This window comes from Narcine bancroftii, chromosome 11 (genome assembly GCF_036971445.1).
Source record: "Narcine bancroftii isolate sNarBan1 chromosome 11, sNarBan1.hap1, whole genome shotgun sequence".
In the NCBI taxonomy this organism is placed as follows: Eukaryota; Metazoa; Chordata; class Chondrichthyes; order Torpediniformes; family Narcinidae; genus Narcine; species Narcine bancroftii.
The window spans coordinates 15,081,649-15,225,827 of NC_091479.1; the positions used below are offsets into that span (position 1 = coordinate 15,081,649).

General features: G+C 45.0%; 1 protein-coding gene and 3 long non-coding RNA genes across 5 annotated transcripts; 2 read left to right on the top strand and 2 right to left on the bottom strand.

The window, feature by feature from the left end:
* Positions 1–2,286: 2,286 nt before the first annotated feature.
* On the top strand, positions 2,287–44,054 carry LOC138745543 (uncharacterized). Its single transcript, XR_011346329.1, has 3 exons — positions 2,287–2,581; positions 40,870–41,013; positions 42,963–44,054. It is a non-coding gene; the product is annotated as an uncharacterized lncRNA (long non-coding RNA).
* Positions 44,055–48,069: 4,015 nt separating this feature from the next.
* On the top strand, positions 48,070–99,736 carry LOC138745540 (lysyl oxidase homolog 1-like). Of its 2 annotated transcripts, none has more exons than XM_069902678.1 (7): positions 48,070–48,329; positions 69,057–69,165; positions 71,535–71,672; positions 88,362–88,518; positions 93,026–93,121; positions 93,199–93,314; positions 94,608–99,736. In XM_069902678.1, the coding sequence occupies exons 1-7, from the start codon at positions 48,311–48,313 to the stop codon at positions 94,612–94,614; spliced, it is 642 nt and encodes a 213-aa protein (XP_069758779.1). In that variant the 5' UTR covers positions 48,070–48,310; the 3' UTR covers positions 94,615–99,736. The 2 variants fall into 2 exon arrangements, with proteins under 2 accessions (XP_069758779.1, XP_069758778.1); XM_069902677.1 differs by having other exon boundaries at positions 48,087–49,260.
* On the bottom strand, positions 57,736–81,201 carry LOC138745545 (uncharacterized). The gene is made up of 3 exons (XR_011346330.1): positions 81,168–81,201; positions 72,524–72,688; positions 57,736–58,189 (listed from the first exon to the last, which is right to left on the bottom strand). It is a non-coding gene; the product is annotated as an uncharacterized lncRNA (long non-coding RNA).
* Positions 87,741–93,260, bottom strand: LOC138745542 (uncharacterized). Its single transcript, XR_011346328.1, has 3 exons — positions 93,012–93,260; positions 89,991–90,137; positions 87,741–89,406 (listed from the first exon to the last, which is right to left on the bottom strand). It is a non-coding gene; the product is annotated as an uncharacterized lncRNA (long non-coding RNA).
* Positions 99,737–144,179: the final 44,443 nt, after the last annotated feature.

Here is a 144,179-nt window from a genome sequence, read left to right on the forward strand (position 1 = left end):
ATTGATTATTCAGGAATCAGATGGCAATGGGAAAGAAGCTGTCCTTGTCATCAGAAGCTTGTCATCAGGCTCCTGTACCTTTTTCCCAATGGTAGCAGGATGAAGAGGGTGGTGAGGGTCCTTGGAGATGGAGGATGCTTTCTTAAGGCACCATCTCTATTTCAAACTTACCAAAACAGAGGACCTGCAGTGTCAGAAACACAGGAAAGGGAGGGGGGGGGTAGGGCGCCACCGTCACGCTTCCCCCACATTGCGCATGTGTGTGAGAAGAAACATGGCTGCCACTTAATTTGTCCTTCATTTGGGGGGGGTATGGGGCCTATACTCCCAAATGGAGGGCAAATTAATATCCGGCTCAAGATGGCACCGGATGGAGGGCAGAGGGCTCAAAAGACAGACTCTCTGGTCTAAAACCAGACGTCTGGCTGCCCTACTTGTAGATGGCCTCAAAGGAGTGAGGACTGGTGCCCGTGATGTCGCAGGCCGAGTTGACAACCCTTTGGAATTTTTTCCCGTCCTGAGCGTAGGCACTTCCGTACCAGGGAGTAATGCATAGAAGATGGACATTCATTTTTACCAAATGCATCCTGTTATTTCTCCTCTGGAAAAGTGTGAGGGAGGACATGGTTAAGTTTTGGTTTCTGTAAATGCGCGAGTTGCCAGAATTCTGAGTCATTTTTCCAGAGATGTGAGTTTCAATTTCCCTGGAGCAGCCAGGGAATTTAATTAAAGTAATTAAATTAATCTGGATTTTTTTAAAAATGTTATAACATTTAATATTATTAAACAGCCAATCTGTCATAAAGTCTCACCTGGATCATTAATATCCTAAGTTTAAGTTGATTTTTCACAAAATGCCTAGTTCAATGAAAAAAGTTATTGTGTGAACAGGTTATCTCTAACAATCATACATTAATGTTAAGAGCACAATTTATAGAATTTAAATTTTGGACATGCAGCATGCGAACGTCTATCCAAAAGTTTTTGGACGTGAAATGACATCATTTCAGCTTTTAATTTTTTCTGATTTTTCTGAAATCCTTGATTACCTGAAAAACATTTTTTGGAGCCAAACAGACGTCACTTCTGGGTCCAAGCTATTTTGGATAACTGAGCATTTTGAATATCTGATTTTGGATAATCGGAGTTGTACTGTAGTGTCAGAGGCGAAGCGGGGTGTGTGGAAAAGGGTGAGCCAAGTTGCACTGGACGCCGACGCTACACGTCCTGTCTCTTTTGCTCTGGGAAGCCGGCTTGCTGTGTTAAAAGACTTACCGGAATTTCTGTGTGAACAAGCAAGCCGGCTTTCAGAGACGGGTTGTGTCTATGACAATAATGTGGGTTTTTAGTGTAAAAAGGGAAAGGAGACGAACGGCACCTAATTATAAGTGTGCGAGATATATGTCGAGTGGATGGTCCCCACAAAACATTGGTGATTGGGTTAGCCCCTGCTCTGCACAATCAATAAAGAGTGTTCGATTCTCAAATCGAGATAGGAGAGAATGACCTTTTTGACTTGGTCTGCATCAGAAGATGAAACTCCCCTTGTTTAGGTTGGGTTCAGATCAGCTGTAGGGTTTTCTTTAATACTGAGAGAAGTCTTGACACTCAAACCCTTAGGTGGCCAGAAAGTGCTGCTGGTGTCTAAAAGGTGACAATGTCTGTCTTTGCGGAGTGACCTTATCTAAATCAGAATCAGAAATTATTGTCAGGAACGTGTCATGAAATTCGTGGTTTTGCGGCAGCGTCACATATAAACCACCTTACAAAATAAATAAAAATGGTGCGAGAAAAAGTCAAAGTCTGTGGTTCATTCAGGAATCTGATGGCAGCGGGGAAGAAGCTGCTGAGGGCTTGCCTTCAGGCTCCTACACCTTTATTCTGATGGTAGGAGAGTGAAGAGGGCCTAGTTGGTGGAGGTCCTTGAGGATAGAAGTTGCTTTCTTAAGACTCCATCTTTTTCAGATGCCCTCGATGAAGACTGACGTTGCAGGCTGAGTCGATGACGCTCTGGAGTTTTGTATTTCTTATAGAAATTTTGTCATGCTATTTGATTTTTAATGGGCAGTGTTGCTTTTATGGGAGTTTTAATAGACAGCTGTTGGGCTAAGGCCAAGTATCTTGCATACTTCAACTAATGTGCTTGCAATGTCCTCGATGAACTACGATCCTGATGATTTCATAATCACATATGTTGACACCAAAGCCGATGGTTACAACATAGCCATTTACCAACCCCTTGCAAATGTCAATAAACAAAATTATAGGCGTCAGTTCCATCAGGCACCTTTTATGCAATGATCACCGAGAACATTTAACAGCATGAGGTTACTTCGTTGCTGGTCGGCTGAATGCAGGAAGCTAGCACGATCAGGAATCTTACTCTCTCCTCGTTAAAGGGCCTTTGCAGTGCAGGTATAGCCCCCGCTTTACGAAAGCGGAGCGTGCCTATGAAACCTTCCGTAAGCCGAAATGCTGGTAAAGCGAAGACCCATTCACGATTATTAAAGGGCTATTTTCGGAAAAGCGGAAAACTGTTGAAATGACTTTCGGAGAGCGAACACAGATTTCTTCGTAAAGAGTGAGTATTCGTAAGGCAGAGTAGACCTGTGATTGCACTAAATTTGCAGATGAAGTATGTAAGACTCAGTCTCAAACCACAGGGACTGCTGGGCAAGATTCTATTCAAGATTCAAGATATTTTTACTGTTACGTAATAAAAAATGTAATATTACTTGAAATGACATTTTGTCTGCCATAAGGCAGGCATAGATTTGTCTTCGGAAGATATTACAGTCAGAGAAAAATAAACAAAGGAGAATCCTCTGAGAGACACTGAGTGTCCACGGATTCACCTCCAGCGCTCCCGTGGCCTCTACAGCCGCACAGACATCAGTCCAAACTATTGGCAACCTGAGCTCCAGACCCAAACCTCCGACATGATCAGGAAGTTTTCAGTCCCTGAGGCCCCTTGAAAGCCCCTCAGGCCCCCGGCACTTTCCCGCATCCAGGTTCCAATGGCAGTCTCTAGCAGTTCACGTCCTGGCAGGAACCCTTTGGCCCACAGCCTTCGTGGGTTCCTCGCCTCGAGCTGCCAATGCCCTGCCGCCCGTGGGTTTTTCAGTCGCAGAGCTCCATGGTCACCGTCCATGGGTCGTCTCCTTTGCTTCTCCTCAAACAGCACCAGTTCTCTTTCTCCCTGGAGTCCGCAACCCCTCAAGACCAGCACGGGCACCAGACCCCACAGTCATAGGATTTTAAAAATAAAACACCGTTGGTTCCTTTAACAGGCTGTTTGATGCCTGTATAGGGATATTCATAGTATGACTGGACAGTAGAGCCCTGTGGAGGAGTGCAGTGGTGTGTTTGCATTCCATGGTCTCCCCGGGCCCAGATCAACGGTAACCCTGTGGTCATTTACAAGGCTGGAATAACCTGCTTTGGAAAAAGGTTCTGTCTGTGGCCATGAATGCATAAAGTATCACTGGTGAACTGGTGAAGCTGAGCCCACAGCCAGAGCGCCATGATCTTAATGAATGGCGGAGCAGGCTCGATGGGCCGGATGGCCGAATGGGCCGTAGGGTCGACGAGCCGGACAGCCAGCTCTATTTCGTATGCTCTCTTCTTCTTATAACTTCGGTGACAGAACAGTTGACTCAATTCTCCGAACATTTGTGTGGTGAAGGCTTCGAGCATGTATCTGAAACAAAATTTCACATTTAGCTGATCTTTTAATGCAGATGCAATATTACTTCTTTACTTATATCCAAATGCACAAATCTGTTTCCTTAAATGTGCTTCTCTGTCTTTTGGATGCAATCAATTTTCAAGAGTTTGCTGACAAAACTAAATTCAGATTAAATTTTAATTCAACCTGTACAATCAAATGCCAAATCTTGTTAATTGTATTTCCTGTCATGAACTTTAATGAATTGCATTTAAAATAATGAAGTAATAATAAGCATATAGGAATAAAGCATTATAATTTAATTCAAATCTCTTTCAATTGTATTTGAAATGCACTCAACAGGAAACCAGTGATTGCAAATCAATTACTGAAAGTCAATGAAGATTTGCATTTTGTTCAATGCTTGGTCTCCCCCCTCCCTCTTAACTTTTGATGCCCCGATGAATCAAGAAGATACATCTGCCCAATGGCAACAGAACCATCTGCAGATTTTGCGTACGTTTCTGTCACCCGGAAGAAGTGTCAAACCACAAAATCTTTGCTCTCTCTTGCATTCAAGTTTGCAACTTGCAGCTTCATACAACGGCTGGTACGGGGACACCCAATACCCCTGAGCGTAAAGCCATCCAAAAGTTAGTGGACACAGCCCAGGACATCACAGGCAAAAACCCTACCCACAAAGGGAACATTGCTGTTGGAAAGCAGCAGCAATCAAAGACCCAAACCACCCACTGCTACCATCAGGAAAGAGGGATCAGTGACACAAGTCTTGCACCAGCAGGTTCAGGAACCTCCACCATCAGACTCCTCAATGACAAATTCAATCAGAGCCTCTTTTCTTGTTCTCTTTGTAATGCACAATTTGTTTACATTCATTATCTGTTTACAGTTCTTTGTTTCCCTACATGTTAACATGGTACAGTTTTTTAAATCAGTTAGTGGTAATTCTGCCGTGGCCACAGGAAAAAGGAATCTCAGGGTTGTATGTGATGTCATGCATGTACTCTGACCATAAATCTGAAATCTAAGCAGTCAGCTATAAAGGAGATCCAAATCTCTGTCCATTCTTGACACCAAATGCCAAATACAATATTGATTGATGTTTTGAGTTGTACTGAGTTCTGTTAGGCCCAGTGTGGATTCGACACACTAAACCTCAGCTCTATGCTGTAAGACGTATGATTTAGGCTGCAGCTAAGTGTTGGGTTCTAACTTCAAGGAAATAAACAATGCAGAGCAAAGGATTTCTGATAGGGGAACAAAGGCCATCCTCCACTTCACATCAATAACTCTGTAGTGGAGAGCCCCAAGTTCGCTTAACTCGTGATGTATCGTGGACGTATAACACCTCCTCACCTCTCAGCAAGTTGCAACAGCGACTGCAATTCCTGAGAAGACAAAGTGTGCAAGGCTACCCGGATGCCATCGTGTCAACCGGAGCTCTATCGAGATCGCCCTGGCCGGCTGCATCACAGTGGGGTACGGTTGCTGCAGAGAAATGGATCGGAGGTCAATCCACAGGACCATCAGAGTGGCAGAGAGGATCACTGGAGTCTCGCTCCTTCCCCAACTATGTGATCATTGTCTGAAGAGGGCTTGCAAAATTATTGAGGACCCCTTCCAGCCCCGCACACCGCACCTTTCAGCTGCTCCTGCTGGGGAAGTGAAACAGGAGTATCAGAGGTTGAGAAGCGCAGGCAGTGAGAACGCTGACTAACCATCTGAGACCCTCATATTTCCAAACTAAAATTTATTTTTTAATTTATTTGTATGCATGAATACTTGTCCTGCGAATGTCCTGTTTGCCTGCATGTGTGCTATGTCTGGTTGTGTGTCTGTGTGTTTTGCACCGAGGACCAGATGGGGTTGTTCTTGTGCAATCACATGACAATAAGCTTAACTTTATTTGAAGACCAACTTCCTCACTTTCCATTCAGCCCCTCCGCTGGTTTCTCTCTTTCCCTATCTTTCTGCCTCCCTTCCACTAGCTCCCCATCCCTTCCCTCCCTTCCCCTAGAAGAGAGCTACCCTTCTTTGCCCTCTGCCCTTTTTCCCATTGCTTCGCAGCTTCATCCTCTTGCGGTTAACCAGCGGTCTCCCCCCTGCATCCCTGATGAAGGACTTAGGCCCAGAACGATGACTGCCCTTTATTTCCCGTGGATGCTGCATGACCTGCTGAGATTCTTGGGTACCGCACTGAAAGCTAACATGCAGGTTCAGCATGCTGACAGCATGTTGGCCTCTCTCACGAGTGGCTTATGGTACAAGGGTGGAGTTGTCTTGCTCCAATTGTATCAGGCCCTGGAGGGACCACATCTGGTCTGATCTCTCTATCTAAGGAAGGAATGTTTGTGATAAAGAGAGTGCAATGAAGGTTCACCAGATTAATTCCTGGAATGGAGCATTAGCATTAGGAGGAGAGATTACACAGATGAGGCCTCTAGAGTTTAAAAGAATGAGATGTGATCTCATTGAAACTTATTAAGTTTACAAGGGCCTTGACAGGGTAAATGAGGTGATGACATTTCTCACCACTGAGGTGTCCAAGGTCACAGTCTCAAAAGGGGTTGGCCATTCAAGGCAGGTTAGAAACAATTTCTCTGCCCACATGTTTTGTGAAACTTTGGAATGATCTACGTACGAGTGCTATGGCAGGGGAGTATACTCAAGGCAGAGATCTGTAGAGTTAAACAAGAAATTCTGCAGGCACGGCGATTTTAGTTCAGAACACAAAAGTGCTGGAGAAACTCAGCACTTTATACCTTCGTCAAGGTAGAAGCAAAAACCGGGCAAGACGCCTGAATAAACCAGTGGGGGAAGGGGCAGGGGGAGACCTGTAAACCTCTGCCATGGAGATCATTCTGGCTGGTTGCATCACCACCTGGTATGGAGGCACCAACTCTCAGGACAAGAAAAAACTCGGCCTGCGACATCACAGGCACCAGACTTCACTCCATCGAGGATATCTCCATGAGGTGGTGTCTTAAAAATGCAGCCTCTAGCTTCAAGGACCCCACCAGCCAGGCCATAGCCTCTGCTACCATCGGGAGAAAGGTACAGGAGCCTGAAGATGAGCACTCAGCGGCACGGCTTCTACTACCCCTCTACCATCAGATTCCTGAATTAAAAATGAACCATCTTTTCCTTTTTCTTGCCTTATTTTTATTTATTTTGTAAGGTTTATAAAATTTTTGGACTAAGACGCTGCTGTAAACCAACGAATTTCGTGTCATGTTCGTGACAATAAATTCTGATTCTAATTATTGAGGAGCACGGGCCATAGGTGGGAGGGCAGTGTGGTGACCTGCGGTACAGCAAGCAGACAGAAAAGACTGCGCTACAGGCTTTAATCCACTTAAAATCTGCTCAAGTCCATATACAGGTTGGTGATTGACAGCCGGCCAGGTGGAGTCAGCCTCCCGGGTGGTCTTCCTGCAGCTACAGAGGTCGCCCCCCTCCCACCCACTGCATTCGGCTAGTGGGCACGCGGCCCAGGGCTGTAGTTGTATCACCACAGGCAGGAGAGAGAAAAAAAAGCTGGGAAGTGAGGGGGCAGCTCACTGAATGGAGAGAGGGAAGGGAAGGGGGTGGAGGGCTGGAGGAAGGGAGTCAAAGGGATAGGGAAAGAAAAAGGGGGGAGGAGAGAGAGAGAGAGAGAGAGAGAGAGAGAGAGAGAGAGAGAAAGAGAGAGAATGGGGGGGGGAGAGAGAGAGAGAGAGAGAGAGAAGGGGCCTAATGGAAACTGGAGGTTGATGTTAATGCCATTTGGTTGGAGAGCACCCAGACAGAATATTGGGTGTGGTTCTACTATAATTACTTTAGCTTGAGATGGCTTCCAATGTTTGCGTCATGGTTGGGTGAGTATTGACATTAACCATACATAACATGTGTTTGGATTATGCTTCCAATGTGCCAGAGACTGGGTACATGTGCAACCAAAATTAGAATAGACCTGGGGTTCATTTTCATGTTTGACATTTACAGTTTATTAGCTTGGTCCAGTTCTTTCTGAGCTTTCGTGTCCTTTTCTAAGTTCTCTGGTGGATGCCTTCTGGATACTAATGAGAGGACAGTATATGGAAGTGGGAGAGGGAAGTGAGAAAGGGAGGGAGATTGGGATAGGAGAGGGGGAGATAAAGGGTGCGAGGATGAAATGTGAGGGGGTAAGGAGCAGGATGTTGAGAGAGGGACAGTCAGTGTGAAAGAGGAAGTGAGGGAAAGTGAGAGGGAGGCAGAGAGTGGAGGGGAGGGGGAGGGAGAGTGATTGGGAGGAGGAGTAAGTGGGAAAAGGGAGAGAGGGTGAGTGCGAGAAAGGAAAAGAGGGAGTGGGAGAGAGAGGGTAGAGAGTGAGAGTGAGATAGGGAGTGGGGGAGAGGGAAAGTGAGTGAGAGAGAGAGTGTGGGAGAGAAATGGGGAGAGGGAGAGAGAGTGGGAGGGGCTGAGTGAGAGAAAGGAGGAGGGGGAAAATGAGCGAGAGAGAGAGGGGATAAGGGGAGTGGGAGAGGGAAATAGCAGAGAGGGGAGTAAGTAGGAGAGGGGGAGTGGGGAGAGGAGCAGAGGGGCAGTGAATGGGAGAGAGGGGGGAGAGAGAGTGAGTCGGGGAGGGAATGAGTGGGGGAAGGGAGAGAGAGGGAGGAGGGGAGTGATAGAGGCAGAGAGAAAGAGTGTTGGAGGGGGGAAGAGGGAGAGAGTGTAAGAGAGAAAGGAAGAGGAAGAATGAGAGAGAAGGAATGATAAAGAGGGGAGGGAGTGGGAAAAGGCAGGGGGAGTTGGAGAGGGTAGTGAGAAGGGGAAAGGAAGAGATGTGGGATAAGGAAAAAGGTGTGGGAGAGAGAAAGAAAGGGAGAGGGAAATGATTTAAATAAAGGTTAAGATAAAGGGAAGCCAAAGATAAATGTCAGGGACGGTGAAATTTGCTTTATTTAAGATTACTCTAGGTGTTTTTCCTTATTTACATATGAGAACAAGCAGTTTGATGTTTTATCCACAAAGTAAACCCTGACATTTTCTAAGTTGACTTTGACAGGATTCACTTAGTTTTTTTTACACTTCCCTGAGTCTACAATTACGTATGAACATGTGTGTTTGGACTGAGTAAACATCTTGAAATACACCCACTTGCAGTCAATTCTCATCTACTGCATGACAATACCTTTCCCATTAATCCACGTTTACACTTCGCCACCATAGACCTCAGCAGACGTGCGCTGTTGTAGAAAGTGTTCTACGCAGCCGGGAGCTGATTTCCACATTAAGGAGCCAAACTTCCAAACTCGCACCACCAGGTTCAGGGACATCTGCTCCCACTCCACCATCACACTCCTCAACCACAAACTCAATCAGGGACTCATTTAACGGGCTCTTTGTACTGACAATAACCACACCAGCAGTGCGAGTATAAGACAGCTTTAATAAACTAATATGTACACTAAGAGGTCTTGTCTCTCTGCAGGACAAACCTGGAAGGCTAGACTGTAGCTCTGGACAGCTTTATAGACAAGGTCACTGGGATGACCCCTGGTGACCTTGTGGCGGAATTACATATCACCACACTCTTTGCATGTATTAATTTTCTGTATCACACAGTCAGTTTGCTTGCATTTCTTTCTTTCTTTGCATTTCTCTCTTTTGTATAGCACTGTACAGGCTCTGCGGCCCTCCATGTTGTGCCAAACTCTCCCTACCCTATAGCCCTCTACTTTCCATTTGTCCATCTGCCTATCTAACAGTCTTTTAAAGGCCCCTATTGTTTCAGTCTCTACCACCACTCCTGGCCTCAACAACCCTCTGAATCAGTACAGGCAGTCCCTGGGTTACAAACGTGCAACTCATACTTATGAATGGACTACACGCAGCTTCAGCGGTTCATGAGCCCGAGGAAGGAGAACGCCGCCCGCCATTTTAAGTCCGATCATGGTTATTTACCCTTGTAACCATGTCTCCCGAGCATAAGTCCAATGCAAGAAAAGCCCTGTGCAAACCTCCCTTGATGCCTACTTCAAGAAATTTGACTAACAGATGCTAAATAAGAACCGTATGTGCGTGTTCCGACTTACCTACAAATTCGACTTAAAGACAGACTTAGGAACGGATCTCATTCATAACCTGCCTGCACAATTTTTTTTGCACTACAGATGTGTAGAAATTCTGCCTGGGCCACAGGAAAAAGAATCTCAGGGTTGTATGTGATGCCATGTACAGTACTCAGACAATATAGAGGAACTTTGAACTTAAAATACATGTATAAGATTAAGGGAGACATCAGGGGTTAGGTTTTGACCCAGAGGCAAGGGAATGGCAAAGGATCAACACTGAAGTCCATCGAGTCGATGGTCTTTCTTATTTCATATCAGGCTTTGAAAAGTATACTATCCTGGACACACAACCTTTCACTGGTCAGGAAGGTGCAACAGCGACCGCATTTATGAAAAAACTGAGGCAGGCAAGGTTACCAAGAGTGTCCTGGCCGGCTGCATCACAGTACGGTGCAGTTGCTGTAGAGAAAAGGGTCGGAGGTCAATCCACAGGACCATAAAAGACTCAGAGAGGATCATTGGACTTTCCTCCCGCACCCCCTCACCTCACATCGATGTGATCTACTGGGTTGCTGTCCGAAGTCATTAATGGCTTCTTCAACCCTGCTCGCAGCATCTTTCAGCCACTCCCATCAGGAAAGAGATACAGGAGTATCAGAGCTAGAAGCTGTCTTGCAAGGAGATTTGGTATGTCACCGAAGACTCTCGTAAACGTCTACAGGAGTACCAAGGAGAGCATTCTGGCTAGTTGCATCACTGCCTGGTACGGAGGCGCCAACTCTCAGGACAAGAATAAACTCCCGAGGGTTGTTAACTCAGCCCTGTGACATCGTAGGCACAAGACTTCACCCCGTCAAGGACATCTACATGAGGCAGTGTCTTCAAAAAGCAGCCTCTATCCTCAAAGACCCCCACCGCCCAGGCCATCACTCTGCTACCATCGGGGAAAAGGTAGAGGAGCCTGAAGACGAGCACCCAGCGGCACAAGGACGGCTTATCCCCCGCCGCCAGCAGATTCCTGAATGATCGATGAACCAAAGACACGGGCTCACTTTTCGATAGCAATATAGTAAGATGGATCATTATATGAATGTTTCCACTCTGACGCTGTCATAAAACACCGAGTTTCGCAACAATAAATCCTGAGCCACCAGGCTGAGGAACAGCTTCTTCCCGTGGGAAGTGAGTCTGCTGAACAACTGACGAACTAATCAGGCAAAACCTCTGAGACTCTACTTTTTAATTTAACAATATTTTTCTATAAGTATACACGTGCTGCGCTTGTACCGTTTCTCATTTTTGCATTTTTTTACACTGACCACCGGAGAATGCTGTTTCGTTGGATTGGACTTGCAGAAACAGTTGATAATAAACTTGAACGGGAACTTAATTGCAGAAACTGTTACTAATGCCACGGGATTAGAACTTGCTGGATAATGACAGAATAAATCAAGAGTCATGACGCATTTTCTTAGGAGATGCTATGAAAGCACACAATACACAATGCGCTCGCTGTTAAATCAGGCCAATAATTCTGTCAAGAGTTCCTGTTAATACCCATCCCTCCCAAACCACTTGTGCAGACTTTTCGAGAATCCTCATTGAACAATAATCCTTTGGGTTAACAAAAAGAATAAACTTACATCCATCGGAGAGTTTTGCAGCTGGTTTTGAAACTACCATGATAAGGAGAGAAAAGTAAATTTAGTTCAGTTTTTGTCAAAAAGGAAATTAGGGATAAATATACAGGCTGACGTTCCAGCATCGAACTGGCTCAGGTGTTGATTTTAGGTGAGACATGAAAAGATTATATAGAGTAAAACCCCTGGTATTCTGAATTCAAGCAAAAAGAAAAGTAAATAAATATTTAAAAAATAAATGAATAAGAATAAAATATGTAAAACTAGGTACTTTAAAATTGTAAAATACAATAGAATACTAAGAAAGACTGAGTAGACTGGGTCTTTATTCATTGAGGTATATAAAATTATGAGGGGGATAAATGTGAATAGGCTCTTCTCCTTGAGGGTAGGTGAGTTTGGACTGAGGGGACATATTAAGGGATAGGGGGCAAAAGTTTAGAAGTAACATGAGGGGAAACTTCTTCACTCAGAGAGTGGTGGAATGACCTTCAGGAAGAGGTGGCTGCAGCAGGGTCAATTTTGTCATTTACGAGAGGGTTGGATGAGTGCATGGATGGGAGGGGGTTGGAGGGTTATGGACAGGGAGCGGGGAGGTGGGAGTCGTGGAGTTCTCTTAAATCGGTGCGGACTAGAGGGGCCGAGATGGCCTGTAATTGTTATATGGTTATAAAAGTTAACGTTCTCTGTAGTAACACATAAACCTTTGGTGAAGATGGGAGCAAATATTCAGCCAGCGGAGGGCCTTGCTCGTAGCAGCTGTTGGAATGAAGTTGTGTGAAACTACAATGGTGTTGCCCAAGGATGAAGAGCTGGTTGATGCCGCTCGCCGTCAGGGCGACTCTCCTTATCCCTGGTTAGTAAGAGTCAATCGGATGGAGGCTTTATCTGAAAACTTGCGGGAGGGGTAGGGTGGTTAACTACTTATAATGTTAATGTTCATCTTTGGGGCGGTTCTGTGGAGGGGGAGGAACCTGCAGATGCAGTGAAGGTTAAAGGCTTTCAAAGAATGTGACTGAAAATAAAGTAAAATGCTTTAAGCTTTATAAATTCATGCAAGTGAAGTTTGTTCAGTGTAAGTACAGTATAGCATTTTTGTCTTTTGAACTGTTTTTTCTTTATGTATTAGTTCGGCGTTGTAATAGTAAGTCTCAAGCAACCGGAAAATACACATCCGGAATCTACAAATCCCCACAAGTGTCCGATACAAGGGTTTTCTTCTTCTTTGGCTTGGCTTCGCGGACGAAGATTTATGGAGGGGGTAAAAAGTCCACGTCAGCTGCAGGCTCGTTTGTGGCTGACAAGTCCGATGCGGGACAGGCAGACACGATTGCAGCGGTTGCAGGGGAAAATTGGTTGGTTGGGGTTGGGTGTTGGGTTTTTCCTCCTTTGCCTTTTGTCAGTGAGGTAGGCTCTGCGGTCTTCTTCAAAGGAGGTTGCTGCCCGCCAAACTGTGAGGCGCCAAGATGCACGGTTTGAGGCGATATCAGCCCACTGGCGGTGGTCAATGTGGCAGGCACCAAGAGATTTCTTTAGGCAGTCCTTGTACCTTTTCTTTGGTGCACCTCTGTCACGGTGGCCAGTGGAGAGCTCGCCATATAACACGATCTTGGGAAGGCGATGGTCCTCCATTCTGGAGACGTGACCCATCCAGCGCAGCTGTATTTTACTGTATTTACATCTCACCATTGCCAAGAAAGATGAATGATCTAGTCATTATCCTGGACCTGTTTTGTCTGCTTCCTTTGTATGAATAAATTGATGTGTTTTCTGCATTGCAAATAGTCAATAAACTTCAAAGTTCACATTTATTGCCAGATGCATTTATAATGACATCACATACAACCCTGATGTTCTTTTCCCTGCGGGCCAGACAGAATTTCTACTTTATCGGTAATGCAGTAACTCGAAAAGAGAGAAATGTAAACAAACTGACCGTGCCAGCTTTGAAAATGTACGGGGTGGGGTGGTGGGGGAGGGGTTGTTGTAGTTTAATTGGGGTATTTGCGTCGCACAGGTTTGTGGGCCAGAAGTGTCTGTTACTGGGCTATATGTCTAAATTAAACATTTAAAACATGTTAAAATCACTTTATGTACAAAATACACTTTAAAGGTGATTTAAAAACACTAAGAAAATACTTTTTAAAAGAACTTCAATGGCTGTGATTCAATCTGAGACCTCTTGAAAGGGTGAGGGGTTTTCTAGCTCTCCACTGGCCACCGTGAAAGAGGTGCACCAAAGAAGAGGTACAAGGACTGCCTAAAGAAATGTCTTGGTGCCTGCCCCATTGACCACCGCCAGTGGGCTGATCTCGCCTCCAACCGTGCATCTTGGTGCCTCACAGTTCGGCGGGCAGCAACCTCCTTTGAAGAAGACCGCAGAGCCCACCTCACTGACAAAAGACAAAGGAGGAAAACCCCAACCCACCAATTTTCCCCTGCAACCGCTGCAACCGTGGCTGCCTGTCCCGTATCAGACATGTCAGCCACCAACGAGCCTGCAGCTGACGTGGACATTTACCCCTCCGTAAATCTTCGTCTGCGTAGCCAAGCCAAAGAAGACATTAGTGTGGTAAACCACTGTTATTACGATATGATTGGCCGCTGCCGGCTGGACACACCTCCCGAGACCGATTCTACCCATAGCCCTTTGCCTGCTCCCCATTCCACTCTACCTTGATCAGTCAATGAGGTGACAGCTGTTCCAGTCCATGGTGAATAAAGGCCTATCAGTTTCACAATCTTCTGTCTTTTGTGATTCCTCTTGAGGCCACCATTCCTGAAATGAACATTTTGCTTTCTTCGACGTGACCAACGGGGAGCTGACGTCAGTCACAGGCTGCCTGAAATTTACGAATACTTGTGAATTCACAGCACTTGTTGTGGAAATCCAATCGGAGATATACTTTTGCATTTAAATATGTTGTTACTAGCTTGCCCTAAAGGAGTTTGCACGTTTAAAGAGATCTATGTCTTCTAGAATTATGTGCAGGATTATACAATATCCGTGGCCTCAGCCAGAACTCGTAACATCACACATGATCACAGATACAGGAGTTGGCCATTTGGCCCTTTGAGTCTGCTCCGCAAATCCACCCTGAGTTAAACTGTTTTCACTTCTAGTTCCAATTTTCTGCCTTTTCCCCATATCCCTTGATACCCTGACTAGTTAGATACCTGTCAATGTCCCCTTTAAACTCTCCCAATGATCGGGCCTCCACGGCTGCATGTGGCAACGAATTCCACAAATCCATGACCCTCTGGCTATAGAAATTTCTCCTCATCTTTGTTTTAAATGGGTACCTTCTAATTCTTTTGTCCTGGATTCACCCACCAAGGGAAACATCTTATTCTCATCTACTCTGTCCAATCCTTTCAGTATTCAATATGTTTCTATAAGATCTCCTCTCATTCTTCTGTATTCCAACAAATATAGTCCAATATCCTCTAAACGTACACACCATCAAAAGTGTTAAAAGCTTCAATTGTCTGATAGTCCTTTATAAACAGTCGTAACCTTTAAACGTCAATTTTTGTTTAGTAAGTAGTTTAAATTTATGCTAGCACCTGAGACTAAGACATTTTACTTTGTGTATATTAGGTTGTCCTATTGCTTAAAATGTGTAGCAATTTTCTACGTCGAGAAGCAAAGTTTCCAGCAGAGAAGGTGCAGAGGAAATATTGCCAGGACTAGAAATTCTTGCTTTGGCTTCCTGGATAGAGTCATAGAACATAGAACATTACAGTAGAGTACAGGCCCTTTGGCCCTTGATGTTCTGCCTACTTATATATTCCTACCAAGAAAAAAATCGTATCCCTTCCAACCTCGTAACCCTCTATTTTCCTTTCATCCAGGTGCCTGTCTCTCTTAAATGCCCCTAATGTTTCAGCCTACACCACCATCCCTGCAAGGCATTCCATACACCCTCAACTCTCTGCGAAACAAAATTACCCCTGATGTCTCCTCTAAACATTCCTCCCTTCATTTTGTACAGATGTCTCCTAGTATTTGCTATTCCAGCCCCGGTAAAAGACGTTGGCTGTCCACCTTATCTATGTCTCTCAGCATCATGTAAAGTTCTATTAAGTCTCCTCTCATCCTTCTTCGCTCCAACCTTGCCTCATAAGACATATTTTCCAATCCAGGCAACATCATGTTAAATCTCCTCTGCATTCTCTCCATAGCTTCCACATCCTTCCGATAGTGAGGTGACCAAAACTGAATACAATACTCTAAGTGTGGTCTCACCAGAGATTTTAGAGTAGCGTCATTAATGAAGTCCAACATCCCACTGACCTTCATAACTATCCTATCAACCTGCACGGCAACCTTGCGAGAGTCCCTCTGTTCCTCCAAAGGCCAAGTATCTGACCATTGACCTTCTAGTTCGACCTTCCAAGATGCCTCAGCTCACACTTATCCAGACTGAACTCCATCTGCCACTTTTCCTACCAAAATCCTTTTGAAGCCTACGACAATCTTCAGCTCTATGCCCAACTCCTCCAACCTTCCTAACATCTGCAAACCTATTGACCCATTCTTCCACTTCTTTATCCAGGTCATTTATAAAAATCAGAAAGAGCAGGGGTCCCAGTACAGAGGCCTGCAGAACTCAACTGGTCACTGGCCTTCAGGCAGAACACTTTCTCTCCACTACTACACTCTGCTTCTACCTGCAAGCCCATTTTTATTCCACATAATCAAGGTTCCATGGATCCAATGTCTCATGACTTTTTGAACAGGTCTCTCTTGGGGGAAACCTCATCAAATTCCTTACTAAAATCCACATAATCACATCTACTGCCCAACCTTCATCAATTTCTTTTCTTACCTCCTCACAAAGCTCAACTAGGCTTGTGAGGCATGACCTTCCCTTCACCAAGCCACACTGGCAATCCTGGAGTAAACTGTACCTCGTACATCCTGACCTTAAGAATCCTCTCAAACAGTTGGCATAAAACTCACTGGTCTATAGTTCCCAGGATTCTCCCTGTTACCCCTTTTTTAAGCAAGGGGACAACATTTGCCATTTTCCAATCCTCTGGCATCTCCCCTATGGCTAAGGAGGACTCAAAGATCATAGTTAATGCCCCAGCTATCTCTTCCCTCCCTTTCCACAGCCACCTGGGGTATATTGCGTCTGGCCCCAGGGACATCAATCTTCATTTTTTTAAGCAGATCCAAAACTTTCTTAATCTTAATATCAAGCCAGTTATATTCTAACTTCGCATTGAGCAAGGTCCTTTTCTCTGGTGAATACTGAAGCAAAGTAGGTCCTCTTCAACTTCCTCTACCTTCAGGCACATGTTCCCTCAAGTAGCCCCATCTTCATTCTCATCATCCTACTGTACTCCTTAATACCACTTGTCAAGGTCTTCTCATGCCCTCTTCGAGCTCTCCTAAGTTCTTTCTTAAGTTCCTTTCTGGCTATCATATGATTCTCATGAGCTCTTCCTGTTTCCTGATTCCTAAATCTAATGTATGCTTCCTTCTTCCTCTTCACATCTGTTCTGCCAAGCACGGTTTCCTTTTCCCACCATCTTTTCCCTGTCTCTGTGGGACAAATCTATCCTGATCCGGGTTCAAGTGGTCCCTAAGCATGCTCCACATTACTTCTGTGCTTTCTCCCATGAACATCTGTTCCCAATTTACTCCTGTAAGTTCCTGTCTCTTTCCATCATAATGAGCCTTTCCCCATTTGAACACTCTCCCATCTTGTCTGCTTTCATTGTGGTCCATAGTTACTCTAAAGCTTATGGAGTTGTGGTCACGATCCCCCAAATGCTCCCCCACCGAGAGGTCCTGACCAGAATTAGATCCTCCTCTAGTCGGCTGGTCCACATACTGTGTCAGGAATCCTTCTTGGACAAACCTGACAAATTCTGCCCCATCTATGCAGTCAGGAGGTGCCAGTCAACATTTAGGAAAGTTAAAGTCTACCAAGACAACAACCTTGTAATTTATGCACCATTCCAAAATCTGCCTTCTTATCTGTTCTTGATGCCCCAAGAGCTCTTTGGGGACCAAAAGATTATTCTCAGTGCATTGATTTCTCCCTTCCTATTTCTGACTTCCACCCACACTGACTCAGTAGCCACTCCCTCTATAGCTCTATAGTGTTCTGTCTTTCTATAGCTGTGATACTATCCCTGACCAGCAATGCTACTTGATTTGATCATGCTTTTCACCTACTGCCCTATTCTCACATTCTGGTTCCCACCCCACTGCCAAACTAGTTTCAACCCTCCCCCGTAGCTCTAGAGAACCTGCCTGCCAAGATATGGGACCCTCTCTCAGTTCCTTTTTTATGTAGGTCATACCTTTAACGCTGTCAATTAGTTGTGAAGCCAAAAGCAGGAGGAACTGTGGTGCCCCCCCCCCCTACTTTCTTTAATCTCTCCATCCACTCTGCCTGCAAAGTCTCTGTTTCGTCCTCTGGAGTGTTTTATCAATGGCCAGCTTGTGGATGTCACAAGCGAAATGCAGCGTTTGTTGGCCCAACCTACGTTTTCCCTTGAGCCAAGGAGCCCATTAACCACATGGTGGGTCTTTAGTCACACTCAGACCCAGACCAAATAAGGATGGCAGATTTCTTTCTCTGCAGGACATTAATGAACCAGGTTAGTTTTCGCAACCACCCTGCGGTTTTATAGACAGTATTACTGAAACCGGATTTATTTTTCTTCAAATTCCAGGTTTATTTAATTTACTGAATGTACAATTCCCAGCTCCTCTGGTGAGGGTCAAACACATGCCTCGGGTCAATGATTCAAACCTTTGGCTCCTCTATGTTTTCTTCTTCAAGATATTGAGAGCATGCCCAATAGCTTAGATGCGGCAATGAAGAAAGCAGCCATTATTCTGCGTAATGCAGCAGTAAGTTTGTCCAATCCAGTAGAAGTTCTGGCATCCAGGCCACGCGAGAAACTGGACTCGAGCTTCTTAAATTTAGCGGGCTTCTGTGTGAGGCGAAGTAAGTTTGGGGGGGAGGGTCATTCGGGGTAAGAGTAGTGGGCGCTTGGAATGCCTGGTGGAGACGGGTACAATAGGGACATTTAAAAGCGTGCTAGACAGATGCATGTGTGGTAAACCACTGTATATATGTTTCGATGTGCCCTTTGCTGACTGCCTGAGATTCCTCCCACTGACCCCACGAATAAAGGCAACTGCGCCACAGCCCCCTCCTCAGTCCAGAGCAGTCGACCCGCATGCACGGGCATCCATTCTATCAAGCCTATCAGTTTCTCTACAACTTGGTAGCATGTATCAGCACAGACACATTAAAAATAGAGGATTATGGGTGTGAGGTAGGGAAGGTTTAGATTTTTTGAGTAAGTTTATGTGGGTCATGGCCTGAAGGACCTGTACTGTGCCAAGTTCTTAATTTATCGGGTCAATGAGTGAGAAGGAGCAGCCAGAAAGTGAGAATATTGACATAAGGTTTGTTAGCCTTTTAAAAACACTTGAATTAGAGGAGATTGGTTTGGGTCTAATGCGGGCAAAGGGGGACAAAAGCAACAGAGCATGGACAAGCTTGGCCTGTGGCCTGGACAAGAATGCAGAATGCAAAGCAGGAGGTCACGTCTGGCTGAGCATGTCCTCCAGAACAGGGAGAAGAAAGGAATAAAATAAGAGAGAACGAACCGAGTTAACATCACAGATGGGTGAGTGGCTTGCAAATTTGTGCTGATGAATCATGGAGAGTATTTTGACCGGTTGCATTACTGCCAGGTATGGAGGTGCCAGTGTGCGGGATAGGGAAAGAGGGCAGAGGGTTGTGAGCTCGGCCAGTGCACCATGGGCGCCAGCCTCCGTTAAGAGATGGTTTCTCAAGAAAGCAGCCTCTATCCTCGTGGATCCTCACCCCCAAACCCCCAGGCCATGCCCTCTTCACACTGTTCCCATCAGGAAAGAGGTGCAGAAGCTTGAAGACGAGCACCCCCCTCCGCCATCTGATTTCTGAAACAATCTCACTTTCCCTTATTTTGCACTAATTTATTTATTTTTTGCTTAAAATGCAATTTAAGGCAACTTTCCACCCTGTGACCCCTGCTGCAAAGTAATGAATTTTGTGGCATGTTCATGACAATAATTCTGATACTGATATACACTAATAAATCAAGTCACTGGAAGTTGTAGAATGACTGTTAAATCCAGCAGGAGGAATTTGAATGACACAGCCCTTCCGGTCCCAATTTTACCCAATTAATCTACCAACCCTGAAGACCTTTTGGGGAGTGGGAGGAAACCAGAGCCCCCAGGGAAAACCCACACCGATCACGGGGAGAATGTACAAACTCCTTACAGGCGGCGCCAGATTCAAACCCGTGTTCCTGGCGATGTGATAGTGTCGTGCTCACGGCTATGGGAACAATAGATTTTTTAAAAATACAATTCTTAGCTGAGATTTTTAAAAGAAAATGCCATCCTTTTTAATTGACTGAATTTAAATTCCACAGCTGTTGTGGTGGGATTTGAACTTACTTCAAAAGCATTAGCGCTGGCTCCACATTACCAGGTCCATCATCCTAACACTGTGCTCTCTGGAGTGGGATTTGAACTCACAACCTTTTGACTCAGAGGGGAGAGCCCTCCACACTGAGCAACAGCTGACACCAAGATCTAAGAAGGGGATTCTGGCCTGTGCCCTGGACAGCTGCAAACACAGCTGTAGATGGAGGGGCAGTGAAATCTGGTGGTGCAAGAGGTCAAAATGTCACCAGGCGGAGCACTCAGGGGAAAGTTCTGTAAAAGCAGAGCGAACGCTGGGAGGATTTCAGAAACCACTAATTGAACTTATCCCACTCATACGTCTCTTTAGAGAGCTTACAGGGGTTGTTTGTCATCGGTTTAAGATCACGTCTGCTCAGCGTTCTGCTGTCAGCATCAGGTCATCTCCTGCGCTGGATGCCAGACTGCCGGGAACGAAATGCGTCTGGTGGAAAGTTTACCGACTGACTGTCGAGAAGAATCACAAGCAGGTGCAGAAGCCCAATAAAAGCCTCGTCCTCAGGCAATTGTCAAATTACATTTAATTGGGGCAGTTGCAGGATGAATGGAACTGGGAGACGAATGGGGAGATCGACCCAGGGGTCGATACCAGGGCTGGTAGATTGCACGTTTGGAAGAAGCCTGCAAACACGCCAAATCCATTGGCAGTCAATAAGCAGATGTTATTCTCCAACAAAAAGTCAGACGCATGTTAAGGCTCCTTAGCTGATAAAACATGGGACAACAACATTTTTCAAAGGGTTTGCTTTTGTTATAAAAAAACCCAGGGACGTAGGAAGTGCGAGAAACATTAAATTAACGTAATGTTTTTTAATCTCAGAATGATGTTGACACATTGCGTTAGTTCGACTGACGTTAAAATGTTTTCTTAGCATCTGATGCCTTTCATGTCAGTGTCCAACAATAGTCGGCCAGAACTGAAGGATTCCAGTTGCCCTGATACCGCTTTTCCATGGACGCAATGTCCTGGTGAAACCTTTCGCCGAGACCTGCAGGGGAGAGGTGCAAGTGTGGAATGCAGAAAATGAATTTTCAATGACGTGCTGTATTTCATGGTTTTGAATGCTTGAAGTGGACTTAAAGCATGAGACAAATCCACATTAATAGGTTATATCCAAAAAACGGTACACCATAGAAAAAAAAATACTACGGTGGCCTAAAAATCCATAAAATGTACCCAAAAGTGTTCAGGAAGCAAAATATTTGTTGTCCAGTGTATCATTACGTACATGTTCCAGGCCGCCAACATGAGTGGTCCAAACTAAAATACATTACATCCGGGTTTGTAAGGATCTCTCACGTTCCTTCATTCTTTCCTTTAATTCTCTCACTGCTGGTGCAGTCCTGGTCTCGTTATGTGGGCAAGGCTACATTGAATGTATTTTAAGACAGAAACCCCCCCCCCCAGATTTTTGAATAATTGGGGGATTATGGGCAAACAGGGAATTGTGGAGCTGAGTCTGCGGCCAGATCAACAGTTGAATGGCGGAGTGGGCTCGACGGGCTCCTGCTCCTGTTTCTCAGATATATCATTCCCATTTATTTGTATGGAGGCTCGCCACTTAATCTTTTCGACGAGCGGCTTTTTTACTCAAGCCTTTGTAACTCATTACGCACAAGGGCTCGTTTGCTGAGAGCACAGCATTTATATGCTTGCAGGTGTGGAGTTAATGCAGGAGAGATTGACTGCGGCCTTTTTTTTAAATTTTTTTATTTTTCACACCATAAATCACATTAGCCATGATATACACTTTTTTTTTCACACATATACAGTGACTTTTTCTCCCCCCCCCCTCCCTCCTCCCAAGCCACCCCCCCACCCCCCCTCTCATCCATTTTAGGTATACAATCTAGGTTGCATTAAACCAGTCAGACAATGTTGTCATTCAACAAAAATACATCAGAAATTCTACTGAGTCCATTCTTTTCTTTCCTTCTCCTTCCATCAACTTAGGTAATGTTTGTCCCCGGTAGGTTTTCGCTATTGTATTTAATGTAAGGCTCCCATACTTGTTCGAATATTTCAATATTATTTCTTAAACTATATGTTATTTTTTCTAATGGAATACATTTATTCATTTCTATATACCATTGTTGTATTTTCAAATTATCTTCCAATTTCCAGGTTGACATAATACATTTTTTTGCTACGGCTAGGGCTATGTTAACAAATCTTTTTTGTGCTTATTTGATGGGATAGAAAAATCGTTGGGCTGAATTGCCTTCCCCCATAGCTGAACACACTCTGCCAGCAGAGCAGCATCAGTGGGAGAAAATGAATGGTCAATGCGTCATCAGAACCGCCTTCCTCCAGCAGATTACGCTTTGCTCCACAATCCACCCACTTGTGTGTTAGCCGTTCCCCTAATGCTCTTACTTTCGCTGACTAAATCAGGGACCAGGCTGATTCTCAGGCACACAGCCAGCTGGATGGCGGCTTTGTGCCTCATAAATATTTACTTTTGAGGTTCCTTATTATCATGTCGTTCCTCCATCAACGTCAATGAAGACCTCAACACCATTATGATAATGGTGGTATTGGGACTGGTGCTTGATTTGGATTAAACTGAGGGGGAGTTGTGTAGCATCAACCTCACTCTCTCTTCCCAATTCCCATCTGGATCCAGTGGTGGGACAAAAGTCAAGACGGCTGGAGATGGGATCAGGCACAATGGAGGACCAGGACATCTTCTGTGCCTTGATGTGCTCTTCGTGCTCCACGACGCTTGCAGAGACCGCCTTCCTGGCCGTTGGACTTCCCATTGGTCTCGTCCGCTCAATCCGCTATCTTCACATGCTGGGATAGGCAGCTCCCTATCTCACCAAGGGTTTGGCATGGGTCGGCTCCCATAAATAAACAAATACAAACATATTAAAGGTTGGCGCAACACAGTTACAGCACCAGTGAGGCAGATTCGAATCCACCAGGTCTATAAGGAGTTTGTACGTTCTCACTGCGGTTCGCAGCCGCAGACAGTCCTTCTAATTGAAGCAACACTTCGCTTGTGAGTCTACAGGGGTCATCTACTGCATCCAGTGCTCCTGTTGCGGTCTCCTCTACATGGGAGAGACTGGGTGCTGACTGGGAGATTGCTTTGTTGAGCACCTCAGCTCTATTCCTCCCCCCCCCCACCCCAATAGCGTAGATACCTCAGTGGCCACCCATTTTAATTCCCCATCCCATTTTCTTCCTTATATGTCTGTCTATGGTCTCATACATTGCCAGATTGAGACCACACAAAAATTGGAGGAACAACATCTCATCTTTCATCTGGTCACCCTCCAACCAGATGGCATAAACATCAACATCCCCGGTTTCCATTAAATACCCCCCTCCTATCTCCTTTCCTCTAGTTCTCTCTCTCTCTCTCTCTCTCTCTCTCTCTCTCTCTTTCTCTCTCTCTCTCTCTCTCTCTCTCTCTCCATCTCTTCCTTTTTCCCTCTGTCTGCTTTCACAGAGCCAAAATCAATTCTCACCTTTCCTCATCATATCTAAATAAGACCTTTTGGCTGTTGGTCTGGACTCCTCCCCCTCCCATTCTTCCCCCTTTTTTCTCCCTAGTCTTTAATCTAGACACCTGAACTGCTTTTTGCTTATATCTTGAAGAAGGGCTCGGGGCCGAAATGTCCACCAAATATCCTTACCTCCTTTGGATGCTGCGAGATTGGCTGAGTTCCTCCAGCGTTTCTGTGAGTGTTTTATTACAATCACGGCATCAGCAGATGTTAAGTTCTCTTTGCTCTGCATTAAATGAAAATATAGGGAAGTCAAGGGTTATGGGGAGCTGGTGGGTAAGTGGAGCTGAGGCAGAAATGCTGGAGGAACTCAGCGGGGCTTGCAGCGTCCATAAAAGATATATTACCGTTGATTCAGGCCTGACCCCTTCCTCCGGGAGGAAGTAAAAAAAGACAGGTGTCCACAGTTAAAAGGCTGGGGAGATGGGAAAAATGGGAGGGGGAGAGAACAGACCAACAGGAGGACAGGAGAGAGGAATGATTAGAGTTGATACGGGGAAGTGGGAAGGGGGTGCACTTTGGCTCTGTGAAAGGAGACAAGAGGGATGAGAGAGAGAGAGAGAGAACTGGGGAAAAGGCATTAGGGAGAAGGTGGGGGGTAACTGAAACTGGACAACTTGATGTTAATGTCATAATGTTATCAAAGAGATTTCCAACAAGACAACTATTTTTAGAGTGGAGCGATTTTTGGAATGTAGGAAAGGCAAGTGTTGATTTGCACTTTGCTGGCTCCCACAATCTTGATGGCCAGATTATCTTTTTTCAAATTTGTTAAATTTAGATCAGGAGTTAATGCCTTAGGGTTGTCCTATTAAGTCTGTTTTCCCACATCCCTTGAGAGGTGGGTTGGATATTTGCGCACCTTCATGCACTTAATATTAAGGTGACTGCTTTCATCTGGAGTTAAGCAATGGCGCTATTTTGAGTGAATTGTAAAATTCAGTCTTAAGTCTCTATAAAGTGCATTCAAATAGTTTTAATATCCACCAATAGGAACAAAGAGTTAGAGAGGGAGGTAACTCTCTGGATGAGTTTTGCAACAGATACATTTAACATAATCCAGTCAATTTTATTAGTTTCTTTCCAAGTCCTCCATGTGCAAATCAGCTGCCATTGTGATAATTCCATTAGAGGTAGGTGAATTTAAATGTGCTTAGTTTAAAATACCATCAATTCTGCAAAAGCATAGAAAAAGAGAGAGAGAGATGGACAAAAACAGACAGATAGACAAATAGACAAGGCATACACACAGTCCAAATTCCAAGGTTGCAGAATTAATTAATACAAGCGATCAGAATAACATGTAATGAACCTTCTCTGCTCACTCTGTTCTCCGATTTTATTGCTCCCCATCGAGAGCCCTGTGCCAGAAAAGTTACCTCTATCAGTAGATTAGTGTACACTAAGACTGACATTAAACAGCTCAAACATTTCTGTTTGCAGGCATCTGTGGCTGCAATCTTATCTTCATGGGTAAATACCCATTTTAGCACAGCTGCCAAGTCTGTTATTAATCAAGACTGCAATCTCCCCAATTTAATTATATTTTTTTCCTCTGATGCGTGTAAGAATTAGCCCCAGAAGTATGCAGTTAAGAGACTGCTCAGCCAGAACTGCATATTTTGAATCATCTGTCATCAGATAACATTGACATCTGCTTAAATCCATCCTTGCAACTTAATGGTTAAATATGACGCTGTTCCCAACGGTTTTGGGAATCAGGAGGTATTGAAGCAATTTTATGCACCTCTCAGTCACGAATTAAATATTTCTTCTGTTTACTGAAGAGGTACCCATGTTTTGAACAGAACATTTATGCTCTAAATACAGAGGACAAAATTGCAATAGGAACATTAAGAAGGCATCAGGAAAAGTGAGTTTGAATCCCATACTTGACTTCTCCTCAGCAGAGATAGGCTACCTGATGGTGAAACGCAGACCCTTCTACCTGTCAGCGAGTTCACAGCCTTGCTGATTACTTCATTCGGCGAATGAAAGTGAAACAATGAAGGAGCTTTACGGTGCCATATCCCACCCGTGATTGTAGCTGACAATTGTAATCATGTCAACCTGAAAACAGTTCGAGCACAGCATGTTAACTTCACCACCAGAGGAGAGAATGCCCTGGATTGGGTGAACACTAACAGTTCTATTAACCTTCATTTATATTCAAAGCCTGCTCACCCCGGCAAACAGATTACTGGCAAAATGAATGAAGCCAGTTTACAGGGAGATCAGGTCATGGGCAGGGACGAGGCCACCGAAGCTCTACAGGACTTACAGACTGGAGCTGTTTCAAGGAGGTGGCCACCTCCAATGGCCATGTAAATATCGAAGAGTACATGAGCTCACTGACTGGCTACATCAGCATTGAGGATGTCATCGAGACCAACTGTTTCACCACCAGGGCTAACCAGAAACCGTGGTTGGATGCAGAGGTCTGGGCATTTCACGGAGCTGCCTTCAGGACAGGCGACAAGATGGTACTAAGATCAGGCAGGGCCGAACTCTCCTGTGCAATCCAGAAGGCAAAGCGTGGATAGGCACAGTGGATCCACAGACAGCGACCACACGAGGCACATGTGGCAAGGGATCAAAACTCTAACAAACCATGAGACAACATGCCTCCCTTCTTCTATGCATGGTTCAATGATAGAATAGGCTGACACTGAAGAAATCTCCATGTCCCCCTGAAGAACGGGTCCTCTCCATGAGGAAAACCCTATCCAGAGTGAATCCACACAAGGCAGTAGAACCATACAATATACCTGGTTGGGTAATGAAGGACGGGGCTGTACACTCCCTACCAGAAGGGACATCTACAACACTCGATGCAGGTGAATGGCAATAAACATTGTGAAGGACTCCACACGCCTCTCATGTTCTCCCTTCTGCCATCTGGTCGTATTGCCCAGATTGGGCAACAGTTTTTTCCTCCAAGTCATCGGGTTCCTGAATTCTCAGAACATGTGTGGATCGTGCACCATGGACTTTTACTGTATACATCTTAATATTTTAATATTTCATTGTGTTTAACTTCTATTCTAACTTCTACTTATATAAATATGCTCCGTGGTCCTGGAGAAACGTTATCTCATCTTTACTGTGCGAACATGGTATGAACGGTAAATAAAGGAGACTTGATGTGACTTGACTTGACCAACTGATAGATTGGCTTATATTCAATGTCGCTGCAGCACTCCATCATCCCCACAGGTTTCAAAGCAGCCACCATCAGCAAAGAGGGTGATGGTAACAGGCCTCAATCACTACCACCCAGTGGCATTGACCTCCACCATTATGAAATGCATAGAGTATCTGGTGATGGAACACATCAAGGTGCAATGCCCAGACACATGGGACCCATTGCAATCCATCTACAGATGGAACCATTCCACTGATGATGCCTTGCCATCCACTCCAACCTGACCCACCAGAAGAATGACGCCCCATACAACTTCAGCTCGAATATGATCATTTCCTAGAAGCTGGTGGAGAACGTGCCCTCACTGGGACTCAACACCCCTCGCTCTAGCTGGATTCTGATCTTCCTAACGGAAGGACCACAGTCTGTCTGGGTCGGCAGCAGAATACCGAGCCTCATCACGCTGAACACTAGCACACCTCAGCCCGTTCATGGTCGCATCTCAGCCCGTTCATGTTCGCACCTCAGGCTATTCATGCTCGCACCTCTGACCCGTGATTGCAATGCCAGATCAAGATCCAACAGTCATCAAAGTTTGCCGATGACATGAGATTAGTCGGCCTCATCCACAACAACTATGAGTTGCACTACTGAAAAGAGGTGGAAAATCTCATGAAATGGGGTGAGAATGGCAACCTGACTCTCAGCATAGACAAGACCAATGGCTCTCAACCTTTTTCTTTCCACTCACATCTGACTTTAAGTATTTCCCATGCCATCGGTGCTCTGTGATTAGTAAGGGGTTGCTTAAGGTGGGATGTGGGTGGAAATAAAAAGTTTGAAAACCACTGTTTTAATCGTACATACTGGACTCGTTATGTGCACAGTTTCATACCTCCAAAGGAAATGGGCCAATGACAATTTTTCTCAAGCAAAATATTTCAGTAACAATTGGGTCTGGAGCAGCAATTCCCAACCTTCCCTTCCCACTCAAATGCATGATAAATATTGGTTTTCTCAGAGATGATGTAGCGTTCGCGCCACGGAGTGAATAATGAGACCAGCAGTCGACGGGTTTGTTCCAAAACTCGCTGCTTTATTGTTTGCTCACTGGGCATTTTTAAAGGTGCTCCCTGATCCCACTGCTGGGAACAAGTAGTTGCATTGCTGTCTGGCAGCTAGTCATATTTCGTGCGTGCAGGCCGTTTCCTTGAAGAGAAGGGGTAGATGCCTGGCGTCATCTTGGTGTAGACTGCTTCAACCGTGTGCGTTATAATCAGACCCGGTTTGCCTGAACAGCAAACATCTTGGTCGCGACAAGGTCAACAAAATTAACAAAACCAACCAGATCTATTCAATGTTTCTGGCTCCTGGTTCAAGTTTGAAATTCATAGCCTTATGTTTCATGTTGCTAAGTGCTCTATATAAATGCAAATAGCTTCTGTGGCCTCTTGTAAAACATCTGAGAGATACTTAGGCCTTGGCACAACCACATAGAGCCAAGCAGCAAGATCTGTCAGACCATCAATAAAATTGTTCTCCATAGCTGCTTTGTGGTTCAAACAAGGTCAGATACAATCTTGAATTATACAGAATTTTTTGAATTTAAATTTTTTAGTTTAAATGTACAATAAATCCCCTCGTTTCTGCAATTCAAGCAACTGGCAAAAAAAATTGAGGAAAATAAATTTTAAAAATCACAATTAAGAATAAAATAATTGGTAAAAATACATAAATTTAAAAGTTTTGTTTGAAGAAAAATACATAAACCTTTGGTGAAGATGAGAGCAAATATTCAGGCAGCGGAGGGAGAGCCTTGGGCGGGGTTTACTCGTAGATGCTATTTGAATAAAGTCGTGTGAAACAGCAATGGCGTCGTCCAGGATGAAGAGCTGGTCGATGCCGCTCGCCGTTGGGGTGACTCTCTTAAAGCGTCTCCTTATCCCTGCTTAGTAAGAGTCGTCCCGGTCAGAGGCTTTGGGGAGGCGTTTGAATGATCTATTATGTTATTATCTTACGGGCGGTTCCGTGGAGGGGGAGGAACCTGCAGATGCAGCAACAGTTAAATGTTTTCAAAGAATGTGACTGAAAATAAATATTTTAAGGTTTATATATTCATGCAAATGAAGTTTGTACAATCTAAGTACAGTATGGTATTTTTGTCTTTTGTCTTTTAAACTGTTTATTGTGAATGCAGGTGTATTAGTTAGGTATTGTAAGAGTAAGTCTCAGGCAACCGGAAAATACACTTATCCAGCATCTACCAATCTACATAGGTGCCAGATAGCAGGATTTCTACAGCATGGTAATGTGCCCTTCTGGCCCATGAGCCAAATAAACCCATTCACAAGCAAACACAGTGTTTTTGAAGGGAGAGAGGAAACCGGAGCACCCGGAGGAAACCCACACAGGTCACAGGGAGAACGCACAAATTCCTTACAGACAGCACCGGATTCAAACCAGGTCACTGGCGCTGTAATAGCGCTGCGCGAACCGAGCCTCTGATCTCCGAATTAGCAGAGGATTTAGCATCAGTGCGACATGGTGAGTTATCAATAAATGAACAATTCGAACATCAAGCGGTGGCTCTCCTGTTTTTCTTTGTAATCTTTTGAAAATACAATTTTTGAAACTTCCTGAGCAAATATTTCTTCTGCGCATTGAGTCTCAATCTAGAAAATGCTTAGGTAACAACAGAAAGCACTCAGCTGGAGAAGAGAGAAATGAAGTGAGTAATTCAGAATAAAATCCTCTGTCGGAGCTGGGTGTTGGGCGCTATCAGTAGGCCCAATAATGACTCGGACAAAGACTGAGGGGAACGATAGGCTTTATTGTACTGCTGGCCTGGGTCCAGGGTGAGGAATGAGTGAGAAGGAGAGGGGACTTGACCTTTATGGCCCGGGGTCACATGGGGAGGACTAAGGGAGGAGCCAAGGTAGAAGGACACCCGGAGGGAGGGCCAGCCAGCACATACAATCATATTACTACACTGGGGAAAAAAAGAAACAAGTTAGTTTTCCAGAAAGGGCAGGAGGGCAAGAAAGACAAAAAGATAGAAAATAAAGCTTAGTAAATATCACAGATGGATGACTGATTCAGAGAAATTAAATGACCTTTAGTAGTTAGTAGCATGACATAAAGATTGGAGGTGGAGGGGACAGCGAGGAAGGCTTTTTGCAGAGGAATCTGGACCAGGTGGAAAAATAGTCCGCAAAATGGCAGATGGAATTTGATGCAGACAAGTCTGAGGTTGTGGTGTTGGGAAGAGTAACAGATCTGCAGGTACATATGTGGAGAGATGCATACATCTGAGAAACACGCACACACACACACACACACACACACACACACACACACACACACACACACACACACACACACACACACACACACACACACACACACACACGTACATACGTAGATGAACATAACCCAAAAATGAAGCTGTGTCCAGCTTCTAATATACAATCAAAAATCTCTTGGGAAATTTGTGTATTTTTTTTTCTGACTGCCTTTCTTATTGAGTGTTCTGCATTATGAAACATTTCGTGAGATTTTACAAGCTGTTAAATTGTCAAATGCCACACATTGTCATATCGTATTTGTAACGGAGCAAATAAATATTTGTTTTAATTTGTACTGTGGATATAAAGGGAATGTTCATTGGCTGTCGTCTATCTGCAATGCAATCAGCCTTTTGGGTTGTATGCTTTCCAAGGCATTGTTAGACCTGACATTATTCCAAAGCCAGGAGGCATAAAACCCTGCTTGACTGGTCACTGGAATGCCACATTGGCAAACAAGAACCTGAAGAGTAATGGAGTTGTTGAAAGAAATACTTTCTGAGGCATGCCACAATGGCAACATGTTACAAGAATTCTTCACCAGAAAATATTTTCTTTTGGAAAAGAGAATTGAGCTTGTATTTGTACAGTTCTCTGTGCAACCTCATCCAAAAGATGTTATGAGCAATATCTATTTTTGTAAAAGACTTTTTAATGTAGAAACAAACCTGGGCTCTTTGTCAAGTGTTTTTTTTCTATAATAGAAGTATGATTTTTACTACTGATTTACTATTAAATAAAGGTGACTTGAATTGAAATTGCACATTTGGTGAGATAATAAATATTCACAGAAAATAAAAGCAGCAGACAGGGCTTTCTCTGTGGTCGTTCATGTTTAGCGTAACAAGGAGAGGTTCAACAGCCTGATAGCTTGGGGAAAGCAACTTCTTGAACCAAGTGACACTCGTCTTCAGGCTTCTGTACCATCTGCCCAAAGGTAGCAGTGAGAAGAGGTTGTGACCAGAGTGACGGGAATAAATTCACTGAAATGCAGTAGGAACTCAGCCATTCTTTATAGCATCTCAGAGATAAAGGTATATGGCCGGTTTTTTGGGCCTGAGCCCTTCTTCAAGGTGAAGTCAGAAAGGGCAGAAGCAGGAGGTGTCAGAACGTCTCGGATGAAGGGTCACCCCTCCAATTTACAGGTGGTGTCAGTCTGGCAGTACATGAGACCATGGACAGATGTGTCGGCAAAGGAATGGGATGGAGAATTGAAATAGGTGGCCACTATTGCGGCGGACAGAGCCTAGATGCTCAACAAAGTGATCTCTCAGTCTGTGTCCAGCCTCTCTGATGTATAGGAGACCACACCTCATCTTCTGACTGGGCACCCTCCAACCAAATGGCATTAATATCGATTTCTCTGGCTTTCGATAACCCCCCCACCACCCACCACCTCCTTCTTATCCGTTGTCTCTCCATTCCCTGTCTCCTTTCGCACAGAATAAATTCTCACGTAGTTCCTTATCATATTCAATTAACACCTTTTGTTGGTCTGGATTCCTCCCCGTTGTTTGATCTCTGGGACTTTCTGTTATATCCTGCTTCTGCCTTGTCTGACTTTCCCTTGAAGAAGGGCTCAGACCCGAAAAATCGTTCATATAGTCTGCAGCTGATCATGCCTCCACCAGAGTGATGGGGGACCTTTATGATGTGGGTTGCTTTCTTGCGGTATTTAGGTTGGAGCCATTCGAGAAATTTTCTTTGTCTTGAAATGGTGTCAAGCCTCCCAAGGGTTTCTGCAACTGCGTTCATTCAGGAAAGTGGTGAGCACTTCATCTTGTGGCTTGTGGATTTTAGTTTTCAGAAAATGAGTGACTCACTGCACGAAACCTAGGGTTGAAGAAAAGCATACAATGCTGGAAACATCAGGGAAAGAGAAGTAAGGGCAGACATTAATGCCTTTATCCACCTATTACCTCCTGCCAGTGGGATTGTACTCCCCCCCCTTTACCCTTCCCCCACTCCATTTTGTTCGGGTGCCTGCCGACATTTTCCTCGTACCTTGATGAACGGTTCAAGACTGAAACGTTAGTTATGTATCTTTATCTCTGTTATATAAAGTACACGGTTTGACCAGCTGTGTTATGTTTTATGTCAACCAAGAGCACCTATCAACCTCTCCTTGTTACGCTAAAACATAAGCTACTACAATACCTCAAAAAGACCTGTCCGCCATTTTTATTTTCTGTGAATATTTATGATCTCCCTATATTTTGTATTTATTGTCGTTATAAATGGAGGCATGAAACCCTAAACAAAAGATTGTCAAAAAACACACTTTCCCCCACACATCTGCCAAAATTTGTCAGGGTTTCCAATATCATATCAAAACGATAAATAATAGATATAAATAAAGCAAAAGAAAAAGATCCACAGCCGGCGTTTCAGGCTTGAACCCTTCATCAAGGTCTGAGCACAATGTAGGAAGGTGCCTGAACTGAATGCTGGGGTGCGGGGTGGAGGGAGGAGGGGCAGTTATAAGGCAGGTTCACTTGAGTGGTCAGTGAATGATGTCCAGTGATGGCAATGTGAAGGGTTAATGGTTGGACAACCCATGGTGTGCCTGGCTCTGTTTGTGCAACGGAAGTCACTTCCCACAAATGAGCTTACGCCTGAATGTCCAGGGCTCTTCTGGGCTGATTTCTCTGGTCTTCGTTAAGGGAGTGGAGGTTCTTTTGTTTATTTATTCATGGTATGCCGGGCATTTATTGCTCAGCCTCGAACTGAGTAGTTGGCCAAGCTTTTCTTTCAATAAAGGAGGAGGTGGCGATTGATTTGGGGGTCGCATTGAGGTGAGGCAGGATTTCCCTCCATTGAGGAAGTTTGCAGAGCAGATGCTTGCTCTTTTGTTTGTCAGGTAGTTACATTTCGATTCCCGGTTGATTTAATTAATTACTTGAATTGCGCTATTGCTGTGATGGGATTTGAACATTTATCTAGGCGGTGAGATAAACAGGTCCATCGTGTAATCACATCCTCTTAATTCTGAAACACCACTGATTTCTTCTTTAATTTCTGTCCTGTAACCTCTTTCTTTACGTTAATTTAACACAAATTATCGGAGTCGTTTTCTTTGACCAAGTACCTGTGCGGCTGCAGCGAGAATTCCATGCACATCGTACTGATGTGCATGACAATAAACTCATTGCCATTCTCAAAGACATAGAAACTGACAACACAGTTCAGGCCTTTTACACCACAGTATTGTGCCTACGTAATAACATACTCAAACATCTCCTCAAATTTTTTTTTTCTCTCGACAAGCAGCAGGGTAACAGGCCATTTCGGCCCATGAGTCCATGCCGCCCAATTTACACCCCATTAATCTACGTTTTTCTTGAACGGTGGGACAAAACTGGAGCCCCCGGAGAAAGCCCGCGCAGACACGGGGAGGACGTACAAACTCCTGACAGACAGTGCGGGATTCAAACCCCAGCCTGGTCCCGATCGCTGGCGCTGTAAAGGTGTTGCACTAACCGCTGCGCCAACTGTGCTACCCTGCACAGTTTCTTTACTTACTGCATAATCCTTCATTTTTCTCAGTTTGATGTACCTATCCACTAGTCTCTTAAAAGATCTTATTGCACCTGCTTCCACCAGCATTGCTGGCACCCACCACTTTGGCTGAAAAACTTACATACTCCCAAACACCTTAAATATATGCCCCCTCATGATAGCCATTTCAGCTCTGGGAAAATGCCTCTGGCCATCCACCTGATCAACGCCTCTTATCATCTTGCACACCTCTTTCATTGCTCCGAGTCCAGGCAACATCCTTGTAAATCTCTTCTGCACTCTCTCTATCGCATCCACCTCTTTCATTGCTCCGAGTCCAGGCAACATCCTTGTAAATCTCTTCTGCACTCTCTCTATCGCATCCACCTCTTTCATTGCTCCGAGTCCAGGCAACATCCTTGTAAATCTCTTCTGCACTCTCTCTATCGCATCCACCTCTTTCATTGCTCCGAGTCCAGGCAACATCCTTGTAAATCTCTTCTGCACCCTCTCTATCACATCCACCTCTTTCCTGTATTGGGGTGACCAAACCTTTCACTGTGCTCGCCACTGATGGCACCAAGATCAGCAGGGAAGGAGTCCAAGTGCGAAGGCAGAAAAGGAATTTTCAATTATATATTGCACATGGTGGTTTTGTCTGCTTGAAGCGTGTGCCAAGAAAATTCCTGTTAAATGCTTTCCAAGCATGCCCAGGCCTAAGACAATATTTACCTAGCACCTGCACTGAGTGGATTCCCAGGCCTGCTTGGACTGACCAAAACTGCTTGCTTTGTGGGCAATTTACCCACAGACTTAAAATATGACAGAAAATCACAACAATTGGATATATTTTAAAAATGTACGTGATAGGAACATTTTAAGGTGATTTTCATGTTTAGCAGTCCAAAATCCATAAAATACACTCAAAAGTAATATCTTCATTTTCACTGTCATCAGAAAGTTTGAGAGCCAGCATTGACATGAGGCTCTTCCTGTGTTATAAAGAAATATGAAAACCACCCCGTTACATGGCTTTCCATCTACTACTATCAACTCGGCCCTCAGCCACATATTCTCCATTCCCGGCACTTCAGTCTGGCCCCCTCTGGCTCCCAGACAAAACAAGGCCACATTTCCCCTTGTCCTCACATACCACACAGCACCAGACATGCATCCAACATTATCACCCCCCACAATTTCCTTTACCTACAATGCGATCCCACCAGAAGGCGCATCTTCCCCTTCTCTTCCCCTCTCCTCAGGGACTGTTCTCTCTGTGACTCCCACATCCACCCGTCCCATCCCACCAACCACCCCCTTGGTACCCTACCCTTGAGACACTTGAACCCACCTCTCCTCCCTCACCACCAGTCGGAGTACCAAACAGTCTTCCTTTGTGAATCTGCAGGGGTCATCTACTGCATCCGGTGCTCCCGTTGTGGCCACCTCTCCATCGGGGAAAGTGGATCCAGACTGGGAGGTCACTTTGTTGAGTACCTTCACTCTTCTCTGCTGCAATAGTGGGGATCTCCCAGTGGCCACCCTTTTCAATGTCTATCCCTGGTCTCATGCACTGCCCAACTTAAACCTCCTGCAAACTGGATGAACAACACATCATATTCTGTCTCAGGGCCTTCTAACCGCTATTGACTTCCATGGTTTCCATTCAGCCTCTGCCTCTCCCTTTCCCTATCCCTATGCCTCCTTTCCTGCAACTCTTTCTCATTCCCTATCCCTCCATATCTTTTCCTTCAGGTTTGCAGTCACCGAGTCACCCATCTACCCCTGATCAGTTCTCAGCTTTCCTCCCCAGCCTTTCGATCCATGTCCACCTACGGCCACTTGTTTGTTGGCCTGTGCTCCTCCCCAGTGACATCACGAGGGTTGGCGTTACCCAGTGCGGTAACTCCTGGTGTCACCCCACTTCTCTTCCCCCCCCCCCTTCCTGGACCTCCTCCCACACCAGAACATACAGAATCCTTAGTAATGTTCTTTGCCCTAACGTTACTCCTAAATCATAATTCCCGTATATCACTGAATGTAGCGGCAATAAACAACAAGAAAAATTAAAATTACACCTTTAAATTACAATATCATACCCCCAGCCTAAATGTATTTACATTTACATAGGTTCATGTGATTAAAGTGTAAAATCTTTTCCTTTAATTACTACTGCATTCTCAAAAATGTTATTGATCCAGATTCACAAATACTAATGGCCACGATATTGTAGCTAAAACACCAGAAAATTTGACAAAAGCAGCGACTATAAAATCACCATCAGCAACAAAAACAACAGCGCGCGCTGATGGCGAGCGCAGATGAAACCATGTGATTCGAAGGGTCATGGTGATTGGGTAATAATGACAGCTCTGACCGGAGCACATTAGAAAGTTCAAAAAGTAAATTATTATCAAGTTTCAGCCTTGTAGGTATATTGATAGGTTATAGGTTAGAGGAAGGAACGTTTTGTAGGGCGGGTATCATGAGCTGCAAATTTGGGTGAAGCACTGGGTACAAGATTATGGTTATGTTTGTAGAGAAGGAGAAAGGAGCTTATCAATCGTAATACTGCATGCCACAGTGGAATTATCAGTGGTAATAAATACAATTAGAGCCGTCACACTATGCCAGTTATCCCTTAAATTCGGACCAGATCAATACCTACAATTCTCCCGCACACAACTGGCAGACAGATTGTAGTTACAGAATACATATTACTCAACCTGTATCAAGGCAGGCCTGAAGCAAAGAGAATTGTAAACTTATTATAGCTGTATGTAGTTTATGCCAAGACATAAACTGGAAAGTGAGTAGAATTCACCTGTGAAGAAAGGTTTGACCAGAGATTAAGTTTGTTATTTTTCTTTATTTCTGGAGAGGAGGAATGAAGATTTGGCCAAAGAATTGAATATTCCAGATTCATTTATTGGCATGTAATAAAACAGGAAATGTAATATTACACAAAATTTCCTTTAGAAGTTGTTCAGAGCCCCTTTCAAGCTAAACACAAAGATAATTTCAGATTTGCTGTATCACATTGGACGTTAAATTAACCTATATTGAATTCAAAATGTTTAATCGCACGACGATCCTGGTGTTAGTTCAATTGACTTAAAAATATTTTGCCGCTGATTTTCATTTATACTCAGCATCTGATGCCTCTTGTGTCAGTGTCAAACAATGGTCGGCCAGCGTTGATGGATTCCAGTTGTCCTGATACCGCTGTTCCATGGTCATAATGTCCTGGTGAAACCTTTCACCATATTCATCACCAAGATCCGAAGGGGAAGATGTCCACGTGCGAATGCAGAAAATGAATTTGCAACGGCGTGTTGGACTTCATGGTTTTTGTATGGTTGAGGGAACATTGCTCTCCACCAATCAATTCCTTCATCCTAACCTGGGCGCCATGGTTAGCATAGCAACGCTGCTATGGCGCCAACAATTGGGACTGGGGTTTGATTCCCGCATTGCCTGTAAGAAGTTTGTACGTCCTCTCCATGGGTTTTCCCCAGGGCTCCAGTTTCCTCCCACCCTTCACCAGGTATTTTAGGTCACTTGGATGCAATTGGGCCTGTTACTGTGCTGTATGTCTAAACTTAAAACTTAATATTTAACCAAACCTAGAATTGCTGGAAGGACTCAACAGGTTCACTCCATCAAGGATATCTACAAGAGACAGTGTCCTAAGAAAGCAGCTTCTATCCTCAAGGAGCCCCACGCCCTCTTCACCTTTTTCTTTCGGTGTTGACCCCATTTGGGACTCTGCTCAAAGTTTATGGGCCCCCTTCACTAGTTTTGGTTTCTTGCGTACTTCCCCTTACCGACTACATTAAAAAAAACATTAAAAATATTGATGTTACATGAGGTGAAAACAAGGCTTTTACTTAAATGTGCTGTGGCCCTCAAGGGGCTCTGGCTGTAATGGATTGATTGGTCTCCAGAGATGGCAAGCTAAATTCCACTTGTCCTTGGGAGTGTAAATCAAAATTGGAATCTGTTGATTTATAAATAGAGATTTCAACCTAATGAGAAGAGATGAATAGGTTCAGGAGGAAGTTCTGTGATCTCTTTGCTCTCCCCTACCTCACCTTGACCATACCGGGTCTTCCACGTCTCACGCCATCTTACCTAAGAAGTAGATTCTTCATTGACTCTGAGTTAGCATGCTATTGAAGGTTGCGGGTCAACTGCCTCGCTTGCTTTTGTTATTTCAACCTGTCCTTGTCCTCAGTTTATTATGCGGCTTATTCCCAACAACGTGACTCACCAAAAGGGAAAACCAAAACCCTGCTTGCATCAGCTAAGATGTATTCAGCCCTCCAGAAACCCACATCACCCTGAGATAATCAGTATTTATTGCCACGCACGCCCGAGCATCACAGAATGTATTGTTATGCGGTAGCTTTGCCGGTGCCAAAATTGATATAAATGACATTTTTAAAAATAAATAGTGAAAAAAAAATGAGGTGATGTCTGTAGTTCGTTGTCCATTCAGAAATCTGATGGTGGAGAAGAAGATGTCTGTACCATTGGGTGTTCGTCTTTAGGCTCCTTCTTCTGCATTTCGAATGGGAAATCGCTGACACTAAAACTACGCCCCCTTTTTCGAGATGTCTCCCTCTCCCCCAAGGGGAAACATCTCAGCATTTAAATGACATTATTCATTAGCCATGCAAGAGTGATAAGATCCATTATGGAACACCTGCAGGCCGGGGTGGGGGCAATTATAGCACTCCAGAAAAAACATTCTTTCTCCCCGGGGATGTGAATGACATCTTTGCATCTCCCCCTCCTGAGACCAGGCTCAACATCTGTGTGAATGAACATGCTGCTCCATCAGAGAGGATGCATTCTTCTGATATAAACAGCAGAATATTTTGTGGAGGCTCCCTTCCGCTTAAATCCTTCAAGTGGGAGCCATCCTAATTAAACCTTAATCTGAAGAACCTACTGCAGGAGGAGAATTTCATTTTTTGGACAGAGTGAACCACTCTGCTAAATGAAGTCGGAAATTAATAGCGTAGCCAATCACAAAGCAAGTGCCAGCCAGTTTTCCTGACGGGAGACATAAATTTCATCACGTTAAATCAAAGCTTCTGGGAATGGATAACCGGAGTTGCACAGAGAATAATGACCATTATTGCTATATTTTCCTCCCCATCCTCTCCTTCTCCCACTGTGTAACCTTCGGAAATATTCAGAAGAATGTGCAGGAATCGGCCATCTAGCCCGTCATGCCCTGCCATTTAAACGTGATTGAGCATGGACTTAGCTCCACCTTCCTGCCTTTCCCCCAGAAATCTCAATTCCTCTGCTAATCAAAAATCTATCCGAGTCCAAGTACATTATGTGGGATACCTCCTACTGCTTCCTTGGCCAGAGAATTTCTCTGTTCTCTGTAGCCGCTTTCAGGTGGCCAGAATACTCCGACGTAAAGCCGCCGCCTCAAATACCCAAATGTGGCTGTTGGGAGACCACCTGAAAGCGGAGATCCCTGACCCGAGGGGGACTTACCCAACCCTCCTCGGGTCAGTGAGTGTATTTCTCCGCTTCCGAGCGCTCCCCCCCCCCCCCCCACCCCAGGCACCTGAAAGCGGGCGCGGCCACAGCCGGCAGGAGCCAGCATTTGCTCCGTGGCGCCAGAACGGCGCCTTCAGCGCTGCCACCTGAATGTCGCTTCGTGCACACCCGCGGCCGGCTCCGGAGCTGCATTCCCCCGGTTCGTCCACCTGTAAGTGGCTTTAGAGAAGCAGTTTCCTCCTCATCTCAGTCCTAAATCCATTCCCCTGAATCTTAAGGTTATTCTCATCTATGAGAGGAAACAACTTTTCCGTTTCTATTTTATCTATTCAGAATTTACTATGTTTCCATTAGATCCCCTCTCATCTAAATATGATGAGGTTAACTACAATTAACATGTCCGTGTGATATAAATTGCTATAATCTTATGAATGTTTGCAATCACGTCAAGATTTTTTTTAAACTTCAGGATCAGGTAAGGCCATCATTTATTACCCATCCTTAATTACCATTTGTGGATTTTGGACTGCAGGCACGTAACCGAACATCTAAAGGCAACGCTGGCATCAGAGAGCAGCAGCAATCATCAAGGATCCGCACCACCCAGTCATGCTCTGCTCTCGCTGCAGCCATTAGGAAAGAGATATACCATATATTTTGGCATATAAGACTAATGACAGATAGGTTGACGCCTCTTTTTTAGCCTCATTTTAATGGTGTATAAGTCGACCCCAATTTTCGGACGGTCCGGGGCTCCCAGCAACAATCCAAAACTTTTTAAAACTCTCCAATCCCCAAGTAACCAAGCTGTAAAGAAGTAAAAAGAAACCAGGCAGGAGCGGCGACCTCATTCTCCCAAGTAGGAGTGGCAAAATCGTTCACCCAGCAGGAGTGGGAACCTCAGACCTACGTGAACCACATTCTCTGGGCAGGAGCGATGACCTCAGATTCCCTGCGGCTCTATATAGTCATTGTAGAATGTCTGGGTGGGTTATGGCGGATCCTGGTGATAGGGAAGTGTCGGGAACGGCGGGGAGATGCTTCCAGGGTTGATATACGCAGCATCAAACAGTTTTCGACGTGAATTTCTCAAAAGTATATCTGGTGTATAAGTTGACCTACATTTTTTCAGTACTTTTTGAGGGTCTTATGACATGAATTATACTCTGAAATATATGGTAGGGGCCACAAGTCTCACGCCACCAGGTTGAGGAACAGCTGCTACCATCAGACTCCTCAACGACAAACTCAGTCAGGGACTCAGCACTTTATTGACTTTTTCCTCTCCGTATTGGACAGTCATTTTGCTTACATTTCTTTATTTGTTTATACAGTATGTGTTTGTTGAGCACAGTATTTTTTTTCACTACCGGTAAGTCGTAATCCTGATCAGTCTGACGGAAAGAAGAATCTCAGGGATGTATGTGATGTCTGACAATAAATCTGAAATATATTGGCTTTTGAATGCTTTCAAATTTCTGTTTGCTCAGGTCAACTCACTCCATCGAACCCTCTCATTGTTGTACACGCCGACCAAATCGTCTCTCCAGTTCCAAGTAAACAACCTCAGCGTTGCCAATCTTTCCTCGCAACTGAACTTGACAACATCCTCCCGTGTACTCTCTACCCCCCCCCCCCCCACCCCCCCCCAGCTATCACATCCGCTCTTCCTGTAATGCAGGGTTAGCCAATAATGTTGTTGCGGAAACTTGGGGAACCAGAGGAAGGCTCACAATCTGGCTCTGTTTGCCTTTGGTGGACCGTATTTGTGAGCCAATTTTCATTTCCCAATGCTGGCTTTATGTAGAATGAGTATATTAATCCAATTCCTTATGTTTGGAACAGCTCTTTCAAGAGATAAAATAAATTGAATGCTTCTTTTGATTCTACATTTGCCGTGCTTTTCATTTTAAGATCATCAACGTTGTATTATTAGTTTACAGCCTGCATTTTGTTTTCTGACAGTTCTTGTCCAGGGAACGAGGTGACATTTCCTGAGCAGATGCACCAGAAACACTTCCTTCTTGGCTCCTCAGTTTCACACCCGTTGGACTTTCTGTTTAGCTGTGTCACTCTATTTGAATGAGATCACTGCCTTTGACTGAAAAGGTAAAACCTTTCACTGTAATGGTTTCATGCTGGCAGTTAAATGACTGGACTACAAATCTTCCTCCTTTATATAATTTTAAAAAATTTAATTTACACAGTAACAGTTCCTTCTGGCCCACAAATGGTGCCTCCCAAATACCCTACAACTTACGTTCATAATGAAAAGTGGGAGACATGGAGAGAACGTACAAACTCCTTACAAACAGCACAGGATTTGGACCCCAGTCACTGGTGCTGTAATAACATTGCACCAACCACCGCAATTTCTATCTTATTCTTGATAAAGGGTTCAAACCTGAAATGCTGACTGACTATTCTCATCCCTGGATGCTGTCTGACCGTTATTTTTTGTGTGGGGGGGTTGTTCATGGACAAAGATCAATGGCACCTCGAGAAAGAAAAAGAAACGAGCACAACTCCAGGATATTCCCAACCTTCCAAAAGAAGCATCATTCACTCGTAATCTGAGGGGGTCATCTAATCCTCCCGGTGCTTGCGTTGTGACCTCCTCTGCATCGGAGAGACTGGACAATCGTTTCGCTGAACTCCTCCGCTCTGCCCACTCCACTGGCGGAGCTCTGCCACTTCAATCCTGCGCCCCACTCTGCCCATGGCCTCATCGTGGACTGCCAAACTGAGCCCACCCAAAAATTGGAGGAGTATCACCTAACAATATTCCATCTGGGCACTTTCCAACCAGATGGCATGAACATCAACTTGTCTAGTTTCCATAAGGCCCCTTCCTTGTCCCCTTCTCTTCCCCATCCCTCTGTCACCTATCCTTCAGCTCTCCACCCCTTCCATGTCCATTCGGAGAGCTATATCACCTCCCCCCCCATCAATTCTCACCTTTTTTTCTCTCTTCTTCCTTTTCACCGGTATTAACCACTAGGTTGAGTAGGCTTAAACCTAGACGCCCGGAAGGGAGGGGAGCCTGAGACCAAAAGAAAATGGTTTAAGTGAGTGTAGACGAGTATTCTGGATGATATTTCAGTATTTTTGTATATTTTTTTCATATCTGGAATATTACAAATACCATTTTGTTTTCTGAATTAGGCTCCAAACATATAAACATTTAGAAGTAATGCTTTTTAGGATTTTTGTACTGCAGCTGTGAGATGTGTTTACCACGACAATGTTATTATGTCACAAGTTGGCATTAACATGGTTAAAGACAGGGAGTGAAACTTGTTGGAGCATGAGCACCAGTATTGTGAAATCTGTAAAATAGGACGGTAACAGAAAACGTTACTTTACTAAGTCCATGTTTTACCGCTCCCTTACAAATGGCGAGAAAGATCAGGAGAAGTGGCTGTGCTATTTCTCCAAACACATTCTGTTTTAACCGCAAACTGTTTTCAAGTGAAGGCCAGGCTTGCTTACTCGACAATACTAGTTAAAACGTGATTACGTGAAAGCACTACTACAATTAAATTTCTTGCTTATACATGTGGTACATTATACATAGTACAACGATACAAGTTATTTAATTTCACTTTATTCTATTCAATGAAGGGTAGGGTGGGGGGCAAGTTCAGGGGAAGCCTTACTAAATCTCAGCCTAGGGGCCTGGGTGGTAGTTAATCCACCACTTCCTCTCACCCATATCCACCTCCGACTTCTTGCCTGTGGGGCTGTGCTCCTCTCCCTGCCCCCTCCCCTCAATTTTCACTTGGACGCCTGCCAGCTTTTTGCTCATACACTGATGGACGGCTCAGGCCCAAAACGTTGGTTATATATCCTTATTTTTGCTGCATAAAGAACACTGTGTGACTGGCTGTGTTTCCCCAGCACTTTTTTGTGTAAACTACAATCACAGCGTCTGCAGACTTTCTTGTTTAACTAAATTCCCAACCAACAATTTTAATCCAGGATTAGTGGACAAGAAATTGCCTTGTTTTATCCTAGAGATGTGCTCCGTACAAACACAGTTTACTTTTTCTTTCTAGATGCGTTTTTCTTCCTTGCTCGTAAACAACTCCAGAAAAAGAAAACATTCCCAAACCTACTTTGAAAACCATTGACATCATATTTTGCACTGAGGCACGATGATTTATACTGCTGCCAAATTCGAGATGCAAGATGTCTGCTGGGAATTCAAAAGGCTCTCGGGAAAGATAACACCGGACAGCGAAGATTTTGTTCCCTGAACAATTTTGGGTGTATTTTAAAGATTTTGGGCTACTGATCACGAAAATCAACTTAGAAGTTTCCTATCATGTACTGTTTTTTTAAAAAAAAAGGTTATTATTTGTGTGATTTCCTCTAATATTTTAAATCTCCTTCACGCATACAAAACCACGAAGTTCAACATGTCAATGAAAATTCATTTTCTGCATTCGCCGATCTTGGCCCAGTTGTGGAAGAATAAGTTTTATGAATATGCTTCACAAGGGATTAATGCATTAGGTGAGGCTTTCAGTTACTGCAAACGCGGGAAAGTAATTGCTTTTGAACATCTGTGTCGAAGTGAGGTAGTATTACCCACAAGAATGTCAGTATGTGTCAAGATAAGGAAACACTCCGATCTTCCCAGACAACTCTAGACATTACAAGGTCACGCGTAATGGTAAACACAAAATGCAGCTCGTGTGAAACTTGTGAGGGTCTGCGCACCTTCTGCGTAAATGAACGGCAAACACTCAGGTACTTTGAGTGTGTGGGACTCAGTGCAGAGAACAAGTCACTGAACGCTTTCTTGAAGCCCCCTCACTCCGGCGAGCGTAACAAAGAGTTAATAAAGGAGAAGTCATATGTTTACTTGGCTCTGCTATCTGTTTTCTTGGAATGCGGGCTGAGTTTAACATAGTTTGTGACGAGTGTGGTGAAAGGTTTCACCAGGACATGGCGACCATGAAAAAGCGGTACCATGGAATCCATCGACGCTGTCCAACTATTGTTGGGCACTGACACGAGAGGCATCAGATCTGAATACAAATAAAAATCAGTGGCAAATCATTTTTGGTCTGTTGAATTAATGCAATGTGTCAGCACCATGATATGATTAAACATGCTAAATTCAATAAAGATCAATTTAATTACTTTGCTTTGGCTTGGCTTCGCGGACGAAGATTTATGGAGGGGGTAATGTCTACGTCAGCTGCAGGCTCGTTGGTGGCTGACAAGTCCGATGCGGGACAGGCAGGCACGGTTGCAAGGGAAAATGGGTGGATTGGGTGTTGGGTTTTTCCTCCTTTGTCTTTTGTCAGTGAGGTGGGCTCTGCGGTCTTCTTCCAAGGAGGTTGCTGCCCGCCAAACTGTGAGGCGCCAAGATGCACGGTTTGAGGCGAGATCAGCCCACTGGCGGTGGTCAATGGGGCAGGCACCAAGAGATTTCTTTAGGCAGTCCTTGTACCTTTTCTTTGGTGCACCTCTGTCACGGTGGCCAGTGGAGAGCTCGCCATATAACACGATCTTGGAATCAATTTAATATTTCTCCAACTTCCTACGTGATTCAGCAAATCTGAAAAGATCATTGTGTTCAACTTGAAGTTGTCTAACATAATTCACTTTTTTCCAGGAAGCAAAGCTTTTGGAGAAAAAAGATTGCTGTCCAGTATCATTTAATGAAGTTGCATGCTTTGAGTTCAATATTGGAATGTATTTAATTTGCACTTGCTGTGTGTTCATAGATTACGTAGGAGATACACACAGATACAGCCCTTTTGTTCCAACCAATCAGTTCTGGTGTTTCTACTCTATTTGAGTTTACTCTTTCTCTTTCCTCATATAAATTTATCAAGTTGATCTTCTAATCTGTATCGGAGCTGAGAGGGAATATGAGATTTCCAGTGTGGAGTTTGCATGATCTCCCTGTGAATGACTAGAGTTCCTTTGGGTGCTCTGGTTTCTTCCCACATCTCAAAGACTTGCAGGGTGGTTGACTGATTGGGTGTGGTCAATTGCCGCGAGGGTGTAGGTGAATGGTAGAACCTGAAGACTGCGGGGAGGGTAATAAAATGTGATTCATGTACGATTCATGTGGATTGATGGTCGGATCCTTAACAGAGTGGAGGAACAGAGGGACCTTGGGGTGGAAATCCATACATCTCTAAAGGTCGCTGCGCAGTTTGATAGGAGAGTTGAGAAGGCCTATGGGATGCTGGGATTTGTTCAAGAGTCGAGAGGTCATATTGCCACTCACCAAATCTCTGGTGAGCCCTCACTAAGAATCAATTCCAGTCACCTCGTGAATGTGAACGCTGACAGGGTGCAGAAGAGATTTATCAGGATGTTGCCTGGATTGGAAAATGGGTCTTATGAGGGCAAGATTAGCAGGAGCAAAGAAAGAAGCAAGGAGACTGAATAGAGACCCACGTGATTCTGAGAAGTGTAGATAAGTTGGAGACCCAGCTCCTTTTACCCAGGCAAGGAACAGCAAACAGCAGAGGGGATCTGTAAATTGTGAAAGAGTAGGGGAGACATCAGGGTCAATTTTAACACAGAGAGTTGGAATGCTTTGCAAGGATTGTGGTAGAGACTGAAATATCAGGGGCCTGTAAGAGACTCTTAGACTCTTAGACAGTCACGTAGAGGTAGGAAGGGTTTAAGTCAGAATAAATAGGTCGGCACAACATTGAGGGCCGAAGAGCCTGCCTGAGGTGTAATATTTTATTTTCTATGTCCTACAGTGGTCAATGAATCAAGGGGTCTGTTGCCTGGGTGCATGACTCCCATTTCAATGACTCCACATGAAGAAGGTGTTTGGCATTCTTGCCTTCAATGGGCAGGGAATCGAGCACAAGGTGGCCAACATATTGAAGGACCTAAACACTCACCTCATAGCTGCCTCAGTCGAGGAGAAGGCTCAAAAATGCATGCCAACAGGCAGTTTCTACCCTGCAGCCATTAGGCTCATGAATGAACCGCACAAATGGTGCTAACACTTGGCATGAAGTGATCTTTCATTTCTTTGGAACTCTGTAAACTGTGCTCTTCTCAGGCCTCTTTGAATGTTAGAGATAACCTGTTTTAATGCTTGCAAAATAATGTTTCTCATGATACAAGGTATAATGAAACAAAGAATGAATTTGCGTTTGGTGCCAAACATGACCCTATACAACCCATGCTCACCTCATGCTTGAATATCCCAAATCAATCCGTGTCGGTTGTTAGTGGAACCGTAGGGAATCCTTACTTCATAGGTGCCAGCGGAAAAACAGAGTCCCGAGAGTCTCCGATTCACCATATACGGGCACCTGATTTGTCGTAGACACCCCGAAGCCTGGATGCCACCCCCCGCAGCGCCGTTGCAACTATCCCCATTCAGCACTTCCGCAACCCCCCCGTCCAGCGCCACCGCTGAAACTGCCACCCCACCCCCACGTCCAGAGACCCTTCTAGTTGGAGTGTCTTTGTTTTGAGTGAAATCGGAAATCAGTGCAATTACTTAACGTACCGCCGTCATTATGATTCAAAACATTCCAAATTCTGAAAAGCGTCTGGTCCCAGGAGTTTTGGATAAACGATTCTGTACCTGTATTTGAAATGAGCGGCCAGAGGAAACTATAGAAGTTGGTAAAATGAAAGTTCAAAAGACACTTGGACAGATGTATGGCTAGGAAGGGCTAAGGAGGACCAAATGCAGGCTAGCATTCTTGCTGCATGACTATGTGACTTTTTACCTGTTGGAATGAGTTCCAGTTGTTTCTGCTCTTTTGGAATATGTTTTTTTCCCAGAATTCCTTATCAGATTCCTTGGTGAAAGTCTATTATACATTGTTGTCAAGCACTATTATAACTGGTGTAGGAGTTTAAATCGAGAGAAAAAAAAAGGGCTAATTGCTGATTTAATTAAGAAAATTACCTCACCTCCAAGCCATTTGAATCTGCAGGAAGGAATGTTTAACTTATCTGTAAAAATTTAAACCCCGCAGCGACTTAAAAACGCTTGGCAGCTGTGCTTTTATAGAGAAGGGGAGCTTGTGTCGGGCGCAGGGATCCCACGGAATCCCCCTTTGTGGGAAAGTGCGGTGAGGTGGCTCCTTGCAGCTGGTTCCTGGAGTCAGGGGTAGCGAAGTGAGCGAGAGAGGGGAGAAGGAGGGAAAGAGAGAAGGAGACAGATAAAGAGAGAATAGAGGGGACGGGGGGGGGGGGAAGAGAGAGAAAGAGGGGACAGAGGGAGAGAGAGGAGAGGAAGACAGATGAAGAGAGAGTAGGGAGGACAGAAGGAGAGACAAAGGGGGACAGAGGGAGGGAGAGGAGTAGGAGGGAACAGAGGGAGAGAGTAGGAGGAAACGGGGAGAAAGAGGGGACAGAGGGAGAGAGAAAGAGGGGACAGCGAGAGAGGGGGGGGGACAGAGGGAGAGAGGGGGGGACAGAGGGAGAGAGAGGGGGGGACAGAGGGAGAGAGAGGGGGGACAGAGGGAGAGAGAGGGGGGACAGGGAGAGAGAAAGAGGGGACAGAGGGAGAGAGAGGGGACAGAGGGAGAGAGAAAGAGGGAACAGAGGGAGAGAGAAAGAGGAGACAGAGGGAGAGAGAAAAAAGGGACAGAGGGAGAGAGAAAGAGGGGACAGAGGGAGAGAGAAAGAGGGGACAGGGAGAGAGAAAGAGGGGACAGAGGGAGAGAGGGGGGACAGAGGGAGAGAGAGGGGGGACAGAGGGAGAGAGAGGGGGGACAGAGGAAGAGAGAGGGGGGACAGAGGAAGAGAGAGGGGGGACAGAGGGAGAGAGAAAGAGGGAACAGAGGGAGAGAGAAAGAGGGAACAGAGGGAGAGAGAAAGTGGGGACAGAGGGAGAGAGAAAGAGGGGAGAGAAGGAGAGAGAGAGGGGACAGAGGGAGAGAGAAAGAGGGGACAGAGGGAGAGAGAGAGTAGGAAGGGACAGAGGGGGAGAGAGAAGAGTAGGAGGAGAGAGAGAGTAGGAGGGGACAGAGGGGGAGAGAGAAAGGAGACAGAGGGAGGGAGAGAGGAAGACGGATGGAGAGAGAGGAGTAGGAGGGAACAGAGGGAGACGGAAAGAGAGAGAGAAGTAGGAGGGAGAAAGAGGGAAAGTTATAGAAAGAGATGAGGAGGAAGTCTGGGGGGGAGGGGGGATAGAAAGAAGACAGAGAGAGAGAGAGGGTTGACTTGGGGAGAGGGAGGGAAGGAATGCACTGAGGCGTCAGAGGGCAGGATTTGGAGAGTTGCCTGGGATTCGCAGCCACTTCTCCAGCGTGTGGGAGCTTTGCAGAGTCGGACAGCAACGCCGCCGGGAAATTTGAGCCCTGAATCGCAGGGAGGATTTTCTATAGATCTCTCCAGTCGCTTGGCAGGGAGCTCCCGGCTTGCCTGGTCCCGGGATGGCAGGAGTCGAGCGATGGCTGTTGCCCGCGCTGGTGAGCTGGTTCGTCTCCCAGCCCCCGCCCGGGGTCCGAGCGCAGAGCCGAGGCGACGGGCCGAACGGCCACGGGCGGGTGTACAGCCTGCTCCACACCGGGGCGGAGTACGTGGCGGCCGGCCGGGACAACCCCAGGGTCTGGCTGGGAGGGAGCCCCGGGCGGCGCCAGGCTCCGTCCCAGTCGGTGAGGGTCGGCTCGGAGACGGTGAGAGGTCAGACCAGGCACCCGTTCGGCTTTGGACAAGTCCCTGAAAACTGGAGGCTGGGAACTTTTGGTGACCCGACCCACACTCACAGGGACGCGACGCCGTCCCGGAGACAGGAGGGCAGGCAGAGAGCACGGCTGCCCCCTTACGCGGAACCCAGCTACGTCCAGCCACGGTTCTCCATGGGCCAGCCCACCTCCCTCAACTCCTACGACCCCAACTCCGAACATGGGACACTGGAAACTCCGGATGAAGGTCCCTACCGCAGGCTCCCAGTGGATGGTGGTGGAAGGTATCGTTACCCACAGCCCAGGACCAGGTTCAACGAGTATGGAGAGACTAGCTCCCCTTCCAGACCCCAGGGGCAGAACCCCGGACGGGAGAGGCACCAGCAACCCTTTGACGGGCTTGACCGGCGGTACATGCACAGCCTGTACGACGAGAGCAGAGGGCACCCCCCATCCCACCTGCCATCTGCTGGGTCCAGGGGTCCCGCCGGCGACTCGGGGGCCAGGGGGGGTCCTGAAGGGGGCCGCTCTGCTCTCTACCCGCAGCGGAACCACCACGTCGACCCGCGCCCCTCGTCCCGCCACGCCGACCCCAGCCTGGAACACTACCCGTTCCCCAGGGCTCATCCCGATGGTGGGATGGAACCGGGGCACCAGCTCCTTGGATCCCGAATGGCTCTGGGAAGTGTCTTCAGACTGGACCACTCTGGCAGAGGTAACTTGTAAACAAAAATCTATAAACGATCTAGAAGAGTGGACAGACTGCGATTGAGTGCAAAAGCAAAAAGTGCCGAGGATACAGAGGGATATATATAGGTTAAGTGAATGGGCAAGGGTGGCTCTCAAGCTTTTTCTTGCCCCTCACATCCCACTTTAAATAGATTGATCCGTTAAGGGATGGCTTGAGGTGGGATGTGGGGGGGCAAGAAAAAGTTTAAAACCACGGTGTCTCATTGACTCGTGATGTGCGCGGTTTCAGAACTCCAAAGGGGCTAATGACACATTTTCTCAAGCAAAGTATTTCAGGGACAATTGGAGCAGTGGTTCTCAACTTACTAATCACAGAGCACCCATGGCAGAGGGATGACTTAAAGTGGGGTGTGAGTGGAAAGAAAAGGGCTGAGCACCATTGTCGTACAATGTTGGAAAGTGTGAAGTGATCTACTTTGGAAGGAAAAACGGGAGATCCGAATAGTAATTTAAACGGCCAGCGAAGGACCTGGGAGAGCTTGTGCAGGAGTTGTGGGCACAGCAGGTTCTCAAGAAGGCTAATGGAGTGCTGGTCTTCATGACTAGAGGGATTGAATTTAAGAGCAGGGAGGTTATGGCTGCAACTCTACGTGGTACTGGCAAGATCATATCTGGAGTTCTGGTCTCCTAACTTTAAAAACAAAAGGAAGAAAGAAAGGAAAAAGAAACTAGGAGAATGCCAAAAAGAAATGTATTTCTCTTACAAACAATGATGGAGTTAAGGGTTACCAACGGGATGGGCCTTCAAGGGTCCTTCACACTTTCAAACCAACATACTGTAAACGTAGGCTCCATATTTTCAAGAAAAACAGAATTTATAATAATAAATATCATATTTTCTCAGGTGGAATACAAGAATGCAATTCAGCCTCTGATTTCCAAGTTATGGCTATGAACTTCCTAGAAACAACTAAAGCCCATCATAAAAATCCAATATGATACATAGCTAATCTTAGTTTAGAACTCACCACTTTAATATTGCCCAACAAAAATAGCATCTGATCCTGTGGGAGTTTAACCCTTAATATTTTCTCCAAAAATTTTTTAAACTTCTAAGCAAAATGGTGTTACTTTACTGGTCTCCTGACTTGAGGAAGGATGGACTGGCTTTGGAGGCGGTGAAGTGGAGGTTCCAGAGATGAAGGTGTTGGCCTATGAGGAGAGATTGAGTTGTCTGGGATTATACTCACTGGAATTCAGAAGAATGAGAGGGGATCTTGTAGAACTGTATAAAATTATGAAAGGTACAGATAAGATTGTTGTTTCCATTGGTAAAAGGGACCAGAGTTAGGGGATAAAGCCTCAAGATTCAGGATCATAGATTTAGGGTGGAGATGAGGGAGTGGTGAATCTGTGGAATTTGCTGCCCATTGAAGTGGTGGATGTGACCTCAATCAATATATTTAAGACTAGGTTGCATAGGTAAGGGAATTGAGGGATATGGGGAAAAGGCAGGAAGGTGGAGGTGAGCCTATCATCAGATGGCGGAGTAGGCTTGATGGGCCAGATGCCTTACTCCTGCCCCTGTTACTTGTGGTCTTAAAATTACGTGAAACAAGTTGGTCAAGCAAGATGCAAAACACAAAAGTCTGCATACGCCGTGCTTGAAATAAAAACCCAACGCCAACACAGCTCAGCTGGTCAATCAGTGTAGTTTATATAGTAAAGATAAAGAACCGATGTTTTGGGTTTGAGCCCTTCATCGAGGTATGAGCGGATTTACTTGAATGAGAAGGAACAAGATGGAATCTTCAGGAAAGTCAGAGGCATTTTGAATAAGATGAATCCAGAGAAGTTTGACAAGCTCCTCAATGTGGGAGTAGACTCAGAACTCATCCTAAAAGAGGACATCTTACGAGAAGTTTGACAAGCTCCTCAATGTGGGTGTAGACTCAGAACTCGTCCTAAAAGGGGACATCTTACGTGAAGTTTGACAAGCTCCTCAATGTGGGAGTAGACTCAGAACTCGTCCTAAAAGAGGACATCTTACGAGAAGTTTGACAAGCTCCTCAATGTGGGAGTCGACTCAGACCTCGTCCAAAAAGGGGACATCTTACGAGAAGTTTGACAAGCTCCTCAATGTGGGAGTCGACTCAGACCTCGTCCTAAAAGGGGACATCTTACGAGAAGTTTGACAAGCTCCTCAATGTGGGAGTAGACTCAGAACTCGTCCTAAAAGGGAAACATCTTACTGATAGTAGCCATATAACAATGTACAGTATGGAAACAGGCCATATGGGCCCTTCTAGTCCACACCAATTTACGTGAAACTCTACTAGTTCCACCTACCCACTCCCATGCCCATAACCCTCCAACCTTCACATCCATGTACTCATCTAACCTCCTCTTAAATGACAGAATTGACCCTGCCGCAACTACTTCTTCCGGTAGATCATTCCACTCAGCCACCACTCTCTGAGTGAAGAAGCTTCCTCTTATACTACTCCTAAAGTTTTGCCCCCAACCCTTAACTTATGACCCCTCATTCCCCTACCCTCAGGGGAAAGAGCCTGTTCACATCTACTCTATCTATTCCCTTCATAATTTTAAATACCTCTACCAAATCCCCCCCCCTCAACCTTCTATGTTCCAATAAATAAAGACCCAGTCTACTCAATCTTTCTCCATATTCAAGATACTGCAATCCAGGCAACATTTTAGTAAATCTCCTCTCCTTATTGATATCCTTCCTAGAATTTGGAGACTAGATAATAGACGCTGATAAAGGGCTCAATCCAAAAATATTGGTTCTGCATCTTTATCTTTGCTACACTGTTTGACCTGCTGAGTTTCTCCAGCGTTGTGTTTGTTTCATTTGGTCAAGCAAGAATTTGGGAATTTTTTTTGTCCCAAAAAGACCCTGTTGTTTTCTTTAAGGATAATTGAAATTTTTGGAATGCTTGTGTACCTGGTGGGAGTATAGCTGAAGAGCAGGGGGGCAGAGATATTAGTGAAAGAATCAGGGTTTCTAAAACAAAAAAAAAACCTGATCTTTTGCTTTGGACAATAGCATTTATTGCTCAACTCTAAATTATCCTTGAGAAATTGTCGGCAGGTGAGGATTCAAACAACTGGAGATAGTAGAATGTGGAAGAAATCCAGAACATTGGTGGGTCAGGCAGCATCTGTGGAGGGAGAAAAGGTTTGAGTCATGCATCCATTTTGCCACAAAGTTGCTGATGTCGTAGAGGTTGAGACTAGTTCTGGCCACAGGAACGCACTAATCCAGACGGACACCACAGTGCCAGAGGGGTGCGGTAAGGGGCGAGGAGATGCTCGTCCAAGGTGCCGCCTTCTCTTTCAATTGGATGTTTGACATCCTGTGGAACTATTGTGACAAAGTTCTTTCCAGCGCTGAGGCCAATTATTTATCCCTCAGTCATCTTTGCGTGAAATAATTGTTATTTATCCCCGATTCTGTTTGTGAGGCCAAGGTCATTGCTGTGTTTCTCACACAATAACAGCTTCATTTCCTTTTCGAGTGCTTCAAAACAGCCATTTGAAATCTCTTTTTTGGTGATTGCCCCCCGCCCGCCCCCTTAGAACACGAATCAAAGTTTACAGACTCCCTTCCCTCTGAACCAGTGTAGTTTTGGTTTCTTCTGTACTAAAACTAGGGGTGTAACCTCATGTAACAGAAATGAGGGTGGTGAATCTGTGGAATTCACTGCCCGTTGAATCAGCGGAGCCGACCTCAGTAAGTATATTTTTGCAGAGTGGGGGAATTGAGGGATATGGGGAAAAGGCAGGTTGGTGGAGATGAGCCCGTCGTCAGGTCAGCCATGATCTCATTGAATGCCTCGACGGGCTGAAAGGCCAGCTGTTACTTTTATTTTTCATGTACTTACGGTTTCACCTCCTGACCTACTACACAAGAAAGAAATATTTGTTGTATGAGGCGAAAAGAAAACAAGGGTTCTGTGGCCCCCGAGTGAGGTGGTTTCAGGGAAAATGTTGACAGGCGCCCACAAGAAGGTCAGGGGAGGAGGTGCGGGAGGCGGAGCACGCTCCCAAAGGCAGGAGGTAATAGGTGGAGAAGGGAGGGAGGGCACAGCCACAAGTAGGGGGAGGGGGGGATGGCTGGGTGATTAGAGAGGGAAGGGAGTGGAGAGCTGAGGGAGAAAAAAGATGGGGGAAGGAAGGGAGGGAGAGAGAAGAGCAGCTTAGCAGAAATCGGGGAAGTCGATGTTAATGCCATCTGGCTGGTGTATTGATCTGTCTGGGGGCTCTCCAAGTGGAAGGCATTGACGTCAAAATTTCCAGTTTCTGCTAGCCTCCCTTCCCTCATTCCCTCAACTCCCCACCCCTTCCCTCTCTGTTCACCTAGCCATCCCCCCCTCCCCTTGATCACTGCTATTCCCTCCCTCCATTCTCCAATTATTACTTCCTGTCTTTGGGACCATTACCCTGACCTTTTTGTTCGGGTGCTGGCTGACATTTTTCCATACCTCGATGAAGGGCTCATTCCCAAAAAATTGGTTCCGTATCTTTATCTTTGCGATATAAAGGACACTGAGTTTCTCCAGCTTCGTGTTTTGACTTCAATCGCAGTTTCAATAGATTTTCGTGCTTAACTTTAGCTAACAATAATAGTTTGAAGGGCCGAAGGGCTTTGTTTCTGTCCTGTAATGTTCTATGGTTTCTGTGTAACTCATCAGGTGATGATTAATATACATTGGGGAATACAGTACAATGTTCCCATTGCAGTCAAAGTATTGATAATTCAAAAATGCTAGATGAATTTAATTAACCATATAACCATATATGGTTATATGTTAATTCAATTCTTTAAGTCTTCAAGACATCTCAAAGCCCTTCAAGAACATAGGACATAGGAGCAGAATTTGACCATGTAGTGGACCTTCTCTGCCATTCAGTAAGATTGTGGCTGTTCTGATCTTGGATCTGCCTTTCCACCAACACCTTTAATTCCTACATATTCTGGGTAAAATCTATCTGTCGTAGTCCAGAGTCTGCTTAATTACACGGCACCCAGATTTCTTCGGGATAGTGAACTCCAACGATTCATAGCGCCCCAAAAGAAGAACGACCTCTTCATTTCAGTCTGTAATGGTTGACTGCTTATCCTGGGACCACATCTCCTAGTTTGAGACTCCCCATGGTCAATTAAGGAACCATTGCTACATTCAAAGCTATGTCTTTGAAGTATAATCTTATGGTACTGCAGGAACGTTAGCAGCTAATTTGCTTCCAGTATGAAACCTTGATCCCAAATGATTTAATAATATTGGTTGAGGAAAAATTCATGACCAAGGTATCAAGAAGAATCCAATTGGTTTTCTTCCAAGTTGTACCATGGGAACTTTTATCACCACCTGAGTGATTGGGGCCCAGTTTAATAGTTAAAGTCCATAATGTATTGGGCGTCTGCTTGGTATAACATTAAAACCTGCCACAACCATGGCCAGATTGAACCCAACCCAAGCCTGAAGCCATAACTGGCACCTGACCCATACCAGACGTCACCTGCTCTCCCTCTTAATTAGATAAACAAGTAGAAATGGGCAATTCAGCCCATCAAGTATGCCTTGCCATTCACTCATGAGCTGATCCAGTTTCCAACTCAGCCCCACTCACTGGCCTTCTCCCCATAACTTCTGATTCCCTGGCTAATCAAGAACTTCTCAATCTCTGCCTTAAATGCACCCAAAAACTTGGCCTCCACAACTGCCTGTGGCAATAAATTCCACAGATTCACTACCGTCTGAATGAGTTCTTCTGCATCTTGGTTCTAAGTGGACGTCCTTCAATCTTGAAGTTGTTCCCTCTTTTCCTAGATGCTCCCATGAGGGGGGGGGGGGAAGAAGGGGATCCCTCCCATGTCAGAAGCATCTAGATTGACGCACACTAGCGACTCTCCACCTGCCCCTGGCCACGTCATTAGTGTGTGTCAAGCATCAGTAGAGTCTAGTGACACGACAAAATTTTAAAAAGCATCCTCTGGTCCAACGTCAGTGGGGTGGATGGCATTAATGACTGGTAAGTCTCTGCTAGCACCCCCACCACCTTCCCCCCCCCCCCCCACTCTGCCCTGGTAGCTCCCCCCCCCCCCACTTTGAATGAGTCCCCTTCTAACATATGTCCTGGAGCTGACCCTGCTCTTCCCACCATGAGAAACAATCTTTCTACATCAACACTGTCCTTACCTTTCAACATTCGATATGTTTCAAAGAGATCCACCCTCATTCTGATTTAGGGGGTATGGGGAGAAGGCAGGTCGGTGAAGTGAGGTCATAAATTAGCTCAGCCATGATCGTATTGAATGGCGGAGCAGGCTCGATGGGCCATTTTTGGCCTAGTCCTGTTCCTACTTCCTATGTTCTCCTAAGTTCCAAGGAGCACAGCCAAAAGCTGTCAAATGTTAAGTTCTAATCCTTAGTGCATTTATTTAAATTGACCAAAGGAACTTTCAATAATTTTGATCTCTCTGATAGAACTTAAACTCAACAAGTACTTGTCTCTGGAGTCAGACTTGAACCAATAACCCGACTCGTCACTTTAGAGGCAAGTGTGCAAATTTTCAGGCCCACTGAAGTGCTTTATCCGCTTTCTCAGCAACGTGAAAATCCTCAGACTTTCCACAAGTTTTATTTCAGATATTATTTGTTTTTAATTCCCTCCCTCATTGCCCATTAAGTATTACTTATGACTTCTTGCAGGCAGTCCCTCGATAATGACATTACAACTCTACACTGCGGCTAAGCACTTGAGCATTCGAAAGCTAAAGCTGTTCGAGTTGGAGACCTTTTTCTGACTGGAGGCGGATGGGTTATTGCTTGCTCGACGGAAATATGGGGAGTTTGCAGATGATGCAAAATGGCACGGTTGGCGTAGTGGTTTGGGAAACGCCATTACAGCGCCAGCGATCGGGACTGGGGTTCGAATCTGACACTGTCTGTAAAGAGTTTCTACCAGTCTACCTCTGTCAGCGCGGGGTTTCCCTCTGGGTGCGACGGTTTCTTCTCACCATTCAAAGCGAACCGGGGGTTGTCGGTTAATTGGGCGGCATGGGCCAAAATGGCCTGTTACCGTGCTGTAGGTCTAAATTTTAAAATGTTTCCATATAGACACCAGCAAGATTGATTTAAAACAGGCATCAGGGGAAGGATAAACAGATTTTGAAGTGGGCAGATATGACAAGTATGCCATTTCATGCCAATAATTGTGAAATAATGCCATGCAGGAGAGAATTTGTATGACGTTATCCAAATGATTATTTTGATTGGAATTGCTATGGACCTGAGAGTGTCTGTGCAACATCATTTAGAAATGTGAGAAATGGAAGCTAGAATAGGACATTTGCTGTTTTCAGCTGACTGAATTCCAAATCTTTACAGATCCAAATTATCTAGCCAATGCAACCTAACAACAGACCCATCCAGAAAGCGCTGTCTGGATAAAAAATGGCTTTCAGGTAGAAAGCAGTGAGTAGAAGTGGAAGAAAGGTATCCTGCTTGGAGATCAATGACTAGTGGAGTGCAGCAAGGATCTGTTCTGGGACCCCTGTCCTTTGTGATTTGTTTATAAATGACCTGGATGAAGAGACGGAAGGATGGGTCAGTAAGCTTGTGGATGACATGAAGGTTGGAGTAATAGGAAGAGAGAGAGCTGAGGGAATGACGACGGGGGTGGGGCGGGGGGGGGGGGGATGTTGCACGGAAACCGGAGAAGTTGACGATCATGCCATCCGGTTGGAGGGCGCCCAGATGGAAGATGAAGTGTTGTACCTTCAATTTACTGGCCACGTCAGCAAAGAAATTGAAGTATTTGGGCCACTGGGAGATTCACGCCATTGTGGCGGACAGAGCCTCCAAGTCCAGGAAAAAAGTATTTTTAGAACTTTGAAGTATGATTTTTGAAGTGTTACTGAGTTGAGGTCTGACTTTAATGCTTGTGTCATTCCTCTGCTTTGAGCTGAATGACGTCGGTTTTGAGAATGGAGTGGATTGTACTGTCACCAACATCTCTTTGGCTTGGCTTCGCGGACGAAGATTTATGGAGGGGTAATGTCCATGTCAGCTGCAGGCTCGTTTGTGGCTGACAAGCATACAGCAGGGTGTAGAGCTCATTGAAAGAATCAAAGACTTGTTGATCCTAACCAAGGCTTTTATTAGCAAAAGACAGGAGCTCTTCACAGGTGGCCGACCAGTCCAGAATGATCCGACCTGGCTAGGGACACAACTCTTTAAGGCCCAGACAATAGGTGTGGCTTAGCTCTCAGCCAATCGCTGTAAGCACAGTCTAGATACAGTAACTATATACACTATATACACTGACAAAAGGCAAAGGAGGAAAAACCCAACACCCAACCCCAACCAACCAATTTTCCCTTGCAACCGCTGCAATCGTGTCTGCCTGTCCCGCATCGGACTGGTCAGCCACAAACGAGCCTGCAGCTGACGTGGACTTTTTACCCCCTCCATAAATCTTCGTCCGCGAAGCCAAGCCAAAGAAGAAGAAGATACACTATGTACATTGGTGATAGATCTGTACTATCACACAGGGTTAATGCTACTGACCATGGATTGTCTTTCAGCCCATATACCTACTCTTTCGATTTAATTTTCTTATGTGAACTTCTACCGTCACAATTGTTATTTAATTTAAAAATAAATGTAAGGACCATTTTTGTTCATCAAAGAACAGACTATCAATACAATGTTCAAACAAAAATAGTTAAAAAAAAAATGTCTCGGAAACGTGACTGCATTTGTCCAATGGATTTTCATTCAATGTCTTTCTTGGAGTCGCCACGCAAAGGCTCAAGTCCCCTTTCGGAGCACATTTTGAACTGGAATAGAGATCGTTGTCAGCTGAAGGCTATTTCTACTCGTCAGCCGTGAATCTTGCATGTTTCCATCAACATGTTGTAGCTGTTGGCAGAATATGGTTTGATGTCAGGTTATGTAGGTAAGAATGAAATGATGCCTATGAATGTAAGCAGGTGATGAAATTTAAGTGGCAATAGGAAACAATTAAATATTTAGCAGTTAATATTGATAGAAATCTAAATAATTTATTCAAATTGAATTATCGACCTTTACAAAAACAACTTGTAGTTGGAATATAGCTCTCCGCCCCCCCCCCCCCCCCCCGACCCCTTTCTCAGATTCTCTTTCCCTCTTACCTGCTCTCAATTCCTTAATTTTTCCATGGAGCAAAACCTTCAATTGTTCCTCCCATGAAGTCAACATTAATGCCATCTGGTCAAAGAACAACACCTTGCACCTGGCCTTGCACTCTCCAACCAGGCAGCAACACCAATTTCCGGGAAACCCCTTCCTCCAGTCTCTCTCTTTCCCTACTTCCTTTCCCCCAGCCCATACCCTTCTCTCTCCCCTTTCTCTATCAGTTCTCAGCTTTTCTCCTTCCCTCCTGTATCCACCGATAACCTCCAATAATCTAGTACCCTGTGCTTCTCCCCCTGCCCCTTCCTCCCTCCTCTCCTCTCCTTCTCTCTTCTTTTCTCCCCCCTTTGACTGTTTTAGTCAGGTGTCTGCCTGTTTTCCCCCCCCCCCCCGTATCTTGATGAAGGCTTGGGCCCGAAAAGTTTACTTCCTATAGAAGCTGTAGAAAATTGCAAATGGGACACTGCCAGTAGAAGAGATAAAGAGAGAGTGAATATCAAGGTGAATAACATTGGCCAGTCCTGTCACAAAGGGAGAAAATAAGTCACCTGTGATGTTGAATTTGATGTTGAGGGAGTGTGTTATATAGTCAGGATAATGTGAACTATTTTGTAACGGCGTAAGAATACACTTCTCATTGTAGTGCACCAGTGTGGGGCATATGTATATGTGTTTCCTGAGATGGTGGAAGGCATCAGTAAGTAAAAGTCTCTTCTGTTATTTGAATCTTGCATCTCTAAGTTATTTAAGAAGCCTCCCAAGTAATTCCAGAGACAGAACCGAGTGAAACATGGAAGTCTGCAGACGCTGTGATCGTAGTTAAAAACACACAAAGATGCTGGAGGAGCTCAGCTGGTCTTGCATAGGAGGTAAAGATAAGTTACCGACATTTTGGGCCTCAGCCCTTCTTCAAGGTACAAGTAAAAATTAACAAGCATCTATATTAAAAATGAGAGATTAATGGGGGGGGGGGGGGGGGGAGAGTCCAGACTAACAGACGAAAGGTGTTAATGAGATATGCTGAGAGGAAAAGTGAGAATTGATTTTGGCTCTGTGAGAGGAGTCAGGGAAGAGAGAGAGAGAGAGAGAGAGAGAGAACAAATTAGAGGAAAGGAGACAGAAAGAAGATATGGGGAGGAGGTAGTTAAATTAAACCGGAGAAGTCGATGTTAATGGCATCCGGTTGGAGGGTGCCCAGACAGAAGATGAGGTGTTGTTCCTCCAAGTTGCTGGTGGCTCGGTCTGGGAGTGCAAGAGGCCACGGACTCGGCAAGCAAATGGGAGGGGGAATTGAAATGGGTGGCCACTGGGAGATCCAGACTTGATGTTGAGCCTGGAAGGGCTGCAGTTGCTCAGGTTCACGCTGCGTTATGCTGGAATGCTGTAGGAAGCTACGGAAATATAGCTCAATGTGGGACTGAATGAAAGTGGCAGACAACTGGGAGTCACAGTCATTCCCATCCAGCGGCCCACAGGATAAGGCAGCTGCAGTTACTAATGGAAAAGAATTAATCCTCGATTAAATTTGACATTCCCATTTATCATCTTTATGTTACAACTTCTCAAGGTTTTGCCTGATATGTTAATCTTGGTTTGAGCTCTCTGGGTTTTATTTTTTCAGCAAAATATGGCAGCGCATCAGACGCTATTTGAATCTTAATGTCAACCAGAAAACCAGAGGCCATTTTGTATGCCAAGTATAAAATCCGAACCTTAACAGCGAAATCTCAGTTCTCCCTGCATCGAGGATAAAATCCGAACATTCACAGCAAAATCTCAGTGCCCCCCCAACCCCCACTCCAAGGGTAAAATCCAAACCTTAACAACAAAGTCTCAGCGCTTTCCACCCCCCACCACCCCACCCCAGTCAAGGATAAAATCTGAACCTTAACAGCGAAATCTCAGCACTCCCCCATGGGGTCCATTTGTCTAGTCTGACTGCCCTTGGCTCCGTATAGTCTTTTTTTTTAAACTTTATTTAAAATTTTATGACATGAATAAAATTAAAATTACATTTAGAGAAATAATAAAAAATAAGCTAATAAAAATTAGAATACTACATCATTAAACTACACAAATTAACCTCCGTATAGTCTTGCGAACCACTCATAACGAGCAACAAAAGACAGGTTTTAATTTTAAAACACTAATTTTATTTCTAACTCTTAAATTAAAGCCTTAACTTTTAAACTATCCTTAACACTAAATCTGTCCCCAACTATGCGCAGGTGCTTGCAGTCCCAGACCAACATCTAGAAAGTTACTTCAAAGTTCAGATTTTCGAATTCAGTGTTGAAACGCAGGCCTTTGAAATTTGATGCCCAGAATTAATGTTGAGCTGACGGAGAGACTGGAGTTATGGCTGCTATAGACTCACCTAATTCTCCTTGCGCTGCCTTTGAAGAAACATCCATCCACATGAGCTGTGGTCATAATGCTCCTGGTCCTTTTGCAGGCGAGACTCGAACTGGATGGCCTCCATGAAGCTTCCAAGACCCTGGCACCGGTCTCTTCAAGTGGCCTTCACTGTTAGTCACCATCCAAATGAAGCACTTTGCTTCCCAAAAGACGCTCCTGGTGCATATCAATCCACTGAAAAAGCCCAGTCATTCACAGAGCATGCTGTGCCCTGAATTCCTGGCCACAAAAATGGCTGGGTACAAGAGCTGCTTCAAAAAGCTGTTTTCTCTCCAGCCGTCAGAATGGCTCTCCCTTGCAAAATCTCAATGTCTTTGCAAATATATTAAATCTGGAACAGACTGTGACAAGCCTTCCCTCCGTTCTTCCAACATATCGAATTATCGCCGGGCTGTGACTTGTGATGTGTAAAATGTTAACTGTGACCATTCAGTTCCTCCTGTCTATACTACGGAGCCTTGTAGCAAAAGGCCTTAAACGACCTGTTAAAGGAGCCAACGGTGGTTTATTTTAAAATATGCTAAGAAAATTTAAACCTTTACTGGGTAATTTGGTTTTAAAATATTGTGACTGCATTGCTCCAATGGTTAGTAGGATGGCTGGCAAAAGACTAGTGGGCAGTAAGACTTGGGGTAGTCCTATAAAACAAGCATAGCTCAGAACCTTCATTTTAGTTGGAAATTCAGGGTATCATCTAATACACAAGTTGTCTCGTATGCCAGCATATAATTGGCTTAATTTGCTGGTCCAATGAAATAATTTGTGTTTCTCCTGTGTAGAATCGGAAAAATGGGCAAATTTTATGGTGTTCTTAAATCGAGAAGATGGTGATGGTTTGTTGTTCATAATGCAAATCCCTTTCAGGGGTCTAAGTGTATCAAAATTTGATGCCGACTTCCCCTTTCTTGGTAAGCAAATAATCTCATAATAAATGCTGTGAAACCAGAAAGTCTGCAGATGCTGTGATTGCAGTAAAAACACTCAGAAATGCCGGAGGAACTCGGCCGGTCTCGCAGCGTCCACAGGAGGTAAAGAAATTTGGGCCGTGAGAGCTTCTTCAAAGCCCGAAAACGGCAATTATATATCTTCACCTCCTGTGGACGCTGCGAGACCCATCTGGGTTCCTCTGGCATCTCTGCTCGCGATGAATGCTGATTCACCGAGGCCAGTGAACTTCCAGAGGGGCCACCTGTTCCCGGTTTGATGGCATCTGCGACGAGACAGGCTGGCGGATTCCCGTAGCCTTGGACTAAAGCTTAAAAGTAGGCCATACCTGAGCAAAGCTTTGGAACCGCAGTAAGAAGAAGGAGAAAAAGGGCTGTGTCTAGACAAGCAGTCGATCAAATCAATCATTACACTTTCTGTCACGGCTATTGTTAATCTATTTTTATGCCAGCATTTGGAGAGGGAAAAATAAATTCCTATAAAACTTTAATGTTTTTATTCCCTCATGATCCAGGCCAAATTTAATCAGATCAAATTTAATCCTTTCCATTCATTTTGTTCAGCTGTCTATATTCTATGCTGTTCCCTGTTGCTGCAAGGAAAACGATAAGCTTTCTAACATTCTTTCTTTAAGATCTTCAAAGACTTTCAATACTTTATGCACACTACTACATTTTAACTGTTGGTCTGTGGCCTCACAGATTGTTCCTTTCCCCTGGTTTGTGTTCACTCACAGAATTCCTGCCAATACGTCCTCCCTTTGCTCCACATTGGCGGAACAAATTGCTGGCCTATTTCTGAATCAGCTTAAAAGTCTGAAATGTACCATATGTAAGAGTCGATCCCATGTATCACGTGTAAAAAGTCCCTTTATTTTTGGCTCCGAGCTCCCGATGCCCTTGCCTTAGCCGCCACCCATTCGAGCTCCAGGCGCCCCCAACCTGCCCTCCCATCTGAGTTCCCGATGCTCCGCCTGCCCATCTAAGCGCCCGGCGCCCTGAGCATCGACCCTCGCTTTGACTCCCTGCCCATCCGAGCTTCACTTAAAGTGGTATGTGAGTGGAAAGAAAAAGGTTGAGAACCACTGATGTACTCAGTACATATATTAATAAATAGTAGTTTTTCGACATTCTCACTACCCGTGAGAAGAAGCTGTTCCGTAGCTTAATGGTTTTGGCTCTGATACTCCTGTATCTCTTTCCCGATAGGAGTAGCTGGACGATGCTGTGGAAGGGGTCCTCACTGATTTTGCGATCCCTCTTTAATCAACGATCCTGGTAGATCCCATCGATGTGTTGGGGGGGTGGTGGTAAGGGGGGAAGGGGAGGGAGACCTCATTGATCCTCTCTGTTTTAGTTTGGTTCTGCGGATTGACCTCCAATTCAATGCTCTGTAGCAACTGTACCACTCTACGATGCAGCCGGCCGGGATGCTCTCGATAGAGCTCCTGTAGAAAGTTGGCAGGATGGTGTCCAGTAGCCTCGCCCGCTTCGGTCTTTTCAGGAAGTGCAGTCGCTGTTGCACCTTCCTGACAAGTGAGGAGATGTTGAATCCACTGGAAAACCGCTCACTGTGTGTCAGAACCTGAGAGAAATCGATTTGAATGTGGGTGAATGGGAGAGAGGGTAAATGGTTGGCTTGACCGTTAGCAATGGCGAGTAAAAGTGTGCCAGTACCTCATTATTACAATTAATGGAAATGAACTTCTTCCTGACAAAGTTTCTGTACAGCATCGCCTACACTTCCTAAAGAGGTTGAAGAGGGCAAGGCTTCCGGCCCCCATCTTGACAACAATTTTTTTTAGGAGATTGTGTGGGATGGTCGCTGCAAAGTATCAAACCAGGTCAATACAGAAGATCATTAAAATGGCCGAAAAGATCACTGGGGTCTCCCTTTTCTCTGTTGATGACATTTAAGAAGAGCATTTCTGAGAGAGTCAAACAGTTTTTTTTTTCAGAGAGAGAGAGACAGAGAGAGAGACAGAGAGAGAGACAGAGAGAGAGACAGACAGAGAGAGAGACAGACAGAGAGAGAGAGAGACAGAGAGAGAGAGACAGAGAGAGAGAGACAGAGAGAGAGACAGAGAGAGAGACAGAGAGACAGACAGAGAGACAGACAGAGAGACAGACAGAGAGACAGACAGAGAGACAGACAGAGAGACAGACAGAGAGACAGACAGAGAGACAGACAGAGAGACAGACAGAGAGACAGAGTTAATTTTCTGCAGTGGCTTTGGAAGCTTGTTTGAAATCCCTTTTTGAAGACGGGTCATGAGTTCTTAGTTCAGCCTGTTCAAACCCCTTGTGGTCCATACAAGAGGAGATGACTGGCTGTATAATGTTTCACCTGAGATAAGGGAAACAGAAAAGGACTCTGTGGTGACCTGAGAGAAAGAGGTTATCATCTGGAAAACCCTGATTGGGCAAGTCGGCAAAACACTGACGTGGCTGATCAGAAGGAACCAGTTTGTGTCCAAGGAGCAACAAATCGCTCTCTGAAAACCAACAAGAACCTTCCTGCACGGTAACCATTTACCTTTCAAGCACCAAAGCCTGGTGAAATTCATAAATGTTAAATTCTGTGCACAGTATAAGAATTGCCTGCAACCAGTGAACGTGGAGAAGTGAGATTGGACTGTAAATCAAAGAACTTTTCTGAACTTATACATGCATTACATACAAGTACGCTTAGAATTAGAAGGGGGTTAAGTTAATGGTAATTAGTTAAAGTTTGATCCAGATTTTATGTTAAAGAAAATTTTGTTTAAGTAACCATTTGTCGGTGAATTTCTATTGCTGCTGGGTTTTGGGCCCATCACAGGTTCTAATGAGCTTTTGGTACACCCATCAGATTTAATCAACTATTGCTCCATCTGTTCCTGAGGGAGCCATCGTGTTGGAGAGGAGAGTGATAAACTCATTATTCTCATCGTGTTTCAAACCTCCAAAGCCACCTTCGTATTTATTGATTCCCAGGATGTGCACAGTACTGGCCAGACCATTGTTTAGACACTCTCCCTCAGTTCCCCTGAGTATTTTATGAAGCGACTATAGAATAAACTACAGTGTTGTGGGTCTGGATGCACACTTTGTATAGTAAGGGAATATCCTCCCTGGAAAGACTTTAGCAAAGCCAATGAGATTTTACAACAATTTGGTCATATCGTGGCAGTCTCTGACTGTGTATATTTTATTCCCAGATTTATGTCATTAATTAACTGACTTATGACATGATAGAATTTGAACGTGTCCTAATGATTATTAGCTCAGTAACATAACCACAGCTCCTTAATTACCCACACTTGTTACTCTCTATCGTACAAAGGTCATTAAAATGTTCTGCTCATGTTCCTTTCAAAACTTTTCCACAGGCTTTAAGTGAAATTAAACCATTGCAGCATCTCCGACCCTGATATATTATTTTTCCAGATGGTTACAGGAATTTATTCCATTTTCATTTCTCACACTACTGGGAGTCCTTGAGCAGGATGCCCTGAAAGTAAACTTGCAAGTTGAGTGAAGGCAAATCCAATGCTGGCATTCACTTCAAAATGGATGAGAGGGGGGGGGGGGGGTGGGGGGGGTGGCTTGGGAGGAGGCGGGGGGGGGGGAGAAAAAGTCACTGTAAATGTGTGAAAAAGAAAAAGTGTATATCATGGCTAATGTGATTTATGGTGTGAAAAATAAAAAATTTAAAAAAAATGATAACTAGAGCAAGGGAAAGATGTGACATTGAGGCTTAATAAGGCACTGGTCTCCTCATTTTGGACTCCTCATTTAAGAAAGGATGTGCTAGATGTGTTAGAGATGGTTCAGAGGAGGTTCACAAGGATAATTCCGGATAATGAAAGGGTTATCATATGATCAGTGTTTGACAGCTCTTGGCCTGCACTCGATGGAATTTCGGGAGAATGAGGATCTCATTGAATGTTGGAAGACATCGACAGAGTAGATCTGGAAAGGTTTTTTTTCCCGTGGTGGGAGGGTCCAGGACAAGGGGGCACAACTTCTGGACTGAAGGCCGTCCGCTTAGAACAGCAACGCGGAGGAATTTCTTCAGCCAGATGGTGGTGAATTTGTGGAATTTGTTACCACAGGGGGTTGTGGAGGCCAATTTGTTGAGTGTATTGATAGGCCCTCGATTAGCCAGGGCATCAAAGGTTGTGGGATGAAACCGGACTGTGGGGCTGAGTGGGGGAAATGGATGGCAGGGCAGCCTCGATTGATTGAAGAGTCTATTTTTGCTCCTATGTCTTATGGTCACCAGTTTAAAGTTCCGGCCTTTCTCAGCTAAGAAACTGGCTGTCTATAGGGCATGCCACATTGAATCATCACCGTATCTAAGCTCATTCAGGATAATTTTCCACACGAGCCCCATGGCCATTGTAACCTTGTGCGACATGGCTCCTTGTGATCGAGGACTTGGTTTCCCTGGCTGATATGCAAGTGGAACTGGTCGCAAATGGCAACCAAGCATTGGGATCCTATATTCGCTGCCACCAGATTTCAGAAACATTTACAGATTAAAAATTGATTTAAAACTTTAAATTCAGCTATGTTTGTATCCTACCATTCAAACTTGGCAGTACACAATTAGAGGTTAAATTTAATTTTTCTTTGAAAAGATTTTAAACAAATGGCTGAATTTCTACAAATTTCAATAAATTTCTGTAGTTTATAACTAAAATTTGATTGGTTTAGAGTTTAAAAAAACCTAAAAATAACAACGAAATCCGTTTAATATCGGCACTGTCTGACGTTCTGAGTAGATTTCCTCCGGGTGCTCTGGTTTCCTCCCACGTTCCAAAGATATACAGGCTAATAGGTGTATTTGGGCTGGACCGGAAGGGCCCGTTATCGTGCTGTATCTTAAAACTCTGCGCACAAAAAAAATCTTTAAACACTCAGCTGCGGGAAATATACCTGGAAAGGTTTCAGAAAGGGTTCGCAAGAATATTACGGGCATGTGAATAACACTAAACACACACTGAAATGCTAGAGGAACTCAGCAGGTCTCTCAATGTCCATGGGAGGGAAAGATATATTGCCAACACTTCGGGCCTGAGTCCTCCTTTGCGGTATCAGAAAAAAAACTAGGAAAGCGCTTGAAGATTGGCAGGGGAAGAGTCCTGTCTTATAAGGGGAGGCTGGATAGGTAGCCTGGAGTGTAGGAGGATGAGGAAGGTGCTTAGAGAGGTTTATAAAATCATGAGTGGTGTGTTTTTTTTCCCCAGGGTTGGGAAATCTAAAACTAAAGGGTACAGATTTAAGGTGAGGGGAAGGTTTCAAAAGGGACCTGAGGGGCACCTTATTCGTACAGAGAAGAGAGTCGGTATATGGAATGAGCTGCCAGAAGAAGTGGTAGAGGTGATTCAGCTTAATATCTATAGTCCAGAAAAACACAAGCTATCATTAAGGAAGAACTGGCAAGACACCTGGATAGAAATTATTCCTTCAGGCAGATGCAGGATGGGCAGGTCCACCGACTTCGATTTTATTTGCTCCATGCAAAGCAAACATGTTCCGGCTAATTACTCGATGCACGTTGGGGTCTGCTCGACCAGCTGAAGATTCATAGTTGCACTGAGAAATTGAGGCAAAAGGGCATTAATTTGCCACGTGTGGTTTGGAGCTGAAGCGATCACTGTGTAAGGCGAGAATGTTTGAGAACACGGCTGGTTTGCAACGTTCAATTTAGCCAGTCAACAGCCTAGAAATGGGGGCCTTGCCAGGAAGAAGTTTTTTTGTTAAATATTTTATTTTTACATTTTAAATTAAAATGTTTAATTTTTAATTTTATTTTTAAAATTTAGACATAGAGCAGCCTGTGAGCACGTTCTGCCCAATTACACCCAATTAATCTTTTCAATCTTTTTATTGGTTTTAATATATGCAAAATATATTGGTATATATCGTAATAATAATGTTAATATAAAGTTACAAGTATCAAGTAACGATAAACTAGGTTCATATGAACCCATGTAATTTAATGGAAAAAAGTAAAATTAAAAATCATATATTCTAAACCAATAATTCAACCCCACCCAATTAACCTACAACCTTGGTACGTTTTTTGAAGAGTGGGAGGTAACCCATGCAGACACGGCGAGAATGTACAAGCAGCGTTGGGATAACTGTTACACTAACCGTCCTGTTCTTTTTTGGCGATCGGAGAACGGGAAGTGGGCTGGTATAAATCGGAGACGTCGACGAAGAAGTAGAAGTCGGGAGAAGTTTCTGCTTGCCCAATCCCTGTTCTCCCTCCCTTCCTCGTCCCTCTTTCTTCCTGCTCTCCACCCCTTCCCTCTCCATTCACAGAGCTATCCCCCCCTCCCCCATTTGCTGGTGTGCCCTCCCTCCCTTTAACCACCTACATTGGCGTAGCGATAGCGGCAACGATCAGGACAGGGATTTGAATCCCGCACTGTCTGTCAGGAGTTTGAACATTCTCACAATGTCTGCGTGGGTTTTCTCCGGGAGCTCCGGTTTCCTCCCACCATTCCAAACTTATCAGGGGCATGTAAATTGGGCGGCACAGACTTGCGGGCCGAGATGGTCTGTTACCATGTTGGTATTTAAATGTCTAAATTTAAAAATTAAATATTATTACCTCCAGCCCGTGGGACTGCGCTCCTCCCCCTGACTCTCCACCTCACCATTTTGTTCAGGCGCCTGCCTACATTTTGCTCATAGCTTGACGAAGGCCTCAGACCCCAAACGCTGATATTGTATCTTTACCTCTGCCATATGAAGTACATATGGCGAGCTCTCCACTGGCCACCGTGACAGAGGTGCACCAAAGAAAAGGTACAAGGACTGCCTAAAGAAATCTCTTGGTGCCTGCCCCATTGACCACCGCCAGTGGGCTGATAACGCCTCAAACCGTGCGCCTCACAGTCCGGCGGGCAGCCACCTCCTTTGAAGAAGACCGCAGAGCCCACCTCACTGACAAAAGGCAGAGGAGGAAAAACCCAACCCACCAATTTTCCCCTGCAACCGTGTCTGCCTGTCCCGCGTCGGACTTGTCAGCCACAAACGAGCCTGCAGCTGACGTGGACCTCCATAAATCTTCGTCCGCGAAGCCAAGCCAAAGAAGAAAGAAGATGAAGTACCCTGCTGAGCATCTCCAGTATTGTGTTGGCACCTCAGTCACAGTGTCCGCGGACTTTTGTGTTTCGCCCTCGATTACTGGGGTGAGCCGTGTTCTCTGTTCGCACATTCATACAGGTTGTCTCCCTCTGCTCCCTCAGGTCTGCCTGATTTGGTCCCGGATCCCCACTATGTGCAAGCTGCCACCTACGTACAGAGGTCCCACCTGTACTCCTTGCGGTGTGCAGCAGAAGAGAGTTGTTTAGCAAGGTACGGAGCTCTATTCACGGCGTAGCATTTGCATCATACACTTAAGAGCTGACTTGCAATGAATTGGCCAGGAGATTCTTTCCTGGCCCTGATACCTTGATGAAAAGTGGGGCAGTGATTCACCAGCTTGATTCTGGAAGCAAAGGAATTAATTTATATCGAGAGATTGAGTTTAGAAGGATTGGTGGGGGAATCTCAGGGAGATGTAAAAATAATGAAAAAAATGTACAAGGCCAAAGCAGGGAGCTTATTTCCAACTAAAACTCAGGGTTCAATGTTGGAAAGTGATGGTCGTGCAATTTGATGGAAAAGAATAGACGGGCAGACAATTATTTTGATGGGGAAAGAATAGGCGGGCAGACAATTATTTTCTTGCGGAGAAAATTTAAAATTCCAAGGTGCAAAAGGACTTGGGAGTCATGCAGGGCACCCTAAAGGTTAACCTCAAGGTTGAGTCGGTGGGGAAAACGTCGAATGTAATGTTGGCATGGATATCTCAAGGAATATCACATCAGAACAGGGTTCTTAAACGTTTGGGGTTTGAGGCATTCATCGAGCTCAGACTCTATAAAGCACTGGTGGGACCTCACTTGGAGGATTGTGTACAGTTTTGGGCGCCTTATTTGAGAAATGACGTGCTCGCACTGGCGAGGGGGTCAGAGATTAACTAGAATGAAAGAGTTAGCATAGAAGCTCTTGGACTGAACTCACTGGAGTACAGAAGGATGAGGGCGATCCTCGTAGAGGCCTTTTAGATGCTGAAAGGGGTGGTCGGAGTAGATGGGACAAGACGAGGTCGGAGTAGATGTTTCCCACAGTAAGGCTGTCTACATTCAAGTTCAAATGCTTCTCTAACCTGTTCTCTTCACATCCTCATTAATTTCTTCAGAATATATACCACTCAGCCACAAACAAGGGGGAAAATAAGAGTTGCCAATCAACCTAGCCACACCCACACGTCTCTGGGATCTGGAAGGGAACGGGAACATCCAGAGAAAACCCAGGAAGATTATGCACACCCCACGTGGGCCATTCTGATGGCCATCATGGAACCCGGGGCCCTGGCACTGTTGGGGTATCAGTTATGAATGCTCCACTTAGATTTGAAAAACAAGCGGCTTTAATTGTAGCTGCAAGTTTTCTCATAGAGTTTCTATTTCAAACCTTTTCTTTTAAGTTCCTGATAAGCCAGATGGTGAATGTCTCGGGTAAAACTGTCAAATGCTAGAGGTCTTGCTGTTAGGGTGGGTGTGGGGGGAGGGGGGGGAGTTTAAAAGAGATTGTGAGGAGCTAGTTTTTTTAATGCACAGAGAGTGGTGGGTGCCTGGAACAGGCAGATGTCATGATAACATGGAATAGGCTTCTTGATAAACATATGGAACCATTGTTGGCTCTTGGACTGAACTTGTTGGAGTACAGAAGGATGGGGGGGAATGCTGAAAGGCCTGGTCAGAGTAGATGTAACAAGGATGTTTCCCACTGTAGGAGAGTCAAATTCTTCTCTAACCTGGTCTCTTCACATTCTCGTCAATTTCTTCAGCTTATATACCACTCACTCACAAACATTGAGCAATATGGATCACGTCGAGGCAGAAGAGATTTTATTTAATTGTGGTATCGTGTTCAATGCAAGCCTCTCTGGCCAAAGGGTCAGTTCCTGTGCTGTATCGTTCTATGAACCAAGTCTGCTTTAAGAGATGGATTATGAAATACCACATATGTGTGTGAATAGTCACATTTTGTGGACCAACTTTTAGGGTAAAAGTTTAGGGGGGAGGGCCGACTATTAGATACAAACTACTTTTGCCCGCATTAAGGTCCTGCTTAGTTTGGGGGCGGGAGCTCGGATGTGCGGGCAGCCAGGGCCTCGGCGAGAGTCCGTGGTCGGGGCCTTCGGGAGCTCAGATGGGCGGGTGGCCGGGACCGAGGGGAGAATCTGTGATCATGGCGTCGGGAGCTCGGATGGGCGGGAGGCCGGGACCCAGGTGAGAATCTGTGGTTGGGGCATCGGGAGCTCAGATGGGTGGGTGGCTGGGGCCCTGTGAGCTCGGGTGGCCGGGGCCGAGACGAGAGTTCGTGGTCAAGGCGCCAGGAGCTCTGGTGTGCGGACAGAAGATGCCTAAGTGAGAGTATGTGGTTGAGGTATCAACTATTAATGGTGATTCATTTGCAAAACAGAAAATTATATGTGGGCCAATTGTTTGACTCATAGCAGAGATTTTACCAACACCGTATAATAGAATATGCACACTTTTTCTTTACCATTGTCTTTTTTTTTACCCAGTCCTTATGTTCAAATTACTCCGGCACGGTTCGGAAAACAAATTTTCTCTCCTTGGACTCAGATCAGCTGTCCTTTGTCGTTTCAGCTCTGCGTACAAGGCTGATACCACAGACTACGACATCAGGGTCTTGCTGAGGTTTCCCCAGCGCGTCAAGAACGAAGGGACTGTTGATTTCCTTCCCAACAGGCCGCGCCACACTTGGGAGTGGCACAATTGTCACCAGTAAGTTGATCAGCGCAGCATTACACGTGGGCAGCGGGAGACAGAGAGCCCTTTGGAAAATGAGGGAGAAAAGGGCACTTCCACGTGCACGCACCCATCATCTCCCAGAGCACTGGATTTTAATTGTGATAAAATGGTGCTATAATTATTTTCTTTCAACCATAGTCATTTATAACCATTATTTTAATGGCAGCAGCTAATTTAAAAAGGTGAATTGGTGAGTGTAATGTGATATAAGTAAACATTTACGCTTTGTAGTTAAGTACAATTGTTAATATTCATCGAGGATTTCTCTTCAAATTATGTTGATTTCAGATTCCATCCGTTTTTATCCACTTCATATCATTTAGAAATGGTAATTTATCTGCAGAGTGTGTAGCCATGTACTTTAAGTTGCAAACTCATTCCTGCGCAGCGCAAGTGTTTTTCGACCGGGGACTTACCGCTTCCGCTGCTAACGCTCCTCTAGATTGGGGAGGCAGGGGAAGCGTATGGCTGTTGCAGCACCCAGAACCCAGATTCGAATCCAGCACTGTCTGTAAGGAGTCTGTACGTTCTCCCCGTGTCTGCGTGGGTTTCCTCCGAGTGCTCCGGATTTCCTCCCACCCTCGCAAACGCACGGGGTTGTAGGTTATATTGGGCAGCACGGGTTAATATGGCTGTGATGCAGACAGTCTGTATACTTTCCACCACAAGTCTGCAGAAGTTGACAAAGGGTTTCTGAAGTCATACCAAACCTCCACAAACTTCTAAGGAAGTAGAGGCCCAGGTGTGTTTGCTCCACGATGCCATTTGGGACCAGGAAAGATCCTCTTAAGATAGTTTACTCCCAAGAACTTAAATTTGCTCACCTTCTCCACCTCTGATTTCTCCTCCCCCCAGTGATCACTGGGTCGTACCCCTCTGGTACGAAGTCCACAAGTGATGTTGAGTGCGAGGTTGTTCGTGTCAGGGGTTCAGTCTCTCTCCTCTATGGTGGTTCATTGCCCCCCTTTGCTGTGGTAACTGGAGTGGATCTGAAGAAGATAAAGAGGCAGATGGTGGGCTTTAAGATGCAATTGGTTGGAGAGTCTGGCCCAGGTGTGGGTTAGTAGATTAAAGGGGAAAATGGCCACTAATCTGTGGGCGGAGCCTGAACGTGATTGGCAGGAGAGGTGACTTCCGACTAGATACCCGCTGGTAGGGCCATGGGACACACCTGATCCTCAATATTATAACTGTAAGTTTCCTCTGGGCGTTCTGCTTTCCTCCCACAACTTTTAAAGAAAACATGGGTGTCCAGGTTAATTGACTCTTGTACATCGCTGTAAAACGTTGGGCGAGCTCATGGGAACGGGAGAAGAATAAAATGGAATTAGTGCAAGGATAGCATCGGGGGGGGCGGAAACCTTTTACCATGTGTGGGTCAGATGGTGAGACAGTGGTTGAATGGCGCGCCTCACTGATTTTGCGGCACTGTCGGAACGTGGGGGGTGGTGGTGGTGGCGTTGAACCGGGGGGGGGGGGGGGGATGAGGTTTACAGTGGCGTTGGGGCGAGGGGATGCGCCTGCCCCTGGTTTAGGTGTTTGATGGCCTTCGTGCTGGGTCAAGTGACCTGCATGACCCTATACACATTAGGCGTGATTAATATTCATTGTGAGTTACTGCATATTCAAGCATTTGGGGAAAACAAATAAATTGAACTGCTTTTCCATCAAGACTCTGTGTGCTCACTGGGCACGTCAACTCATACAGCAAGAAGTGTAGTTATAACAAGCAATTACGGTGCAGGGAGTCATATTAGAATAAATCAAGTACTGCAAGGCCATGGAGATGGGTTCAGTCATCATTTGTGAGTGAGGGATTTATTCTAGAGTCGGAGAAGCTGTTGAGATTACATGACCGTACCATTCACATACAAATGTCCCTATTTCATTAACTTGACATGTTATCTTTAAATTTATTTAAAGAGAACATGGAATGTGACAGCACAGTACAGGCCCTTCAACCCACAATGTTGTGCTGACCTGAAAAAACTTACTCAACAATCTAATCCTTCCCTACGTCACACCCATAAACCATGATTTTTCTTTCATCCTGTCTTAGAGTCTTTTAGATGCCCTTAATAGTTCCAGTCTCCACCACCTTCACCACGGGCAATGTCCCCTACTCTCTTTGTTGAAAGAAACACCCCTGACATCTCCCCTGAACTTTCCTTCCCGCAGCCATGGGAATATCTAGGGTATGGCTTGTGTCCTGGGCATTGCGAAGGGGGGCAGTTTCTTCCCCCGGTGGACCCCGCACCTCCCCCGATGACTAGAAGTAGCAGATTGAAGGAAGCACGATCAACATAGACAGATTCATCTAGACTGAGTCTGATATCCACACCCCACCTCCACCCCGGTCGGTACCACCCACTCCCCCCACCCCCACCGCCACCTCCCCCGTCCCCCCCGCTGACACACAAAGAACACACACCTCTTTCTTCTCCGCGTCATCCTTCCGTTCACTCTCAACTTATTAAAAGGCCGAAGCCAAACTCAACATGGTGGCCCTCCGAGGCTGGCTCTCGCAAGACCTCCTTGTCGCCGTTTCTTTTGAATGCAAAAGGTTGGCCACCCCTGGCTTGGACGCTATTTTCTGTAGATACGCCCCTGCCCTCACCTTGCCCTCTGGTGTTTTCTACTTTCGCCCAGGAATAAGGTGCCTCTCATAACCTTATTAAGTCACCTCTCATCCTTCTACGCTCCGAAGAGTAAAAGCGCGAGGTCTGTATCCTTGCCTCATAAAGCACATTCTCCGATTCAGGCAAAATCCTGACTAATTCTCCTTTGCACCCTCTCCAAATTATCTACATGCTTCAGTGGAATGAGATGTTAAACCTTACTTCTCATTGAGAACAATTTGAATTACACAGTTCAAAACAATCTAACCAGCATTTCATTAAAAAGAAAAGTGAAATGTTATTATCTTACAAGATTACTTTGACATTAGTTGCCATCAATACTTTTAATCCTTCAACGCTGTCAATTTAAGCATATATAAAACAAAATTGTCAGCGACAGTGGCTTGATATTACACAGCGCTAATTTGTTCAGTTATGGTAGCAATAAAGAAACTGATGCTTTATCTTCTGTATCACCTTTACAACACTCATCTTGAGATAAATTGGAGAGGACTGATCATTGGGAGAATGGGTATTAGGAAAATCTTTTGTCCACCTAGGCAGAGGTGGCCAACCTTTTAATTTAGCACGGTAACAAGCCATTTCAGCTCACGAGTAGGTAGCGGGGGCGTAGGTTAATTGGGTGGCACAGACTCGTGGTCCGAAATGGCCTGTTACCATGCTGTACATCTAAATTAAAAATTAAGAGGTTGGCCATCCCTGACTAGAGGGTGGTTCCCTTCGGAATAGACTGTGGGAGAAGGTGATTGAGGTCAGTAGTCTCACAATAACCCACAACATCTCCTCGGAGGCACTGCTGCGCCTTCCTGACTAACGAGACTGAGGTGGGCAAGAAATTGAGAGGATCCTAACTGGCTACATCATTGGATGGGGTGGTAGCTGCAAAGCACCGGACCAGAGGTCAATACGGAGAATCATCTAAGTGGTCGAGAAGATCTCCCTTTCCTCTAAGGATGGTATTTAAAAAAAAAAATTATTTAGACAAACAGCATGTAAACACGCCATTTTGGCCCAAGAATCAGTGCTGCCCAATTTACACCCCCCGGTACATTTCAAATGGTGGGAAGAAACTGGAGCCCCCAGAGAGAGAAAACCCATGCAGACACGGGGAGGAACTACCAACTTCTTACATGATTCGATCCACAATCTCGATGGCCGGTGCTGTGAGAGGCATTGCGCCACGCCAACCGTGCTGTGCCAGGCAGCATTGCTTAAACTAGGCTCAAAGAATTATGGAAAACCCTTTCTATGCTACGCACAATATCTTTACCCCACTACCTGGAGGCACAGCAGCATGACGATTAGGATGGCCAGACTTCTTCCTACAGGCTGTGAGATTGATCAATAACCATGTAAATCATCCCATTACTTGTAAATCCGCAGTCGGATGATAATAAACTTGAGAGACTGCTTGAAGAGCCAAGGCATAGGCTACAGACCAAGTGCTATCATATGGGGTTAGTTGGAATAGACACTTGATGGACAATGTGGATGTGGTGAGCAGAAGGGCCCGTTTCTGTGCTGTGCATTCGATCTTGGAGTTGTAATAAATGTTGAATGGCCAGTTTGCGCTTCTATTTTATCTGTGGAAGTGAGTATGGGTAGTTGGAAAGGAAGACTAAATAAAGCTTTAATTAAAGGATATAAAGCAGTGGTTCTCAACCTTTTTCTTCCCACTCACATACCACTTTAAGTATTCCCTATGCCATCTGTGATTAGTAAGGGATTGTTTCAGGTGGTATGTGGGTGGGAAGAGAAAGTTTGAAACCCACTGTTTTAATCATCCCTCATTGACTCGTTATGTGCACGGTTTCAGAACTCCAAAGGAAATGGGCCAATGAGAATTTTTCTCAAGCAAAATATTTCAGTAACAATTGGGTCTAGAGCAGTGGTTCTCAACCTTCCCTTCCCACCCACATTCCACCTGAAGCAATCCCTTCCTAATCACAGAGCATCGATGGCATGGGGATGACTTAAAGTGGGATGTGAGTGGAAAGAAAAAAGGTTGAGAGCCAAAAAACCTCAAAAGGGGCTCAGGTAGAGTGAATAAGAAGGTTCCCTTCAGCGATGTTAATTCTTAAACAACGCAGATGAACGTTGACGGGAGTTTTCCATAAAGTGCTGTGGAGTTTTAGGACATGTGGTCTGGAAGAGTGGTTGAAGGTGAAAGCTGAAAAATAGCCTACGTGACCATAGACGGAGAGTTTGTGGAGTGACCTCTTCTTGTAAGTTATCCTTCAGCAAACATGAGCTCAATGAGCGGAATGGTCGATTCCGGGGGTGGGGGGAAACCTTGTACCATGCCTGGGCTAGACGGTCAGTCAGTGGTTGAATGGGCCGCCCTGATTTTCCGGAGGTGGCGGTATTGGACTATGTGGCTGAGTTGCAGCGGTGTCAGACGCGGGGGAGTGGTGAGGGCGGTGTCAGACGCGGGGGAGTGGTGAGGGCAGTGTCAGATCGGGGGTGTGTGATGGCGGCAGCGCTGGACGGGGAGGAGGGGCAGAGGCAGCGGTGGCGCTGGATGGGGGGGGGGTTTGGATGTACGGAGAAGTTTGAATCGCGGGCCGTAGGTTGCCCACCCCTGGTCCATTCTATGCTGTAATCTCTAACAATCCTTTGAAGATGTTCTGAAGTTATAGCCAAATGTTGCAATGCAGAAAGTGCCAATTAGTCCACGGCAAAGTTCCATAAACAATAGATTTCTTTTGAGGACTGAATATCTATCGCAGCACCAGCGACCTGGGTTTGAATCTGGTGCTGTCTGTAAGGTGTTCATACGTTGTCCCTGTGTCTGTGTGGGATTTCTCCAGGTGGTCTGGTTTCCTCCCACCCTTCAACCGTCCGGACAGTATGGGCTCGATGGATGGAAGGGCCTGTGACTGTGCTGAATGTCTAAATTTAAAAAGAACAATTTAAAACTGTACAGTGTCATCTTCTTTAATATGATTCCCTGACGTTAACCCTCATCTGACAGAGAATATAAGGCAGAAATAAAACATGAAAGTCTGCACACACCGTGTTCGAAGTGAAAGAAAAGCAAAGCTGGGAAACTCAGCAGGTCAAAAAGTGTCCTTTATACAGCAAAGATAAAGATACAGAACCGATGTTTCGGGCTTGAGCCCTCCGTCAAGGTACGAAAAAATGTGGGCAAGCACATGTGGAGGGGGGAGGAGCACGGCCCCAAAGGCAGGAGCTAATGGGTGGATAAAGGAGCACCCAACAGGGGCGGGGTGGGGGGGGGGGGATGTCTCTGTGAATGGAGAGGGAAAAGAATGGAGAGCTGGTGGAAAGAAGGTCAAGGGAAGGGAGGGAGAACTGGGAGTAGGTGAGCAGAAACCTGAGAAATTGATGTTACTGCCATCCAGTTGGAGAGGGCCCAGACGGAATATTTGGTGGGACCGTTCATGAGGCCAATGGCATACATGTCAGCATGGCAGTGGGGTGCGGAATTGAAGTATTTAGCCATTGATGGAAACAGAGCGAAGGTGCTCTGTTGTACTGGAGTACCAACCAAGATTTTAGTTCTGGGGTAGTACATACAGTGCAGTCCTATAACCTGCTGACTCAAGAGCTAACGGTGATTGCGATCACTTGAGTATCTTGAACAATCATTGAGTGGCACAAATTTGTTGGTGTTTTCACCGAGCTGCCATTAACATTCGATCCCAATGAGAAATATCAGTCAACAACCTTGAGCCACAATAAAAGAGTCTTTTCCTCTCAGCTGGGTAGCTGCACACTATCTGTAATTACACAATGCCAAGCTTGCAAACTATGTAAAGTATTTGGAACAAACAAGTCAAAAGTTCACCATCACAAAGGCTAGACTATACCAGATAATACTGCTGGTGCCAATCTACTCTGTCCATTTACCTCCAAGTTGTACAAACAGGATAAGGACAAACCCCTGGATCTAAATTGTAAGTTCTTGTATTGGAAAGAGTGACCCCAGTTCAGTAACATAATGGCTTGTATGTATATGTGTATGTATCCAGTACATATTTATGTATACATGTAACACTCACACACATATATACACACGTGTGTATGTATTTATAAATGTGTGTGTGTATACGCGCGCGCACACACTCTCTCATCTCGTGTATATATACACATACATACCGAGGTATCCATAGTCCTGCGGTCCGAAAATGGAGGGAGAGAGAGAGAGAGAGAGCACATTCACATAACTTTTATTACAGTATATAGTTATAATTGTTCTATTTTATTGTTGTTAATCTCTTATTGTCCCAAATTTATAAATTAAACTTTATCATAGGTAGTAGGGTTCGGTACTACCTGCGGTTACAGGCTACCTGGGAGTCTTGCAACATATCCTGCATGGATAAAGGTGGACTCTATCTGTATGTATTTCTGTATATGTTTATACTTGGTATGTGGGTTTGTGTATATGTATACATGCACACGCAGGATACCTGGTGTTGCCCAGGAAATAAAACCCTCCGTTGTTGTTGGCTCCAAAAGATGTCATCTGAAATGCTGAGTTGTAGGCTCTGATCATCTGGAGGAAATGTCTGGACTCTGCTGTGGAGACTCGGCCAGTCGAGGTATGCTACGTTTTCCATATCGATGGCATTTCACCTTTCCACTTCTTTGCTCCACAGTGTTGACATACTTCTGACATGCATTAATGGAATAGCACTCAATTTCAACTGAGTAATTGAATGCAGCATGTAGCAGGTTGGCTGCAGTAAATGGCGCTGCCCTTCGGCCGATGGCTTTTGTTTGCATTGCTCGGAGTCTTGCTTGTTCTTCCTCAGCACACACTTGTTGTCTGCTCATGGAATGCCTGGCAGCCTCAGCACTGAGGCGGGCCTGGCATTATTCCTCAGTTTCCTGCTGCCTGCTCCTTGTTTGTCTGGAAGCCTGAACACTGAGGCAGGCCTGGCCACTTGTTTTTGCTCTGAATGTATATTGATGCACCGCACTGTAACTAATGGAGGTGTCCCTGGTGCAAGACCAATGTTTTTTTGAACTTCATATGACCTTAAAGATTAAATTCAATGTGGTCATGACATTCAGCATCAAATGTTACTCCTACTGAACCTCCTTGGACATTTCTAGATTCTTCCATATTGATTTGCATGGAGAACAGACAAACATACAACGAAACAGGTGTACAATGCGTGCGCGCGCGCGCGCACACGCACACACAAACACACACACACACACACACACACACACACTCACACACACTCACACACTCACACACTCACACACACTCACACACACACACACACACACACACCACACACACACCACTCACACACACTCACACACACTCACACACACTCACACTCACACACACTCACACACTCACTCACACACACACACACTCACACACACTCACACACACTCACACACACTCACACACACTCACACACACTCACACACCACACACACACACTCACACACACTCACACACACACACACTCACACACACTCACACACACTCACACACACTCACACACAAACACCACACACACACTCACACACACTCACACACACACACTCACACACACTCACACACACTCACACACACTCACACACACTCACACACACACACACCACTCACACACCACACACACACACACACACTCACACACTCACACACACACACTCACACACACACACCACTCACACACCACACCACACACACACACTCACACACACTCACACACTCACACACACTCACACACTCACACACACTCACACACACTCACACACACTCACACACACTCACACACCACACACACACCACACACACACCACTCACACACACTCACACACACTCACACTCACACACACTCACACACTCACTCACTCACACACACACACACACACTCACACACACTCACACACCACACACACACACACACTCACACACACACACACTCACACACACACACTCACACACACTCACACACACTCACACACACTCACACCACACACACACTCACACACACTCACACACACACACCACTCACACACCACACCACACTCACAGACACTCACACACTCACACACCACTCACACACCACACACACACACTCACACACACTCACACACACTCACACACACTCACACACACACACTCACACACACTCACACACTCACACACTCACACACTCACACACTCACCACTCACACACCACACACACACCACACACACACACTCACACACACTCACACACACTCACACACACTCACACACACTCACACACACTCACACATACTCACACTCACTCACACTCACACACACTCACACACACACACTCACACACACTCACACACACCACTCACACACCACTCACACACACTCACACACACTCACACACACACACACTCACACACACACTCTCACACACTCACACACACACACTCACACACACACACACACTCACACACACACACACTCACACACACTCACACACACACTCACACACACACACTCACACACACACTCACACACACTCACACACTCACACACACTCACACACACTCACACACACTCACACACTCACACACACTCACACACTCACACACTCACACACACTCACACTCACACACTCACACACACACACACTCACACACACACCACTCACACACACCACTCACACACCACACACACACTCACACACACACACACACACTCACACACACTCACACACACACACACACACACACACACACACACACACACACACACACACACACACACACACACACACACACTGTTCTCCCAAATTTTTCCCCTTTCACTTGACATGAAAAACATTCTTTTTACATCTACTTATTCTACTTTTACCTTGCATCTATTTTGTCCATGCCCTTCAGCTTTTATATGCTTCAGTGAGATCCCGCCTTATTCTAAATTCCAACAAGTACCGTCACGAGCGAGTCGTATGATAACCCTTTCATTCCCAGAACCATTGTTCTGAACCCTCTCCAAGTCTTCTAAACCCAGGGAATCCTGCACTCTCAGCTGTAAGCTCAAAGTCTTTTGGAAGATTCAACCCAAAATATTGGCAGAAGTTACAGGTGAAGAACTTAAGAGTGGTTATGAAATGGAATGTAATGCCCATAAGGAGTAGAGGCAAGGGAAGTGTAAGCGAGAGAAGAATATTCACAGTTTGTTGAACTGAGAAGTTTACAATAAGAGGTTATTCCATATGTACTCTTCCTATGTTAACTGCTCTTTTTGGTCTCTGAAGAAGGGAGACTTTAAATTTTTTTAATTTTACATTTTTAAATGTTTAAATTTAGACATATAGCTCAGTCGATACAGCCATTGAGACCATGCTGCTGAGACCCCATCAACCTACACCCCCAGTATGTTTCGAATGGTGGGAGGAAACCGGAGTCCCTCCCCCCGGAGGAAATCAATGCAGACACGGGGAGAATGTGCAAAGCCTACTCCCAAAGGCTGGCGCTGTAAAGGAGATGCACTAACCTCCTCACCAACCGTGTCACTTTTGATGATGTCTTTGAATGTTGAGAGCAGGTCGAAGGCTTTGGGGGGAAAAGAGCAAGGAACGAGATTGCTATTCTGGAAGCAAAGAACAAACTTCTGGAAGAACTCTCATTGGGCCAGGCATCAGATGTGGAGTTAGAGGAACAATTAGTATTTGGGTCGAGTCGGCATCCTGAACCTGAAAGCTGAGTAATATGGTGGTGGCAGATGTAGTGGGAGAAATTTATCCTTGATCCTTGCTTCACCACATTTGGGACCCAGCTGCTCTCCTGACCTCGGGTGCTATCGGAGTAGAAATTTTGTGTTTGGACATACATCCCTTCAGAAATACAGGCCCTTTCGCACCATGAGCCCACGCCGCTCAATTGACCGACAAACCCCAGTGTGTTTTGAATGGTGGGAGGAAACCCAGATAGACACAGGGAGAATGTGCAAACTTTTTACGAAGAGTGCCGCGTACTGGCGCTGTAACAGCGTTGTGCTAACTCCTACGCTAAACTGTGTTTGACCATTTGTGTTTCCCCAGGTTTGTGAAGATTCCAGTCACTGAGCACCTTTGAAGTTGGAATTGATAGATTAGCAAACACGATTACCAATAGAAGCAAGGTGCATAGTGTTTAGGAGTGAAAGGGGTCAAACTAATCTTTTATCAAATGCCGGAGAAGAATTACATGACCACATTGTCTCCTGTTCTGACTGCCCTTAATATGACATGTGACCCCACCCCCCCCCCCCCCCCCCCCCCCAGTACTATAGTAACGAGTCAGATCATAGCGAGGTGAGCTGAAATAGCTCCCAATTTTGTGACTGGCACAAGGAAACATTCCCCTCAAAAAAAATACGACTTGCTAAATCTCTTCAACAGATCCCTGCGAGATCGTTGGAAGGCACATTATGTTGGCACGGGCTGACTGTTTCCCTTGCCAGCTTTGTCGAGGAAAACATTTTGTGCACGTCATTGTGTGAGTGGAGAGGAAGAGAAGTTCCTTTTCAAGCTGTCATCACTTTTTGTGTCAAGTGATCTTTCCTTCCAAGTTAAACATTCGTATCAGCCTGCTCCTTGTGTTTGTTTGAACCCAGCGCACAGCTGGACTGAATGATAGCAACTGCAGCTTTTTGATCAAACTCAGAGATATCAGTCTTAGGATGTATTATCCAGCCTGCTGTGGTGTGCATTGTAGAAGAAGAATGCTTTATACGATGGCCAACATCTCACTCTCGAGTCTGCTGGATATTCTCATTCCATTGTTCATCCATTCAGAGACCAGACGGAGCAGTTAACAGATAGAACAACAGCATCGACAGGAGGGTAACTAAGTGCCTGAGTAAAAACACATAGAAGTGCTGGAGGAACCCAGCTGATCTCACAGCGTCCATAGGAGGTCAAGATATGTTACTGATGGTTTGGGCCTGAGCCCTTTGCTGAAGCAAAAAAATAACAGGAAAGCGTCTGAATAAAGGCTGGAGAGAGAAAGGGAGAGAAGTCCAATCCAACTGCCAAAAAGTGTTAATTGGATGAGATAAGGTGAGAAAAGCCTGAGTTCTGAGGAAAATATATTTAAGGCAAGGTTGGATAGATTTTTACATCGTAGGGGAATTAAGGGATATGGGGAAAAGGCAGGTAGGTAGAGATGAGCCTCTCATCATTGAATGGTGGAGCAGGATTGACGGGCCAGATGGCCGGCTCCTGTTCCGATTTCTTATGTCCTTAAAAAGGTGGTGGGAGGGGGGGAGAGAGGAGGGAAGAAGGGGCAGGAGGAGGAGCGCAGGCCAGCAGTCGAGAGGTGGATATGGGTCAGAGGGCAGAAGAGGTGAGAGTGGAGATGGCGGCTCTCTGAATAGAGAGGGAAGGGAGAGGGGGAGCTGTGGGAGAGGGTTAGGAAAAGAGAGACCGAGACAGGGGAAGGGCCGAATGGGAACCGTCGATGTTAATGCCATCTGGTGGCTGCATGACCTGTTGAGTTTCTCCAACATGTTGGTGTATTCCAGTACAATGGCAGCGTCTGCAGATTTTATGATTTTATGGAAAAACCTCTTATTGGATATTTCTCAATATAACCAACTGTGACGAGACTTCTCCAGCAATTGTGGGATTTAAAACCTGGTTGGAATCATCTGATAAGATGTGACACCCAATTTAGAAATTTAATTCTTTCTTTCCCACTGCATTGAATATCAGATTACGAACCGCTTTATGTTATCCAGAATAATGGCTCACCTCCATAAATATTGCCAGTCATATTAATTAACATTGACCTTCCTGCAGGAAAAAAAAACCAATCTCCTTGATTCTCACAATTATTTGCCAATGAGTTAGAGACTTGTCCTGTGCCAAATGCACACACTATTTATTTCTTATCCAAGACAACAGCAAATCCTTCCTTAACGGCAGGACTGCAACTCTGTTGAATTTCATTGAACGGAGGAAAGTTTAATCAAATAAATAACCGTATACGTGGGCGTACAAGATGACTTTTAAATTTATTTTTAAATTTAACGTTTAAAAATTTAAATTTAGACATACAGCACAGTAACAGGCCATTGTAGCTCAGGAGCCCATGCCGCCCAATTACGCCCTATTGACCTACATCACCTGGTACATTTTTTGAACGGTGGGAGGACACTGGATCACCTGGAGAAAACCCATGCAGACACTGGGAGAATGCGGTCTTGGACAGTTTGGCGGCCACAGTTTGACGCCGGACATTTTGGTCCACCTGCCCAACTCACCCTCTGTTGGCCGACTCCATCCCGCTGCACTGCCTGACGTTGCAGAAACTCCCTCCCCGCCAGGAAACCGCTCCCCCCAGCAAACAAGGGCTTTTCGTAGCTTATAGCGATATTTTGAAATTATTAAGAACAGTCGGCGAACCATCAGAAACCAGGGCTTTGGAGTTTCGGAAATGCCAGGGGTTCAGGCAGTGCTGCAGGGCCAGGACTTCGACGCTGGGGGTTCAGGCAGTAGCAGACGGTAAGCTGGGCCAGAAGCCGGGCCAGCGACAAATTGTGGGCGCAAAAAAAGGGCTACAGAAGTATTTTTTTCACCAAAATGTCCGTCGCCAAAATACGAAAACCAAAATATCTTGTGCAAAACTGCGGGTACCAAAATGTCCAATTCCGCAGGAAGAATGTACAAACTCCTTACAGACAGCAAGGGATTTGAGCCCCGGTCCCGATCGCTGGTGCTGTAACAGCGTTACGCTAGCCGTTGTGCTAACTGTTGTGTAAAATAAGCCCCCAGAATTTCCACTTTGAACATAGACTTTGTGCTACACCCTCTGTATAAGACTATTCCAAGTTTGGTACTTACCGCTGTGAGCTTACTGGCCCCAAAGTCCTTTACCAACCACCCGACTGACCCGATTCTGCCACAAGATTTTAAAACTAAATTATCCAGTAAAAGTTTAAATTTTATTAGCATATTTTAAAATAAATCACCATAGGTTCCTTTAACAGGCCGTTTAAGGCCTATTCAGAGCTGATGACAATCGGACTGGGCGGATTGGCTACGCGGGGGACCGTTGAGACTTCACTGTTCATCAGCTGTTGCGAATGGTGGCTGGTGTATGCTGTCAGCTTCTTTTGCTGTGCTGTTCTTTTAAGGCATGTTAGCCAGGTTTTTAATTTTTTTTTGTTATACTATAAACATTAATATTAATCCCTCCACTATCAGACTCCTAACTTGTGCACTTTATTGATTTTCTTTTTGTTTTTTCTATATTGCCCAGTTGTTTACATGTTTACGCTCTGCACAGTTTTTTTAATGCACTACCCATAAGTAATTCTGCCGCGCCTGCAGGAAAAAAAAACCTCAGGGTTATATGTGATGTCATGTGTGTACATTAACAATAAATCTGAAATCTCATCCAGCTTCCCAAACGTAAGTTTCAGTGGAAAAATATTTAGTGGTAGGGCCATAGGAGTTACGCGCGTGTTTTATGCTGTTCCCCATCGCCATGGTGGACACTCTAAACCACATGATATTAAGATTCAAATAGAACGACCCCTGGTTTTGGGATTGACGTTTTTAAGGTTCAAATTCCGCCTGATACGCCGACATATACTGTATATTCATAAATGTGGCCCCGACATGAAAACTGGCAGCTGCAGTGAAAGGTTGCTCCGGGGAAAGCTGAGGTGGGTCCTCCAATTAGCACTTCTTGCTGAACCTTGCAATGCACAGGACCAGTGGTAGGTCATTTGGCCTGTCAAGCCTGTCCCACCATTCAATATGATCTATTTTCAAATTTAGACATATAGCACAGTAGCAGGTCCTTCCAACCCCTGTATGTTTTGAAGGGTGGAAGGATACAGGAGGACCTGGAGGAAATCCACACAGAGAACGTACAAACTTCCAGACAGCGTGGGTCATCGGTGCTGCAATGGCGTCGTGATAACCAATGCTCCTTTCACTTTCCCACTGCCTGCAACCTCCATGATCTTTCAAAAATGAATCTAGTCCTGCTTTAAATACCTCCAAAGATCGCACGTCCACCGCTCTCCAGGAAACTTTTAAGAGGAATGGAATGTAAAACGAGGGAATGTTGAGGCACTGGTGAGACCTCACTTGGAGTTTTGGGCTCCTCAATGAGGGAGGAAAGGATGTGCTGATGTTAGAGAGGTTTCACGTTATTACATGAGGAGCGTTTGACTGCTCTTGGCCTGTAGTCATTGGAATTCAGGAAAATGAGTGAGGTCTCATTGAAACATTTCTAATGTTGAAAGGCATGGACAAGGTCCCTCCCATGGAAGGGAGATTCAAGGACATGCGGGCACAACTTCAAGATTGAAGGGTGTCTGCTTAGAACAGAGATGCGGAGGGATTTCCTTAGCCAGTAAATCTGTGGAATTTGTTGCTGCAGGCAGTTGCGGAGGCTACGTCTTGGGTATGTTTAAAGCAGAGATTGATAGGTTTTTGATTAGCCTGTTTTGGAGTTTTGGAGAGAAGGCTGGGCAGGGCAGGGCAGGCTCGATGGGCTGAATCGCCTATTTCTGTCGCTATGTCTTATGGTGGAGAATTCTCGAGATTCACAATCTCTGAGATGAGAAGTTTCTGCACGTATCGGTTTTGAATCGTCCTCTATCTCGTAATGATGTCGCCCCATTTGAGATTCTCCCACGAATATCGATCCAGTCACTGCCATCTTTGTAGCATCACACAGCAAGGAAACCGAATCTTCGAGTTTTTCTGAGATGATTCCAAACTCCAAAGAACGTGGATCTCGTTCCCTCAGCCACTTGTGAGAGGATCTTTTCACCCCCAGAATTAATTTAAGATCACAAAAATCAGCTGTGTCCTACTTTTAGAGCCTCCTTCTACTGCTAACTATGTGTGACCAGCTGTGACAGGAATTTATTAATTTTCCCTTCAAGCATTTTTTTCTTGTGCATCTATTTGCAGTGTGAAGCACATATTAAGACAATGTGGGCTACTTTATTGCTACTGTAAAGCTGAATCATTAATTCTGAGAGGGATTGTATGAGCTGTTCATCAGTCGTTCAGCTATCTCACCTCCTGTGGTACGAAGCTGTTTCTCAGCCTGATGGCGCCGGCTCTGGCGCTCCCGTATCTCTTTCCCGACGGGAGCAGCAGAAAGATGGCGTGTACGGAGTTGAAGGGCTCCTCAATGATGTAGCGCACCCTCTTCAGGCAATGATTCCGTTGATGGGGAGGGGGGGTGGACTCCAGTGATCCTCTCTGCCACTCTGATGGTCCTGCAATTGACCTCCGATCTATTTCCCTGCCGCACGGTGGCACAGCGGCCAGGACGCCCTCGATGGAGCTTCTGTAGGAAGTCGACATGCTGGTGGCAGGTAACTCTGCCCACTTTAGAAATGGTCCATTCGTGGAGCAATTTGGGATGTGCATTGAAGTAATAGCTAGAGTCTACAGCACACGACAGATACACCGATGGGAGAAAAATGGCTTGTTCTGTTTAATGGAGGTGGGATCTCTATTGAGATACAGAACAGAAATAGACCCTTTGGCCAACTGAGCCAACTTGGCTAATCCTATCCTAACATATTTTATCCTCCCTACGCTCCCACCAAATCTATCCAGATTCCACTATACTAATAAGTGGTAATTCTGCCTCAGTCACAGGAAAAAGAATCTCAGGGTTATATGTGATGTCATGTATGTACTCTGACAATAAAAATGAAATCTGAATGCTTTGGATTCAGGAGCGCGTTAGACGCAAGAAATTGTCATTTTTGACTTGGGGTGGTGTGGGACTTGGCATGGACCTAGTGGTGGCTGGAGACCTTGACCTCGATGATGGAGACTGTTATGGGGTCAAGTTGGGATGTCCAGGATTTAGAACCTGTGACAGTGAAGATATGCAAATGTAGTTCCAACTCAAGTTGGCATGAGACTTGGAGGGGAACTTGCAGGTAGCAGTGTTCCCAGATCCCGGCTGTCCTTGACCTTCTTCATGACAGAGGCTTGGGGCAGTTGCTGTAAGTCCAGGTCATGCACCACCTGAATGGAGACATCTCCATTAATTTGCACTCTCCTTTCTTTCCCAGGCATTATCACAGCATGGATGAGTTCAGCCATTATGACCTCTTGGACGCTGCCACTGGCAGGAAAGTTGCCGAAGGACACAAGGCCAGTTTTTGCCTGGAAGACACCACCTGCGACTTTGGTCATTTGAAGCGTTATGCCTGCACAGCGCACACTCAGGTAGGAAGTGCATTTCAGGCAAAGTAATCACGACCAGTCACCTGCGTTGGAAATGAAGCATAAATACTTCAGCCCTATTTTGATGGCCACCTCCCATGCTCTTTAATTAAAACAATAGTGAACATTAAATACATGATAAAGAGGTGGCCAAACCTGCTTAATGTAAGAGCCACTTCAGATAAAGGGGTGGCCAAACCTGCTTAACGTAAGAGCCACTTCAGATATTGGAGAGCCGCAAGACATGAAAAAATATTACACGCACTTTTTTTTACTTTTACCTCCATATTTTGTTACTAAAATTTTATATAAGCATTAAGATATACAGTACCATTCCAATTATCCAAAATCGTATTATCCAAAATCCTCAGTTATCAAAAATATTTTTTGATCCTGAAGCAATATCTGTTCGGCTCCAAAAATTTTTATGGATAATTGAGGATTTCCGAAAAATCGGATATCCTCATTTATCCAAAACATTTTGAAGCCAAAATGATGTGATTTCACCTCCAAAAAAATGTTGGACAAATGAGGATATCCAAAACGGTCAGAAATCCTCAGTTACCTCAATTTTTTATATTCCATCCAAAAAAAATCACTAATAAAGTTTAATGTTATCTGGATTTTTAAAACTCACGGGCAACCAATGTCAATTACTGCAATTTATCTTCATAAAACATTTCAAATCAATATTCATCACCATCTTTCAGAGGGGTGTCCAAGGCCAGCTTATCCGACAGTCCAATTAATGAGCTCCGTTCTTAAGAAAATTCCAGCCTTGACTCCGTGGTTCTGTCTGGGCAAGTAGGCCGAGTTTCTTCCAAAGTCGGAGAGTGTAGTTTTGTTCTGTATTTGAACTCTATTTTCCTTAATCTTTGTTGCCATTTTAAACTAAAAACAATTGATAAACAAAACAAAGACTTTTAACAGAAAAGAAATATTCTTAAAACGGGTATTTATATAACTGCCTGGGGGAGACCGGGAATGCACGTCCGCTCCCTACGCCTCTCTTAAAGTGTTTCCTTAGCTTCCCTGCTTCTGAGTCAGAAGGTTTAACTGTAAACTTGGGGGAGCATGGTGTTTAATGTTATTGTTCATCTTTCGGGCGGCTCTGTGGAGGGGGAGGAACCTGCACATGCAGCGGCGGTTAAATGTTTTCAAAGGATGTGTCTGAAAATAAAGTAAAATGCTTTAAGCTTTATAAATTCATGCAAGTGAAGTTTGTTCAGTGTAAGTACAGTTGGGTATTTTTGTCTTTTAAACTGTTTATTCTTAACGCAGGTGTATTAGTTTGGCATTGTAAGAATAAGGCTCAAGCAATCAGAAAATGCACTTATCCAACATCTATCAATCCCAATAAGTGCAGAATACCAGGGGTTTCACTGTCATTATATACAAATATTTTCGAATGATTTACTCAGTTACAGCATACTGTTCATCATTTTTACAGCATGCAAAAATAAATTAATTCTCACCCAGAAGTCTTGATTTTGATGCTCCTGTACCCACTGTCTTGATGGTAGTGGGTTAAAGATACTGTGCGCTGGGACCTCAATAATTCTTTGAGCCCTGCTCCTGGTGAATGTTGTCGATAGAGTAAAGGGAGTCCCCAGTATGGCAATCTGGTGAAGAAGCAATGAAATGATCTTGAAGGGTCGAGTGCCCTATTTGCCTTTCCTTTATGACCATCGGACTGATTGGTTTTGACTGAGGGGTAAATATTGTTGAGGACACCAAGTGCACTCTTTTGCACAAGGCTGCTTTGCAATTTTGACATCCATGAAATACATTCAGAAAGTTCTGCTTAATTCTGTGAAGCAGCCCATTTTTAACAGATTGTGGCATTTTAATTACTGCCTGGCAAAATACCTAACCCCAATTAAAGAATATTTTGCATGTTCAATCGCATGAACATTTTGAAATTATGATTTAAACATTTATTCGTGGTACTTCACCTATAACCTTCATTGTGTGTTCCTGTCTGAATCTTTATTTAAGATACTACATAATTACTGGCTTTTTGTCAGAATTTTGTGTGCAATGCACCCATCAGGATGTTTGAGGTTTCTCAGCAAATGCAGAAGGACTAAATGACCTGGGTGAAGAGGCGGAAGGACGCGTCAGTAAGTTTGTGGATGACGCGAAGGTTGAGCTCAAGGTTGTCGAAGGTGACAAGAGGATCTGGACAGGATGCAGAGTTGGGCAGAGCAAAGTGGCAGATGGAGTTCGATCCAGATAAGTGTGAGGTGATGCCTTTTGGAAGGACAAACCAGAAGGCTGAGTACAGGGTTAATAGTTGGTTATTTAAAAGTGTGGATGAACAGAGGGACCTTAGGGTTCAAATCCATACATACCTCACCTTGATGAAGAGCTCAAGCCTGAAAAGTTGGTGATCCTTTGCTACATAAAGGCACTGTTTGACCTGCTGAGTTTCTCCAGGATTTGTGTGTTTTTTCAGTTAACCAAGGTATCAACATTTTACCCTCAAGATCGCCATACAAGTTGGTAAGATAGTTAAGAAGACCTATGGGATGCTGGGCTTCATTAATAGGGGGATTAAATTCAGGAGTAGAGAGGTCACGCTGCAACTCTTCAAATTGATGAAATTGTACAAGGCATTGGTGAGGCCAAATTTGGAGTACTGAGTACAGTTTTGGTCACCAAATTATAGGAAAGATATAAGCAAAATAGAGAGAGTGCAGAGAAGGTTCACGAGAATGTTGACAGGATTTCAGGGTCTGAGTTCCAGGGAAAGGTTGTGCAGACTGGGGCTTTTTTCTCTGGAGCGTAGAAGATTGAGAGGGGACTTGATAGAGGTGTTTAAGATTTTAAAAGGGACAGACAGAGTAAATGTGGATAGGCTTTTTCAATTAAGAAAGGGGGAGATTCAAACTAGAGGACATGGTTTAAGATTGAAGGGGGAAAATTATAAGGGGAACATGAGGGGAAATTTCTTTACACAGAGGGTGGTGGGGATGTGGAATGAGCTTCCGGCAGACGTGGTCGAGGCGGGATCATTGGTTACATTTAAGGAAAGACTGGATCGTTACATGGATAGGAGGGGACTAGAGGGGTATGGACTGGGTGCTGGTCAGTGGGATTAGGAGGGTGGGGATTTGTTACGGCATGGACTAGTAGGGCCGAACTGGCCTGTTCTGTGCTGTATATGGTTATATGGTTAATCTCTGGTAAGACCACACAGAGTATGGTCATCTCATTACAGGAAGGATGTGGAAGCCATGAAGAGGGTGCAGAGGAGGTTTACCAGAGGTCTTACGAAGCAGAGCTGGGACTTTTCTCTTTGAAGCATAGATGGATGAGAGAGAGGTCAATAAGATTATGAGAGGCATAGATAGGGTGGACAGCCAGCACCTGTTTCCCAGGGCAGGATCAACAAAGACCAGAGGCCATGTGTACAAAGTGAAGGGAGGGGAGTTTAAGGGAGACATCAGGGGTAAGGTTCAAAGGTTCCTATGCAATAAACATGACATACTTCAACTTTTGTCTGCCGTAAAGCAAACAAAGAGTTGCCATGGGCATTGCCCGGCATAAAGGAGAACAATAGGAGAAAGAGGTCTTTCAGAGACAATGTCCGTGGATTGGCATCCAATGTTTCTGCAGACACACAGACCATCAGTAACCTGAGCTCCAGATCCAATCATGCGACACAATCAGGAAGCCTCCAGCATCTCCTTTCGGGAGCCCTTCTTACCCTCAGCACCCTGGTGCCGATACCTGGTTCCCACGAGCCAGTCTCCAGCAGCCCGCAGCCTGGCACAGTCCATCCGGCCGCAAGTCCCCAGCAGCCGGCAGTCACCCGCCACCCCCCCCAACCCCCCTCTATCCACTGCCCAGGGTCACTGTCTGGATGGGGGTGGGGGGGTGGTCACTGACAATTGAAATAAAGGGAATTGCTGCTCAGTGGTGTAAGGTAAAACATCATGAGATGGGAATGTACAGGGCTGTAACAAGATGTGAATGCATCCTTGTACTTACAAGATAAGAGAGACATTGATGGATTGAGAGGCAGGAAGCTAGCAGGGAAAGGATAGCAACAGTTTTAGTCATTGGACAAGTAATGATATGATGATGTTCTAAGCACATATCCAAGGGTATAAAAAATCACCATTTTGCTGATAACGGCAGAATGCATTCTCCGACTAACATGGTTAGTTGCAAGTGTTACAATCCGGTAATAAAGAACAAAGAACCCTGATTTCGACTCAGTCTGGTGTTTGTCTCACTCATTCATGAACAAAGCAGACCTAACAGTGGGAAGATTCCACAGGAATCTCAGGAAGTCAGCGCAAGTATTAGGGGCACTTTTGCTCTGTTACCTGACTTTGGCAGACATGAGGAAATGTGATGTTCTTTCAACAGGAACTACTCAGTCTTTGTGGTGAGCTTTTTCCCAATGTCAGATCTTAACTCTAATGTCTCCCTCAGACAGTAGGTTGTAAGTACCAGTTATTGCCACTGATTTAACGACGACTTACCTTCACTCATTCAGGGACTGAGTCCAGGCTGTTACGACACCTACAATGCCGATATTGACTGTCAGTGGATTGACATCACAGATGTTCAGCCTGGAAAATATATCCTTAAGGTATGGAGCTATCGAACTGTTTCTTTGCTTGACATGGCACAAGAATCTGTGTTTACACTTGCCCTTTTATATTACAGCTTCAAGTAAACCCCAACTATCTTATACAAGAATCCGATTTCACTAACAATGTTATCAGATGTAACATTCACTACACAGGACAGTATGTTGCCACCACAAATTGTAAAATCACACAGTGAGTACTTGATCCTTTGCTCTAATTTATAGTTAACCTGCATGTGCCCCAAACGTCAGCGAAGATTTTCCAGTCCCAACCTGCGCACCAGTCATTCTATATCCAGACATTTCACGTGTAAAACTTGAAGCAAAATAATCACCACACTGGAGAAACTCAGCGTATTTTATACAGCAAAGATGAAGATCCATCACCAGCGTTTCGGGCTTGAGCCCTTCATCAAGGTATGAGCAGAAGGTAGGATGGCGCTTTGCTCATATCTTGACGAAGGGCTCAAGTCCGAAACGCTGGTGACGTATCTTTTTGGCTCACGAGCCTGTGTCACCCGATTGACCTACAACCCCTGTACGTTTTGGAAGGTGAGAGGGAAACGGATACGCACCCGGGTCCACATGAGGCGGTGTCTTTATATTAAAAAAAAGCAGCCTCTATCCTCAAAGACGGCCACCGCCCAGGCCACGCCCTCTCCACTCTGATACCATCAGGGAAAAGGTGCAGGAGCCTGAAGATGAGCGCTCAGTGGCTTCCCCGCTGCCATCAGATTCCTGAATGATCAATGAACCAAAGACACTGCCTCACTTCTTCGTGCACAATTATTTTTTGATAGTAATGTTGTAAGATGGTTATAATATGAACTTTTGCCCTGTGACGCTGCCGCAAAACCCCGAATTTCATGCTTTGTTCATGACGATGAATTCTGATTCTGGGTCGCTGGCCCTGTAACAGGCACGACACTGACCTTGCCATCTTTGTCATCTTTTACTTCCTTTGGATGTTGTCAGATTGTCGAGAACTGGGATTCACTAGAAATATGCTGTACTAACAACTGGTCCTGCCGGGAGCACTCAAACTGGTCAAACAGTGCTCAAACTGGTCCTCCCCCGGGAGCCCGTATATAACCCTCGTTTCCCGCCTAAACCTGGAACCCCTCTGAATCCTGTTCATGAACCTTACCTGTGCTGTAAGCTGATAAAAGCATTATGTGAGTGGGAAGGGAAGGTTGAGAATCTCTGCTCTAGACCCAATTGTTATTGAAATATTTTGCTTGAGAAAAATTGCCATCTCCTTTGGAGATCTGAAACCGTGCACATAATGAGTCAATGAGGAACGATTAAAACAATGGTTTCCAAACTTTTTCTTTCCATCCACGTCCCACCTTAAGCAATCCCTTACTAATCACAGAGCACCTACGATATATCCCATGGCTGCTTGTGTATTTAAAATGTAATCTCTGTTTTTGCTTAATGAGGTGACTTGCTGAGACTTTCCCTGCCGTTCTTTTGTTCAATCCAGGTCTTGATCTGCAAGTTTTGAATGTCAAAGCACGGCGTTTACTGAGCGAACATCATGGCGTGGGCGGAACTTTATCGGACAGCAGCTGTGGTTTAGTAGCTGTCGTTGGGGGTTCGGTCACAACTAAAGGATCTGACGGCAACACAGAGAGGGCTGTGGACAAAAAAAGCAACCCCCCCCCCCCCACCAAGTATAAATCCCTGCATCAACCAGTCAGCGAGGGTGTGTGGGCACTGTTAATTAGCATCTCTAGATGTGTCCATTAGGAAATTCAATCAACTCTGTTGCACTTTTTAAGTACCTATGAAATAGATCCAAGTATTGGCCAGAAGCCCTACTGAGCATTCTCCACGATTCAATGATCATGGCTGAATGTTAACGTCAGTACTTTCCTGCCGAATCCCGCCAGTAATCTTCATCAAGAATGTTTTCAACCTTGGTCTTGAATGTGTTGAGTCGGCCCCTTCGATTTGGAAGTTCAAAACTTCATAACTCTCTGAATTAGTATATCGCGTGAATTCAGTCAGTTGGGGCAAATGATTTCCTGTGCAATCCTTCACAAGATAACATATCTACACATAGGAGAATAGAGGCCAAACAAACTCTCAGGCCTTGAGGTCCAATCTGTAATTTAGAAACAGCCCTTCAGCCCACAGAGTCCGTTCTGGCCATGGGGGACCCATTCACATGTCCATTTTCATCTTCCCACATTCCCATCAATTCTCCCCAGACCCTTACTGCCCCACCCCCCTACATATGAGGGGAAATTCACAGTGGCCTGTTTGCTGACCGACCCGCATCTCTTTGAGAGGTGGGAAGAAGCCCACCCAGTCACAGAGGGACATGCAAACTCCACACAGAAAGCAAGGTTCTCTGACTGTGTAGATGCACTATTGTGCAATCTTAATAAGCCAAATTATGACTAATTGATTGCTTTTCACCACCTCTTCAATACCAGAACAAACTCAAGGAGCTAAGTAGCCGTCTCCTCCTTCTACACTTTGCGTCTCCCCATATAGAAGTTACACACTCAGAAACATTTGAACACAGAAGAAATATATTATTTTTTAATTTTACACATACAGCACAGTAACAGGCCCTTTCGGCCCATGAGCTCATTCTGCCAAATTACACCCGAATGACCTTCATCCCCGGTACATTTTGAAGGGTGGGAGGAAACCAGGAGTCCCCAGGGAAAATCCACACAGAGAACGTACAAACTCCTTACAGATGGCACGGGATTCGAACCCCGGTCCCGTTGTGCTAACTGTGCCGCCCCAGGCGAGCAAGTGCTGGCCATCTGACCTGTTGAGCCTGCTCCACCATTCAATAAGATGATGGATGATCTGGCCGTGGACTCAGCTCAGCTCCACCTCAAGGTTCCATTTATCATCATATAATAATACAGGAAGTCCCCGACTTGCAACCTATCTGACATACGGCCAAAGTTTAAAAAAAAATGTAAATATAAAAATTATGCTTTTGGGGTGAAAGTAGGGGCCTATCTATGGAAAATAGTGCCTGTGGAAGTAGTAGCGAACCTCTCACGAGAGCTGGCCTTGGTGGCTGCCATGTTGTATCTGACAAACGATAAAACAGATACAGTGAATTTCTGACATACGCCCACTTCCAGGTACGACCAGCCGGTCAGAACGGAACACGGTCATAAGTTGAGGACTACCTGTACATAACAGTGTAATATACATGATATTCTCCAACTTTTGTCCGCGTAAGGCAAACAAAGAGTCACCATGAGCATTGCCCCTAACAACAGGAGAAAGAGAAGCAAAGAAAACACCCAACCTCCTCCTATCTGCCTTCTTCCTGTTACACTGAACTCCCACGATGATGCAATAAATCTGCCCGTCATAAATATAGAAGGTCACAGCCTCTCCTCCTGCCTTGGGTGGAGAATTCCACAGATTCACTGGTCTCTGGGAGAAGCAATTTCTCCAAAAGATGTCCTAAATCTACTGCCCCGAAACTTGGTATGTCTTTCAACCTTCCTTTTTTTCTTCAAAGATGATTAGAGACCTGTTGTCGATATGTACCACACTCTGTTGACGTTGCAACCCTTAATTCTTATATTTTTTTGGCCTCTTTTTCAGGGCCTGAATAAGCAAGGCAGTGAGGGTTAGGGATTTAAATAGGCAAGTCAGATTAATAAGACCTTACGATATAGGAGTAGGTGTTCGGCCCATCGAGCCCACTCCGCCATTCCATCATGAGCCGATCCATTCTCCCACTCAGCCCCGCTCCCCTGGCTTCTCCCCATATCCTTTGATACCTTGACTATTCACATACGTCTCAATCTCTGCCTTAAACACCCCTACGATCTGGCCTCCCACAGCCGCCCGTGGTAGCAAATTCCACAGGTTCAGCACCCTCTGGCTACAGAAATTCTTCCGCCTCTTTGGTTTAATTAGACGCGATGGACTGGGCCAAAACATCTGTTTCTGCAGTGTACAGATCTATAAATTGTGATTAAAATATAAGCTTGATTGTTCTGAATTTGTTCCAGTTCAGTGGTGACCCAAGAATTTATTGGGGAAGATTCATGCTGTCTTCACATACAGTTGAAACAGAAATAAAACGTTCAAGTCACTATTGACATCTTTGTCAGAATATCTACACAGTGCTCACTCTTTCAAGAGGTTTTACTTGATAATTTTCTTTTTAAAGTTAAGCTCATTTAATAGTAGCCTGCTTAGTCACTTGTAAAGTCGCAGAGATGAGTGATTCTCGAAACTGACTGACCTTTTGGGGAATTTTCATGACTTGATATTTGCTCAGTCAGATTTAGAATGCTCAATCAACTGTCTAAATGTTACACAAATCCAACTTTTGGATTAAACTCAACTTTATCTGCTGAGGTCAATTAAGATTTAAACTAATTTTACATAAGGAGGTTATTTGGGCTGGGACCATATGAAAACTTTGAGCAAGTCCTATTCACTTTAAAGACTGGAAATGTCCAAGGATTTTGAGATATTTTTGCATTAAACTAACTCCTCTGATATATTAGTTGGGCAAAAATACTGCTCCCACCAGCACCAAGAAACCGATCGCCATATGATCTGTTGAGAAAAGCTAGCTCTTTTACCAAAGGTGTCATATGATCGTTACTGTTCATCAGATATTTTTACGCCATAAGCAATGGTGAAGGTCTCGAGTTATTAGAGAGAATAGCCCAAGTCGTGGAATAAACCAGTGATCAGTTTGTCAGTGAAGGTATCGGTCACATAATAACTCTATTCCATGGATCTAAATGCGTGCATAACAGGGAATTGTCCATTGAATGGGAGGGAGTGGGATAGGGCAAGGGTAGCCATTTGTACCCTATATACTCGTGTAATAACTGATCCCGTGTAAAAGTTGACCCCCCCCCTTACCGACCCAAAAATCATGTATTTTCTCTATATCCCATTAAAAAGTTGACCCCATATTTTTGGCCTGGATATCGACCTCCTGACACCCCATCCGCTGACCCTTGCACCCGGCTGCCTGCCCATCTGAGCTCCTGACACCCCAAATGTGGACTTACCACCTGGTTCCAGCCATCTGAGCTCCTGATGCCTCAAACAACAGGTACTTACCACGGTCACAAAATAGTATCCAAGTAAATGTTGACCCCCCTCAAATTTGATCCCAAAAATTTGTTCCCAAATCTTAATTGTTTCACGAGTATATACAGTAAACTCCTTTATGAAAGTCCAAGGGATTATTCTGTTTTTTCAAGAACTGAGGTGGCCAGAAAGATGAGGGTTTTAGGGTTTGAACCATCTCACTGTGACTACATTTCATCCCCAATGTGCACCAAGGGGAGCCTCCTTTGCAGAGGTCACTGCCAGCTCTGATTGGTCCAATTCTTTGCCTTTGAACGTGTACATCTCTGTAAATATCACATCTGTAGTAAACTAGCTTATCTTTACTACTGACACAGGAAAATAATGATTCACTGTCGACCAAAAGCAGCTGAATGAAATGTTGCTTGTGGGGGAACAGTTGAAGAATTTTTATTCCCAGAATAATAGCACAAAACAATCAGTTGGGCACATTGTGCACAGGTAAAAACACACAGGGATGCTGGAGAAATTCTGTCTGTCTCGCAAAGAAAAGGAAGGTGTCAGAATCAAGACCAGGCTAGCAGGATGGGGAGGAGTACAGTCCAACAAAGAGTGATAATTGGGATATGATAGGGGAATTGACTTTGGCTCTGTGAAAGGAGATGGAGAGAAACAGGGACGGGGAGGGGGAGAGAGAGGAAGAGATCTGGGAGAGAGAGGTCGTAGTGGAGGGGTAGGGCTAACAGAAGCCAGAAAAGATAATGTTAATGCCATACGGTTGAAGGGTCACCCAGATGAGATGATCTCCCATTTCAATTTCTCGTCCCATTCCCTTGTTGACATGGCTGTCCATGGTCTTGTGCACTGCCAGATTGAAACACCTCATCTTCTGACTGGAAATTCTTCAACCAGGTGGCATTAATATAGACTTTGTGGCTTCCATTCTTCCCCTGTTGCCGTACCCCCATCTTTGTCCCCCTCTGCCTTTTCCCTCTGTCTCCTTTCACAGAGCCAAAAATCAATTCTCACCCTTTTGTCTGTTGGTCTGGACTCCTCCCCCTCCACTCTTGCCCTCTTCTTTCCCCACCCTTTAATTCAGAGGCTTGACTATTTTCACTCATACTTTGATGAAGGGCCCAGGCCTGAAACGTCAGTGATGTACCTTAACCTCTTCTGGACGCTGCGAGACAGGCTGAGCTCCTCCAGCGTTTCTGTGCGTTTTTAACCACAATCGCAGCATCTTCAGACTTTCCTGTTTCGGGACGTTGTGCATAGGACTGATTTGTGCTTTTATTCCAAGAACTCAGGACCCATCAACTGGAAAACCTGATGATGAACTTAACGCTACTGTACCAGTTGTCTTTAACACAACCTGTGTGATCAACTTTGCACTCAAAGATTCTGCCTTGGTAACCGTGTGTATTCATTAATTCAAATAGCAGAAATATTTCACAAGAAATTGTTAAATTTACTGAACTTTTTAATGTATAATTGGATGTATGGATGTATAATTGCAATATTACAAAAAAATAAAGGAAATTCAATGCAAATTTTAATTTGAAACCATCTGAAGGAACCTCATTATGTATCATTTGCTTTCTACCATCCAGCTCTATCCTGTAACTAGCCAAAGTGACTTGATAGAGCAGAATATTCAAGCTCTGCAAGAGGATATCGAATGGTGCAGGAGAAATTGGAACATTTTTCTATCACTTTTGTAATGCTTTTATTGGAATCTGATCCTTGATATGCTCCTGCCACTGACCCAGCCAATGCAATGGGTAATATTTGAACAATAATAAACTGAAGAATCTTAGAAGTTAATGTCTAAGTTTGAGACGACTTTCTTTTCCCCCCAGAGATACGAGGTCAAATCCCACCGACTTATAAATCAAGAATTTTAATCTCTGTCATCATAACCATGGAGTTGATGGATTATTTTAAGGCTACAGTTAGCATTCAGGAGAAGAGAATGTATTAGATGATAAGTGACTGCAAACTTCTAAATTTGGTTGATTTCTGGGCAGGGAATATTAGGGATTGTAGAGCTCGTCGAAAGAACCAAAGACTTGTTGATCCAAACCAAGGCTTTTATTAGCAAAAGACAGGAGCTCTTCACAGGTGGCCGACCAGTCCGGAATGATCCGACCTGGCTAGGGACACGACCCTTTAAGGCCCAGACAATAGGCGTGGCTTAGCTCTCAGCCAATCGCTGTAAGCACAGTCTAGATACAGTAACTATATACACTATGTACATTGGTGATAGATCTGTACTATCACAGGGATATTTGCTCCACTGTGTGTAAGCTCGACTATCCAGGAAATTAAATAAATACAGGAACAACCTCATTATTCCTGGAGATATTTTGGGAATAGATGCTTGTTGGGTAATTATAGCAACTGAGAAATTGAGACTTTTTAATTCGTTTATAGTTTATTAAAATATATATTATGCCTTGTTGATGCAATATGCCAGACAACATTTTCCACAATATTGAAGTGACTGGCCATAAATACATTCCTCTGGTGTTCATTCGCGTCGTGGATGTTCCCATACTCATCCGCCTTGTAATATTCAAGTACAGCAAGCCTGACCACCTTCCTCTTGCCCTGATTCTCTTTTTGGGTGCTGTATGAGTTTTTCTTCCTCTTCTTGGCACCAACGCAAGGTGCAACGTCGATCCCTCCAGATGTTATCACTGGAACGAAATCGACCATCCTCCAATTGTTTTCCTGCAACGATCCGCCACTGAGGAGGATTGACTTTAAAAATGCAGATCTTTGTAAAAACCCTCGAGGTTGAACCTTTTGACGCCATTGAAAACGTTACGGCCAAGATCAAGAAATTGAGACTTTCCCAATAGGAGCAGCTGAATGATGCTGTGCAGGGTGGAAGGGGTCCTCAATGATTTTGCGCGCACTCTCCAGACAACGATCCCATTGATGGGGGGTTGGGTGGGGGGGAAGACCCCAATGATCCTCTCTGCCACTCTTCTGGTCCTATGGATTGAGCTCTGATCCAATGCTCTTCAGCAACCATCCCACACTGTGATGCAGACAGCCACGGTGCTCTCGATAGAGCTCCTGCAGTAAGCTGGCAGGATTAGGGCCAGTAGCCTTGCCCGCCTTCGCCTTCTCAGGAAGTCCAGTCGCTGTTGCGCTTTCCTGACAAATGAGGACATGTTGGAGTTTCTCTGGTCTCTCTCTGTTTTATAATGCTGCATGGAGACCATCACTGAACTCCAGGTTGCAGGGCACGGGCAGCTCCGGAGGGCCACAATCCCGTCCCAGATCACGAGCCGGAGATGAGTTAATTCACTGCTTATTAGTGTACTGTGATTGCTCGAGTTAGAGAGGGGTGGTGGGTATTGTGTATTTAAACCTTGTGTTTTCAATCAAGAATATTTAGCAGCTACACGATGTGTCGATATTTGTGAATTAATCCGGGTTAGTCAGTGAATGTGTGCCCTTTTGTGAATTTCCCTGCGCGCAATTAAAAACCACTGTTTGTTAATAACATGCGTTGTTCAGCCTTGATTCTCTTTGAACCCATTGAACTTATTCAGAGCACAGTAGAGGAGAAAGGAGGAAACCCAGCCTCCAATCATAGTCGTATATAAAAGGAGTTTAGATCGACGGCCCAGCCAGCACCTTTTTCCTCCTGAGGTGACGACAGTAAATACCAGAGGGCATCTGTTTAAGGTAAGTGGAGGAAAGGTTTTTACTCATAGAGAGGTGGGTGCCCGGAATGGATTGCCAAGGGGTAGAGGTGGAGGCTGGTACAATAGGGACATTCAAAAGGCCTGGAGAGGGGGGCTGTCGATGTGTGTCCACCACTCTAAACCTTGCCCATAGTAACCAAAAAAAGCTTTGGAATTATCCTACCAAATGGGGTTCTACTTGTCAAATTATTCATTCAATAAAACGTTGATAAATGTGTTATACAATGCGGCCGCTTTTAAATCAATTGGAATCACGTGAAGGACAAAAGTTAATATTTACACTGGGAATTTTCTTTACATTGTTCCCAGCAAGACCGGCATTTACAGCATTTATTCTTGACTGTCCTTTAAAATGAATGTCTTGTTAGGGCATTCTGGTGATCAGTTAAGAATCAATGCACAATATATCCTTTTGAGCCTTTCTAAATTCCAATTGTGAAATGCAATTGGCCTTTTCAATCTGGGTCAAACAGTTCTGAACTTTTTTTTAAATCGGGTTCTACGAGCTTGCAATATGAAGACTGTTGAAAAAAATGTTGCAATGTTAAAATGGCTTGGAATGCCCAATACCTGTGAGTGGTACCGTAAAATCCCTGGATGTCAAACAACCGGCAAAAAAATGCAGAAGATAAATTCTTTAAATATATAAAATAAATATGAATAAAATATTCAGTAAAAAATGCATTTAAAATTGTAAATGTAAGTCTTCTCTGAAGTTACATCTAAACATTTGGTGAAGATGGGAGCAAATATTCGGCCACCGGAGAGCCTTGGTCGGGCTTTGCTCACAGCAGCTGTTTGAATCAAGTTGTGCAAAACAGCAATGGCGTCGCCCAGGGTGAAGCCACTCGCCGTTGAGGTGACTCTCTTAAAGTCTCTCCTTATCCCTGCTTAGGAGGAGTCAGAGCCTTTATCTGTAAACTTGAGGGAGGGGAAGTTAATTATCTGTAATGTTATTGTTCATCTTTCGGGCGGCTCCACGGAGATGCAGCGGTGGTTAAATGTTTTCAAAAAATGTGATTGAAAGTTAAGTAAAATGCTTTAATATAGGTTAATATAGGCGTTGTCAGTTTCAAGCAACCGTAAAATACACTTATCCTGCCTCTACCAATCCCCATAGGTGCCAGATACCAGGAGTTTTACCGGAAATGGGACAGGCACTCAAATGTAAACCTTACTGGAGTATTGTAACATGATTCTGCGTTAAAAATGAACCACTTCTTCTGGATTGTCAGCATTTATCTGACTGACGGATTCCCTCAAAATTTCATGTACCTGCTGTATTATTGTAGACTGAGATCATCTTGCACACTGTACGATATCAGAGAATTTAGAATGGCACAGTGCAGGCCATTCAAGCAACAATGTTGGGCGAAGAGTGAAACACGATGGGCTGCAGGTCACTGTGATTGTAGTCAACACACTGAAATGCTGCAGGAACTCAGCTGGTATTTTCTGGATGTAAAAGAGACAAAGATATATCGCCGACGTTTCGGGCCTGAGCCCTTCTTCAAGGAGAAAGTCAGACAAGCAGGATATATTAGAAAGCCTCAGTTCAAACAATGGGGGAGGAATGCAGACCAACAAAACTGACTCCAGAGCAACCTAATTCTTCCATAACTTTCCATTTCTTTCTTTTTCAATTTTTTAAATACGATATACAATGAAGATACAAGTATCTGTAAATGCAGTATCACATAGGTATATACAGGTACACAATCCTTTATCTGGAACCCTTGTGGAAAGTGTGTTCCGAATTTTGGAAAGCCAGATTTAAACTCAGTGCCCACCCCCCCCTCTGCCCACTCGACTCGCGCTGCCGGTCTCTCCCCCTCGCCCGCCCGACTCGCGCTGCTGTCTCTCTCCCCACTTTCTGGATTTTAGATGTCCGGATAAAGGATTGTGTACCTGTATATTAATATAAAACCAAACAGTATGAACTTGATCCCCCTCCACTGCAATGGGTGAAGATTTAAAAAAATCAGAAGTATTGTGTAAACCCCCCACCCCCAACCTGAATAGCTTATCCCGAGGGTTACATATATTTTGTGATTTTGGTTCCATAATCCTTTATTTTTCATACATCCATGTGCCTGTCTAAGAGCCTTTTGAATATCCTTATTGTACCAGCCTCCACCTCTACCCCTTGGCAATCCATTCCAGACATCCACTACTCTGAGTTAAAAAAATTTTCCTCTACTCACCTTAAACAGATGTTTGGGTCAGCACTGGCGATTCTGTTTCTCTCCTACAACCCCCGGTACATTTTGAACGGTGGGAGGAAACCAGAAACCCTGGAGAAAACCCACGCAGACACGGGGAGAATGTACAAGCTCCTTATATCATGGGATTTGAACCCCGGTCCCGATCGCTGGTGCTAACCGTTACGTCAACCATGCCACACGTTGTACAATGTGTATGACAATAAATGCATTATTACTGATAAACATCAGCACAGACTCAATGCCCGTTTCTCTCCTGCCTGGTTTGCTTGAATTTGCTCTGACAGTAACATCTTCGCCCTGCGTTTACAAATGAGCAAATGCTGAAGATCAGACATTTTAGTTGAATAATGGTGTCAGCGTTCGAAAACGTGATGCATTTGGAATTCATGCCAGACCGTGATGCAGCCAGTCAGCACACCTTCCACTACACAACTGTAGAAATTTGCCAGGGATTCCGAGGTCGTAGCAAACCTCCGCAAACTCCTGAGGAATTCAAGGTGCTGGGCCGTTTTCTTCACGCTGCCATTAGTGTGTTGGGTCTAGGAAACATCTTCCGAGATAGTGACTCCCAAAATCTTAAATTTGTTCACCCTCTCTGCTTCTGATCCTCCTAATGATCACTGGATCGTACCCCTCCGGTTTTCGCTTCCTGGAGTCAACAATCAGCTTCTTGTTTTTTTTTTGGTGACATAGAAGTAAAGACGCTGTGATCAAATGTGGGGAAACCTACCCAGAAGTTGAAGTAATCAATGGTGAAAATGGCCAGCTATTCGGAAATCCCAGTGGATTGGCATCTGACCCATTGGGGAACGTTTACAATGTTCACTCACCTGGTTCCTGCACTCCCTTCTCTCCCCAACTCCCTGGTTCTCCGGCTCCCAAAGCATCAGTCCCCACTCACTCAAGCCCTTGTAGGGCCACTGATTACATTTTTCCTTTCAGCACACCTGACTATTGGCTACACTCCATTGAAGCTTAAGTGCTGCACTGAAATGTTGCTGTGGTACAACCTTCCCTTCCCACTCAGACACCAACTTAAACAACCCCTTACAGAGCGCCGACTTAAAAAGAGCTTTGTTCATGTTAAAAATAGGTTTGAGTGGTTTCTGAATCTGTGAACTTTTTTTAACAATTTATTTTAGAATATTGCTGTTTTATTGTACAAGGTTTATTGTGTTGTTATTTATTGCACTGTTTTCTATTCTATATTCCAATCGATGCGAGTTATGTTTCATTTGGCATAAAGCACATCCCATCACTGGAAATAGTGTTTGAGGTTCACTGTCCATTCAATAATTCGATGGCGGAGGGGAAGAAGCCGTCCTTGGGCCGCTGGTGGTCATCATCAGACTCCTGTCCCTCCTTCCCAATGGTAGTAGAGTGAAGAGGGTGTGGCCCGGGTGGTGGTGGAGGGGGTCTTTATGGGTTGGGGCTGCTTTCTTGAGGCACCACCTCTTTGAAGGAGTGGTGCCCGTGATGTTGCAGGCCAAGATAACAACCCTCTGGAGTTGTTTTTTCCTCTTGATTGCAACAAAAAGAAAGATCAATTAGCATCAAGCAAAGGCCCATGATAGCCGTAGTATGGGGCCCATTCAGGAGCTTGATGTCTGCAGGAAAGCATCTGTCGTCAGGCCTGTTGGGTGCATGCTTACACAGTCTTCAGCCTTCTCCCCGATGGCAGAAGAGAGTGTGTCCTTTTCCCAGGTAGTGGGAGATGTAAGATGGAGCCCATGGATGGAAGAGATGTCTGTGTGATGTTCCAAGCTTTTTTTGCAGCTTTTTCTAATCTTGAGCAGATCAACAGTGTTCCAACAAATTCAAAAACCACACAAAATAGGCAACTCTGCATTGCTTCCACCAACTTTCCTTTGACTTATCAGTCCTGAATCTTGAGGACTGTATAGTCAAGAGCAGTAGATCAGCGCAGAGAGAGGTGTAGCATTAAACTTCTGTCACATCAAGGGTTTCTCCCAATATCACATCCTTCCTCAATCAATTCCCCCCTTAGAATACTAATTACCGTAAAATCCCTGTTATGCAGAATTCAATCAAGCAACCGGCCAAAACAAAAGTACAAAAGAATAGGTAAAAATTGCCAAAGTTTAAAATTGGCATCCCTCGCCATTAGTTCGCCCGTCACGCAGATCACAATCTCAAGCAACTGGAAAATTCACTTATCTGACAGCTACTTTATACGGTGCCGGATACCAGGGGTTTTACTGTAATTCATTTCTTTTTGTAGAACTTCAAGCTGAACACCATTTCTCCCATCGGCCAACATCTGCAAGATGAAATGGTTGGCCCCTCATTCCATTGTTAGTGGGATCTTGCTTTGCACCTATCGTTTACGGTTAAAAATTAGGAAGGCGTTTATGGAACTGAGTTTTACGAAGACAAAATTTCTTGTAGCCGTCCACTGCAACAGTGGAGCAGTCAAGACATTATTTGAAAGACATCTCATGAGGATTTAGCTAATTGCAAAATAAATAATTTTTTAAAAATAATGTTGTCTATCACCAAAAAACAGGGGAAGCATCGCAAGTTTGGAAAAAAAGTACTTTTTCAAACACTGAACAACTGATTTATCTTTATCTTCAGAAATGAAATATATTTTTTTTAAAATTAAGCTAGAACTTTACAAAATTAAAACTGGCACCAGTAATTTCTGTAAAAGATGAATCATTTAAAGATGCTGAAAACTGACGAAGACATGGACATTTTATAGGAGAAACTCCAGGAGTACAGTGAAACCCCAATTTTAAACGTCCTAATTTAACGCGAATTCGGATATAATGTGATGCGTTGTTGGACTCAGGCATCAGCCTCCCGGCAGGAGCGGGCACCTCGGGCAAGATGCAAGTACAGTGAAACCCCAATTTAATGTGACCCCGCCTTTTTGCGATGAAATTTTATGGACCCCAGCAATCGTTTGATAATGGGGTTTCACTGTACGACAGAATCTTGGTAGAAAATAAATTTTATTTTGTGAAATTAGAATACTGTATATGGGGATGTATATAAGATGACTCTTTTAAGACGACCCCCTACTTGGTTTTGTACTACATTCATAATATTTTAAAAGCAAATTACCGAGTAGAGGTTTAAATTTTATCAGCCTTTTTTAAAATTAACCACCGTCAGCTCCTTTAACAGGCTGTTTAAAGCGTGAATAGAACTGACGGCAGCCAGACTAGGCGGATGGACTCCACGGGGGAGCGCTGAGACTTCTCTGTTCATCAGCTGTTGCGAATGGTGGCTGGTGTACGCTGTCAGCTTCCTTTGCTGTGCTGTTCTTTTAAGCCATGTTAGCCAGGTTTTAAAATATATTTTTATTGTTTTAATATAACATTACTATTAATCCAGCTCTCCAAACATAGCATTTTGACAGACACATGAGCAAGCAGGATATCAAGGGGAATGTGGTTTCATTGGAATCATGAAGGCCCCACCCCTGTGCTGTACTGTTCCACATTCTATATTAAATACAGATACCCCCAGTATCTGGTACCTCTGGGGATTGGTAGATGCCAGATGAGTGAGTTTTCCATATGCCTAATGAATAATGAATAAACTGTTTAAAAAGACAAAAATAAAACTCTACTGTACTCACACTGAACAAACTTCACTTGCATGAATATATAAACCTTAAAGCATTTTAACTTCATTTTTATTCATATACCATATAACAATTACAGTATGGAAACAGACCATCTCGGCCCCTCTAGTCCGCACCGATTTAAGTGAACTCCACTTGTCCCACCGACCTGCTCCCTGTCCATAACCCTCCAATCCCCTCACATCCACGCACTCATCCAACCTTATCTTAAATGACAAGATTGACCCTGCTGCAACCATCTCTTCCGGAAGGTCATTCCACTCAGCCACCACTCACTGAGTGAAGAAGCTTCCTCTAAAGTTTTGCCTCCTAACCCTTAGCTTATGACCCCTCGTTCCAATCTCACCTACCCTCAAGGGGAAGAGCCTATTCACATCTACTCTATCTATCCCCCTCATAATCTTAAACCCCTCTATCAAATCCCCCCTCAACCTTCTACATTCCAGTGAATAAAGATCCAGTCTACTCAGTCTTTCTCTGTATTCTAGGCAACATTTTAGTAAATCTTCTCTGCACCCTTTCTACCTTATTGATAATCTTCATCTAATTTGGGGACAATAATTGCACACAGTATTTCAAATTTGGCCTTACCAATGCCTTGAACATTTAACCATCACTGCATCTGCAGGTTCCTCCCCCTTCAAGGACCTGCCCAAAAGAGGAACAATAATATAATAGAAAATTAAACCCCATCCCAAATGTTTACGGATAAAGCTTTACTAATATACTTAATAATGCACCAATAAAGGGATAGAATCTTACTAATCAGGGATAACAAGACACCCTTAATAGAGTCTCCCCAACCATTTCACTTCAAGTAATGGCAAAAATACCATCAATTACCTTCCATAATGTGCATCTAAACTTCCCAGCTGGTATAACGTAAACACTAGTGGCACCGCTTAGGCATCGTTTCTTTTACAGAAACAATCATGGGGTCGAATATGATTTTACTATTTACCTGATCGACTTATGTGCAATATTACACCCTAAAATATTAAAAATGTTGACATAAAGGGCACTGCAGGATATAGCGTCGGTTCAAACAGTTCTCAAGTGCTGCGCTAGCAGATCCCATGAACTCGTTCCTCAGAATCAAACTGATTCTCACTTTTTGGAAACAGTGAGAAGTAAATGAAAGATGTGATTTTTCACAGCTGCAAGATACGAAACCAACTTGCAACCAGCGATACTCGGCTGAGTGCATCAATTTATTTCAGAAGAAAGTGATGTAATCTCACCCTATCTTTTCCCCAACTGATACTTAAGCTGCCTTTCAGATTTCCAATTGAGTTCCTCCTCTCTGTCATGGGAAGAGTTTAGCAGGCACTCAGGGGAAAAGCTTCAAGCACCCTTTCCAAGCTTTCTTGAATATTGTTAACCCATTCAAAGGGGCGAAGGAACATTTGGGAACTCTCTCCTGCCCCCCCCCCCCCCAAATCCCTGCACTGCAAGTGCGCCCAATGTAAGGAGAGTCGCCAGTGGTCAACTTCACAAACTGTGCCCTCTGGTCTCATCGCCAGTCATTGGTCATCCCGTCTGTGGCTGAGGCTGTGACCATCCGCACTCCCCCACTTACACTTACATTCTGATTGATACCTTTGGGAAATAGTGGCATTCCAGGTGAGCTAAATCCATTGCTTTACTTACAGGGCGCGTCGAGAAATATAAAGTTCACAGTTTGAGTTTGTTGTGACATCACATACAATCCTGAGATTCTTCTTTCCTGTGGGTGAGGGACAAACTACACTGTGCAAAACAGAAAGAGAAAAAAAAAATCTGTAACATGCAAAACAAGGAGTCCTTAAATTGAGTTTGTTGTTGAAGAGTCTGAAGGTGGAGGGGGAGCAGCTGGTGGGGCGAGTCTTGTGGCCCTGATACCTCTTTCCTGGTGGTAGCAGCGAGAACAGAGCGTGTGCCGGGTGCTGTGCATCCTTGACAATCACTGGTGCTCTCCGACAGTAGCGTTCCCTGTAGACATTCTCGATGGTGGGGAGGGTTTTACCTGTGATGTCCTGGGCTGTGTCCACTACCTTTTGCAGGGCAAGCTCCACATCTGAGCTAAATGGAATGTACCTTGAAAGGACTGTCTGAGAATTGACAGCACAATGGTACAGCTTGTTGGCCTCATATTGCAATGGAGCCATGTTCGAACCTGGCCTCAGCCGCTCTCTTTTCCTTTCTTCTCCCTGTGACCACGAGGGTTTCCTCTTGGTTGTTCCGCTTTTATCCTAAATACGTGTAATTGACTAATCATAATTATCTCTAGTGCGCAGCTGAGTGGTAGAAAATGAACAAAAGAGCACAGTACAGGCCCTTCGCCATCGATGTTGTGCTGACCTAAATATTCCTTCTAAAAAAGAAGACAAAAGGATGAAACCTTTCCATAACAACATAACAATTACAGCACGGAAACAGGCCATTAGGCCCTTCTAGTCCGCACCGAACCAAACACCCCTCTCTAGTCCCACCTCCCTGCACAATGCCCGTAACCCTCCATCTTCTTCTCATCCATATACCTGTCCAACCTTTTCTTAAATAATACAATTGACTCCGCCGCCACTATTTCTCCCGGAAGATCATTCCACACGGCTACCACTCTCTGAGTAAAGAAGTTCCCCCTCATGTTACCTCTAAACCTCTGCCCCTTAATTCTTAACTCATGTCCTCTTGTTTTAAACTTTCCTCCTCTTAATGGAAATAGTCTATCCACATCCATTCTGTCTATCCCTTTCATAATCTTAAATACTTCTATCAAATCCCCTCTCAACCTTCTACGCTCCAAAGAATAAAGACCCAATCTGTCCAATCTCTCCCCATACTCCAGATGCTTAAACCCAGGCAACATTCTGGTAAACCTTCTCTGCACTCTCTCCACTCTGTTTATATCCTTCCTATAATTAGGCGACCAGAACTGCACACAGAACTCCAAATTAGGCCGCACCAACGTCTTATACAATCTCAACATCACCTCCCAACTCCTATATTCCATGCAATGATTGATAAAGGCCAGCATACTAAAAGCCTTCTTCACCACCCTATTCACGTGAGTTTCTACCTTCAGGGAACGATGTACCGTCACTCCTAAATCTTTCTGCTCTTCTGTATTCCTCAATGCTCTCCCATTTACCACATATGTCCTATTCTGATACTTCTTACCAAAATGAAGCACCTCACACTTATCAGCATTAAATTCCATCTGCCATTTTTCAGCCCACTTTTCTAAGCAGCCCAAATCCCTCTGCAATCCTTGAAAACCTTCTTCATTATCCACTATTCCACCTATCTTAGTATCGTCTGCATATTTACTAATCCAATTCACCACCCCATCATCTAGATCATTAATGTATATAACGAACAACAATGGGCCCAATACAGATCCTTGAGGCACACCACTGGTCACCGGCCTTCAACCTGACAGACAATTATCCACTACCACTCTCTGGCCTCTCCCTTTCAGCCAATGTTCAATCCATTTGACTATCTCAAAATTTATACCTAAAGACTGCACCTTCCTAACTAACCTTCCATGTGGTACCTTATCGAAGGCCTTACTGAAGTCCATATAGACAACATCCACTGCGCTACCCTCATCCACATTCCTAGTCACCTCTTCAAAAAATTCAATCAGATTGGTCAAACATGACCTTCCTCCCACAAATCCATGTTGAGTGCTCCTGATCAGACCCTGTCTATCCAGATGTTTATAAGTACTATCTCTAAGAATTTTCTCCATTAATTTACCTACCACAGACGTCAAACTTACAGGCCGATAGTTGCCAGGCTTCCTCCTTGAACCCTTTTTATTTCCTACCTTGTAAATCTCTGTTTTTCTTTCATCCGCATCCTTAAGATTCTCTTAAATATCCCGAATGTTTCAGCTTCCACCACCACCCCTGGAAAGACATTCCAGGCACCCAAAGGACTCTGTGTAGTTAAAAAAATATTTACCCCTGGTGTCTCCTCTGAACTTTCCTCCATTCCCGTGTTCAGAAGTCCTCTGGTGTTTGCTACTCCCATCCTGGGAAAAGGGCGCTGTCCGTCTGCCTTATCTATGCCTCTCAGAATCTATCAAGTCACCTCTCATCCTTCTGTGCTTCAAAGAGAACAGTCCCAGCTCTGCCAACCTGGCCTCATAAGAGTCATTTTCCAATCCAGGCAACATCCTGGTGAATCTCCTCTGCCCCCTCTCCATAGCTTCCGCATCCTTCCTGTAATGAGGTGACCAGAAGTGACACTTCAAGGGTCAAAGGGATTTTTTTTTTTGTGTGATTTACACTGTATTTCGATACATGTGACTGTTCAATTCAATTCAGACATATGAGGAGAATTTAAAAAGGGATGAATTAGGAAAGAGTAAATATGTACTTGATGTTCACCGTGGATTCAGTGTGATTCTATTTCCATTCTATTTCCATTCTATCTCAGAAAATCGAATGGCAATGTTAGACCCAAATGCATCTTTTCCAGTTTTCCTTCCTTGAACTGAACATTTCATGTTTCTAGATCTCCCTGGAATCTTTGTCCGAGGACTAAAATGTCAATCACGAGAGGTTTTAAATTGAGAGTGGTAAAGTTTAAAGGCGACGTGCGGGGCAGGTTTTGCCCACAGATGCCTGGAACAGCTGTCAGGCGTCGCAGATGTCTGCAGGTAAGATGGAGGAATTTACCATCTTTTTAAGATAAGCTCCTGTCTATGAAGGATATGCAGGTTGATGGATCAGCGGACAAAGTGTTAGAGGATCTCAGCGAAACACTGGCTGACCCATTGAGGTCCTCCAGCACTCCGTGCCTTGCTCCAGTTTTCCAGCCTCCTTGTTCACCTCATCTTTGCGGCTACGCTGCACGTTCTCTTCGAGGGATGCCTACCCCGAAGGCTCTCTCTTTGAGGGGCCTCCTGTGCGATCCTCTCTGTCACTGCTCCCACCCCCCCCCCCACACCCTGTGGTTCCCGCCGCTCGCAAGCTCTGCAGCGGATGCCGCCTGACCCATTGAGTTCCTCCTGCATGCCTTGCGTCACTACTTTCACAGCATCTGCAGATTCGGGCCAAATTACAGGTCCATTTACCTACTTCTTGGTATGTTCTTGAAAGGCGGGAGGAAACTGGAGCCCATGGAGAAAACCCATGCAAACTCCTTACCGACAATGCGGGATTTGAACCCCGGTGTAATCCTGATCGCTGGCGCTGTAAAGACGTTGCACTAACCATCGACCATCTGGTTCTGGTTTGTTCGATGGATTTGGATCGTGTTCGGGAAGAGGAGACTTGACACAGTCGTCAGGGGTTGAGGCCCTGTTTCTGCGCTCTGCTGTTCTATATTCCAAGCTTGTACTCTCTGGACTCTGGGCAGGTCCTGGAGGTTTGGAAGGTGGCGAATGTCATGCCACTATTCAGAAAATGAGGAAGGCAAAGGCCAGAGAACTATAGGGCAGTTAGTTTAAAGTCTGTAGTTGGGAAAATGCTTGAAGAAGAAATAGTGAGACTTCTGGAGTGAACATGATCCATCAGGGAGACGCAGTGTGGATTCAGCAGAGCCCGGGCCTGTCGATGATCTTCCAGGGTTCCTTTGAGGATATAAGATGGGGAGATGGGTGATGAGTGGATGGATATCTGGATTTCCAAAAAGCATTTGATAAGGTGCTGAATAAAAGACTTAAACTTAAGGATGCAAAGTTGGGGGTGATGCATTAGCATGGATAGAGGATTGGTTAACCAATAGAAACCAGAGAGTTGAGGAGCAGGGATAATTTTCTGGTTGGAAATTGATGGTGACTGGGATGCCACAGGGGTTGGTGCTGGGCCCACAACTGTTCACGATATATATAAACGATCTGGAAGAGGGGACAGAGTGTAGTGCGTCTAAGTTTGCTGTTGACGCCAAAGCAAATTGTGCAGGGGATGTGGAGAGTCTGCGGAGAGATTAGGTTAAGTGAGTGGGCAAGGGTCTGGCAGATGGAGTCCAATGTTGTTAAATGTGAGGTTATCTACTTTGGAAAGAAAAATGGAAGATCAGGTTATTATTTAAACGGCAGGTGATTGCAGCTTGCTGCCGTACAGAAGGACTTGGGAGGGCTTGTGCATGAATCGCAAAAGGTTGGTTTGCAGATGCAGCAGGCGAACAAGAAGGGAAATGGAACGTTGGCCTTCATTGCTAGAGGGATTGAATTTAGGAGCATGGAGGTTATGCTGCAACTGTGCAGGATGCTGTACATCTGGAGAACTGCGTGCAGTTCTGCTCTCCTTCCTTGAGGAAGGCTTCTTCCTTGAGGAAGGATGTACTTACTGGCTTTGGAGGTGGTGTGGAGGAAGTTCATCAGGTTGATTCCACAGATGAAGGGGCTAGCCTAAGAGGAGAGGTTGAGTTGTCTGGGACTGTACTTGCTACAGTTTAGAAGAATGAGAGGGTGATCTTAAAGAAGCATATAAAATTATGATAAGCATAGATAAGATAGGTAGGCAAGTTGTTCCTATTGGTGGGAGAGACCAGAACTAGGCAACATAGCCTAAAGATTCAGGGTAGTAGATTTAGGATGGAGATGAGATGGAACTGTTTTGCCCAGAGGGTGGTGAATCTATGGAAAGCTAGCTCAGTGAATATATTTAAGACAAGGTTGGATAGATTTATATATAGTATGGGAATTAAGGGATATGGGGAAAAGGCAGGTTGGTGGAGATGAGCCCATCATCAGATCAGCCATGATCTCATTGAATGGCGGAGCAGGCTCGATGGGCCAAATGGCTGACTCCTGCTCCTGTTTCTTATAACAGAGAGGACTCTGCACTGGTGGACAGAACAGTCGCATTTCCTCACTAATTTCTAAAGTGGAAGACAGGGCACAGGAGACATTAATGGAGTCTGGTGGCATGTTTTGCCCTGAGGACCAGAGAACACTGATTCGTTGGGTTGTACTTCTGTAATCAGATAATAATAGACGTGACTTGACTTGACTGCACCGGTTCCATTTCTGGTCATTGATAACTCTTGGGATGATGGTAATCCCATAGAAGGCGAGAGCGTGATATCAGGACATTCCCATGTTAGATGATATCACCCACATGGGACAAATGGGTCATATTTCCCAATTTCATACCAGCAGTTACATTTTCCAAGATTCAAATTTATTATTAGGTAATAAAAATGATGTCCTATTACCACAAAATTGCCTCTTCTCTGCTGTAAAAGTTCTCAGGTTTCCAAAGTAACTCACTCTGTAAACTGATTGGGAATAACATAATGCAAAGCACATCTTCATTTTATCTTTAGAATAAGAATATTAGAAAAATTTTTAGTCCATTTTACCCTGAAGACTAACGTGTCTGGTTTATGTTTATCCTCCTTACCTTGTGCTTCCATTAATCTTACAGTGAGCTCACATTGAGTTTATATTTAGTTTTGTATTCATTTATGGTGAGATCACTGTGAAGTAATATTGAAATTCCAATGAGTTTTATATTGACCTAAGATTATTTACATTGAGTTTACAATTAATTTTCATTGTCCTTTTATTGAGTTAATATTATTTACATCGTTTAGTGGGCTTGCAGAAAGCAAACATTGAGATTGCAGTGAGTTTCCATTGACCTTACAGTGAGATTATATTGAGCTAATATTGCTTACGTTCAGTTTGGATTGATCTGTCAGTGAGCTAAGTTTGAAGTTAGAGTGAGCTCTCATTGAGTTTAAATTTTTAGAAATGAAACGAACAGCATGGTAACAGGTCTTTCCAGACCACGAGTCCGAGCTGTCCAAAGACCCGCACAAACCAGAATCATTGTCTGAAGAGGGCGTGAAAAATCGTTGAGGACCTCTACCACCTCGCACATGGCATCCTTCAGCTACTCCCATCCGGAAAGAGATGCAGGAATATCCGAGCCAGCACCAATAGGCTGATAAACAGCTTCTTCCTGCGGGCAGTGAGATGCTGAACTGCTCCATATAAACCCTCTGAGATGCTACTATTTACTTAACAATACAGTAAAATCCCCATTATCCGGCACCTATGGGGATCGAGGATGCCAGAAATGCAAACTTTCCGGTTGCCTGAGATTCAATACCCTTGCATTGAGAAGGCACCATTTAAAAGAATGCAAAAATGAAAAAAAAATCAGTATATGTAAAGTTCACTTTAATCAAATTATTAAAGTAACTTATAAAATTTAAATTTAAATTCAAACCCTGGTCACTGGTGCTATAACAGCATTGCACTAACTGCTGTAACCATTCCACCATCATAATTAAGATGCCTCCCCCAGGTTTACAGATAAAGCTACTATTACCACCTAATACTAATGAAGATAAATTCTCTTACCAGGCAGGAATAGGGAGACATGTTGGGAGAGTAGCCCCAGCGGTGAGCGGCTTCGCCCGGCTCTTCCTCCCGGGCGCCACCATTTTATTCAAACACAACTTTATTCAAACAGCTGCCGCGAACGGGGCACGGCCGGGGGCACTCTGCAGGCTGAATATTTGCTCCCATCTTCATCAAGGCGACCTGGCTCACCTCCATGCGAGTCTCCCGACCCAGGCCCTCGGCGCACCTTCCTCCTGTTGACCACCCGACTCACCTCCACGCAAGTGGCGACAGCGAAAAGAATGCGCGGGCATTGAGGGCCATTGCGGGTTCAGCAGGGGAAAACCTGCACGTGTCCAATGAAGTCTCTGTGCTCCCCCGCGGGGTCCATCCGCCCGGTCTTATATATTCGCTTTTATGTTAGCGGTTGCTTGAGATTCGGGTTGATTGAATTCTGGATACGGGGATTTTACTTTATTTATTTATTTTGGTATATATGTACTGTACGTGAATTATTTTTAGTATGTTTGTTTGCCCTGTGGACTGAAGAACGTTGTTTCGTCCAGTTGTACTTATACAATCAAATAGTAATAATGCTTAACTTTAAAATTAATTCTTAACAAAATCTTGATAATTATTCCAAAGCTATATCAATCCATTTTCCATAAGAAATTATTTTTGCCTTAATTTGAGCAAATTAAAACCTGACAACTATATGATTGCACACACAGTGTTCTGTAGATCCATTGCATACAAGTATCCTGCTGTTCTGAATGTTGTTTTATAGGTGAAATATTTATATTCCTTTAAAGAGCTAAGGGTTTTTAAAGTCACTTTTGAATTTAACAACTTGTTCATTTCATGCAATCGATTCCAGGGAAACGATCAGCAATAAGTGTGTCAAATTATCACCAGCTTTTTCTCATACATAAATAGTCTATTAACCTTTGCCAGAACAACTTTGCTTTCTGGGTGTATTTTATGGAGTTTGGACCGCTGATCACAAAAATCACCTTAAAATCTTCCTGTAACGTACTTTTTTAAAAAAAGATCTAACCTATTTCTGTGATTTCCTGTCATATTTTCAGTCTACCTCAGACATACAAAACCATGAGGTGCAACTTGTCGTTGAAAATTCATTTCCTGCATTCGCACTTGGACTCCTTCCCCGCTGATCCTGGTGCCGTCAGTGGCGAACACGGTGAAAGGTTTCACCGGGACATCGCGACCCTGGAAAAGCAGCATCAGGGCAACTAGAATCCATCAATGTCAGCCGACTCTTGTTGGACACTGACACACGAGGCATCAGATGCTGAGTACGAATGAAAATCCAGCGGCAAAACCTTTTCGAGGTCAGTGGAACGAACGCAAATGTGTCAGCAACATTATGCAATTAAACAGGCTAAATTCAATAAAAGTTAACTTAATGTTTCCCCAACTTCCTACGGTGATGTAGAAATTTGAAATTAGTTCAGGGCGAAGTTGTCTATCATAATCCGCATTTTACTTTCAGGAAGCAAACCTTTTGAAAAAAAAAATTGTTGTCCAGTGAATTAGCGTTAAGGGAAATGATAGAAAATTATATTTTCTACATCTAACCCATAGGTTACATCCAAAGAAATAATTGGGCGTATTCTTATCATTTTGTCTGCACTATATAAAGTATTCTTCGACATCAAGCCAGCTACATTGATGTTTACAAAAGAAAATGAGTGTGTTTATGGAGTGTTGGCAAAATACCGTGTGCACCAATGCTTCCTGGTCTCTTGTGACAGCATTGTAGCTCACTGCCTTCTCACTTTTGTTAACTTAAGCAGTGATGGCTTTATCATATCAAAGGACTCAACTCAAATCATCTGGACTATTACTGTACTTCAAAGTTTTTTTTTCCGGTATATATTTTCTATTATCCATTCGGAGGCAGCTTAATGTCTTTGCCCCAACTTCTGGTCACCTGTGATTTAAGGTCAGATTTATAGGAACATAGGAAGTAGGAACAGGACTAGGCCCATTTCAATACGATCATGGCTGATCTAATTTATGAATTTATATGTCCTGAAGTATAAAAGAACCTTTGTGCTATTTTTCCACTTGGATTGCTGTTAAAATTTATGATCCATTTTACATATTTATTGTATTTTTTAAATATAATCTAATCAGATTCATTGTCAGGGTACATACATGACATCACATGCAACCCTGAGATTCTTTTTCCTGCGGGTGAGGCCGAATGACCACTTATTGACAATGCAAAAAATAAACTGACTCACGTACACACGAAAACAAATAAACGCGAGGAGTTTATACGTTCTCCCTGAGTCTGCGTGGGATCTACCTGAGTGCTCCCACCTTTCAAAACATAGGGGCGGGTCAGTAGGTTAATTGGGGTGTTGAGGCAGCATGGGGCTTGTGGGCCGGGAAGGCCTGTTGCAGTTATTCTGTGTCTAAATTTCCATAAATTTAAAAATTGTATCTTTTTGGCTGTAGCAAGCAAGAAATTCAGTGCGCACGGTACACTTTATCTATGCATGATAACTAGCTCCTGATCACAAACTGGTTCAGAATCTAACTTGAAAAATATAGGCATGGAGAATTTAAAGATTAGGTGGGCAGACAACCTTTTAAACTCACTGAACAATCCTAACATGGTTGTACATAGTTCCAATATATGTAGTGTTACGGAGTCCAGAGGACCCCAGAAACCACCAGCAATAGATACGCACCACAACACAGAGTGACTTCAACAAAAGTAGTTTTTAATTATAATTGAACAAGAAAAAGAATTAAACTTTAACTTATTACTTAACCTACCTAACCTACTTAATCCCCCCTCTAATACTAAGCGCAGGTGTGTGTAATGTATATTTAAGATTAGAAAAGTTCTTTGGATCACAGTCCAAACTCACTGTGCACAGAAGTTAGCATTAACAAAGTTCACCAGGCTTTGGTGCTTAACTGGCAAATAGTTACCACTCAAGGAGGGTTTTGCTGGTCTTCAAAGAGAGAGATTCCTTTTCCAGGACATCCTCAACTTATTCCTTCTCAATCAGTCTTGCTGACGAAACTTCCCCCCTTCAGGGTTCTCCAGATGATCCTCTTTCTTTCAGGTCACCTTTCAGACCGCCAGCCTTCTCCTTTGACCAGGCAGCCTTCCAAAAGTTTGCCAGCTTTGTCCTTCTGGAACTGATTTCTGTGTCTCTCCTCTCTGGTTCACTCCCTCCCTCCCTGAGAGCAAAACAGTTCTCTGCCGCCTGCAGAAATCACATGCTCTCCCAGGCAAGCTGCATGCAGCTACTTTCTGCAAGAGTCCTGCAAAGATTCTGTGTTTTAAATGTGTGTGTGTGTGCACGCAACGTGCTTGAGCAATTCCTCCCAAACCACCTCTAAATACTCTGTCACAGTAGAATGCTACTGTTAAAGTGGAAATTGCTGTCAAATGTAAGGGATCCAAAGAACAGTTCAAAACTAAGTAAACACAGCATTTCAGAGGCAGTTCTAAACAGGAACTTGCATTTCAATTTAAGTTCTAGTTTATTACCATCTCATTATAAATGTACCACTCAACATTTCTCCAGAGCACGGTTCATGCACAAAGACACAGTACAGGTTGAACCTCTTAAATCCGGCGCCCTGTGGTCTGTTGCACTAACCGTGCTGCCCTAAACAAAATATCTTGCGGTTTTGTCCTCCAGGCTTTATTCTTCCATCGAGCTCAAAGCATCAAAATAAATAGTCTAAAACGGAGCAGGGCTTTGCCAAGAGCTGGCATCAATCAAAATGCAAGGAGGGAGGGGGCGATAGACTACAGGTTTGTTTCTGAATCAGTTCTAATCTTATTTATGACGTGTGTACCTCCCGTCTATTTTAGCTGTATCCCCTCGATAGCCCAGACATCTGTTCTACACACCAAAGAATTGGAAGGAATGGGCAAATGTTTTATATATTGCTTTCTAATCAATAGCAGATAGGATTATGAATCATTCCACTAGACATTTAAATCTTCCCTGAAGCAAGCAGAAGTGATTTGTTCTGAATCTAAACTCCCTATAGGAGCAAACTCTCATTATTCAGGGTCCTGTCTGTGTCACAGTCCGGTCTGGGGGACACCAATGACCCTGAGCAAAAAGCCCCACAAAAGGCGGTGGACGCAGCCCAGGACATCACCAGCAAAACTCTCCCCACCCCACGGAGAACATCCACAGGGAGTGCTGCCATCGGAGAATGGCAGGATCCACACCACCCAGCACACGCTCCGCTCTCGCTGCTGCCATCAGGAAAGAGGTGTCGGTACCACAAGACTCGCACCACCAGGTTCAGGAACAGCTGCTAGCCCTCCACCATCAGACACCTCAACCACAAACTCAATCAGGGACTCACTTACTTTTGCACTTTATTGATTTATTTTCCTTCTGGGTTGCATAGTCAGTTTACATTTTTTTATTTGCTTACACATGTACCTTAAGTACAGTTTTTATTTTGCACGACCAATAAGTGGTAATTCTGCCTGACCTTCAGGTAAAAGAACCTCAGGATTGTATGTGATGTCATGTATGTAGTCTGACAATAACTCTGGAATCTGAATTTATTTGTGCATGCGATGGTCTCTGTATTGACTTTCTTGATTGTTTACATTTATCACATCGATTATATGATAAAATACAAAATGATGAACCTTAGTGGTTCTCAACCTCCTTCTTCCCGCTCACATCCCACTTGAAGTAATCCCTGTCCCATCGGTGCTCTGTGATTAGTAAGGGATTGCTTAACGTGGGATATGAGTGGGTCGGGAAGGTTGAGAATCACTACTCTAGACCCAATTTCTACTGAAATATTTTGCTTGAGAATATTTTGCTTGGCCCATTTCCTTTGGAGTTCTGAAACTGCGCACATAACGAGTCAATGAGGTACGATTTAAACAGTGGTTTTCAAACATTTTCTTTTCACCCACATATCACCTTAAGAAATTCCCAGAGCACTTATGGCATAGGGATTACTTAAAGTGGTATGTGAGTGGAAAGAAAAAGGTTGAAACCACTGTTTTAATCGTACCTCATTGACTCATTATGTGCACCTCTTTGACAAATTGCTCCGGTGTTGTTGATGGTAATAGCAAAGAATTTGAAACCCACTTTGTTGTTCTTGATGTTTCCCTAGACTATCAGGCATAAAATGACAACAAGGAGACGTAGTCTGTTTTAGAAATCCCAGGTCCTTCACTTGCATTACCGCAAGCGTCTTGTGTTCTTTTACATTTGACCGCTGTGGTCCCCTGAGTTTGTCATCCTTCAAAACTATGCGGTTCGATTGATAATTTAGTGTGGTGCTTTAGTGCAGATCCCTTGGGATATGGAAGAAAATCACTGTTCAAATGCTTTCTTGACCTGACAAGCCCACAATCCTCAAACTGATGGCAGAACAAGGAAATGAAGCCACATAATCTGGTCATGATTATTTCTTTGGCCAATGCACTGTAAATCTCAGACGACCAAATTTCCCAAAGCAGTAACTATTTGCAAAAGATCTCTTTACCCGAGGAGAGAATGGAACGCTGCCACAATAATGTTGGGAATCAGTGGCGTCATTAGGGTTGGCGTTCCTCCTCCCCCCTCCCCATGGACGAGTGCTCCAAGCGGCAGTAGCGCTGAGCAGGGGTTGGGAGGGGGTTGCTCTGACTGGGGTACATTAGAAGGTTCAAAAAGTAAATTAGCAGTGAGATTTAGCCTTGTAGATGTACTAATACATGTAAGCTGGGTTTACAAAAAATTGTTTTTGTTGTTTTAACTAATTACAGAGATTCTTTATTAAAAAAATTATAAATTTCTGCTGCAGCACTGCTCATAAATTTTACAGACAGTCATTTTGTGTCACCCTCCCCCGCCACCCCGATGGTGTCACACAGTGTGTTTCGCACTCCTCCAGTGACACCAGTGTGGGAATGACAGCATCGGTGCCCTGAACGCGATAAACAGGGATAGAGTTTGACGAAGAAGAGACAAGAAGTCTTGTCTGTGGTACAGACATCATTATGGACCGAATGACTTTAGTTTAGACAGTGAAGTGATGGACTTTTCAACACTCCATACTCCCACCACTTCTGAGTAAAGAGCTACCCCCTAATGGTCCCCCTAAACCTTTCCCCTTTCATCCTAAAGCCATGTCCTCTTGTATTTATCTCTCCTAATCTAAGTGGAAAGGCATTTACTCTGTCTATAAATCTCTTAATTTTGTAAACCTCTATCAAATCTCCCCTTATTCTTCTTGACCTGTTTAATCTTTCCCCGTAACTCAACTCCTGAAGAACTGACATCATCCTAGTAAATCTTCTCTGCACTCTTTCAATCTTACTGATATCCTTCCTGTTGTTTGGCCACCAGAACTGCACAAAATACTCCAAATGTGGCCTCACCAATGTCTTATATAATCTCACCATAACATTCTAACTCCTGTACTCAATACTTTGATTTATGAAAGCCAAGATGCCAAATGCTTTCTTTACAACCCTATCTACCTGAGACGTTACTTTCAGAAAATTATGTATCTGTATTCCCAGATCCCTTTGTTCCTCCGCACTCCTCAGTGCCCGACCATTTACTGTGCATGTCCTACCTTGGTTTGTCCTTCCAAAATGCAAATCCTCACACTTGTCTGCATTAAACTCCATCTGCCATTTTCTGTCCCATTTTTTTTCCAGTTGATCCAGATCCCTCTACAAGCTTTGAAAGCCTTCCTCGTTGTCCACAACGCCTCCGACCTTAGTCTCTAACAGCTGATCTGGTGATCCAATTTCCCACATTGTCAAGCAGATCATTGATACGGACAACAAACAACAATGGTCCCAGTACTGATCCCTGAGGCACACAGGCCTCCAGCCTGAGAAGCAATCATCAGGCCCTTTCAGGTGGCAGCAGGAGCGGATCTTAACTCGCGGACTCATCTTTCAGGTGGCAGTCCTAAAAGGCTGCTGCAGAGTTGCCTGGTCCACCTGAAAGGGCCTCTTCATCTCCAGAGGCGCCTCCAGATCTGCTGGAGACGGCAATGGCCGTCTTCCCTACTTATAATCCCCTACGCAGGTGAAACCGCTCTGTGTTTCCCACAACAGTTCCAGCTGCATGGGGGGTTATGGGTAGGGAAGACGGCCATTGCTATGCCACGCTTTGAACTGCAGAGAGCGGCCTCAGTGCCAGCCCGCATCAGCCGGCCCCCAACGCCCTCCGCCGGCCTCCCCAACCCCGACATCTCCCTGCCGGCCCCCGCTGACCTCCGTTCCCAGTGGGCTGGGGTCTGTCAGGGAGAAAGGCGGTGGGGGGCTGTCAGGGAGTGGGGCGGGAGACTGTCAGGCAGCAAGGAGTTGGGTCATCAGCTGATGGAGTCATCAACCAGCCTGCCCCCAGGCAACCGCTTACGGAGGCTGCACATTCAGGTGCATTGGCCACCTGAAAGGGCCTATCCACTACCATTCTCTGTCTTCTCCCATTCAGTCAATTTTGAATCCAATTTACAACCTCTCCATTTTTCTGAATTAACCTCCCATGAGGGCTTTACTAAAGTCGATGTAGGCAACAGCCTTTCCTTCATCTACTTTTTCGGTAACCTCCTGGGATGTGGGAGAAAGCGGGAGTTTGTACCGAGCGGTGGAACACTGTATTACAGTCACTGTACTGGCTTGCCAGCCTCCAATACTGCAACTCCTCCCTGTCCAGAATCGCCCAATCTCCTCCCTCAGTACTGCCTTGGAATCGGGCCGACTTAAAGCAATCCCTTACTAATTACAGAGCACCGATGGCATAGGGATTGCTTAAGGTGGTACATGAGTGGAAAGAAAAAGGTTGAGAACCACTGCTCTACTACATTATGCAGGGAATTTACAATGGCAAGAATAAATGTTTTTCATTGTCTTTAAAGTGTAGGTCTGTTAGCCGTGATAACATACTGTTTATGGATTGGACAGCATTTGCCTTCTTTACATCTTCATATAAATAGAGATGCCAGGAGGTCCTGTGAAGTCTTAAAAATAGCACAAAACTCTGGTTTTTAAAAGGGTGTCACTTACCACTGAGAGAAGACTTCACAAAAATGAAAGATAAGGAACGGAGCTTCATTTTCGGAGGATCTCCTGTTGTAAACACAAGAAATGGATTAATGGTTCTGGGACTCTGATGCTGAGAAGAGTGTTGGAATCACCTGGAGGAACTGGGGAATTCATATTCAGCTAAAGCTAGGGCGACACGGTTGGCCTAGCAGTTAGCCTGTCTCGTTTACAGCACCAGCGATCGGGACCGGCGTTTGAATCCCGCACTGTCTGTAAGGAGCTTATACGTTCTCCCCGTGTCTGCGTGGGTTCCCCCCACCAGGGAGCTCTGGTTTCCTCCCATGGATGGCACGGACTCGTTGACCGAAATGACCTGTTACTGTGCTGTATGTCTAAAATTAAATTAAAACTGTGGAATTTAACAATCTCGTCTCAGTGACAATGACCAGGTTGTTGCAAGCAAAAAATATCCAAACCTCGAGCAGTCTTTTAGGAAGGGAAATCTGCCATTTTTATCTGGTTCCTCCATAAATAACTTCTGAGTCATCTGTGCTGGCAGAGCTGGATTGAACAGTTCAAAGAGTGACACATTATTACAGTGAACTTTATTTATACATGACACAAATGCACAACAGGAGACGCACACCCGCACAAAATCTAGTAATGCTCTGATCAATGTTGACTAAACTATACCTATGTTATTAGTTCAAGGGTTCGAACAAGCGCTACCTGCCACACTTCCCTCGATAAGCAGACATGGCACACTGATTAGCAAGGTTTTATATATATGTATATATATATATTATATATCTACAAGTTACAACAGTCTGTCTGTCTTGGCTGCCTGCCACAAATATCCCCAGCACATACTGTATAATTAGTCCTCCAGTGTCGCCCATGGCTCGCAACCTGGTGTGAAGCTCAGGGATGGTTCCAAAGGGTAAAGGGAGTGAACGAGCCCACCGTGATGTGAGGAACAAGATCAATGGGTCAAATTTTGGGGGGGAGGGTTTGATTTTAACACGGTCATACTTTTGACTGAGGTACGTCCCTGCATTGGGTGGTTGGATGGGCGAGACTGGGTGGTAAGTCCGCGGTCGGGGCGTTGAGCGCTCGGATGGCCGGGTGACTGGGGCCTTGGGAGAGAGTCTGTGGCTGGGGCTTCAGGAGCTTGGATGGGTAGGCGGCCGGGGGGGGGTCAGAGCGCCAGGAGTTCTTGTGGGCAGGGATCTGAGGTCAGGGCATTGGGAGCTCAGATGGGTGGGTGGCAAAAATGGGGGGGGGGGTGGTTTCGACTTTTACATGGGTCGTACAGAAAACACTCGATGTTTGGACCATAAAAAGGGGTGTGAGGTTCAACTATTACACTGGATTTACAGTGACCCAAATATACAGTATGGCATATATATTCTTTATAAATTTAGGCATACAGCACAGTGACACGTTCTTCCAACTAACCTACAAACCCCATAGGTTTTGGAGAGTGGGAGGAAATCGGAGCACCCGGAAGAAGCCCACGCAGACACGGGGAGAGCGTACAAACTCTTTACAGACAGCGCCTGATTCCAAACTGTTATGGGTTTGCTACACGAGCTTTTCCACCCTACTTATAACAATATAAATATTTATAGGCCAATAATTATCTTCAATTGCAGTCTTTTTAGTCTGACTTTGTCATGCTTTTAAGTCAAGGTACACTGGGCTAGTTTTCTATTGAAAGCCACTTTCTAATGAAGATTTATCCTCGCATCTGTTCACAGTCACTACGAGTGATTAGAATCTGTAGCCCCATAGAAAAACGTTCCCCCTCCAAAGATTACCCAAACTGAGAAAAGCTCTCTGACTGCCTGAATTGAAATGTGTTTTCAAATGAAAGCTTAATGCATTTTATTACTTTGCCTTTGTCAAGCATGGATGGTAAAGCATTGGAGCCGATTTTCTGTTAATGGAAGGGTGACTGGAATACCTGGTTAGTAGCATCCCTTATTATGGAAGGCTCTTTATTTAATCACAACATTCTTTGACTGAGATGAGTATAATTCAAATGTGGAGCAAATGGAAATAAGGAAGTAACAGCAAGAATGAAGGGAATCTATTATAAAGAAATATTATTTATAGTACTTAAGCAGTTCAGCTTTGCTCTGTCTAGGAGTTTTTAATGCACAGAAGCTGTATAGATTTAAATAAGAAGCAAGTGTACCTTTTATGCAGAGCACAGAAAGGCGGATCACCTTTGACTTAGGGGAGATTCCAGAGCCGGCGTCCGAAGGTGAAGGAAGAGGGGTGGGGGTGGGGGGACGTGTAGTGCAGTAGCGCCAGCTGCCGCCGTGACGTGGAGCGCGTGTGCCGGGGAGGGACTGAAGGGCAGGTACGAGCGCTGGCGGTCCTCGGAGTCGGGCGGACCTTCTGCGCAACGTCATCGCCCTTTTTTAATTGGACTCAATCGCGTGAAGATTGCTTTTGTGTGATCAGGAGAAGTATCCGGTAGAAGTTGTGGAGAAGCAGTTTGAGGCGGAAAGGCGAGCCGAGCCGAGCCGTGTGAAGCTTCTCAGTCAAATCACTCTGGTATCCTATAGGAACATGTGGAGGTGAGAGAGCCCACGGGGGCTAGTGTTTTGGTGTAATGTCCTCAACAATTTGGATGATGGTGAGTGGTCGAGACACTTTCATCTGTCACGGAATACTTTTGACTATGTGCCGGGATTCACCTGAAGTGCAAGACCACCAACTGGCAGCAGCACTTGGAACCTCGACTTAGACTCGCCGTTGCTTTGCGGCGCTATGCCACCCCATGTGACTACCAATCCATCAGTTGTATTTTTGTATGTCGGTATCGCCACAGTCTGTGTGTGTAGTGGTGGTGGTACGCCAGGTTACTGGAGCTCTGAAGAAGCCCAGCCAAGTGGTGATCGTCTCCAGGAGACAATTGACGGATTTGTGGAATGGGGGTATCCCAAGGGGTGCTGGTGCTATTGATGGCACACATATTCCCATCATCCCCCCCCCCCCCCGCACCCCCCAAGTGAGGACGTGCAAGCCTTCTTCGATCGGAAAGGGTGATACTCGATTATTCTTCAAGCTGTTGATCACAAATACTGGGAAGGTTGTGGCCTTAGTCACACTTCCGTCTTTATTACTTAATTACCCATCTATACCCTCCGCATTTCAGTTTTCCAGCTTCACAGATGTGTACGTGGGTTAGCTTGGCCGCACGCCTGATGCTTGAGTCAACTCACCCATCTACAGAAAGGCCAAAGAGCAGGGCGGATACCTCTTCCCATGTTTGGTGAGTGTGTACCCACCGCTGTCCACTGTTTTCACACAATAATTTGTCTTTTCACGGTGGTATGTGTCCCCATATTACTTCTAGGCTACTTCTAAAGGGGTTTGGCATTTTCCAGATATCGTTAGGCATGCACTGGAGGAGTTTGTGAAAGTATCTCAAAATCTGTATTGTTCTCCCGACAGAAATATAGAACTGTTAACAGAGTGGAGACCCATCCCCACTCCGTACATCTAGTCGGAGACCCAGCTTATTACCCCCCCCCCTCGGGAAGAGGCTGATGAAGGATTTCACACACTGCCGTGCACTCAATCAATGGCAGTGAGCCGTTAACCAGGAAATGCGCTTGGCAAGGATGGTGGCAGAAAATGCTTTCGCCGTCTGAAAGGCCGCTTGTGGCTTTTGTTTTGAATGTTGTTGTGTTCTGCACAATATACGTGAGCTCAACAAGGAGCACTTCCTGCCAGAGTGAAACACCGACCTGCCAGATCTCCCTGCGCCTGAGCGATCAGTTTACCAGGTCGCGCCAGCACATGGTCACCAATGAAGCATTTGTGTCTATCGTCTAACCCGATTCCTATGCGTAAGCCTTGGGAAAGGCGTAGCACCTGTTAACCTCCCCGTCAGGGTCACGTGAAGCCAAAGGTTGCAGATGGTGGATGGTTTTACAAGCAGATTCTATAAATTGGAATTTCCGGTTGTATGGCTGGGCAGATGAATCCGCTGCTCAGTGGCCATCGCAACTGAAGACAGCAACGGGAAACCACGTCTGTATCTTTCCCCTCACATAATCATGAACCCAATGTCGACTACAGTCTCAGCTCCAAGACTGAGCCTTCACCGAAGGAGAACGGTGGGGGGCAACAACTACAACTCAGAGGGTCAGAGATCGCGATGGATGGACAGCCATGATCGCCCTTGCAGGAAACCTGAATGAATGATGTGCAACTACGAAACTGATTATAAAGTTAATGCTATAAAATGATTGTGAAAATTGATCTTGTCCACTCTGTAATCATAAAGCTTGTGAAGCAAAGAAAAAGGCATCACTCATGAAATGTTTTAGGCACTTGACAGAAGTTTATTACTTTTCGACTTTCATAATCCATGTATAGAGCAATAAAAAAATTCAATAACAAGTCTAAAAAAATAAATAGTACCAAATAACAGACAAAATGATGCTTAATTCAATGTTCAAGTATGGGATAATCTTATATTAGTCCAGCAAAAAGAGGGGGGGGGAGATGGATAAATGACTCCAAAGCCTTTTCCGTCTGGATGTGGCTGTTATCATTTCATGTCAGCATGAAATGATGGAGCCTCTGGGATGCAGGGGAGTGGTATAGGGCTAGGGACGGCGTTGTGAGTAGGGTAGGCCCAGATGGAAAGGGTCTTGGATGTATGAGAGCAGATCTTGTAGATCTGCCTCTCCAGTTTTTCCCTCGATGCCCTGGAGCAAGGAGGTGAACCCAGCCATGCGCTGCGCGGGCTGCACTATATCGACCTGCCAGGTCGCACCCTCCACCTCCTGCATTTTTATAAGCATCTCCCCCTACTTTTCCACCCGAAGGCGATCCCTCTCCACATCCTCCTAGTCCATGGTCACCAGCATTGTCTTTTATCTCCTTCGAGACAAGCTGTCACTTTTGTTTCTTTGCCCTTCGCTGAGTTTCTAGAGAACGTCCCAGAACAAAAGGGGAACATTAGGGTGACGGCTCCTTATGGGCACAAGAGAAGGACGGTAGTTACGAAGCAAAAAATTAATTATTACCTGGCTCCCTGTGAGTTGCAACCTGCTCATGTTCCTACCGGTGGAGTCTGTCTCCAACTTGCTTACGTTCCTACCAGTGGAGTCCATCTCCAACCTGCTCACGTTCCTATCAGTGGAGTCCGTCTCCATCCTGTTCATTTTCCTACCAGTGGAGTCCGTCTCCATCCTCCTCACTTTCCTATCGGTGGAGTCCATCTTCAACTTGCTTACGTTCCTACCAGTGGAGTCCATCTCCAACCCCCTCATGTTCCTATCATTGGAGTCCGTCTCCGACCCGCTCATGTTTCTATTTATTTGAACAATTCAGCCCAGTACAGGCCCACGATGTAGTGCTAACTGATCAACAATCAAAAACCTCCCAACTCTGTAACCCCCTTTTTTTTCATCTGTGAAAGGGACTACCAGTAACCACGGAGTCCAGGCTGAGGGAATGATAGGCTTTAATGTACAGAAGAACCTTGCTGGCCCAGATCCAGGTATAGGAATGGAGGGAAGGGAGAGGTAGCTCGACCTTTATGGCCCACGACCACGGGGAAGGACTCATAGGGTACGAGTCATCAGTGGGCGGGCCAGCTCCATATATACAGTAGTCAACAATAACTATATACAATGGAGGAAACAGATCAAAATCTGTGTGATTGCCTAAGAGTCTCTTAAATGCCCTTATAGTTCCAGCCTGGTAATGCATTCCGAGCCCCCACAACTCTCTGTTCCCCTGATCATTCACCTAAACCTTCTTCCTTTTACTTGGTACAGGGGTCCTCTGGTGTTTGCTGGCTGTCTTCCCTATCTATGCCTCTCATAATCATGTGAACCTCTACAAAGTCACCTTTCAAACTTCTTCGCTCCAAAGGGTAAAGCCCTAGCCAACTCTGCTTACCTTCCCTCACACGACATATTTTCCAATTCAAGCAACATCCTGGTACCCTCTGCACCTTCCACATCCTTCCTGTAATGAGGTGACCAGAAATGATCACAATATTCTAAGTTTGGTCTCACCAGAGGTTTATAAAACTGCAACATGACCTCATGATTCCCCAGCTCATGAAGGCGAACATCCTATAGGCCTTGTTTGCTATGCAATCAACGTACACGACAACCAGAAGAGATTTGTGGATTCCACTGTTCTTCCACCCTGCTACCATTAATCTACCTTCATGTTTGACCTTCCAATTTAAAAGAAAATTAGACATACAGAACTGTAACAGACCAATTCAGCCTACGAGTCCGTGCCGGCCAATTTACACCTCATTAACCTACACCCCCGCGCATTTTTGAAGGGTGGGAGGAACCCGGCTCCCCCCCCCCGCCCCCCACTGGAGAAAACCCACGCAGACAGGGGGAGAATGTACAGGTCTGGTCCCGATTGCTGGTGGTGTAAAGGCGCGGTGCCAACCGTGCCATCTCCCAATTATCTGGAATGAACGGCAGCTCCTTCTTTTCTTCCCAACTCTGCATCCGGTTGTGGCCTACAACGGACCTTCAGCATTATCCACAACTTCTCCAATTGGTCAGAGCAACGGAGAACACTCCCAGATTCCTTCACTTCTGATAGACAGGTAAATTATTTTATTGCAAAATACATTACAAATTATTTGTGGTTGAGGAAGAAAACAGGTAATAGATTTATCTGCATCCAGAGCATTCAACCGTATATTTCCCAATAAAAAATGAGTTTTTTATTTATCTGCTCTGATGTTTATTTTGTATTTACAACATACACCTTGTGTTCCTTTCCAATATTTTCTATGCAGAATGTTTGATGGAAATCTTTGGGCTGTCACACTGTGAAAAACTCAATTATAGTTTGTTGGTTGTGTTCTTAGTACAAAAGAAAAAGTTCCACTTTAATCAGAAAAATCTCTTGACTTCAGGATGAAATTGAGACATTCATATATTGCTCCCGAGTTTAATTCTGGAACAGAATGTTTTCTCAGCCACGCCTGATATGGATCGCTTCGGAGGCTTGGATCTGGATCTGGGGTTTGCCGATGGATTGAAGTCTGCGCGGCTGCGGAGGTTGCGGGAGCGCTGGAGGTGAATCCGCGGATGCTCAGTGGGGCTGTAGGGACTCTCAGGTCTTGACTCTGAATTAAAATGCAGCCGTTTCCGAACATCCATCTTGCCAACAACAGCCCTGAGGTCACAGAATCGTGGTTTTGGTAGAAAATTGATCTGGTTACTATTTGTGCGGGCTTGGTGCTTCCGTTACAACGCTCTTAATGTTATAGGCCTCGTAAAGAAGCATGGAACATTACAGCACAGAATCAGGCCCTTCAGCCCTTCTCATCTGTGCCTAGTCCTATCCATTCCTTATCCCTGCCATCCATGTGCATGCTTCTTAAGTGTTAAAATTGAGCCCGCAATCACCACTTCAGCTGAAAAAGCCATGAAAAGCACTTTCCCACGACACTTGGCGTGGAGTCACAGAGAATTAAAGGCCTGACCAAGGTTTTGGATTCCCGGCTTGACAGGAAAGGGGAGGCAGATCTAACTTTGAGCTACGCGGGAGGTACCTGATGGAGAACAACAGTTACAGGGAAAGATTGAACAAGTCAGTCAGCGGCTGAATAGTTTCCAATGATCAGACCAATTATCCTTTCGCGCGTGGCCTGATGGAACCTGATGACTGGATTGAGCCAGGAGGCTGGCGTCGACTGCAAGCAAGACAAGGGAAAAATACTCCTGTTAGACAAGAAAATCAGCAGATGCTGGAGGTGAACACAACGCACAAAAACCGGTCACGCAGCTTCCATAGGAAGGAACATTTAGGGCCCGGACCCTTTGTCAAGTATAAACAAAAAAAAACAAGCAGGCATCTGAATAAAGAGGTGGGGGGAGGGAGGGAGGGGCAGGTGAGGAGCACAGGCCAACCTGGGTGGCTACAGGTGGGAGGGCAGAAAAAATTCCTGAGATGTGATAGGAGGAGAGGGTAACTCTGGATGAAAGGTCCGGTGGGCAAAGCGGACAGTGGCACTGTTGGCGCAACACCTTTACAGCGCCGGCGATCGGGACCAGACAGGGGTTCGAATCCCGTGCTGTCCGTAAGGAATCTGTGCGTTCTCCCTGTGTCCGTGTGGGGTGGTTTCCTCCACCTCCCGGAGTCTCCGGATTCCTCCCACCGTTCAAAAATGTACCAAGGCTGTAGATTAATTGGGTGTAACTGGGCACCATGGGCTGAAATGCCCTGTTACCGTGCTGTAAACGTTTTGAAAGGAAACAGAAGGATAGGGAAAGAGAGAGGCTCGGGAGAGGGGTTGAAAGGAAATCGGAGAATGTCATCTGGATGGAGAATGACCAGGTGGAGACATACTCCCTACGACAGGATATTTAAATTTAAATTTAGACCTAGAGTTGTAAAAAGTGATTTGAATTTAGGTCTCGTCTCCGCTATGTCGGAGAGACTGGACGCAGACGGGGAGATCGCCTTGTTGAGCTTTGTCGGCTCTGTCCGCTGCAGTAGAGTGGATTTCCCAGTGGCCACACATTCCGATTCCCTTGCTGACCTATGACACGGTCTAGTGCACTGCCAGACTGAGACCATCGGCAAATCGGAGGAACAGTCTTCCGACTGGGCACCCTCCAACCAGACGGCATTAATATCGACTTCTCTGACTTTCGTTAAACACCAGCCCCACCTCACTTCTTCCCCCCACCCCCCGCCCCTCCCAACCTTCCCTTATCATATCCAATTCTTCCCCCATTGTCTGAATTCAGAGACTTTCTTCTAGCTCGTTCTGTTTATTCCTTGAAGAAGGGCTCAGGCCCGAAACATCAGCAACATATCTTTGCTTTTTATGGACGCTGAAAAGACCGGCTGAGTTCCTCCAGTATTTTGGTGCCTTTTTACTACAATCGCAGCATTCGCAGACTTTCAGGTTTCACTCAGATTAGATGCTGGCTGACAAATTTGATATTTTAATAAAAAGGAGCCATTTTTATACAAGAGGTGACACAATCTTAATATGCAGAAGACATGTGAACAGATAAATGGATAAGGAGGGCAAGGAAAATATGGGCCAAATACAGACAGATGGGCCGAGTCTAGAACGCCAACTTGGTCAGGCATAATGAGCTGGACCTGTTCTGTGCTGTATGACTCTATGAATCATAGAATTCAGTGCAGTCATTGAAATGTACCAAGAAACGATGACTCTGAGACATATTTTAATTTGCCAGCACTTCAATGTTACCCAAGAACACTACAGCACAGAAGAGGTCCTTCAGCTCGTCAAGTCTGTGCAAAACCATGTAACATTATAAAGGTAAAATAAAATTGTGGTGGACTGTATATAAAATAACTTTCAATACTCAGTGAAATCTGCTAATCCAGCCGTTCAAAGTCCTGTGCACGACAGATTAATGGAGCTTTTCTCTTCTTTCCCCGTTCTCCGTTGTGGAGTCACTAAGAGATGCAAGGTGGAAACAAGCCCTTTGATCTATTATGTCCACATCAACCCATCGAGCGTAACCTCACTTTTACTTTTCTCATCAACTGCTCCAGATTCTCTCTCCCACACACACACATGCACACACATATCCTCTCACATTCACCCACACACACTTACACACACACTTTCTCTCACACACACTCATAGACACACACTTCCTCTCTCACACACACCCACACACACTCTCTCTCTCTCACACACACACATGCACACACATATCCTCTCATATTCACCCACACACACACTTTCTCTCACACACACTCATAGACACACACTCTCTCTCTCTCTCACACACTCTCTCTCTCTCACACACACACACACACACACACACACACACACACACACACACACACACACACACACACACACACACACACATCCAGTCACAGGGGGAATGGGCAGATAGTGGTTTAGGTTAAGAGTGAACAACTCCGGTCTCTAGAGCCATGAGGCATGGCCTCTATTTTCCGTGCCACTGTGTTGACGTTAGTGCTGGCTGATGGAACTTGTGATCCAGCAAGATTAAATCACATAACAACTCTATAAATGCAGGAACTACAGCTGCTAATTTCTGCATCGCATACTAATCAGATAAAGTGTCTGCGACGCTGGTTAAATTAAAAGGCCTCATTCAGTCCTATTTCCACAAATGCTGTCTGGACTGCTGTGCCCCTCCAGTATCTTGGACTTCCTGCACCTCCTCTCTGTGGATGAAGATATTCCTGGTACTTTGGGATGACACCAGGAACAGCCTCAAGCCTTTGCAGCCTCACACCCAGAGACAATTGCCTGCCATTTTAAGTATCGTTGGCTCATAGAAAGGTGCGTGCTATTGTTATGGGCTGATCAAATCCCGCCCCAATTCCACCATTTAATTCCCATTTCTCATCTCAGCAGGGACAAATGAACTCATTCTGTTGTTATTGCTTTTAAAGAAGTCCTCAGCATTTCGATCATCTGTGTGCCTTCCAGGTACAGGGCGATCTTTAGATTATCTCTTAACAGTTTTTTTGATGTTTCATATTTTCTTGCTTAGTGTGACCTCGAGCACAAAACGGCTGAAGGTACTTGAACAGTTGCACTCTTTTTCTCCAAACCGATGATTAAAATTGGATTTTGGAGTTTTTGTAGAAGTTGAGGTCAACTAATAATAGCTGATAAATGTAATAATAAACTAATAATGGCAGCACGGTTGACGTAGCGGTTAGCGCCACTCTGTTAGAAGGCTAGTGATGGGGACCGGGGTTCGAATTCCGCGCTGTCTGTAAGGAGTTTGGATGTTCTCCCCGTGTCTGTGTGGGTTTTCCCCTGGGGGGGGGGCACTCCGGTTTCCTCCCACTGTACAAAATGAACCGGGGTCATAGGTCAATTGAGTGTAATTGGGCAGCGCAGACTCGTGGGTGGAAAGGGCCTGTTACCTTACTGTAGGTCTAAGTTAAAAAAAAAAAATTAAGTACACATTTAACTATTTTTAGTCGAAGTCATTGCACCCAAACAGGATCTTCCACCCATCAGACTCTTTAGCACCTGTTCACAGTCTCCCCGGATTCCCATTCACTCCCTAGATTTATCCACTGAGTTTACAGCAGGCATATTTAGTTGTTAAATGTTTAAATGTGAGTGTTAAAAAGGAGAAGAAATAGGAGCAGGAGTCGGCCATCCGGCCCGTCGGGCCTGCTCCGCCATTCAATGGTCTCATCTCCACTGGCCTGCCTTTTCCCATATCCCTTAATTCCCCTATTGTGTAAAAATCCATCGAACCTTGTCTTGAATATATTCGCTGAGGTCACCTCCACTGCTTCAATGGGCAGAGAATTTCACAGATTCATCAGCCTCTGGGAAAACCAATTCCTCCTCATCTCCGTCCTAAGTTTACTACCCCGAATCCTGAGACCACGTCCCCTTGCGCTAATTTTCCCACACCAATGGAAACAACTTACCTACCTCTATCTTATCTATGCCTTTCATAGTTTTCTGTAAGATTCTCTCTCTATCTTCTAAAATCCAGTGAGTACAGTCCCAGACAATTCAATTTCTCCTCATAGGTCAACCCTCTCATATCCCTTAATTCTCCTACTATGTAAAAATCTATCCATTCTTGTCTTAAATATATGTACTGAGGTAGCCTCCACTGTGAGATAGTAGCAAGCAAGCACAAAACTCAAAGACTATACAACAGGCTTTATGCAGGTAAAAGTCTGAACACCAGTTCATGCTTTGGTGGCTCCCCATGTGACTGACTCAGGAGGGGCCGGCTCAGGTTTATATTCGGGTCGGCTGAATGACAGCTGGCCAGGTGGAGTCAGCCCCGTAGGTGGTCTTCCTGCAGGTACCAAGATCACCCCCTGCAGCCGGCTGGTGGTCGTATCACCACACACTGCAGATGCTGGGATTGTAGTGCAATTCACAGTATCGCTGGAGAAACTCAGCAGGCCATGCAGCATCTATGCGCAAGTGCCCGTCGGCTTTTTTGCTCATACCTTGACGACGAGCTCAGGGACTCAAAACATCAGTCGCCCTTTGCTTCCTATCGAGGCCGTGTGACCTGCTGAATTCCTCCACCGCTTTTGTACTCAGGCGGGCAGTGCTTTGGGCACGTGTAACCTGAAAGGGATGTGGAGTGCACTATCAATAGGAAGAGCAGTACAACGTTGAGAATTCAAGGAATCCTATGGGGAGAGACTTTGACATCACTCAGCTCATTACTCATCCTTAATTGTCTCTGAAGCGAGCAGTTGACAGGCTGTGGATAACGCAGAGGTGTCGTCATCTTTGCCATGCGACTAGATCAGGGGTGGCCAAACTATGGCCCCTGGGCAAAATGTGGGCCGTTGTCCATTTTTAAGTGGCCCAGGGAGAAATTTCAACAATAAAATGGAATATGGCCTGTTAGAAGATGACCTCTATCGATAAATTGCACTGTGAGTACATAAGGTGTCGCTGGCAGCTTGACCAACTACGCGCCTGTCCATTGCACTGTTACACATCGATGAAAATGTTTACCTCTGTTAAAAAAATGTTTACCTCAGTTTAAGAAAAAAGATGATCTTGGTTGATTAAACATGGCAGGACCGAAAAGATGGAAAAAATCAAGGGAGTGCCCAAGATTTCAGACACGGTGGGAAAATGAATACTTTTTCGCAGAAGACAGGGGGAAGTGCGCTTGTTTGATTTGCAAGGAATCTGTTAACTTTATTAGCCTATCTTCTTTCTTTGGCTTGGCTTCGCGGACGAAGATTTATGGAGGGGTATGTCCACGTCTCCTGCAGGCTCGTTGGTGACTGACAAGTCCGATGGGGGACAGGCAGGCACGGTTGCAGCGGCTGCAGGGGAAAATTGGTTGGTTGGGGTTGGGTGTTGGGTTTTTCCTCCTTTGCATTTGTCAGTGAGGTGGACTCTGCGGTCTTCTTCAAAGGAGGCTGCTGCCCGCCGAACTGTGAGGCGCCAAGATGCACGGTTGGAGGCGATATCAGCCCACTGGCGGTGGTCAATGTGGCAGGCACCAAGAGATTTCTTTAAATAGTCCTTGTACCTCTTCTTTGGTGCACCACTGTCTCAGTGGCCAGTGGAGAGCTCGCCATATAACACGATCTTGGGAAGGCGACGGTCCTCCATTCTGGAGATGTGACCCACCCAGCGCAGTTGGGTCTTCAGCAGCATGGATTTGATGCTTGCGGACTCTGCCAGCTCGAGTACTTCGATGTTGGTGATGAAGTCATTCCAATGAATGTTGAGGATGGAGCGGAGACAGCGCTGATGGAAGCGTTCTAGGAGCCGTAGGTGATGCCGGTAGAGGACCCATGATTCGGATTTACATAAATCATTAAGGTGGATACTTTGGCCACTTGTGGAGAAATGTAGGAGACGGCCTTGATCTTTTCTCCTGTTTTTATTTTGAATCCAGCTTTTTATCTCTTGAATGGGAGTTTTACATTTAAATCAAATTTAAGAGCAGTAGATACAGAAATTCCTACTGTAATATGTGAGGACATCGATAAACTATGTCAATAGTTAAATTGTTCAATGGTGTCCTGTGGTTATTTTGATAGAAATGAATTTTTGATGGCACAGTGGTTTTCTGGTCGAAAAGCATTGTTTTTCTTGCAGAGTGAGTGGATGAATGCTGCCAGGCTTAATATTGTTTGGCCCGTGACTCCTTGTATTTTTCAGCGGGTGGCCCACAACCATAAATTTGGCCACCCCTGGTCTCGAACCTCACAGAGCTGAGAGTGAGTGAGGTCCGATGACTGCGTCTCACATTGTCCTTTCTTTCTTGTAACATCAGTGCAAGAATACCATTAAGGAGCTTGTACATCTCCCTCGAGACCACGTTAGTTTCCTCCCGCATTCCAAAGGCATACAGGGTTAGTAGGTTAATTGGTCACATGGGTGTATTTGGCAGGGCTTGTTACCATGCTGGAACTTTGAATTGAAACAAAATCAAGCTGGTATGAAAGTGATTCTCTTTTTTGTTTCTGAAGTTGAAAAGGGAGCAACAGGAAACACCTGGTTTCTTTATCCTTCTTTCCATACGAGCATGTGTATGGGAAGCCGGAGGAGGCCAGCTGTCTGCTCTGCCATTCAGCGAGATCTGATTGCAACCTTTGCACTCCTGGCGACCTCCTGTACCCTTTCGTCCCCTCTACCTTTGAAGGGGCTCTGTTTGGTCCTACTTCCAATGGAGATCGAAAACTTGGCTCAATGGTGCACCAACAACAACCTTGTACTCAATGCCACCATAAACAAGGACCTGATTGTTGACTCAGAATAGGAAGACCAGAGGTATACGATCAGGTGGGGATCAAAGGGAAGGGGAGAAGGTGAGCAAATTTAAATTCCTGAGAGTCACTATCCTGGAGGATCTTTCCTGGACCTGACACACCGATGGGCATTGTGAAGAAAGCATGTCCGTGCCTCTACTTTCTTCATGAGTTTGTTGGAGGTTTGGAACGACATCGGAAACCCTGGCAACTTTCTAAAAATGTGTAGTGGAAAGTGTGCCGATCGGCTAGATTACGGCCTGGTATGGATGACACCAATAACTTTGAGCGTAAAGCCCTACAAAAGGTAGTGGACACAGCCCAGGACATCACAGGTAAAACCCTTGCAACCATTGAGAGCATCTACAGGGAGCGCTGTCGTCGGAGAGCAGCAGCAATCATCAAGGAGTCATACCACCCAGCACATTCTCTGTTCTCGCTGCTGCCATCAGGAAAGAGGTGTCGGTGCCACAAGACTCACACCGCCAGGTTCAGGAACAGCTGCTCCCCCTCCACTATTAGACTCCTCAACAGCAAACTTAATCAGAGAATCATTTAAGGATGTTTACCTTCGTGCTTATATTTTTATCTATCTCTGTATTTGTGCAATCAGTTTGTTTACATTTTATTTATCTGTTTACATGTGTACATTGTGGTCAGTTTTATTTTGCCTCGCCCGCAGGAAATAGAATCTCAGGGTTGTATGTGATGTCATGTATGTACTTTGACAATAGATTAACTAATATAAACACAAACACAGTTGTTAAGAGTTGGGATCTCAGTGTTAAGTCTCATTGTAATTTGATTGGGTTCCTTCAGTCCAGACTACTCCCAATACTGCTACAGATAGTCCCCAATTTACGATGGTCCGACTTACGAATATTCGAAGTTACGATGGTTCAAATCCGTACTTTTGATTTCGAGTTCTGATGTGTCCCCGTGCTTGCGATAGGCGGCACGTTACTCTCACGTGATTCTGAGTGATGACAGCATGGCATGGGAGTGGTGTACAGCGTACTCTCTCGTGATGCTGGCTCAATGATGCTTGCAGACTCGGTAATCAACATTCAACATGGCATGTTCAACATTTAATTATAAAAATGGGAAGTGCGGTATTCTCTTACGAGTTACAATTTTTTTGAGATTTAATGGGAGTGCCGGAACGGAACCCCATCGTAAGTCGGGGATGACCTGTACTTGCTTGGTGAGATGTCCTCACAGTTATGGACGTGAACTTTCTTTCAACCCACTAGATGGCAGTAATCTCTTCTCAGTTACAACAGCATTACCGCCCCCACCCCCCCCCATCCCCCCCACACCACCTTGATGAAAGAGCAGAGAACACAACAGCACAGTATGGGCCCTTTGGCATTAACTTCCTCCGGAACACTCTAGCCCTTTCCTCCCTCACAGCCGGTGAACCTGAAGCCAAAAACCAAACTGCCTGCTGGAAGATCTCAGCAGGTTTGAGTAGCATCAGAGGGAGAAAGAGAATGGGTGACGTTTCAGGGTGGGTCGCTTCTCCGAGAGTAATAGCCAGTTTCATGAGGAAGGGCTGGAGGGTTTGGACGGGGAATTGGGGAGCCAGGGAAGGGGTAAAGATTGATGGGCAGGTACGGGACAACAGGAGAGAGAGAAAGAGAGTGAGCGAGAGTGTGCAAATCTATGGAGGGATTTGACTTTAATAGGGGGTAGTGCACGAGATCTATGAACCTGTGCAGGTAAATGAGGGCCTGGGTACGAGAATGTGGGTTGGTGCATGTTCCAAGCCAAGCCCTGAAGTAATCTGAGAGAGGAACATAGGTTCCAGATAATCCGTTCAGCCTCAGAAAGGTTTGGCTCTGGTGCTTAACCTGCTCGTTGCTGCTTGTGGGATTCTTTGGCTTGGCTTCGCGGACGAAGATTTATGGAGGGGGTAAAAAGTCCACGTCAGCTGCAGGCTCGTTTGTGGCTGACCAGTCCGATGCGGGACAGGCAGACACGATTGCAGCGGTTGCAAGGGAAAATTGGTTGGTTGGGGTTGGGTGTTGGGTTTTTCCTCCTTTGCCTTTTGTCAGTGAGGTGGGCTCTGCGGTCTTCTTCAAAGGAGGCTGCTGCCCGCCAAACTGTGAGGCGCCAAGATGCACGGTTTGAGGCGTTATCAGCCCACTGGCGGTGGTCAATGTGGCAGGCACCAAGAGATTTCTTTAGGCAGTCCTTGTACCTTTTCTTTGGTGCACCTCTGTCACGGTGGCCAGTGGAGAGCTCGCCATATAATACGATCTTGGGAAGGCGATGGTCTTCCATTCTGGAGACGTGACCCATCCAGCGCAGCTGGATCTTCAGCAGCGTGGACTCGATGCTGTCGACCTCTGCCATCTCGAGTACCTCGACGTTAGGGGTGTGAGCGCTCCAATGGATGTTGAGGATGGAGCGGAGACAACGCTGGTGGAAGCGTTCTAGGAGCCGTAGGTGGGATTATGCTATACCTTAACACACTTTAGGGACGGAAATTCAAAACCAACATTTTTAGGAGACACTTGTAAACAATATTTAAATACAGATATAATTACACTTTTGCTGCCTGAACCCTTTTGGGTGTATTTTATGGATGTTGGGATACTGATCACTTGAAAACTTTCAAATCACGTACCGTTTTTTAGATATAACCTCCAAACCCCAGCTCCATACCCTCGGTCAAGCTACAAGTGCTTGCAAACATTGTTGTTGCTTTGTTCCCCAGTGACTCCCAAACTAGTGAAAACATCACAGCATTTACAATGTCAATTTCAATTAGATCTATCCTCACTCTTCCAAACTCCAAGCTCTCCAGCCTTTCTCGATAGGTCAACCCTCTCATCCCAGGAATGCTTCCATCCCGCATGTCTTCTTGACATACCTCACCGAATATGCATGATTGACAGAATTGTTCTGTTGTACAGCAGGGTTTTGCTAATTGTAATGAGGTGGGAACAGGTGAAACACTGAAGTCTGCAGATGCTGCGATTGTAGCAAAAACACACAGAGATTCTGGAGAAGCAACTCAACCGGTCTCACAGCGTCCATAGGAGGTGAAGATATATTACCAACGTTTCGGGCCTGAGCCCTTCTTCAAGGAAGACACAAAGAGCAGGAAGGCGTCAACAATAAAGACGGAGGGGTGGCCAGGGAAGGGGAGAGGGGTGTGGTGGGGGGGGGGGGGGGGGGAAGTCCACACCAACAAAAGGTGTTAATTGGAGTTAATTGGATATGATAAGAGGAAAGGTGAGAATTGATTTTGGGTATGTGAAAGAAGACAGATGGAAAAGGGAAGAGACAGAGAGAGAGAGAGAGAGAGAGAGAGAGAGAGAGAGAGAGAGAGGAGAGAGAGAGAGAAAGAGATGAGAGAGAGAGAGAGAGGAGAGAGAGAGAGACGAGAGAGAGACAGAGAGAGGGAGAGAGAGAGGAGAGAGAGATGAGAGAGAGAGAGAGAGAGGAGAGAGAGAGAGAGAGGAGAGAGAGAGAGAGAGGAGAGAGACGAGAGAGAGAGAGCGAGAGAGAGAGAGAGAGGAGAGAGAGGGAGAGAGAGAGAGACGAGAGAGAGAGAGAGAGAGAGCTGGGTGAAAGGCGACAGGGGGAAAGGGAAGAGGAGGGGTAATGGAAACTGGAGGTCGATGTTAATGGCATCTGGTTGGAGGGGGCCCATATAAAAGATGAGGTGTTGCACAGAAATGGTGAAGGAACTCAGCCGGTCTCACACTTCATCTCCATCCGGACGACATTAACACGGCACTTGAATAAAGGCTCTGGCCCAAAACATCGCTAATATATCTTTACCTCCAATGGACGCTGTGAGGCCGGCTAAGTTCCTAGAGCATCCCTGTGTATTTTTTCTGCTAAATGCAATGACAACTTTCCTCGTGCTCCTCCACCCCTTTCTCCTGTGTTATTTTTTTTCACTTTCTTATGTGCTGTTATGATTATTAGGATTTGGACTTGTGCTTGAGTGTGAGGGCAGTTTTCTGCTCTCAGTGTCACATGTGGGAAGTCATGGAGTCTTCATGTCTCCCGGACGTCCACATGTGCACAAAGTGGGCTGAGCTCCAGTGTCTAAGGGACCAAGTCCGGGAACTTGAGCTGCAGCTCGATGACCTCGCTCTAGTTAGGGAGAGTGAGGCCAACACGGACAAGGAGCGTTGCCTGAAGGACCGGGTCAAGGAACTTGAGCTACAGCTCGATGACCTCGCTCTGGTTAGGGAGAATGAGGCTACCGTAGACAAGAGCTACAGGCAGATGGTCGCACAGGAGCCATGGGAGGAGGGGCAGTGGGTTACCATTAGGAGGAGGAAAGGGAGGGGTCAGGTTCATGTGCAAGCACCCAAGTCTGTAATCTTCAGAAACCGGTCCTCCACCTTGAGTACTGAGGAGTGGGATAGTCAGACTATGGTGGGCAGAGGTGTGGTGTCAACCTCTGTGACCCAGAAAGGTAGGGATAAAAGGAAAAGGGCAATAGTTATAGGGGATTCAATGGTTAGGAGGACAGATAGAGGTTTTTGTGGACGCGATAAGGAAAACTGGATGGTGGTTTGCCTCCTTGGTGCCAGGGTCCAGGATGTGACTATGTGTGTTCAGAACATCCTAAAAGGGGAGGGTGAGGAGCTTGAGGTACATGTTGGTACCAATGATGTTGGAAGGAAGGAGGAAGTGGTCCTGCAGAATGAGTATAGGGAGTTGGGTAGGGAGCTTAAAAGGAGGACCACTAAGGGGGGTAATCTCTGGATTGCTTCCTGTGCCATGTGACAGTGAGGGGAGAAATAGAATTAGGTGGAGGTTAAATGCGTGGTTAAAGGGGAGGAGTTAGAGACAGGATTTCAAATTCTTGGACCACTGGGACCTTTTTTGGGGAAGATGGGACCTATACCATAATGATGGGTTACATCTTAATCACAGAGGGACCAGGCTCCTGGTGGGGGCATTTGCTAGGGCTGTTGGGGGGTTTAAACTAGTATGGTTGGGGACAGGGTTTCAAGTTAGGCAGGACAGCAGGGTGAAGGTTAGTAGGCTAAGGAAAAAGACAAGTTTGAATAATTTGAGGGAGGAAAAGCAGGAAGTAGTAAAAAGATGTTGTAGTGAAAATTGTGAGAATGGAAGAGAGGAGGATATGCAGAAGGTAGGAGGTAGGAGATCCCTGAGATGTATTTATTTTAACGCGAGGAGCGTAGTAAGGAAGCTGGATGAGCTAAAGGTGTGGATTGACGTGTGGCATTATGATGTTGTGGCCATTAGCGAGACGTGGTTGAAGGAAGGTTGTGACTGGCAGTTGAATGTTTTGCTCCTTGAGATGTGACAGAGTTGGTGGATTAAGAGGGGGAGGTGAGGCATTACTTGTCAGGGAGGATATTACAGCAGTGCTGAGGCAAGGTAGACTGGAGGGCTCATTAAGGCAGGCAGTGTGGGTAGAATTGAAAAATAAGAAGGGTGAGGTTACTATTATGGGGTACATTATAGGTCTCCAAATGGGAAAAGGGAACTAGGAGAGCAAATGTGCAAGGAAATAGGTGAGATGTGCAGGAGAAATAGGATGGTGTTGGTTGGGGATTTCAATTTTCCAAACATAGATTGGGAAACGCAGTCAGTAAAAGGGCAGGATGGCTTAGTATTTATGCATTGTGTTCAGGATTGCTTTTTGCAACAATATGTTGAGACGCCAACTAGAGGGGAAGCAGTGTTAGATCTGTTATTTGGGAATGCAATGGGGCAGGTGACAGAGGTGAGCATTTGGGAGGACTTCGGATCCAGTGATCATGGGTCCATTAGCTTTAGCTTAATGATGGAAAGGGATAAGTCGGGACCAAGGTTGAAGATCTTCGAGTGGGGGAAGGCCAGATTTGGAGAAAT

Bases quoted from the DNA above. Each gene is read 5' to 3' on its own strand.
- LOC138745540 (XM_069902677.1), top strand. From the start codon at position 48,294: ATGGCAGGAGTCGAGCGATGGCTGTTGCCCGCGCTGGTGAGCTGGTTC. The intron at 71,673-88,361 runs GTAAGTTGATCA...TTTCTTTCCCAG, and splicing joins GAGTGGCACAATTGTCACCA to GCATTATCACAGCATGGATG. The intron at 88,519-93,025 runs GTAGGAAGTGCA...TCACTCATTCAG, and splicing joins CCTGCACAGCGCACACTCAG to GGACTGAGTCCAGGCTGTTA.